This window comes from Chamaea fasciata, unplaced genomic scaffold, assembly GCF_029207755.1.
Source record: "Chamaea fasciata isolate MVZ Bird 193981 ecotype frontalis unplaced genomic scaffold, bChaFas1.0.hap1 SCAF_1, whole genome shotgun sequence".
In the NCBI taxonomy this organism is placed as follows: Eukaryota; Metazoa; Chordata; class Aves; order Passeriformes; family Sylviidae; genus Chamaea; species Chamaea fasciata.
In genome coordinates, this window is record NW_027094086.1 from 50,421,820 (window position 1) to 50,565,998 (window position 144,179).

The following is a 144,179-nucleotide window of genomic DNA, read 5'->3' on the forward strand; positions in this document are numbered from 1 at the left end:
CCAGCTGTGAGATACAGCTCAGGGCTTTGTTCAGTCAGGTCCTGAAAACTCCCAATGATGGAGACTCCTCCCCAGGCAACCTGTGCCCCTATCCAGCTGTCTGTCCTCAGAGTGAAAACGCTTTACCTCTGTAGCCAGTGTGAACTTCTCTTATTTCAACTGGTATCTACTGTCTCTTGGCTTTCCCACCACTTAGAAGAGCTTGCAATGATGTCACTCTTTCAGTGAAAAGAAAACACTTCTTATACTTTTAGCTCTGCTATTTATCTGTTTATGCAAAGTACACTTTGCTCTGTGATTTAGATTGCTGTTTCAGATTTAAACTTCGCTAACAGCATTTGCCAAAAATTCAAATATAACCAAATCAGAGTGAAAGTGAAAAACAAATCTAAGAATAAAACTTGGGTGGAAAGCTCACCCATGTGATCACATCAAACTTTCCCTGATGTGCCATGGTGATGGCAGCACTTCAGCACTCATTACTGCATTTCCAGATATCGAAGAAGCATCTCTTTATATAGGTGCAACATGAGAGCCAATTATTCATGCAGATTACAAAATAGGCCAAAAAAGCAAGACACATGCTGGAGCAAAGCTATGAGGAATGCAGTCTGCTAGTTTTCAGACTCAGAGTTTTGAGCAGTGTGTGCATCACGGTAAATATGCATTGCTCCTGGGCCCTGAAAAGCCATTGCTCTCTTACGCTCCTCAAGGCTCCTTAGCACATCAAAGGACAGCAATCCAAAGCAGCAGTCGCCTTACAGACCTTACTGCCATTCAGCCACCAAATTACCGAGTACCAGTCATGCAAAAGGCTTCTTAACTGCACTATTAAGCCATGCAGCTGAGGAGGAAAAGACATGACCAGAACTTAAGAGTGAAGGCAAATGCAGCAGTGCAACAAATGTTCATCCTGCCTGAAAGGTCACATGATATGTGATTAATGCCATTATCCTCCAGGACTCTGGAAATTGCCCTGAGACAACAGCTTTCCGGCATAAGCTATGGATCAATAAAAAGGATTAAGCACCAATACTGCAGAAATGCTTGAAAGTAAACTATCAGGCTTTATCTGAAATTTTCTCTAAATCTGTCCCTGATAAGATATCCTTAAGTTTAACGTCCACCGTTTGGTCTCAGGCTCTTTGCGCCAGTGCAAGAACGCAGGTGACGCAGACTGTGAACACTCAAGAGACTGGAAAAGGAGGAGAGGGAGAGAGAGCCAATGTCAACCTTCCCCCCTCCCCCCGAAGGGGTGTGTACCAGCTAAACTCAGCCACAATCTGTCAGCAAGTAGCCAGTGCAAGGCCTAGGCTCCCTCCCACGCCTTGCGCAGGACAGGGCCATCGCCACACCAGGAACACTCGCCTGATTCTGGGACAGGACAGGCAGCCAACCACACTCCCAAATCACATTTGTCTTGTCCCTCAGAACTTAAGGCTGTGCATAAGCGAGGTTGGCACCGCACAAGTGAGAGGTGAAGCAAGTTGTTTTCCCTAATTAAACCTATTAGTAGTAACGAGTCACTCCTGCTAGGTCTAAATAGCTCAAGAGATAAATCCCAAGGCTGCTAAGCTGCCAGCCGCCTCATCTCAGTGCTCAGAGGCAGCTTTTTTACTCCTACAGACAACACTGGGTAAATACTACCACCTCCAACCATGCTCCTAGCGCAGATCTCCAGGCTGATATATTCAAAACAAATGTTTTCCCTGCAGCTGTCCAGTCACCTTTATTGAAAGCCCAGAGTGCCAAAACCACCTCCTCAGGGAGCAACAGCAGATACCCCCAGAAGAATATTCTGCAAGTCAGGCATCCACACAAGGAAAGAGTATGACAGAACTTTTGTGCTTTTTTTAATTTTAAAAAAAGAAATCTCACCAGAGACTACTTGGGATGGAAAACCTTTTCATAGAAAATTCTTCTACAATATTTAACGCAAACACACCATCAACACGTCATCTCTTAAAAGTTCACACCACAGGCAACACCAATATTAGGAACAGTAAGGAGAACGACACAGTGCTTCTCTAAAAAGCCATCCAATGAATTTATCATCTTCTGTCTGAACTATTTGCAGAAACAACTGAATAAGCCAGGAAAGAAAAATTAAAATGTTCTAAGCTGTTGCTTCACAGCATGTTTTACAGAAAAGTAATTTAAAAGTTATTACAAAGGCAATAACACTCAATCTCATAACATGACGCTATTTCAAATTAATCTAGAGCATGTTAATTCCTTCACCTTTGCCAATGATAACACAGAATAAGGAAAAAAACCCCCAAAACCTAGTCCATCAAAATAATTTGAAATTTAGTAAGTTTTCCCTTTTGCATTGACAAAACCAACATTGCAAAAACAGCCTTAGCTTTCATAAAGCACAACTTCCAACACATAACATTCTTCTACTTTCTCCCAAGCAAGCAGAAGTAAGTGAAACTCATTTTGCAGACTCACCAAAATTATCCATGTTCCAGGGGGCAGCCGTTCATCCAGTTTGTGAAGTCCATGGTTTCAGCACAGTCATAGCCATCAGCAAGAAAATGAAGGGAAAAAGAAGGAAAAAAAAAAAAACAACTCTTGAGATTCAATGAACAACACAACACTACTTCTTTCTGTTAAGTCTGCATAACAAAAAGGTTTCAGGTAACTCATTAAATGGACTGACCATAAACAACTCCCCAATCTCCAATTTACTCTAAAAAGAAATAAAAGATAACATCAATGTTAATAAAAGAAAAATAATTACAGTCTAATAAAGATCTGTCAAGGCTGACCTCAGAAGGAACATTTTGTGAGGAGGGAAAAACGTATTTTTAAGAAAAAATAAACCTTCCACTGTACTTCTCCCATCAGGCAGTAACAGGTGTCCAATATCACAAATTAAAAAAGGCACATTATTTTCTCTTAAACTGCTGACATTTCAAAATCCTTGGTGAGGAGATGTAACATTTGGCAAGGAAGTAAGACAAAGCCACCAGAGCGACTGCTCAGTTTCAGAATCTTCAGTCAAGGATGGGGGATTGGTAATTTATTCTTTGCAATTATGGGGGCCTGCAGCCTACCCCACAGCTGAGTATCTATGCACTCTTACACATCTGCAAACCATCAAGAACACCCAAGCTGAAACAACTTTTTTTTCAGCTTGGACTTTGAACAATGTCTGAGTGACCAAACTCAGTGTGTGTCACTTCTCTCCTACTAATAAAAACCCAAGAAAGAATTTTACAGCTTTCCCAGGCTCAGCATTGATTTCTTTTGGCAACTGTTCCAAAACAGTCGACCAATATAGCGTTCGGGATTTTTTGCTTTTCTGTTTGGTTGGGATTTTTTTCATTATTATTCCTTTGGAGAGGAAATGCTTCAAAGAGACCGGTACAAAATGCCAATTGCTATGGGTTAACCTAAACAAACAGCATGTGTGTGTATGTAAGGGCAGACAAAGGCATGCTCTTCTTTTGACTAGAGAAATCAATTGCATGTGCAAGTTCAGGAAGCACACAAGGTCCTGAGCACAGACAAGCAGGCAAGGAGAGTGCTGAAGCCTGTGGTGCAAGGAAAGGAGGCAGTGAAGGAAATGGTGTCATCATCTCCCAGCAGCTCTGTGACCATCAGATTGATCACCAGACCAAGGCTGACAAGATGCCAAAACACCAAAGCCCATTGCAAAGTCTCTTCTAACAGATTGGGATATATCGTCTCAGTTCATGTGTTTCAACCATCCAAATTCTCCAAACCAGCTGTTTGCAGGAACAGTCATCCTCACAACTCAATGCTCTTCTGCTGGGCCCCAGCAAAGGAGCCTGAGGCCAGAGCAGCATTTTCACCTCCATAAACCTCAAGGCAACTCAGGAGGGCAGTGAGGCACCAGCACAGCCCCTCATGTGGTTTCTATTTGATCTCTGCAGAAACTATGCCACATAAAGGCAAATTTATCTGTTGGTGTCAAAAAAGAAAAGGAAAATGGCACAAGCAACTAATTTGCAGCTCCCCCCTACTCGATGGATAATGGCTGTTTAGTTACCTCCTCCTCAGCCTTCACGGCCCATTAATAAGACAGCACGAAAGGCTGCAGAAAAAGGAAGATGATTGCTCACATATTTACCATTTTGCTAGCAAATGCCTTTTTTTTTTTTTTTCTGCTGCTGTTTTTGTAGGAGTCCTTTTTACAGTAGGAGCCTTTCCATTGCCTCCATGTGAGTAATATTGGAGAGGAAAGGGAAAAGAGATTGCAAAAGATTTGCCTTCATTTCTGATTTCTCCTGTCAGTCTTGTGTACCCCAGTCCTTCCCCAGAGCTGCAACCATGCACCATTAATGTCAGTGTGACTCTAGTTACAGATTACCCTCAAGATATTACCTGTCTTTTACCTCTGCAAGGGAAGCTGAGATTACTGGGAGAACATTTTTACTGGAGCAGACATAATTCCAAGGTACTCCCAAGGACTGTAAAGGCCACGGTCACCTGACTGGACCCAGGACTTCATATTAAGGAAAGTGAGATTTTGATGGTGGCATGGAACAAGACTAACATTAATGAATTTATCAGGATATGAGAGGTCACACGAAAGCAGATGTAGAGTAGGTGGGAATGGCGGGAAACGCCGTGTGAAAAAAATAAGGAAGGAACAAAACAAAAATGTATGGATGACTCAGAGCTGGCAGAATTCGTGCAGGAGAGCTGCTGAACTGGTTTATTTAGAATGGGGAGGGGACAGGAGAGCAGCAAATACTGCAGATACACTTCTGACCAAAAACAAGAGGTCGTTGTTGAAGTTTGACACATTATAAGGGGCAGATTTCCATTATCAGCTCAGGAGGTTTGTGGGGGAAAAAAGATGTCACAATATGCCATAATGGGATGGATGGATGAATGAATGAGATGTAAATTGCCTTTAGCATTGCAGCAGCATCCACTGCCTACACTACGTGCCAGTTGCTTGGGTCAGGGGGAGGAGAGATACATAAGAGCAAGACCACAGGGACATTCTACATTTCCCCTGTTCCTCTTCACATACTATTTTTGCATGACACTGGTTATGAAACTGAAAACGTTGGTTCAGCTTCAGGCAGCAATTTTAGGGTCAATTGCTTCTTCACCAGACACTGAAATCACAATTTGTCAAGCATCAAATTAACTGTGAACGTTTTAGGGGACAGTGAACTTGAGTTATGCATTATTATTGGGTTCCCTTCCTCAAAAGCCTATCTTGTAATCCCTCTTGATATGGCAGGTGCCCTTTTTTTTTTTGCTAGAATCACACTTTAAGATGAACTCTGCAATTACACTTCTTGCTTTTTGCTCCATCAACTCATTCCTGGCTGTTACGCCCTCTCCAAAGTACAGATCTCAAGTGGTGGAATACGCTCTCAAAACCATGTGAAGCGTTTTATCCATTTATCACAAGAGTGCATCAATATACACTTTCCAGCTGAAAGCATTTGAAAGTTTCCTGAAAACTTCTATTGTTCAGCTTGGACCCACTCCTAATCCACAGACAGGGTAAAGGACTCATCTGGCACCAGCACACCACAAAATAAATAAGCAATAAAGCCTTACTGAGGTTAGCTGTCCAACAAAACCCCAATACCCAGGGCTTTGCACCTTTCCCTAATACTGTCCGTACAACACAGAACGATTATAAGCCTTGGTGCTGCAACTGATACCACTCTGTATCCAGCTGAATCAAACTGGTGACTAAACATCATTCCACCAGGCTAGGAGAGATGGAAGCTAGTGGAAATTGGAAAGTCATTGCTGGGAATGATATGAGATTTGGATTTATTGTGTCACCTTCAGTAGCAATTCTAGGTCAGAATCAAACTTTTATATTTTACTCTTCTATGCAAACATTAGAGAGTGAATATGAAAAATGTATTCTTTAAAATGGAAAAAAAAAAAAAAGTCCTGATATATTCTGCAAGTTCTATAGGTCTTCTGTTAATTCAAATGAGAAGTGATATTTCGTACCCAGGAGGGGTGCTTCTAAATCTCTTGGACATACGTGAGTTAAGATGAAAAAAAAAGATGAAATCAGCAGTGCTATGAAGATTTTACATTTAAGTGATACATGACAAAGCTGAGTTTGATTTGTTGGGCCTTCATTTCAGGTCTACCTTGCCAGCCTGCTATCTGACCACTGAGGTGCTTATGAAAGCTTACCACACCACAGGCCACGAACTATACAGATGAAAATTCCCACTTGCCTTCAGTAAAACAAAGGCAGCATTAAATCTCAGCAGTATGAAAACTTCCTCTTTACCCCTGAAATACAAAGCCCAAGTGCTATTTGAGTGTCACCAAACACAAGCTGTTCTAAGTCCTCAGGTGAGGAACTTCAGGTCCTGGCAAGGTTTCATAGTTTCACCCAAGAACATGTCTGTGGAAAAGCTGTACACCTGTATGCAAACAAACACATACATAAATAGAGCATGTGTATGTAAACACAGATGCATACATGCATATGTATAAATGATGCATAATTGATATAAAGTGGCTCATCACCCAGCAGGTGGCACTCATACCCTGAGCTCCCGAGGCTGGAGCTCAGCTCTGCTCTACAGGAGGCACCATCTTTCTGAGAGGTGAAAACACTATGGGCATGAAAGCACTCACCGCCCTTTTGCAAGGCCCGATGTATCAAGTCCAGCATCTGGGCCAAAATCCCATTTCGCTTACTGGCCAGGCACCCCCTCCACTGATCCCCCCAATGACTGCCAGACTCTCCCTTGACTGCTGCTGATTCTCAAGTGCTCTTACAGCCTTTCCAGAGGAGTAGCATACTGGGGACTGAAAGGGTCCTGGAAAATTTTCCATATAGAAGCATCACATTATGATATCAAGAACAATACAACTAAATGTAAAGCTTCCTTCAGACTTCATCACTTCTTTTCTCCATTTGACACACCCAACTAGCTTTCAATTAGTCCCACTAATAATTTGGGCTTTTGAAGATCTTATGAATGAGCAAATCAGAACTGGCAGAGGAAATGCTGTTTTTCTTTGATGAAAATTAAAGACTTGTTTTCACCCTAGACTTAAGTGTAACTATCATATATACATTCTTAATACACCTCCTTCTAAAGCTGAGTGGTGCTTCAACTTCAGCTGAGTGGGTTTGTTTTTCAAAAAATATTTTTCTTCCCAATTCAATATTCCACCCATCTCCCTTCCCTTTTAAAAAAAACAATAAAATCAGTTTAGAAGTATCAATTTGAAAATATCAGCTCTTCATAGAGCAGTGCTGTTCCCTGTTAAGAGAATGCTTTGTGTCAGATTGAAAGATACCTTTCCAAGGTCGTTTCATGTTCCAATGGGTTTGTTATGAAGTTGTGGAATGGCAGATAAGGTTGCATGAGATAGTAAAGTGCCTTCCTAAGCTAGTTCTGGGCAGTAATGTGCAACCAATATTTCGAGCAAGGGACTTCAAGAAACTTCATATGCTGAAATAAATGCTGCTGCAGGAAGGACAGAAGTAGTACTGAGATAGTGATAACCTGTTTCTCAATTAAAAAAAAAATGGGGGCATTTTCTCGACAAGTTTGTAGAAGCTGCACACATTTATGGCACTTGGCAAAGGTTGGGTGCTTCTAGGAACATTAGGGAATATCTCTTCAGCAAGTTGAAATATCCAACTCTGTGTAATAATGAGGATTTGATTTTTGAGCTAAAAATTGTTCAATTCAGAATCAATAGGGATGCCTTCAAGTTACAACAAGGATACAAGAGTAGCTCCCTATTAAGTACCAGGACTGAAAATTTACAAGGTTAAAAAAGGGGGGGGGGGGGGAAGAATAGAAGGTGCATATCGAAGAACAGTTCTTTGAAAGTCTTGTAGTTAAAAGTGTGAGGAATGATGATCCAGTATTTTTAGATTGCTTCTAACAGATCCCAAAAATGGAGGAAACCATATAACAGTATCCTCTTAGCAAGCTTTTAATACTGCCTGAGCCTATCCCAAACTCTGAAAGAAGGTAAGCATCTGGCAGCACACTGAATCGCGTGCCACCATTTCAGCCATCATACTAGGGACTAAATCCTGCCCTGGAAGTAACAGAGGAACATGCAAACTCTAGAGAGAAGGGGGGGAAAAATCCTCCTCACAAATGGTTAGCTACATCTTAACGTGGTTTAAAGCTTGAGGAAGGATCCCTCGTTTGGAATACAAAAATACAAGTATCTGGCATCGAAGCAGCCCTAACAAAAGGGTGGGGGAGCCTGAGGGGGTATTTTTTCAAGTCCCATATGAACATTTTGGGGGCCCAACAGCCTGACAGGAAAAAGATTAGAAAAATGGCCACCCAGCACTGAACTATGCACAAAATGCAGAGTTTCGGTGCTTCCAGTTCTGCATTGCACCCTGCGCTCCCAGCCCCCCGCATTCCCACAGGCTCCCAAACGCCCCCGGCTCCCCCACGCCGCTGTCCACTGCCGGGAGCGGGGGGGGGCTACGGTGCCTCGGCGCTATCTGCAATCACCCCCGGGGCTCCATTACTACTACTTTCCATTTTCCGGCCGGGATCACTTTTCTAATGAATTGCTGTTACTACAGAAATGTAAATGTCGCCAGCTGAATAGTTTGGAGGTTATTTAAACATCCGAAAAGGTAGGGAAAAGGGGGAAAGGGAGGTGGGGAACATCTCATTAATATCCACTATTACACATTTTTAACGCCAAAGCAGCACCGACCCCGCCGCCCGCAAAACCTTGCGGCTTCATCAGGACTGGCCCCAAGCCCCAAAAAGGGGTTTTAGCACCCCATCAGCACCGACAGGGCTTACCAGCGGATGCTCCCCGGCCGCGCTCCGGCTTGCGCAGCCCCTCCGCGCCCCCGCAGCCCAGCCCCGCCGCGCACCGCCCGGAACTTTGCGGGCGCCGCCGCGTCCCAGCCCCCGGGCGGATCTTCCGCGGGAGATGCTGCACTCCGCGGAGGGCAGAAAGGAGGGAAGGGCGGCTTAGGGACAGGGTCCGGCAGGAGCCATACACCGCCTGCGGCACTCCCGCACCGCACCGCCTGGCACCGCGCATCCCGCGCCGCACCGCGGGCAGCAAGTCCGCCCCGCCACCGGAGCGGGGGCAAACCCTGCCCGGGGACGCCCGAAACGACCCACAGCGGGGACGAGTGGGGGCACGGGACAGCCAAAACGAAAAACAAGGAGAAGGGAAGGGAAACAGGCGAAGAGATGCCCGCGCGCCGCAGCCCCAGCCCTCCTTCTCCGCGCAGCGGCGCGGAGCGATGCGCGGGGGCAGCGCACACCCCTCGGCCCTCCCCGCTGACCTCAAGCCAAGGACAGCTCGGCGATCCCGCTGCGCATCGCCACCCCCGGGCCCCGCTGACTGCAGCCAAGCCAGGGCGGCGGCAAGGGCGGCCGGCGAAGCGAGGGGAGAGGGGACTCCTCACCTGAGCCTGTCCCGGGAGGTGTTCGCCGACTCCGCTGCGGGAGGGACGCGGCTCCTGCCTCTCTCCGCTAAGAAGGCTGGCGCGGACAGCCCCAGCCCGGCGAAGTTACACGCCGTCGCGGAGCGGGGCTCCCACCTGCAGCGCCCGTCAGACTCCGGCAGCCGGCACGGCTCGGTTTGGCTCGGCACCGCACGGCTCGGCCCGCCCCCCTCCTCCCCATTGGAGCCGCCGCCGCCCCGCCTCCGCCCGCCCGCCCGGAGCGCCCGCGGGGGCGGCGGTGGGCAGCGCGCTGCGGGACCCTCCTGCCCGCCGAGGTGACGGGCGGGCAGGTGAGGAGTCGTGCGAGGCATCAGCCCCTCTTGCCACCCTACCACGGCCCCTGGTTGGTTGGTTTGGGTTGGTTTTTTTTTGTTGTTGTTTTTTGGGGGGTTTTTTGTTTGTTTTTTTTTTTTTTTTTTTCTTTTCTGGGGGAAGAGGAAAAATACTAAAAGCGGGTCCGTGAGGTTACTTTATGCCAATGTTTCGTGCTGTTGGGCTTACGCGGAGCTCGTTGCCGCAGCAGGCGCTGAGAGAGGCTTTGATGCGGACGCTGCCGCCCGGTCCGAACCATCTGAACATGGTCACTAATGCTCCGAGCAGGCAGCGGCAGCTCAGGCTGGATGTCACAGGGTGAGTAGTCCGTGACAGATCCAGGGAAACCACAAACTTTTGTGCAGCAGCTAGAGGATAGGGCTGGTTGGACTTTCCGGGGGCTTCCTGAGCAACGCTGCCCGCAAAAAACCGTGAGCATCTCATCCTTTTAGCCTGCTTCCCTCAACAGCCCGCAGCAATCTCTGGCTTTTTTGGGTTGTTTTGTTTTTCTATTTAAATTATAGGTAACCCCTTCACAAGTGCACTCTAGACACACAGAAGGACAGCATTTGCAAGCTGTGGGACAGAAACAAGAGTGCAGTTGCACTGGGGGTAGTTTGGAAAAGCAGTTTCCAAATAGTGGAATTTCCCCCTTAGATTTGGGAGCAACCACTCTGAAATTCTGGGGGAAGTGAGGTTGCAGTTCCTGGGAACACAGCTGTCTCAGGATGAGAAATTTTCAGCCACATTTGAAGGTGATGGGAATAGCCATACAAAAGTGAGAATTTCCTGGATCACAGCAGACTGAGGAAGAACCAGAACCACCCTCAGCTGACTTGTCTTTGGCAAAATGGTATTGAGATGTCCTCCCAGACAAGCGGAAGACTGTTCCCAGACCAGGAGCTTTGGGTGTCATGCCTAAGTCATTAACACCAAGATTATACCTGACCCTGCCAAGGTCTGTAAATCACGCCGAGGCTGACTTATCCCCTGTGGGAGGCAGCCAGAATTGCTGCATTTAGAAAGCTTGCTGGCTACGTAGTGCCCAGCAAATCCCTCTGCTCGGCAGCAGGGAAGGCCGTCTCCCTTCCCGGAGGCAAGCGACAGGGCAGGGAGGGCTGTGTCCCAAAGGCCGCGGTGCAAAGCCCCGGTAGGAAGGGCTGTGCCGTCCCTTGGCGTGCGGCCAGCAGCCCCTACTGGCACCTCTGCCTGAAGTTTGCCCACAGTGCAAATAATTGCTGAGATCCATCACATGTAGTCTTAAGAGTTCAAAGGATACCGTGGGGCAGAGCTCCCTGGGAGGCGAGGCACGGTGTGCCAGCTGTCAGTGGCAAAGGTTGAAGTTCCAATGGGGAAATTTTTGTTCAGCACATGAGATAATTTTCTGTGATAAGTTATACTTAGGTCGACTCAGCAAGAACATCCTGCTATTGAAGGGAGTTGCGTGGCAAGCAGATTTCCTGGGCGCCTGCATTTTTGGGTTTTTTGGTTGTTTTTGTTTTGGTTTTGTTTTTTTGTTTGTTTGGGGGGTTTTTTATGTTGTTATTGTTTTTAAACTGTGGATCTCTGTACAGCTATTGACTTTTACAGCTTTGCAAATTGTTATGCCAGAGGTGTACAGGACGAGGTGAGTGAGTTGGGACACGACCCTGGCCGATGCATCAGCAGGAATCCAGTGATGTCGGCGGAGACACGGCTCCAGCTGGGAATGGTGAGGCCAGGCTGTCCAGCAGGAGCACAGCTGTGAGGCAAGCTGTGAGGCTGTGAGCAGGGAAGTGGCTTTGTCATGCCACACAGATTTCCACTAGTGTTTGTGGAATGGACTGACAGTGCACCCCACAATATAAGGGGTTTCTTATCCCTGCTAAGGTCGTGGTGGACTCTAGGAAGGAGCCACGTGTGTAGAACAAGTGCTGTAAAGCGAGTGCTGTGTTTGGGAAGGTGCCTGGGGGAAGCTGGTGCATTGCCAGGGTGGCAGCAGGTACCTGGGGATTTGGGGGACCTGGCTTCAGGTAATTCGTAAGCAATTGCCCAGCCCTGGGACAAAATGGCTGAAGAGTGTTTTGTTCCGCTGATGTGGGAAAAGGCCGCGCCAGTCCCTGTCGGAGAGGCATTAATTAAAGGAACTAATGGCGAGTTCCTAAAATATCTATCGGAGTGATCAGGATGTCTGCTGAGAGAAATCTGACTTGCTGGGCTTCAAGTTGTGCCAAGTCATTGTATTCATCAGGAAATGAGGGTGTTCTGGGGCAGGTAAAACAGAAATAAATCACGCTGACCCTCCTCTGGTGCTTTCTGCTCCTATTTCCAAAGCCACGTTTCAGGAGGTGGCTTACATACATTTGTTACATCGTTACTTAATAGGATGTACCAGCTCTAAGCCTTTTTTTTTCTTCTTATATTGTAGTTAATGCTTTTAGCACATTTCATAGGAGTCTCTCCTTACTAAAATTACCATCCTAAGCACCCCTTTCTGAAACTCGCCTGCCAAGTATTCCCTGCAAAGTCTGCATTAGAAGAATGTTAATCTGATTTACAGTAACCTGACATGACAACTTGTGGTAATAGGTGATAAAAAGTTGAAACCTTGCTTCAGAGAGGATGTTCATCTCTGACCATGACATGAACGCAGGTTGTCCCAGGGGGCTGGATCAGAAGAGCACAGAGCCTGTGAGCACAGGGTGATGAATGAAGGGAAGAATTTGCAGCATCACTCCAAAGAGCCATTTACACCAGAGAGCATCATTATTTCCACATATTTCAGCAGTTCCTAGTGTGGTCTGGCCTCATATATCCAAACTTTTATGGGCCCTCTGTATTACTGGTGTGGCAGTGGTGGGTTTTTTACTTTAAATGAACACAATTAATAATGCTTCATCTGCCACTGCTTATTAACACACTTCCAGGAGATCAAGTGGTGGGAGAGGGGCTGGTGGCAACTGAACTTCATATACTGAAGGAGAAGTCCAACATTTTCCTGAGGTCTGTGCTCTGAGGGTTAGGCCAGAGGTGCAGATTTGCAGTTAAGTTTAGGTTCACATAAAAGTGGCAATGGATGCTATAGTAATACACCATGCAGATGGTGTTTTCTTTGCAGAAAGAAAACACCTGCATCCCCACCATCACTGCCACATCAGCCAGCACACGGGCTATTGGCATCCTCTGGGCCATCCCAGGGGCATCCTGCAGACCTTCCACCATGGCACTGATCCTCACTGCTGTGCCATGGCAATATGTTCCTGAAAAATATCCTGGTGTGACAACTCACCTGCTTACAGCAAAATCCAAGAGCCCTTGTTCAAATGCTCCATTTCTAGTAAAGGAAACTCTACACCACAGAAGCAGCTTTGTCCCTGCCTGGTCATTTTAAATTGGGGTTTGTTAGAGGGACAGGGGCAGTGTTTGTTACTATTTGCCAGTCCCTGAGGATTGCTTTCAAGTTGGAGACCATTATTACCTGAGATTAGAGCTATGACCAGCTTTATTTTTATACCATCATCAGTGCACATGATGTTTAAAGACAAAAAGACAGGAAGAGCATCCCTTCCCCAGCTAATATACAGTTTGGTGACTGAAAGAGATTTATTGAAATCAATGTGCACTTTGCCATCGATTTCTTTGTGCAGTGAGGCCTCCTTTAAAGCTTGTCAGCTTTTTCTTGTAAAGCTGAAATGAGACTAACCTGATGTATCAACAGTGAGTAGTTTGAAGTGATACTTCTCTTTCTCTCTCTTTCTGTGTCTTTTACTCTCCAGGCTTCTGAGACACCACAAAATAACTTTTATTTAAAATTGTATTTATCACATTTACTGAAGGTGTCCAAACTGCCTAAAGAAATAAAAACTGCATGCGAAATTCAATTTAGCATTGGCAGGGGACTTGACCAGATGAACTAACTGGTCGTTTATAGCTAGCTATGACTATAATTGCATGTCCACATCATGCTGTTTAAAATTTTAAATTCAACCCACACCATATTTTCATTCAGTGAAAAGAATTTACTTTAGCCTCATTCTTTGCCCATGTCAGGAGAGCAATTTTTCACTGCTGATAAGATAATGTCATTTTTTTGTTTTAAAATTGCAAATGAAAAAGCCATTTCTATGTCTTCTGAGCTTTTATTTATTGATTGCTTCATTATTTAGGGAATAATTTCAATTAATTTTATAATAATAACCATCTGTAGTGCATATCTATCAAATTGTACAGAAAAGACTTTAAATAAACTATTGTGAATTATGGTCTTGTCATAATGTCATGAAATGCTGCTTTTTCAGCCTCTGTAGCTTGACCCCTAAAAGGAATAGCAAGAAATACATTATTTGACATTTTAAGTGGACTGACAGGCTTCTGCAATGAGGTGACCTGCTCAGTGGATGAAAGGAGAGCAATGGACATTGTTTACCCTGAAACATTTCAAGGTAAGAAAGGCATTTGACATTATTTCCTGTAAGACCCTTACAAATAAGGGTCAATATATACATTAGGTAAAAGGACAGTGAGGTGGACTGAAAACTGTCTGAATGACCAGGTCCGGAGTGTTGTGGTCAATGGCAGTAGGTCCAGTTGAGGACAAGTCCCAAGCACACAAGGGCTCAGTGTTGGGGGCCAGCACCTGGTAACCTCTCCATTAATGATTAGGATGATGGGACAGAATACAACTTTGCAGATGAGACAAAATTGGGAGGAGTAGCAGATACACCAAAAGGTTGTGTGGCCATCCAGAAGGACCTTGACAGGCTGGAGAAATGGGCAGGTAAGAAGTTCATGCACCTCAATATGAAGAAATTGCAAAGTCTTGTAACTAGAGAGGATCAACCCAAGCACCAGTGCAGGCTGGGGGTTGGTCAGCTGGATCAACCGGGGGGTTCTGATGGGCCTGGAGGTTCTGATGTATGTGAGCAGCCAGCAATGTGACCTTCACTGCAGCAGCTGGCCCTTGCTGCAAAGATGGTCAGTGCACCTTGGGCTGCATGACAAGGAGTGTAGCCAGCAGGCCAGGGACAGTGATCCTTCCCCTCTGGTCAGCACTGGTGAGGCCACAGTTGGAGTGCTGGGTCCAGCTCTGGGGTCCCCAATATAGGAAAGATACTGACGTACTGTAGAGAGGTCCAGCTAATGGCCCTAAAGATCATTTATGCATCTGAGTTTTTGAAGTGGCAGGAGAGGCTCAGAGAGCTGGGGTTGCTCAGTCTGGTGAAGAGAAAGGGCGTCTTACATATGTATGTCAATACCTGATGGGAAGGAACAAAGATGAGACAGACAGGATATCTTCAGTGATTCTCAGTGCCAGGACAAGAGGCAGCTGGCACAAATTAAATCACAAAGAATTCCATCTGAACACAAAACCCCCATATTTTTTACAGTGATGGCAGTCAAACACTGGCTCAGGTTGCCCAGAGAAGTTGTGGAGTCTCCCTCCTTGAAAATATTTAAAAGCCATCTGGACAGGGCCTTGGGCAATCTGCTGTAGGTGTCCCTGCTTGAGCAGGCGGGTTGGACAAGGTGACCTCCAGAGGTCCTTTCCAACCTCAGCCACTCTGTGATTCTGTGAGTAATTCAGACACCACACAGAGCACATTCTTCCTACTTCTCAATGAGAAAACAGCAAATGGCTCCACTGCAATTCCATTTTCTGACTTTGATGAACGGAAATATGTTACGCATCATTAACAACATGCCAGCATATTAAAACCATATTATGCTTGTAAAATAAAGAGCTTTTTTTTTTCATCCATTGCCATCAAATTTATTTCTGAGTTAATCTGAAAAATTAAATAAGTCCACATGGATCTCCCAGTTAGTCTTGCCAAGTATGTATATTCTTTAGTTTCGAATGAAAATACTTGTGTTCAAAGTTTGAGATGGAACACATACACTCCCGTGTTTCGAATTAAAACAAACTAGATGATTTTCAATCAGAAAGCTGTGTCAAAGTGAAGGAGATGGCAGTATTGCAGATTGGCCATTCTGCCTTATAATGGCTCATCAGTCCAGGCCAAAAGTGCAGTAAAACCAGAGAAACATCTGTCCTTGGTCTGGTTGACGTAAATATGCAGGAGGCATATTGTGTTTTTGGACAAAACTGGTGGCTGCCTTCAAATGTGAAGTCTGGACAATCCCAGACCACACTGAAATGGAAGGGCATGCTGGTCGTCTTTCTTTTAGATGAAATGAAGGAGGAATTAAAGTCTCATTTATTTAGTGGTAATTGAAACAAGACAAGCCACCGCCCAAGGTGCAACACAATATAGGAAGGCTGGATTGAAAGCTCTGCCATGCGGCTAGAGGGATTTTGCTGGAAATTGGTTGCAAAACCGGGAAATGGGGCATTGATTTGGTTGAAGCTTTGCATTAGCTTGTGGGTAGAAAGAAGCACAAACCAAGCAGGCAACCAGACAGGCAGAGTATGTGTGTGGCCCCAGAAAGGTAGCCAAGAACAAATGACTTTTTTTTCTTTCCAACCCTGAAAAGCCCAGAAAAAGATCTCACAAACAGGAAGACAGCTTCTAACTATCTGTGTTTCAGTGGAAAAAATATTTCTATTTTAACAAACAGATTTTCCCCAATTTGTAAAACAATGTCAACTTGAAGTAACCGCTGAACTCCGTGAACTTTTGCTTCCTGCAAGGAGCAGCCTTATCTAACTGCAACACCATATAACCTACAGCACTTAAATCAGTCTTCCATAAAGCAGGCTGGAGTCCAACCCTGTTGTCAATTAGACCTCCGCTCACAAAACAGACTGAAAAAGATGTGTATTGCAGCCTTGGAGCAATTCAGCTTCTCCCATAAAGTTATGAAACCTTTCTTCCTTTAGGGATAAACAGTAAAGCAACATCTAATTTGTATGAATAACCCTTTCAGCTGCTTAAATACTTCCAGTCTGATGAATTTTTAAGCTGTTCTGATTTCTCTGAATGTATTAATCCTCCACACCTATTATTTTAATGCAAACAGTGGATCATGTCATGCTACTATGTTTCACATTTCCTATTGCACTTTTTTGAAGAATTGTGATTTGACATCTTTTGCAAAGTGGCAAAATATCATCCAGCTATCCTGTAGGTGGTTCTCCAGGTAAGGTTTTTTTTTGTCTAAAGGTCTGTGGCATGGAAAAATATTCACTTGCTGACAAAGCTGTTCAGTCTACTTACGGTTCTTGTTGAACTGAGAATTTTCAGAAATGCGTAATGGTGCATGGACTGTGGTTTTTTCTGTGCCAACTCCATCTCTAAATGCAATGCCATTTGTGTACAGAGCTATCCAGATGTGTGTCACAGCTTGATTTCCTGAGGCTGTCTAGGGAAATGCTTCAAGAGAAGCACTGCTCTCTACCCCAGTGACATGAAAAATCCCTTCAGGATGCTATGCAGTACCAGAGCAGCAAAGCCTCATTACGTTTGCTTTTAATGTGTCCCTTTTCAGTTTGTTGAAAATCCATCCTTTCTTCTGATATGTGCATGAAGCTCACATAAAATGCTTTTTGTCATGTCTGACTAAACCTTTTTTAATTTGATGCTGGAAATTATGCTTCTGTACTCTTAGCTGGCTGTTTGTAATTTGGGCTTTTTCACTGATACAACAAAAATAGCTCCAATCTGAAGGTGAAAATTCTAGCCTGCATTTCTGTGCCAACACTCACAGAAGAAGTCTAGCAACGCAGGGGGATACAAACATATGCCTTAATCCTCTGAATGAACAGGTGCCTCATAGTTAAAGACAGATGAATACTTATTTGGAATATTATTTGGCATATCCACTGTAGGCCACTGCCTCTCACCACCCCATTGCAATGCTAAGGACTCATACCTAAAGCACAGCATGGCAGCTCTCCCATTTTTGTCTTCGCGTGCACCTGGTTTGTGCCAAGGTCTGAGTTGGGAAGGGTACATAGCTCTCAGAAGTGAGAGGTAAGCTTTGACACGTAGGGAGAGGGGAGGAGAGGTAGAAGGATTCAGATCCTCAGGAGTTTGGGATGAGTCTACAGATTGAAATCTTACAAACATTTGCAAGCTGCAGATTCCCTTGGATTCTTGTGGGTTTTTTTCTTCTCTCTCTTTTCTTTCTTCCTTTTTTTTTGTTTTTATTGACAATGTATTAGGTATTAGGTGTTTATAATCTCACTTTGCTATAGTTGGGAATGAGAGCTAGTTCCAAGGCAGGTGCTGTGATTTGTGGGGCTTGCCCTGCTCTGCCAAGACTGTGCTCCCCCTCTCACAATCTCTGGCCACATCTCCCGCTGTGTGGCCCTCATAGGACAGCCTCCAGCCAGATAGGCACTGCATCTGCTGACATAGGTGGGCTAGGATGGATGTGGAGAGCCAGGTCCAGCTGTAGGTAAGGCTGGGTTTGTTTGGATGTGAGCTGCCAGAAGCCTAAGAAGACATTAAGCAGAGCATGCTTGTGTAGTTACCTTTTCACTATTTTCTTTTAAAGCTCTGTCTTTTACAGTTGAAAAAGTAAAGATGATAAGTGAACTGAAAACATTCTGAGGATCAGAAAATTTGTAAAGGTGCTTCCTTACAGCCTTTATATTATGGCTATGTCATTCCTCAATGACACCTACAGTTACTGTGACAGTTACTGTTAAAACTACTTAGATTATTGTATGTGATTTAGCAGCATGGATCATGGATTGATTGCTAAAGAATCATTGCACATACTTAAGATTCATAATCTGCAGGGCATGTTATATGCAAAAAATAAAAAAAACGCTTCAAGCAGAGCTGTATAATGAACTTACATGTGTTTTCAGACCACACTATTATCCCTCATTAGACCACGGATTTCAAATTCTGGAGAGGAGGGGTTAAACTTCATAACAGCTGCAAAAGTTATCACAAGACAAGTGGTACATATATCATTAAAAAAATCCAGAAAATCAGTTCATCCCTTTCACAGTGACTGAAAGAGAGAAGATGGTAGTTCCTTAGTGAGGTAACGTTTATCTTGGGTAAGTATCAACAAGAAATCTGATTTTAATATAATTTTCAATTTTAACTAAGAGGATCAAAACTAATGATTAAAATAGTACCTCAAATAGACTTCTTACTTATTACAGTAAAAAAAAAGATTATTAACATTCATGAGGGCCCTACTTAAAAAAAAAAAAAGACTTTGAATGAGCTGAAAGATAAGATAGATCCTGCAAACAATAGGTAATGCATTAAGAAATACAGAATAGCATCAACTAGACTCAATAACTACAAATATGTTGACATATTTAACTGCTTTTATGCAATTTATTAACTCCACACACTAAAATAAAATGCACACAACTGCAAAAACAGCAGAATGGTTATGTCTAAGTTCAGTAATTCTTTAACACCTGTAGCATCATTCTTAATCATATGAGTGGAGGAAAATAGCTTTTCATAACTGAGGGCCTAATTTTTCAAGTGGAAAGACAATGAAGCCTTAAGCAAAGGATACAGCCTGTCCTCTGTGGAGTCTTGGCCCAACAAAACAGCAATTAGCTTTAATTATGACTTCTAGCATGGATATTAATGTGGAGAATAGGCATAAAAATATTTCAAGCTACGCAGCCAAACCCTACCTGTAAATAATGTTAGGTTTATGGGTGAGACTGAATGGTTATTTCTTGTGGTCATCACTCTAGTGAGACAACTGAAAAGAGAGTATAAAGAGCAGATGACTTGTACACAAGGATATTAGGGATATTAGCAATGCAGGAAGGGTCATACGTTTGCTGACTTCTGAGTGTTACTTGTATGCAGACTAGAGAATATGTTAAATCCTTAAAGAATAAAATTAATATACTTCTCCATATATGTATTATTTTAGTGAAAGCCACAACTTCTTCTATGAATTATTTATGTCATTCAGTCCCACTACACTATACCTTACACACGTAATCTAGCAGGCTGTCTTGCTTGCAGCAGTTAAGACTTGTTTCATCAGTATGTTATTCACAAATGAATTTATATTCTGAAAATCCTTCCAAACTGCTTGCAACCACACCTGCCACCCCATGTCATACATGCCATATGCCAGAATCATGGGTAGTGTAAAAGGGTGTGTGGCGCTGATTTTGGTGGAGGCCCCACAATCTGCCCTGGTAGGGAACAGAGCCTGACTCCTGTGCAGAAACCTAGAAAGCCACTGAAAAGTGGGATCAGCAGCTTGGGAAGAAGATCATTCATGTGGTTTATGTGTCACCATTTCTCTGATAAGCCTGTGACACTTCAGAGGATGTATTGTGCCTTCAAAGGTAATATTAGAGTCAAACTTGTCAGTTCACGTTTACTCCATGACCTTTTATCTTGATAACAGGAACATGCATATTTTTATGTTGTTTATGAAACTTTTTTTTAATATGTTTTACATTCTTTTGATAACATTATGGGCAATTTTAATCCTCAAGCACCTTGCTCACTAAAGCATCTAAAGGAATGAAATTACTTTTATATACAATCATTAAGTGCTCCCCTCTATGAAAACATTATGGACTAGATTGCATGCCTACAATGAAGCTAATAAAGCAGATTATTGGAACAGGATTTGAGATTTTAATTCAGATTTATAATAAACAGAAGGAAAACAGCTAATGATACTGACCATCAAAGGTTACTGTGATACAAGATAAAGACTAAGGGAGAGTTCAACCAGCTGAGGGGCTTTCCATCAGAACAAAGATGAATTTGTGATGCTATGGACTGTTGCAGCCTAAACAGGGTAATTTTTCCAAAGTCTTACACAGAAACTTTCCATTTATGTTGCATTAAAGCATTCTACATCAATGTCAGAGATTTATAAGAATTGCATGATTTTGGTGTCCATAATCTTTTTTAAAGTAAGTCAGTACACAGAGAGAAAATCCTATGGAAGGACCTTCATTAACATGAAGTAAGAAGGATGTTGCAGTAAAAGTAAGTAGAAGTTCAACTGTCCAGCAAATTTTGTTGTTTAGAAATGGGTTTTTTTGTTGTTGTTTTTGGGTTTTTTGGGGTTTTTTTTCTGAAAAATCAAAGTGGTCATGAATGAAATGCAAAATTGAAAAAAAAATCAATGGCATTCCTTGGCAAAATCATTCCATTTATTAACAGGGGAGAAACATCTCAGAATTAAAGATTTGACAGCACAGACTCAATATTCTTAACTTCAGAATTCTATAATTAAAACTGTAGATTTATAACCTCAGTCCTACAGACTTATCTCTAGAAAATGCTATCAAAAGACAAGACAATAAACTACGATAATTCATTATCCATTTTTATCTGTCCCTCAGTTTAACTGTATTTTGGTCTAGAAAACATTACCATTTCAGAATTAAAAGAGTGCCTCAGAATTGTAGATATAATCTGTTTTATCTTGCTTCTCAGCAGAAAACCATCAGCAATTGCTCCTAAAGTATTTCAAATTTTGTTCAAGCTGGTGACTGGCTGATGTGGCTGATGCAGACACTGATGGCTGAGCTCAGACTTGAGAGAGGTGAATATTGTGCTGTCAGACCCAAATGCAATTTCCCTCACTGTACTCCAGACCCAAACTAGGTCCCAGTAAATAATTAATCCCATGGAAAACTCTAAAACCTCAGGGATGTGAGACATGGGTTTGGATGTCTCCAATTTCCTTTGAACAATAATCCTTCGGGATTGAAGAGTAGCAGGAACTGCTCGGCACAACCAAATGCATCCTGCAGGCTGCAGATCATCTCCCATATGGATGTGATAGGAGGGACATTGGTCTTTAGGACATAGAGAGATAAGGAATGTTTCCAAACCCAGTGCATGCTTCCTGTAAAATGGAAAACCTTATCTCCTCTGGTTATTAAGCAAACAGCATGTCTGAGTAACTCTTACCAGGATGATGATGATGCTGGTGGTTGGTTCTTTTTTTTTTTTTTTTCTTCTGAATAGAAATACGGCTCTTCTCACTAGTCTTGATTAATTCAACCATGTAAAAATGATAATAAAATAGCATGTGTTAAAAAAGAAAAGTGAATAAGTAAAATAAAGAAAATACATCTGAATTCTCTTTACTAGAAGTTTAGGTGAATACTAACTGGTACCTAAGAGGTTTCTGTTCCTTATCTATTACAAATGCTACTGTTCATTTTCTCAAAATGGCTTTCTTTGAAAAATTTGCAATAATTATTTAAGAACTATGTTTTCATTAAAAATTCCACCAGTGAACTTTGGTACTGCTGGTAAACACAAACATGAGGTTTTTGGGAATTTTTTTTTTTTCGAAGACCAACAAATAGCCATTGCAATCCCTCATCTGTCCAGACAATATGTACTTTTCCTTTTGCTAAAGTCGACCTCATCCAGTTCTGCACTGCATTTACCTGAGGTAGCCTTACAACTGCCTACAATCATCTCTGGGTGTCTCCAGCTTTCAGGATGGCAGAGGTTAATATGACTCAGCTACTTCCTGGCCAGCATTTTTTGCTCCTTGCTAAATAAATAATGCAGTAACCATATTAGTTCCTCTAATTTCTACATTTAAGCAATTTTTTTTTTCTAGAATATGTTTTGTATTATATATTTTCTTTATATATTTATTCAAATGGAAAGAAAGACAAGTGAGAAAAAAAAAGTCCCTTTTATAGTAGCTGAATGAAGTACAATTACAGTAGCATACATCGGTAGAATAAAAAGTACATTCATTTTTTATTTTGATTAGTAGACCATTTGCAGGAAGAAATAATTTATTAGAGAAAAGCTATATCAGGTAAAAGATACTTTCTTGGTTAAAATTTTCTCATATTTTCAGTGTAAATGGTTTTCAAAGTGGAAACCTCATCATGTTGCTTTATGCATACTCTCTGAGCCAAGGGAAGGACTTTTCAAAGAGTCTCCAAATACTTTTTCACTTTAGCACAGACCTCTACCATTGTTACTCTCTTTATGGATGAAAACCTTATTCAAGGATGAGAAATGTTTCCACTGAAATCACTTATCAAATAATAAGCCATTAGTGTGTTTTCTTTCTGGAAGGGATGGTGCCAAGTAAATTCCTTTCATTATAGGTCAGGTATCACCAGTACTAAGAGCCTTGGACATAGTTTTTAAATGCTTTGATGGATCTATATCAATGTATTTTCTACCACTGAGGACTTCAGAGATCTCAGCTCATCAAAATGTATTTATTCATCTCAGCTTGCCCGTTCAGCTCCTGTTCAGGCCTCTTCTTCACAGGAGAACTTCACTGAACAGTCAAAGGACATGGGAACAAAGAGAAGGGTTTTGTTTGTTTGTTTATAATTTTCCTTTGTGAGATCCCCCAGGAGCAGAAAAGAAAATAGTTCACAGTCTGGTAAGATCAGAACTGCAAAAGTATTTGCAGCATGGCACACAATAAAGCATTGCCTGCTTGGAAATACTGCACATCCAGCCAGCAGCATCCTGTGAGACTCACAGATGAGCTCCAGATCCCGCCACAGACTTGCTCTGGGAGCTAAGATTCCACTCACCTCTGGAGACTATTTTTCCCTAGAGAGGCTTAAGATCTGATCCATTACAGAATATCTGGTTATTTTTCTAATTTTTTCCTCTATGAATGGGTAGTTTTTTAAATAGTACTTTGAATTTTGAGTTGGTTTTCATTCCCACTGACAATGCTAGTATCCAACTAAACTTTTATTTATTTTACAAGTCTGTTTTCTTTAATCTTGTCATGGAGCAGACAACTAATTCTCTCCTTCTGGATGGCTGCAATGAGACCACACATTCTCCACTCTGAGCATCAGCAGACTGGAAAGAGATGAAAAGGCATAACAAGAACAAAATACTGTTAGAAGTCCAACACTGTTTCCATCTGAATTGTTCTCTTATGGTTCCTCACCAAGTTCCTCACCAGAGATCTTTGGTCTCTGTGCACTGACTATAAATCTTTTTTTTTCTTTTTTTTCTTTTTTTTTTTTTTTTTTCCTTTTTTTTTTTTTTTTGATTGGTGTATCATTCTAAAAGTGATGGCAAAGCTGCATCCAAAGAGCTATCAATTAGCTCTTGGAGGTAGCCTAAAACCAGCAGTAGCCCACACTATAGCTTTTGGTTGAGACACCAAGTTCAGACGAGGAGATATTTAGCTGCTCAACCTAAGTGAATAGAGGACCTCTTTGGAGTAGCAAATAAGAGCATTTTTGAAGTTATATGCCAGCTATATGGGAGATAAAGTCCTTATGCTAATGTGCTCATTGATTAGTTGTTTCTGAAATCACAACTGTTTGAAGTCTGCAGTGGGTACCAGTGAAAACCGTGCCTTCCCTTTTTCGAGCGAATTGTTGAGTTGGAAAACTTTGGAACAACTACACAGACTGCAGTGGTCTACATTTTAAAGGGAATTGCAATTTGAATCTCACCTAGAGATTATTCTTAGTGAACACTCATGTTTCCTGATTTGAAAGTATTCCTGAAATACTACGAAGTATTCCATTTGATTTTGGCAGCAGTGATACTATCTAAAGGACAGAGACAATGTGGTTAGTACAGCTGCCTTGACATCTGAAGCTCTCTTTTATCTTCCTGTCTAAGATGACATCATCAGGGAGACATTTTTTGTAACCAATGTCTCACCTGAACCTCTGGAAAGAAAGCTATAGTTCAGAGACTTGGTGGTTCATTTTGCTCCATTTGCACAGTTCTTGGGGCAGTTGTTTATTCATCTATTGATGCAAGAGACAGCAGAGAATCAGTCTAAAGTATCATCAACTGCTGCCATCTCTGAAGTCCAGTGTAATTCACATTAATATGTTTTGCCAACAGGAATTTAGATACAGCCTTTCTTGTCAGGACTGCAACTTTAGCTCAGGTTACTGAGCTAGATTAATGTGTAATGTAGCTCTTACCTCAGACCCATGATCTCAAGAGATAAATTCTATAATATAGTTTGATATTTTAAGGACACTGCCATCACCTGGAAAAGCAATGGCAACCACTCAGAGAAGTAATGGATTGCAATGCAAGATTCCTGTGGTGATCAGTGGAGGACCCATGAGGATGGGTGCTCTGTTCACAGATTCTTCAGGTTGCAATTCTTACTTTGGACACATACCTCTGCCAGCAGTCAAAGTTAGGTGTCTGTGCCTTTCCTCAAGCAGCCTTGGCTGCTGCTTCTGGATCTGTCTCTCCTATTGACCAATGTTATATTTGGGATCAGATCTGCCTGGGACAGATGTCACCTTGTGTCATGGGCAGAACCATTCACATACTGGCTACAGACATCTTCAGGAGCTGTGTGGGAGCTCAGCTTGCTCCAGCCACAGGACCTGCTTTGGCACACGAGCTGCCATGCATGGGCACCCTTTGGGCAAGGCAGCAGACAGAAAGGCCAGAATTGTGCACTTCCGACCACAGGGTTTTCAGGGGGATCCAACTCTTCAGCAGTAAACTGCCATACTATGGCTGTGGATATTGTCTACCTAGACTTTTGTAAAGCTTTTGACACTGTTTCCTACAACATTCTTATGGAGCAACCGACTTCTGATGGATTAAGATGGATGTTCACACCTTCACCAACTTCACTGCCCTTCTATCAAGACCAAGTGCTGGGTCCTGCACCCCCTGCAGAACCACAGTCTGGGGGCAGAGTGGCTGGAAATTTGCCTGGGGGAAAAGGACCTTGGGGAGCTGGTCAGCAGTGGCTGAATATAAGCCAGTGTGTGCTCAGGTGGCCAAGAATGCCAATGGCATCCTGGCTGTGTCAGCAATAGTGTGGCCAGCAGGGCCAGGGCAGGGGTTTTCCCCTTGTACTCAGCACTGGTGAGACTGCACCTCGAATCCTGTGTTTAGTCTGGGCCCCTCAATTCAGGAGGGTCAATGAGGGGCTGGAGGTGTCTAGAGGAGGACAATGGAGCTGGTGAAGGGTCTGGAGCAGAAGACCTGTGAAAAGTGGCTGAGGGAGCTGGGGTTGTTCAACCTGGAGAAAAGGACCCTCACAAGAGACCGCATTTTTCTCTACAACTAACAGAAAGGAAATTATAATGAGGTGGCAGTCAGCCTCTTTGCCCTAATAACAATCAAAAGGAAAAGAATGAGTGGCCTCAAGTTGTGCCAGGGGAGGTTTAGAAAAACTGCTTCACAAAAAGGATTGTCAGGGCTTGGAACAGGCTGCCCAGGGGAGTGGTGGTCACCTTCCTGGAGGTGTTTAAAAGGTATGTAAATGTGGCACTTGGGGATGTGGTTTAGTGGTGGGCTTGGCAGTGCTGTATTAACAGTTGGACTCAATGATCTTGAAGGTCTTTTCCAACCTTAATGATTCTATGATTCTGTCATGAGTAAGTCTGGAAGTTCAATTTTTATTTGAGACAACCATTGATTCAAGTGTTTCAAACAAAGGTTCTTATCTTCAGCAGGGGAAAAAAAAGAAAAAGCTTTGGGTGAATAGTGAAATAAATCACGAGTTTATTTGCAACTTTTTAACCGCCATTTGCTCAATATGGCCTCTGGCACAGCATGTGCAACAACCAGTGAAAAGTGCTTGTACTGAGGAACCAGCAGCAACTACTCTTCAGACAAATATTTACCCTTATATGTTGCCTCATCTTTCTAGCCAACTTGTTTGTTACCAGCTCTTCAACAAGCTGGAATGAAACTGTCTGAAATGCCATCAGATCCAGATGAACACAATAATGAACATCTTACTGTGTCAAACTGAATGTAAAAAAGAATATTAATATCAGTATTATGTTCAATTAACTTGGTATTAGTTCATGCAAGGAATTGGTCTTCATTTCAACACTGAATTTCATTTACCTTCTCCCAAGCTTTTCAAATGTATCCTAGGCTGTCAGATTGACAATGCTAAATAACTGTAGTAAAAATTGTAGGGAGGACCTGGATGTTTTGGTGACTGGGCACAGGACAGGTGATACATCTGGCACACAGTGAAAAATATGGGAGGTGGTTTGGGAATGCAGTAAAAGCATATTAGCTGGATGTTTCTGTTAGAGTATTCAGTAGCAAAATATTTAATGATGCTGACATTTAAATTGTGATAATTAGATTTCCTAGTTAGCATCACATTGAGAAGAATGGGAACAGTTTATATACTGCTCAGAGCTATTATTTCAGACTGTCTACAAACTTGGATTGGCAAGAATGACCTGGTTCGCATTCTATTTATATATGAGTTTTATTCTGGCATTAATGAAAGCTTAGCTTTTGGATCGCAGTCCTCTTCTATTATGTGGCTCTGTGAGGATGGGAATGACAAAAGGCTTGCTTCCAGCCAAGCTTGGATCTCCCCTAGTGAGATAGTTTCACAAGGCTTTACCTCTGTAAATACTGGTCTGCAAATATGGCCAGGACACCTCCCTTTCAAGGGAAGGGAGGTTATCTGGGTGTCTTAGAAGGTACACTGGGCATTTGAATAGGGAACATTAGCTTTGCAAGAGGATTGTGGGAGAAGCAGAGTAAACGCTTGCCATTATTTCCTCTCCAAGAGTTTTGTCCCCTTGCTGGCAAAAGTTTGCTGCACCAGGCAGAATGGAGAGCCACCCCCACCATGACACGGACCGACAGTCTCCATCTGACAGCCGGTTTTGCTGCCTTGCACAGTAACTGTGGGGCAGCAACCCATGTAAAAAAACGTCTTCTGCTAGCTGACTTTCCCCCCCTCGGGAGTTTTTGCAACAGAACAGCTTTGGTGGATGGGATGAGGGAAGAGTTTATTTTTCTCTTCATTTTAAAACATATTATGCTCATCCTCTTCTTTTTCTCCATTGGGCAGGGAACTGGCCCCCTCATTAACTGTTCTTTTGGCTCATTTGACAAGTGAATTATTTCAGTTTAGATGTCCTCGTCACAGCTTTGGGGGAGGGAGCTTGTCTTCTGAAATGCTGCCTGCAGCCAGCTCACTCCACAGCCAGGTGAGCATGTGCTCAAGTCAAAACCCTCTATGCAGGGAGCTCATCACCTTACTGTGGGGGATCCTGCCAGCCGAAGAGGCAGAAATCCCTGCCTGGGATTGAAGGTAAGAAGGAGCATTAAAGGAGGTGCCTCTGAGCAAACGCCAAGGCTGAGGGAGGATCCATTTGTGGGAAAAGAGAGGCCGGAAGAGAGGCAGAAAAAGTGCTTGTGGGATAAATATTGGGACACTGGGGTGTGTGGTAGAGATGGATGGATGGATGGATAAAAGACCAAATTATGTGGGTAAGAGCAAACTGAAGAGAGAGATCTGCGGAGGCAGACAGTCTATAGCCACTGGGGTATTCTGCCCTCCAGGAAACCAGGTTGATCCCAGGCGCACCTCCACCCCTCTGCTGTTGGTCGATATCTAAGAAATTCAATAACAATGTGTGAATCTCACCTTCCCTCATTTCCAAATGGCTGTCTTGCAGTCTAGCACAACGCCCCACTATTTCAGAAGCAAAAGTGATCAGGAAGCCAAGATTTATGCTGTACTTGTGGTTGTAAACAATGCTGCTGCTAAAGTTCAAATGAGGCATGCCTGTTTTTGAAGAAATCATTAAGCCCTCCAGAACAATTCCAAATGAGCCTTTTTATTAAGGGGAAAAAAGAAAAAAAAAAAAAGGTACTTCAGAGCAAAGCACTCAAAATTTAAGAAAAGCATGCAGAGTTAACAGACTCAGAACATTCTCCATGTGTGTGCTCTCTGTGAGACAAAGTTTAATTAGGTGATCATGTTGTATTTCATCCACATGACCTTTGCCTGATCCCACACATAGGGAAATGAGTCTTCAAAGTTTTTGCTGCTCTTGTAAAGTGCATTTCTGTAGGAGACGTGTTTTGCTCCACAGTAATTAAATGTATTTGTAGAGCTGTAGTAGGTTAACAGGGGAACTATCTGGGGAAAAGCAGAAGGGAGGAATAACTTGATGAGTAACTAATCACTCATAAAATTTTTGTAGTGACAGTTCCTACAGGGATTTCTGAATTTGTGAACTACCTCATCTTCACTGTGGGGTTTTTTTTGCCTTTTTTATTTTTCTTTAGTGAGCAACCTGGTCATTATTTACTTTGTGTGGTTTATATGTATATAAGGGGCATAATTACATAGCAGCCTTCCCCTTGGAGGAAGCACTGAGATGGCCTTTGAACCTGTATTACAGTTTATTTTCTTGAAACTTTCGGGATGTGAAGATTGCATAACTTTGGACCTGCTGTCAGATCTGACCAGTGGCAAGTGTGTGAACTGAGACAGACTCCCACAGCCCACATTCACACTCACACCCACAGTTAATCCATCACATGAGCACCCAAGCCCCGTTTCTCCAGGCCAAATGGATTCATTCCCCATGTGGCAGCTTGCAGAAGTTTTTTTTTTTTTTTTCCAGTGTATATACAGCATTAGATTTATTCAGAAAAGTTTGAGTCCCACGTTTGTGAAGCCTTATCCTAGGTTCCTGGACAGGGAATGCCTGGCCACATAAAGAGCACTGGTGCTACCAAGCCAAGTTTGCAAGTTTGGGAGGCCCCAAAATGCAGCCTGTGAATCCCTGCTGTGTGAGGATCACCAGCTGCACAGCCTTTAAAACCAAGTGGTATTTAAAGGGATACCTCTGACCTTACGCATTCCCTCGAGCTTGGAGCGTCTGCAAACAGGCAATTTGCTCACAGTGTGGAAGCTTATCATCAGACAACTAATTCAGCTTTCCTCCACTGGGATAATAAATTCTATTTACTTACCTGTTATCAGCAACAATAGTTGTTTAGAAAGAACGAAACAGAACATGATTGATTAGTTTTTTCTCCAGCTCCTTGTGGATCCAAGGTTATTTTTTTCATCCATCATGCCACATTAACACAAGCACGATTTCTTTCAAGGTAGCAGTGTAGCTATCATGGTAACGGAGTGGATTATTCAGTGACGTGTTCAGCAAGAGTAGCTGTTTTTCTCCCATCTTCACTGCAACATACATAGAAGATTTCTAAGGCTACTGTATACTTACAGCTTTTCTTCCCATGCTTTATTTAGACAGGAAAACCTGTTGGTTTCTGTACAAATTTCAGTGTCTAGAAATAAACTGCAATCCTCTGAACTAAAACAGGAGTTCAGATATATGTCTTTGCTAGAAGAAAATAATTAAAGGAGAGCTATTATATTCATTTATTTACTTCCTTCCTTATCCTTTATCTGTATGGGCAAACAGTAATTTTTTCTTCTGCTTTTACTGAAAAGTCTTTTACCAGGGCTTAGGTCCTCTTTTCTCCCCTGGGCATTCCCTTCATGGAGCTGCAGCTGGCCAAAATAGAGCCAGCAGAGCTGCAGCCATGCCCTTGCTTATTTGCTTGCAATTAAAGTCTGTTAAGTCTGTTGTTGGTTCTACAATAGACAATGTGATTTCCCACTTGCAACAGGTGGTGGAGCAAATGCAATCCAGACAGGCACTCACCCAGCGCAGCTGCAGGGGCTCAACCTCCCCAGGGAGATGCCATGAAAAAGTCAATACACGTACAAGGCATATTTTTTTTCCTAAAAACTGTGCGCTTGGATAGGGTCAACCTGCACCTCCCTTGCTCTGGCTTCGCCCATTGACCTCCACCTGTAATGTCCACACTCTACCATGAGTCTCTAAGCCAAGGCTCCCTCTGCCACTCAGCATGAATCAGCACATCAATGTTGAAGATGAAGGAAAACCCTTCTTCAGCAAGGTGGAAAGACGTGGTGGAAAAACCAAGTCTTAAGGGATGGGACTGTGCTCTGCAGGGTGTTACTTTCAGCAGTCACATTTTGAAGGGGTAGCACCATCCTCCAAGTCTTCTGTCTTTCTTTCCTGCCTTTGCTGCCCTAAAAACTCATTGCTCATTCACCTGTCTCATGGACTAGGAAAACTGGGGAGATAAGGGGGAGAGGCAGGGAGGGTAGGAAGGCATGCAGATGATCATAGGACAGATAGTCTAAGCAGTGCAGTTGTATCCTCTCGTCTTAGAAACACCAAATGTATGTTGTTGCTTTCTGTCTGGTACTCGTGAAGATCTCACCTTGTCATTCCTGATAGGCAACAGGCATTGTGGGAGAGTACTGACATTTAAACTTTCAAAGCATGTCCATACTGTTTGGTATTTCACATGGAGAAAGAAGACCTATGGGGATAGCTCTTGCCTTAAGTGATGGAAGATTATTGCTCTGTGTGGAGGAAAGATGAGTGTATTACACAAGAGTTCCATAAAGAAAAAACAAAATTAAGAAAGATAAATGACTGTGAATGAACTTGACTAAAGCACTCTAAGGCCCAAGCTCAGTTTTCAGCTGAACTAACTGTAAAAACATTTTTTAGCAGATTTAATTTTAATAAAGTGAGAGGAGTGACAGGAGTCTGAGGGGAAAATTTAAGAAATGCAACTGAGGAGGAAACCTGCTGCTGCAGTGGCTTCATCACCCCTTGCACTAATTCATTCCCCCCTGCACTGAGGAGGGAGAGGAGGAGCCTTTGAGACCAGGGGTTCAGCACTTGAGCACACCAAGACCAGCGCTACCCAAAGTCATATAATGAATGTTGGATAACAAGTATGGAACTGTCCAGGCTGTCCCTTCAACACAAGGTGCCAGAGCAAGCAGGCAGTCACACGGACATGGGCTGTCAACCTTCAGCTGAATCCAGAGCACCATGCTGGAGTGTGGAGGAAGCCATGCACTCCCTGGCAGGAAACCAAGTGCTCCTGCTTTAGGACCTGGGCCCCCTGGGGTTTTCCTTGGGATTCCAACGGCAAGCAAAAGCAAGACTTCATTGGGTTTTCAGGACTGAGCCCTTAGTCCATCCTGCTTAATGAAATCAGTTCCTTGTAGCAAGAACAGTCCCCAAACCCAGGGAGATCTCCATGTCGAAGGGATTCCAGGGTATTACTCTGACATACTAAAATAATTGGCTGTAATGGAAATGCTGAAGGAGACGATGCCAAAGTCACTGTCAAGAATTCTGAATAAATATTGCAGAAAAAAAATAGCTTCACATAATCAGAATTATAGGCACTTCTGTTTGAAGGTGTAAACATGCATTTTCCAAATGAAGCTTTTATCATGGTCTTTAAAAAAACATCCTTTCCTTTATACTTATAAAAATATCAGAAGGTATTTGACTTGATACAAAACACTTTTAAATGCTGTCCCAATGTCATAATTTCTGAGCGGTTTGCACTGAAGATGTAATATCTTAGTGCTCTGAGCAACAGAAGACCAGAAATACTGGAATGATAGTGATCCTACTCTAATGAAAAATTAGTCCTTAGCTTTTAGTCAAAATGTACTTTTTTCCTTGTTATTTATAATAACATTTCTTGTTCTAAGTTCTCATGCTGAGCAATGTGAATGAAATCAACTCTGGTTTTGTTGCTGTTTTCTGTAAAGAGATGTGACCTGGGACCTCTGGTACTAATGGTGTTTCACATGTTTCTGAATCTGTGAGATTCAGAAACGTCCAGACATATCCTGATGATTACAAGTAGCTACAAAAATAAGGCTATGTCTACAAAATAACGAGTTTTCCCAAATTACTCTCACAGATTTTAAACATTCATTTTGGAAAAAAATGCCTTAGCAGTACCTTTGTTAAGTCAATTGACAGTATAAGCCAGACTAAATCTAGACACAAACAGATATTGAATACTAATATTTCTATTAACATTACGTAGAAGAGACTCTCCACCTGTATCTGCTATTGGCCCCCAGTTACTAAAGTAATTGCGCATATTAAAAGATTAAGCCTTTTGGAAGCATCAATAATTTTCTGCCAGTTTATTCTATACTGTTATATTTTTAATGAGGTCATTTACTGGAGGGTTTTGGGACAAAATCCAGAGTATTTACAGATTGGCATGGATTGCCAAGAACAATTGTAGACAAAAATAAAGTGTGTGACTCTTTCATACAGGAAAAACTGAAATCCATAAACTCATTTTTAATTAAAAGGTCCTTGGTCTGGGAGATGTGTGATATATTCCAAATCTAATTAATTATTACCTTTATTTTATTAGATTTATTCATTCTTGAACAGTTTTCAAATAATTTTCTGTGCTGTTAAATCCAGTGGGCCTGATTCTCATGAAAAATAAGTTTCTGTCCCCTTCTGACAGGTCAAGACAGTGAGCAAAACTGGCAAGAGGATTTTGCAATTCATTTTTCATACCCCCATAATTTCAGAACAAGTCCATTATAAGTGAGAATAAAGGTAGCTTTGCTTCCTAGAAGAGAACGTATTCTTTGCATAGGAGGCTTATATATCTTCAGCAAAGCTTTGGCTTTTGCACTGGTTTAGCTGGGCAGATAAACACTCCCTACGAAGAAGAGCACCTGAAGGTTATGTTTACTATACTAGCTTAGTTAGCATCTGCCAGCAGTCAGAGTATCCTAAAACATTTCTAAGGCCTCCAAGAGATGAGCTGTATCCTTGTTCTATTATTTCATTTCTGTACTAGTAGCAGTGGTCTGAAATACAAAGGTTACTGACTCTCCAAAAATTCACACTTTAGTGTGACTATTCATGTTATGCCAGTTCAAGTCTATATCCACAACCTCATAAATGAGGGTCAATCTTGAGACAAAAGTAGACCCTCTTGACTACTTCTATCTGACTCTCCAGATTCTCATTTAATTTATATAAAGTGAGATTAAGCTCAGGCTTTAAGGTTAATGGTGGAATCTTGACTGGAATAAGTTTAGTCCAGCCACTCTCGGTGTCATCCCTATTAAAACAACTGAATTCAAAGCTTTTTATTTTTAAATATCTGTCTGTACATCCCAAGATTTTCTTGAAGGGGAGCTTGAGTTCAGCTAGCAGGTTTAAATTGACATCTAGTTTGATGCTGATAATGTGTGTCTCCGCCTATGCACAAATTTGGATGTTAATCAGTTATTTCAGTGCCTAAAAATTCCTCTCAGATTGATTAACATGTTTCCAAACTTATTTTATGCCTTGCCTATTAACCAGATGCGCTCCATTGTGGCCTGCTAAAATCTTCAGTAAGGAAAAGAAAATTGAAGGATGAAGAAAACTGGGAAGAAAAGTAATGATGTGAGCTGTGTGGGGTTCTCTGTTAGCACAGGGGGGGTTGATGAACCATCTATAGCTGTTTAAGCAGGCAGTGTGGATAGAAGGATTGGCTCTGGTGCCTGTGCAGCATTGACTGGTAGAAAGTAAATCTTTGCTATTGCTTGCAGTGCAATGCCTAAGGCACAGTGCTGTATCATAATGGGGAATTAGAGCCAGACTATGAAAAGCCTTGTTGCCTGCAACTAATCTGCAGGATGACAGCATTTTAAAAAATGGATAAATGCTACCTGAGCAAAGGGGGGGAAATTGCAATATCAGAGAAGACACAGCATATTTCCCTGTCAGCAACAGAGGATATATCTCACAGTGCTCAACGCATTGGCTGTTGTAATCATACTCAGTACAGCATGTGATTGTTTTATGTGGTCGATTTGCTGTTATCTTTAATTAGACACAATTCTGTCTTTTTGAACATTAAATGAGTTTTGTTTAAGAATTCTAATTGTAAAAGTCTCTCAAATTAACAGAATGGAAAAAAAAAATGTTCATAATGAACTGAATTTTAGATTACAATAAGCTATTACAGGGAACAGAACAAATGTGTGCAGGAAAATGATTAAACTGCACGGAGTTCTCCATGCTGTACCGCATTCTCCTGCCTTCCCCATTCTTGTTACTCTTCTAGGCTCTTTCAAGCCCAGAGCTTTTCTCATCTACATCCACAGTCAGTTTGTTTCAGTGGAGACAATTCCTGAGCTTCAGCCACCCAGTCAGAGGAAGGATATAAGGAGACTCAGAATTTAGATCATAATTTTCAAAGGCTAGAGAGACTGGAAGATTTTCTGCCACTTAATATAGAAATGGGTGTAATCTTCCAGAAGAAATTTCACTCTCCCACAGCCTTCTCTTGAATCTTCTGTCAAAGGAAATGGGCTTATATATTGCTAAAATATCTTGAGCAGCTTTTGACACTTCAAAGCATCAATGTGCTCAGCACAACATGGACTAGCTAACACTTCCAGAGTGACTGTACACTGAGGATCACACTGCTTTAGAGACAGACAAAATTCTTCCAAAACAGATGTCAAAACTGACACAGCAACCATTCTGCTGTGTACTCTGGCTGTCGCCTTTCTTAAACCTGCCACAGGGCAACTATCAGCATACTTGCTATTCAATACATGTATTTGCAGGTCTTTCATGATACGTTAGAAAACTACCTCTGCAAAGCCAAGAGGACATGTGAATGTAATTTCTTTTTCCACAAAACATTTTCTATGTTCTTCAAAAGGTTAACCCACCTTACTAAACTGTACAAACATTATTTCGCTTTTATTGACACTCTTTTCAGACCATGAAATGACTTGAGTTTTAATCTACTTTTTTTTTTTTTTTTTAATACTGAGGGGAACAGACTAATTTAATAAGCTTCACACACAACAATATTTCAAAAACATGTTTTCCAAAGCTTATGAAGTTGCAAGGAGGAAAGGAAAATGGTGTATCACAAAGAAGGTGTTATTTGTGAGATAAATACAGTTCTGTTTACTGGGCTGGTATTAATTTGTTGGGATCTTTTTATTCCAAGATATGTTTAGAGACCATGGCACAGCTTTTATGCAGGAAAGCTCCATGCTACTTGTGTTGCAAATAGTAAGGTTATATGGCCTGATTATCTTTTCCTAGGGGGAAAAGTTGCTATTAAAATAAAACTCTGAAAGGATGATTTCATTCTCAGAATAATATTCTTTCCCCAAATAAGATGCATTGCCCACTTCACTTCTCATGGTGTGTGAAAGCAAAATGAGGAGCATCTAAGAGGGCTGGCTGCTCGCTGGGGCACTAAAAAATGTTGTAGCATCCAGTCTGGTTCTACATAAAAGTAAAGTGTAGGCAGCAATTTGGTCAGGTAATTTTGACATATAATTTATAGTACCAATTCTCCAAACTGTGCCTAGGGGGAAATTAAAGGTCCCAACACTCCTGATCATCTTTGTGGGCCTAACTGCAGAAGCTGATTAAATACCATTATCATTGTGAGCAGCGTGCCCAGCTGAATGAGATGGCTGGTGAAGCAGGTCTGGGGACCAGGTACACAGCAGTCTCTGCTTTCAGCAGCTACAGGTCCTGTGAGATGGGTCCCCCAAGGCTATGTCCTCTCAGGAGAGTGGGATGTCCATCCAATACAATCTCACAGTGGCCACTTTTGTGGAAAACCAGAATAGTGAGTGGAGGTCCTGCTTTCATAGGAGAGCATGAAAGAGTAGTGAGGCACCAATCTTGATCAGGATGCTCCTATTAAATGCTCCAAACTCTAAAAAAAAAAAAAAAAAAAAAAATCAGAAGTGTGGGACATGGTGATCCTGCTGGTAGAAATTTGTTTTAACTGATAATTCCACCCTGTATTTTTTTGGTGAGCGGTTAACTCGGGAACAACATGCTGCAAATGCTCCTTTCAAATTCAGTAACGTATTTGAACATGTGTTTGAGTAAGACAGCTTTGCTCTAGGGAAGTGGATTTGACTATCTGCAGACTCTTGGGTTTCATGGTTCATGAAATTGGTTCACGTAGCAAAATATTAAGGATCTCATACAAATTATACAGTCTATATAGATTAGAAAAATGGCACACTGCTTTAGCTTCATACTTAAAAAGGAAAAAATAAGCCCTCAGCAGTTCAGACAGCTCTATGGTAAACCTACAAGGAATCCAACCTCTTGAAGACCAGGCTGGTCAAATTGACCAGAATAATAACTTAATTCCAAGTACAACTAAGGAAATGAGGATTTTGTTCTTGACAAAGCAGTCCTATCAATGCTCAAATCTGCAGCCCCTTTGTTTTTTCCTCCCACCATTTTGGCTGAGCATTTGGGCATTACTAATCCTCAAAGAGCAGCAAGTGATTTTTATGATAAGAAGAAAGACTGTCCCAGAGTAGCTGTCTATCAAAGGTTTCTGCTAAAGAGTCTGTGCCAAAGTGATCAGCACTGGTGAGGCCACAGCATGAGCGTTGGATCCAGTTCTGGACTCAGTATAAGAGAGAAATAAAAATACTGGAAACTCCAGCAAAGTGCCACAAACTTTAAGGGACTGGAGTATTCCTCCTTTGAGGAAAGGCTGGGAGAGATGGAGCTCCTCAGCCTGCAGAAGGCTCAACTCAGAGGAATCTCCTCGATGTCTATAAACACTCGAGGGCATGGTGCCAAGAAGATGGAGTTGGGCTCTTTCCAATGATGCCCAGTGACAGGACCAGAGGTAACCAGCACGATGTGAAACACAGGAGGCTCCCTCTGAACAGCAGGAAACATTTTTCTATCGTGAGGTTGACTGAGCACTGACCCAGTTTTTCCAGGGAGGTTGTGGGTTTTCCAACCATTTGTGGAGTTTCAAAGTTGCACTGGGCAACTGGCTCTGAGCATCCTTGCTTGAACAGGGAGGTCAGACCAGAAGACTTCCAGAGGTCATACCCAAAATTTCTAGAATAGTCTTGGTTTCTTGGTCCTGTGAACATTTTTACATATTGCTAAAATTTTTACAAATTTTTACATACATACTTATTTTTACATATTGCTAATTTTTTGTGGTAAATTTCAGCCAGTTACTACTGAAGTACCAGTTGTAAGAATCATACCCCAGACCAGCATTCAGTTTGGGTGTAAAAACAGGGAAATTTTTGTCTTTCAGTGATCATAACTTTGACTCATGTTGTACAGAAAATTTAAAAAAAAGAAAGAAGGAAAAAAAGGCAAAAGCCAATTCTTTTACTTCTATGTACTCTCTTGGTTTGTGGTGTTTCATTAACATCCATAGCTTCAGGTGTCATGACAGAAGATTAAATAAAATATATATTTAACAATTTTATATTTGCATTTTACCTGAAAAATTCCTTGCCTATGTCTAGTCAGGGCACTACATACCATCCACAAGACTTGCCTTAATGGATAGTAGAAAACTCCACATGTTCTAGGAAAGAAATGGAGTCCTATGTGTAGTGCATGCATTAAACTGAATCATGTGTTAAATATGGAGATAATCGTATTTTCTAACAACTACTTTACTGACTTGTTACATTTTTACGATCAGACTCTCTTTAAAAAAATTGCTATAACTAAAACGATCCTATAAATTTGAGATATTTCTGGAACTGTAAGCAAAGCTAGAACTTTCCCACTCTGTCATAAAAGGAAGTATTTTTTTGGTTGTTGTTTTAACAGAATGGCTTAAAGTTTTCTCCTGCAGCCTGGAACAGGTATTTTAAATACAGTTTCTTCCTTCAATGAATTAAGAATTCCATTTTAAATCTGCTGCATTTGTTTTCTTTTATCACGTTGTCACTCTTTTTTTTTCCTTGTCTGAAATCTCTCATACTCCCAAGTACAGACGTTAGGCCATGCAGTCATCTTTCCTTCCTTCATTGGTTTAGATCTGTTGTGGGTAGCTCAGGGTCCATTTTTGCCCAGGGGTATGTTCTTAGCAGTTTTTAAAAGCCAGACCTGTGTGTGAAATATGAAAACCCCAACACCCTTGGACAACTTGGGCTCTCTCACCAAACATTAATGTTCATAGAAGTAGAAAAGTTGTATTTCTTAACAAGTGGGACATCACCACAAATACACAGAAAAATTACACAAATATGAGAGTGTAATGTACCCAAACACAAAAGCATAATGACAGCTTTAACTCTTTAGCTGATGAATGTTGCTAACGTTTGGTTATAAGCATGTAACTTGGGAGATGTGTATCATATTGTTGCAGCTATTCCTGTTTTCACAATTAGTTTGTCTATTTGCCATAGTTGGACCAACCAAGAGAGGGAGAAGAAGTGAAGAGCTACCAGGCTGTATCAGGTGAAGAGAAAAAACGAGTAGAAAAGAGAAGGTATCATATAAACTGATTTACAGAATTTCTTAAAAGTTTTGGATAAATGAATATTTCAAAACGGTATTTATATTGAATTCTGGGATAAAAATCAAGATAGACCTGTCTGACACTGAAACTTAAACCCTCTTTATATTCTGTTGCTCAGTAGCAAAAAATAATGGAATTGGTATAAGATACCAAATACATTTAATGTAGAGATTGATTTTTTAAAGTAGTGACTAGAACAATTTGTAAAACATGAATTTTGAAACTATTATTTTTTAAAGTTAAGGGAGAAATAAACATTTTCAATCTCTGTAAAAAGGTTTTGAGTTTTTTTATACACTATCTCATTTTCTACAAAGTCAAAATTATGGTACTGTACAAGCTCTGCACATCCTATTAGTTCTACTTTTATAAAATCTGCTGATTTTCTTCTAAGGCTTCTTTCATTTGTTCCTGGGACTCAAAGACTAAGCAAAGACTTTTTTAGTAGCAAATAAAACAATTTAGAGGTTTAATGGTCTGTCACTTGGAAGGAAAATTATCTAAATACAGGCAGCAGGTTTCACTGTAACCATTCCACTTTCAGCTCTTCCCATTACCCTAACCTTCTGTGCTGCAGTTAAAATAAATTAGTAAGAATGTGAACATGGCTAAAGTGAGAATTTAACCTGGCAAGATTCGTGGCTGTGTAAAGCAGATTTTACTAAAAAGTCCTGTTAAGACAGACAGAAGTAATTTGGTTCCATCCTCCCCTGTTGTATTTAACTGGGTCTGAACAGCAGCCATTCAATTTGCATAGGAGCTTACATTACTGATAAATAGAACAAAAACATGGCATTAACTGCAGTTGGAAACTTAACTTCCTTGCCTGTAAAGGGAATGGGCATTTGTTCTCTACTTAAAAATACATGGTAGTAATATAAAAAATATTCCTCTTTTATTGTTGCAAGAAGCGCATGAGGACTAGTGAAGAAAGTTTCCATGTTTACCTTTTCTTTTCAGAAATCAAATCAGATGTGTGAAATTTAGCAAGAGAATGTTAAAGCTTCATTGTAAATTCAGTATATTTTTAGAGATGTGCTATCTGCTTTAAATACTTTCTAATTTGGATCTGAGCAAACAAAATCTGCTGGCTGAGATAAATACCTATGTAGGATGGAGAAGATTTTGGCTGGGATATATGCAATCAAGCATATTAAAAACCTTTAATAAAGCATTGAAAGTCTTTGCAGTGCTTTATCAACACAAAATAAAATACAATTTTAGGATTCAATTTTCACTGAGATTTCACAGATCAGAATTAAAAAAAATATTCCTCCCTATTCCTCCCTTGAAAAATGGTGTATTTTGACATGGATACTGTCTGTATCTATGTTACCACTGCAATGGTCTTTCCCTACAAAATGCAGTGGGCTATGGATCTCCCCAGCAAGGGCTGAGCAGACAGCCCACATAGGCATCTCTGTGTTCACAGCAAACACTGCCCCAAAAAGTGACAAAGTGGTTCATGAGCCCTGTCATGGATGTTCAGAATTCACTGGATTTTCCATAGGGTGTCCTCCTCAGAGGCCTTTCCAGCAGAGTATGAGATTCTTACATGTCAGGACCACATCATATCTGCCTACCCAATGCAGATTATTTAGGTACCATCAGGCACCTGAAAGGACTCTGTCCGTCTGAACTTAGGCAGCTGACTCTCATCCCAAGCCCCCTCTACATTCATAGGACTGAGTACCTAAATTTCTTCAAAAAACTAGGCCTCAAAATCTATAATTTGGTGGTGGCACCAAATTCATTATGCTGCACCATACAGCAAATTGTAAGGACATTCTGACAGCTATTTCTAAACCCACTGCAAAAAAACTCACCAAATTTGCATATTTTGAACCTGATTTTGTTAAACTCCAAAGCTCTCTCCATGGCTTTATTGTACTCATTGTAGCTCATGTTAAAAGCTGTATGTTTGGTTACAGAAAAAATATAAAGAATTATCAGAACACATGAAACACTATGCTCTAACAGTGCTTCCTTTCTCTTGGACTAACTGTATTTGGAAATCTTATCAGGTCACTGCAGGAGCATGGCTTGTCTAAGGCTTAAAGGCTTGTGTTACAAGTAGGAGAAAGAAAGAGTGGCAGCATTATGTACTCCCATCCATTCAGCCAAATCAATCTGCTGTGTCAAGGGGTAATAAGTGACCCTCCTTTCTCCTTCTTCACTCAATAGAGTCCACTCTCCTGGGCAGTACCTCACTTTCTAAATCACAGCCCTATTGGGGTGGGGACCCCCACATATCTCCAGTGTCTGGTCTCGGGACCATTCCAACCCTTCTGTGATTGCCTAGGGCAAAACAGCCCTCCAGAAGCAGAACTTGCCTGCTCTCTGCTACATACCACAGAGCAAAGAAAAGTGGAGTCAGCTTCCTTAAGACCTCCCTTCTGGTTCAATGAATCTTGCCCTGCTGTGAATCACCTCATATGCTTCCCTCAGGCACCTAGCCTCGAAAGAGGTCAGAGTCCAGCCTTCACTCCTGTATTAATCCTTTCCTTGGGCTGGCTGGAAGCAGCTCTTTTCTCAGTGAGTGGCTTTAAATCATCTCCCTCAGTCCTTGGATTTCATTGCGGTCAGCATGTGTCTAGAATGAAGAATTGCAGCATCCCAGTTATAAGCACCCCAGGCATTTATTAGCTCTAGTTCTAACAGCCTAATTCCAAGGTTTAATCATTAGATAGGTCTTCCTGTTAGAGATCAAACTTCAGTCTTAGGTCAAGTTAACGTTGTTTGTTTAATAACTGTTCCCCCATACCAAACCATGTACTGTCAGAACATTAGTAATCACCCACCACACTGCTTACCTTTTGCACCTCTTGAGTAAATTGGCTTCAGAAAATATCATAGTCAAGAATTGTTTTTTTCAATTAGTTAAGATAAAAACTCGTCCACTAGAAGCTACAAGTCATCAGTAGGATATAACAAGTACCTGAATGAAATTTGTCTCTTGTGAATGAAACTCATCTCATTCATGTCAGATGCAGTGTTGTGGCAGTAACACTATAAGCCTTGTAAAAAGTTTTACATAATTATGATAGTCTACCACTGTGTTCTTGGGAAGAATACCAGAGCTCAGTGGTGGCAACTTTTAATGCAGTCCTTTTCTTCTATGTGAGTTTGGGGCATATGGAGGTTCTGTTTTTGGTACAAGAGCCACATAGAAACCAAGCATTCTTCTAATTTTCTGAAATGTTGAAATGACAAAAATAAATGTCAACATTTACCCCAATGTTAGGGATAAAGGAATGTTATTGTAGGACAGTACAGATAGCAACACTTCAGCCACCTGATATACAAAGACCAGATTTTCAAAAGATATTTGAAGTGACCCAGGAGTGCTGGAAAAATTCTGTCCTTACAGAGTTCAGTCTTGGACTCTTGGCAGGCAATATTCCTCACAATAGGAGGGAGATTTGCCAAGGAATTTTGGATCAGATCTCTTCAGTTATTTGAGACTTTGAAATGTGTTTTGCAACCCATGGAGGAAAAAATAGGGAGAAATTAAAACTGTGACTCAGAAACATCCCTAGAAGGTGTAAATTAAAGGGTTAGAAGGCATCTCACTTTTAAATGGTGTTCACATTCAATAGAGAGAAGCACCCCTTGATGTTGCACTGACTTTTTGATTTAGAGCTCAGTAATTAAAAGCAGCTATTTTTAAACTGGCTGTTTGTTAATCCAAGATGCTGTTACTTTACATTTCATTCCAGGCCACACTTTTACAAGTTTTCTCATAAAATTTACCCCAAAAGGACTAGTTTTAAACCAAAAATCCTGTGAATATTTATCTTCTGGATTTAAGACGTGATGAATTTAAGAAGCTTAGGAAAATGCCAGCAAAAGTCCACCAGTGCTTTCTAGCACTGCAACTGATGCGATTTAAATCTGAAATTAATTTCTTTCAGAAGAGAGGGCTCGTATTGGAAATAGTACTCTCTCATTGCAGGTCCAAAGGAAGAGGAGAAAAAGTTTTGATTCTGCCATGTTGAATCCCTCATGGCTGATCATCCCAGGGCAGGGAAGTGGGTACTCTACATCCCCTGGAGGAAGAAGATCCCTAGGCCTTAATTTTTTATCCAGTTGGATCAATATGAATAGTCAGCAAGGTTAGATTTTAGACTCGATGGTGTTTTTTTGTTACCCAAAGAATGCAGTGACAGCTTGGAATTTCAGATCATCTGTGGAAAAGCATCATGAAGAGAAATAGTACGGATTATCTGCCTTTAACGTTTAGTCCCAGGGTCTATTCTGTGCAGCAGTGTCTGATTATGAAATTTTAAAGGAAGACTTGATCCCTGTCTTCTGAGAATACTTTGTCTGTTTAGTCTTAATTCCACTTTTTCTTCTTACTTTACTCCACTTATTTTTAAGTACAGTTTTCCTCTATTCTCATTCCTGTTTAATTGAGCTCTAATATTTTGAAGCCTTTCTATTCTAGAAAGAAGTGTGAAAATGAGAGTATGTCTTCATTTCTAGTAAAATCTAAGTTACCAGGCACCTAGTTAATGCATCTTGCTCAAAAGTTCATGGTTACACCTACCTCTGGATCTGGAGTCTGAAGAAAATTTCCACCTTCTCCAAACACATCACTAAAGGGGTGTTAGAGATCTGTTTTCACTGAATGTGGAGCACAGAATAGGTTCTGACCAAAGGTCTTCAGACAGTAAGAAGATTTCTTTAATGGAACAGATCTGGAAACACACATAACCCTAGATTTTCTTGGTCTCATTGCTTTATTTGCGGGGGGGGGTTTGCTGAGTTTCGTATAGACTGCTGAGAAGTTACAGAATGTGAGATGTCAAGGGCTGCATTGTCCTCTCTGTCTGAACCTAAAGACTGTGCTAAAGATGGCACAGGACAGTGCCCCAGAGCAGGTCCCTCAGCCCTTTTTGATTTACCAATGAAGAATCCAAACTTGCTGGTCTTGCAAATTCAAAGTTTTCCAGGGAGAAAGCTCTGTGACCAGAGGATGCCAGGCTGGAACTTAAGTGATATTACTCTGCAAGTATGTTTGCCAAAGGCAACATGAATGTAGAAGCATCATAACATTTGTTCTGAGAACTTCAGTATGCAAGCAGGACTTAATACAGGAAAATTCTTACAGTTTGAATATTTCCCTTCTTGTGAGTCTATATTTTGTTGATCTTTGACAAATACCTTAACTCATTTGTAAATAAAAATGAGAAAAATATAAGTTCAGAAGCATGTCAACACCTTCTGTTTTGTCATCAACTGTGATAAGGTTAACCTTGAATATTTTTGAATTTATTTGGTAAAGAAGAAAAATGACATCTGTTTTGTAACCTCACATCTTCCCACACTTTCTGACAGCATGCAGCATTTTCACTGAACTGTAAGGTTTACTCATGAAATCTGAGCTAATCAGAGGTGGCTATCCAAAGTTCAGTCAATAAATAGTTTGACTTTCTAGCTTGTATTAATGTAAAGGGATCAATAAGAACTATGAAGATTATTTCTCCATTTCCTTCTGCGTCATGTTAAGCTAGCCATGAAGGACAGACTACTTTCCTTTTACCATTTTTTTTGTCCTTAGCTATTATGCTGCACCTGTTCGGGGGATAGAAAGAAGTGTATTGTAAATACTAGCATCTGAACATTTGCATTTAAGTAATACATTCCTAAACAATACCTGTTTATAACCTTTGCATATTTACTATCAAATCAAAATGCTTGATTAAAAAAAGATGTAATTTCAGTCTTTAGAATGCACATGATTTTTTTGTCATTCTTCTTGCAGAACTGTCTCAGTTATGAATATTTAGACCAAATCTCTGTCCTGAAAAATTAAGATCACTACTAAGAGCAAGTTTTTGTTTTGAAAACAAGTACTTAATTTCTACCTTAACAACATATAGCACAGCTTCTGTAATGTCAGCCCACATGAAGCTTGTGAAACATTCATCGTATCAAATTACTTTCTGGAAAAGGCTTTAGTAACTGACTGTACTGGAACAGTGAAAAAGTGTCCAGTTTGAATTGAATATCAATGTGGAGATTAAGCATTGACCAATGTGAAATGAAGGGTATTTCTGAGGTAAAACAGAAAAAGCAAACATCAGTAAAAAGAAATAAAGTTACACACAATATAGACTGTATGGAGAAAAAAGGCAAGAAGGATCCAGGAGAACCAAGTCAGTTTTAAGTCTTTACATAACGTTTATCTGCAAAACCGGTGGCTTTTATGATGGGATTTTTTTAAGGGTTAGTGAAAGCGAGTGTGCACTCTGGATCTGTATCTGACCTGCAATTAGGGTTATTTGTGCCCAGACATTTAACGCAATTTAAAACGGAAACGTAAGACACAGGCCATAATCTGGAAGAACATATTTAATACTCAAAAAGAGTTAAAAGTATTTTAATTGTCAGGATAGCTGAAATTCCAGGAAGGAGTCTAGGGAAATAAGCCAAAGTCATCTTGGAACAATTCTCTTTGAATATTCATTGAGGACAAAGAAGGTCTAAGAACAGGAAAAGTTCAGAATGCATCTCTGAAAAAGAAATTTGTGGGACAAACCAGAAAGCCTAAAGTTAAGACTTAGGAAGACCAAGTTAAAAGTGCCAAGCAATTCTGGGGCTTTTTTGGTCTTGGCTATTTGCCCTCGGTGCTGAATATGTCTGTTATTGCAACTGAACATGATGTTAGCTACAAATTTGGTGTAGTGGGTAATACAGTGCTACAATCTAATATTTCTTTTAAGAAATTTCATCTCGGAGAAGGAACAAATGCCAATTTGGGGCACTCTGAAAAGGGTACCTCTACACCTTTGAAAACAAGAGATAACTGCCTGAAATTTGTAAAATTAATTTCAATGCATGAAACTGCAAGGGAGTGAGAGATGAAATAAAAAAAAAAAAAACAGACTATGAACCATGACTACCACTACAGAAGCTGAAATAGTTCATGCAGTTGATCCTTAACTACATCCATGCTGATGTTGTGATGTCACTTGAACAAAAAGCCAACTTTTCGTATCCTGTAACGTAAGAACCATACCTAAGTTTCAAGAAACAGGTTGGTATTTTTTTTTACCACCTGTGGTGCCTAGGATCAGTAGTCAGGGCCCAGTGTCCAGTTCTGGAAGCCACCAAGTACAGACAGAATTCCAAGGAGAGAAAAGATACGCAGGGAAAACCAGTTTAAAACATCTGATGTTGAAAGGATGAAGGGATTAAACATAGCTGAGAAAGACAAGAGGGAAGAGACTATCGTAACATGTAAAGGTCTTGCTATACAGATGTTCATCAGCAAATGTTCTGCATGCTTTTTTGGACTATGACAGGAAAGAACAAGCCCTGGTGTTTAGTATTTTCCAAGGATGGAGTCTGCTCACACCTCCTGGGCAGCTTGATCCAGAGTTTAACCACTGGGGTTTACAAAGGCTGCAGCATATTCTGTTGCCCTGTCACTGCTAAATCTATCCCCATCTCCACTGTAACCACCCTTATGGGTGGTTGCAGACAGCAATTTAGGATTGAAAAATCCAGTTTCTTCTCCTCTCCTATATCTTGTGCTCCAGACATCTTTGTGACTTTCTCCAGCACATCCATGTATTTCTTTGTACTGGGGAGTCCAAAACTGGTCACAGCTCTCCAGATGTGGTCTCACAAGAGCCAAGAGGAAAGGAAGAAGCACATGCTCTCCCTATACATATGTGTAGATGGTTCCCATTGCCATAACAGCCACTGAGGGCAGAAACTGTGAGGTTTGAGAGCAAACCTTGCTAATACAGAGTAATGAGAAGAGGACCTTGGTAATCAAACCCTTGTCAATGCCCTTTGCCTTTAGTTTGTCTGTTCCTAGGCAGCAGGAAGTACCATATTCCTTGGTATTCCTTTTGCTGCCAAAGTACTTAGCCTTAATATCTATGAGGTGTCAAATCCAGTTGTGCTTGGCCTTCCCAACTTTCTCCCCGAAATAATTCTGGGTGGTAACTCCACATTATCTGTGGATTGTCGGTCCCTGCCTCCAACTCTCGTGGCTCGAGCTCATTGGGAGATACACACTCTGCCAAATTGGCAGCCTGACACACATTCATTTTCTTGAGCACAGAAACAGAACTTTCTTGCCCTTTAAGAGGGCTGCTTAGGAGGGTCAACCAGCTCTTGCAAGTTCCCCTGCCTTTCAGGGCAGTATCCTTTGTGGCTGTGAGGCTTCTTTCAGGCACTCAGATTTGCTCAGTTGCTGTACTTGATCAAATCCTGCAGCAATAGGGAGGTCCATACCCAGTTTGGGTGACTGTAACCAGGCTGGATGGAAATCACTATTGATATTTACTTGGAACTTCTTCGAAAAAAAAAATTAAGTTACACAGGCCTGTATTTGGCCATGCTGAAACAGGAAAAGCAATTCAAGCTTCATCAGGAAACATGGAAGGGGCACTCCAGGAAGTCCATAACATATCCAGTGAAGCCAGAAAAACATTTTCTAAGATGCTCCCTGCTGGTCTTCATCTTAATGGAAAGTCCCCAAATAAACTCTTCCCAAACTAGTTTGATGTCTGCTTGCCATTAATAAGTTTGACTTGCTCCTGTCTGCAGCAGAAAGACTTGCAATCTGCACGTTATGTGTGGCACAGAGTGTGATGAGCAATATTAAGTGTACCCTTTTGTATGGTGTAGTGAACCTGATAAAAATAGAAGCAGACCAAAGCCTAAGGAAGGATTTCTTATTCTCCTACCATCAGATGAAGCTCTTCAGACCCATAATTTAAATGTTTGTCTCATTGTAGAGGTGCTAAAAAATGTGTCAAAAGACTTCAGCTAGTTAGTCTGCAATTTAGCTTGAAAAGTTTGTTTCTTCCCATTCTTCCTAGTTTTTGAATAAAGAGATAAGGGAAAATGCCTGCTTGCCATGGTAGGTACATGAGCTATAATTTGCAATGAAATATCATGAACTGTGCCATACTACAGAAGCTTTAATTAGAGTAATTAAAACACATTGTAACTTACCAGTGATTTTGCATTCAGTATATTTTAAACAGCTGAGCCCTGAAAAAACTGCAGTGATTTGCTCACTACCACACATCAATGGGTTTCTGCAGCTGTGGAATCACACTCAAATTGAGCTTCCACAGGCAGCCAAATTATTCTTTAGGAACTGGAGAAAATCAGAGAATGATATTCCTAGAGACAGACCATTAAAGAAAAGTTAACTGTTAGATATCCTATGTGATTTTTGGCTCTTTGTACCCACATGGCAGACTTCAAGGATCTTTTTTGTTTCATATATGAATATATGAAGGTTTCCCTCCAGTTAGCCAAAGCAAAGAAATATGCTCCAAGAGAATATGCTGTTAAGAGTACTCTGAGCAAGGACTCACAGTAGAGAGGAAAAGATACCAGGTATTACCAGCTGGCAGTTTCAAACCAGCTGCTTGTTAAGGGATCATCTCACAGCACTGTAATTAGGAAATTAATACACTTTTTGAGTGAAGGAACGAGGGCTAGGAAATTTTTTCCTAACTGTTTCTTGGCAAATATATTAGCTTTGTATACATCCCCAGTGTATTTTATGGTATAGGCCTTTACCGCTTCCAGAAGCTAGAAAATCTGAAAAAAACCCCCTGTCATTCTTTGCGAAGATGCTTAAATCAAGACCAGCTATGGGTAGGAGACATCTAATTTGATTGCCCTTTTACACATCCTGTACAAGTGCTTGGTGGGAAAATATGCAGGATATTCAGCATCAACATCCCCGTCCCTGCAACGTGCTCCATAGGGAACATTGCAATGGCTGGTTCATGCTGTGCACCTGGTGCAGCCCAAAGTTCAGGTTTGTGCCCAAAAACTCATGTTCTACACACAGAAATCCCTAAGCTTAGACCACCAAGCATATCCTGCTCTGCATCTGCTGGTCTCGATGCAATCAACCCTATTCCCAGTAGAGAGCAGTAAGAGAGACTGGAGAGCCACAGCTAACTGCCCATCTGCCATTAGTTGTTTCTGCAGGCCCAGTGTGAGGACTGAGTAGTTGGGGATCACCTATGTAAAAGTGTTGACATTATCCTGGCCAGAACCCATCACAGGCTGATTTGGACAGAAAAATGCCAGCTCAGGCACCAGATGAGTAAAAACCTAAAGATTTCCTTTGAGCAGAGACCAGTCTGTAAACAGAAGATTTTTACACTTCAAAGTTTAGGAAGGTTAACATCCCTGAGATGAAATGTACACCACAGCATCTGTAAATGGTAGAGAAGGGTATCAAATCTTTAAAGGTCATGCAATCTCCACACAAAAGCAAGGGATTCCTATCAAAACAGTCTCTCTGGGCAAGGATAGTTCTGATATTTTCAAGACAGCACAACAAAACATCTAATCATTACAGTTTTCTGGAGGACACCCTGCACAGTTAATTTAAACTAACCACAGAGAAATAGAAGCACTTTATTCCGACACTGTTCCTTTTTTAAAAACTACCTGTCTGAAAATGTAATTGAGTCAACTGTTCAAGTGACAGCATTAACAACAGGGAAAGGATGAGTCTTCAGTGAGTGATTAAAATATGAAGCAACCACTTTACATAACCATAAAAACATTTTATTTCAGATTTAGTCCAAAATATGTTTGTCATAGGACAAAAGAAGAAGAATAAAATAAAAAGAACAATTAATACAAGTCTTAGAAATATGGTTTTTTCTTTCTTGGGAGCGTTTGAAAATTGTTGGCTCTTTCTGATACAGAAACTTGTCACAGGACATCACTGCCTCTCACTGCCCACCAAGTTGTCCATTCTTTCCTCTTGATACTGAGTGCCTTCTTCCCATGCAGCAGGCCCCAAACTTCATTAGTGTGCCCCTACAGCAGACCAGTTAGCAGGGCTGTCACTGAACTAGGGACACATATGAACCTTTGCTTACTTCAAATACTCATTCGTCTACGCAGTCAATTAAAAAAACTTAGTCAAACTTCACAGAGCAATAATACTAAAGAAAACACCTACCTGAATAACCACCCTTGACAGCACTCACAAGAAGTGATGCTTTCCACTTGCACAATAAGCCATTACAACTACAGCCCATGTATGGCCCCAGGGTGGTCAGGGTCCCCTCTCTCTGCCCCAACAGGGAACCAGGGGAGGATGCCCTGGCTTAAGAGACGGGTAGGGATAAGGTCATGTCAGCCACACTCCAAACAGCAGGAGCTCCATCTCAGGTCCAGCAATGAGGGTCCAGTGTTTCCTTCCATGAGGATCCCACATGAAGGGAGAGTAGAAGATTTACTTCACCATGTAGGGTTTATACCACCAGTCCCTGTGCTGAACATTACATGGGTCATCCAGTCCCTATCCCTTTTCTCTGGCAAGGAATAAGGTGCTAAGCGATAGTGGTGCAGACTTCCTCCACAACCAGAGGGAAAGACAGTGAAGGGATCAGGACAAAAAGACAACAATCCAATGGAGACCTGCATAAATCAGCTGGGCCCACAACTACAAATAAATTCTGTCAGTAACTGGACTTCCTTAGGAAAAGAAAATAGCCTCATTTTCTGGATATATTGTGGAAGAAGATCTCAGGATCTTCCCGTTTTACTGGTCAATCCATCTTTCAGTTCATAGCAAACCTCAAATGAAATGTTTTTCATAAAATACTTTTCAGCACTGTGTAAAGACATCAGTTATTGTCACCCAATGACATGCAATGCAATTTTTTTATGATTAAAAAAATGTAGAGGCACTAACATACTTGGGAGTGAGTTATCAATAGAAATTTTAGTACAGGACTCAGTAGTGTCTGCAATGTAATCTGCATTCTCCCTTTGAAGCATGAGTTGAGAAAAGGACATTTGGTAGTATCAGCAAGCTATGCAATACTTGCTTAAGCTTTCTTGCCTTCTCAAAGGTCAGATTATTCTTCTAAGAATTTTTATCTAAGCACTCACTGTTCATCTAATCATATTGCATATTTAATAGTTGTCAATTTATTAATTTAAAAATGCTGGAAATGCCTCAGCTCAAATCAGTTAGATCATTTCCTTTAAAACCAACATGCTAGAGAAACCCCATTGCCTACAAAACTTTATCACACACACCTTAACTTCATCTCTAAATATCACCAAGAGTGCCTTCTCAGCCAATTTCAAAGCACATGCAAAGCAACAATAAAAAAGAAAGAAAGCAGGGTGAAGGAGAAGCCTTTACACAAGTAGGTCACAACCAGCCCTAGTTTCTTCTTCATTAACAATTGCCTGAGACTGTCCAAGATCCTCAGGTATTCTGTGTAAGAAAACAGGCCAAAGCAGTAAATCTATTGAGGAAATATTTGGTATTTCTGCTATATCAATGTTTGCCCTGCAGCCATTCCAATTCTATCTGATAAGCAGTGACTTGTATTAAGTAGTTTAGCTTCAGCTTAAATCACTTTATTCATCACAGGTGCAGATGAGTCACACTCATGAGAAAGCCTCAGTCATGTGAATTGGATTTGGTATAAAAATCCATCCCAGAATTGCCTGTGTTCTATGTATAAGCTATGAAAGTTTAAGTTAAAAGATTTGTCCAGTGTCATAGTTGTTGCTGACTAAAGCACTTTAAAGGACTTCCATGTAAGCTGTTGGTATTGTTATTAGCAGGTAAGTAAATTAATAGATGGTAAACTTTCACTTTGTAGCTCTTCTTGTGGTTATAGCGTTGTAGTTTGAAGAGCTGTATTTGGTTAAGCAAATGTGCTGTGCACTAAGAAATGGCAAGTTATGACTTCTGCTGATGTGCTTGAAAATAGTTAAGGCTAATAGGACATTGTGGGTTGGGCGAGAGGACAGGGGCTGGTGTGGCCTGAGCTAATTTGATATAAGTGAGGGTAAAAATGCAGCCATTATAGGCAGAAAAGTCTAATTGCTCAGCATGCTTGTATTGTGGCTTTTTATGATCATTCTGTACTCCACCTTATGACTCAACCCTGTTTTTACTTCTAAGGGGATGTCCCTTTGAAATGTGCTCCTTGAGGTATAAAATTATTGTAGTGCTGTCCATTAGTGTTCCCTTATGTATCAGGAGGTAGCAGTCTGTGATGAATTTGAGTTATGAATTGTTTATACATATCTTATTTTAAATCTATGTTCACAGAATTTTTTTTTTTGGCTGTGTCTATTTGTGATGTTAAAGTAATTAGAAAACTAAGGAGAAGCAAAGCCCAAGTCTGTTTGAACTGAATCTTTATCCAATTCTTTAGGAGATGATCATGAAAATTATTTATTTTCCCTTTATTTGATTTTTTTTTTCATTTTATTTTACTACTATCTGTCCTTGGAGCAAACTGACCTGAGGCATCAAATTGTCAGTTAATGCATGTTTTTAGAAACCTAACCCTCCAAGACAGAGCTACTTAGTGTGCTGAGAGATTCTGTTGGTTGCCCTTAACAGGCCTTCAAAGACATGCGACTTGAATAAAAACCTAAATCTATGGTGGTTATCAGGTGTCTGTAGGCCTAATCAGCTGCCACCACTGGGAATAGTTAATGACAAGTGTCCCACTTTTTTGTAACTTGTGCATATTATTTTTGTTTATGCTTTTAGTATTTGCTGTCATGATGCTCTTCAGAGAAACAGGACAGTAAAGTTTCTCTCAGCCTTAAGGTTGTCCTTTGGGTCTGGCATGTGATCTTAATAGCAGCTTGAATAGGAACTTGGTGTTTATTGGAACAATGCCAGGCCAGTAGCTTTGAAGTGTAAATCTCCTATTTTGTTTGCCCAAGAAGTGCAGATGAGCCCTGGTAACGCAGGTCTACCTTGCCCTGGGAGCACTTAATTGTGCCTGAGGCATGGTAGCCTGTGCTGGGAGCAGTTCCCCACCTCTGGAGGGATGTCTCTTGGCTCTACAACATTGCTGGGGTCTCAGCTTGGGTAAGGTGCAATGAAAAGGGGTGATCACTTTGCCCTTGTTCCCTGCTAAGCACTGTCTGCCTGCTCTGTCTTGCTGCCCCAAAAGCCTGTCTGTGGCTGTTCCTTTTCACCTATGAAATAACTGCCTTAAATCCATTTTGCCTCTCTACCACTTAGCTATGCAGGAAGTCTGCTGTGACTCTCTTTAGGCTTTCTAACTACTCTAATAAGAGCATGGCCTTGGGAGATATCTTAATCTGGGAAGCCAAGAGGGGGATATTGTGAGGGGAAAATTGCTTCTGTAAGTTGCTTGCTCTGATCTGCAGAGTGGATTTGTTAGTCCTCTGCAGGCTGCTAACAGGGATAAGTCCTTGCTGTTCTCTGTTAGATAATATTTCCTTGCTTTTGGGATCATTTTAGTGCTGAAAGGAACTTATGGGTATGCAGTGTAAAGGGTATCCACAGTTAAGGAGGGAGTGATCTGATTTATACTCTTACGTTGACACAAATCAGCTTCCTGCATAAGTAAAATGCATGTTTAGGTTACAAAAATGTATGTATATATACACACATACAGTGTCTGTGTATATATGTATACAAGCTGTAACTAAAGATTCTTGTTGCCATAGTATTTAATTCTAAAAAAACAGCCCTCTCCCAACCCACAGCATTTTTTTTTTTCAGAGCTCCTTTATTAATCATTAGTTTTTGTGTTCTTTATTCTTTTTATTGATGTTGCATCTAATGGTGTCAGTCTGCCTTGAGATGTTAAGACAGACTATCAAAAGATAAATTTTCTGCAAGAGTTAATTCAAAGAGATGTATTTTTCCTGCAGCTCTCTTCCATGTTTCCAAATATGATCTCATGAATTTAAATAGATCAACTACAGTTGATGTCTCTTCTTGATCTATTTGAACTGCTTCTGAAGCTACTGATCATACACTTTTGTCTCCTTCGTGCTGGTGGCACAGCTGTCTGCTCATTCAATGCCCAACTTCTGAGGTTCTGGGATTATTCCATGCCTCTGAACGGGCTCTTAAACTGCTGGCTCTTATAAGTAATCAATACTAGTTCATTCTTGGCAAGGGTTTAATCCACACCAGGGTTTTGATGGAATGGTTCAATTACTCTTTCTCTTAAACTTGATAGTCAGATGCAAAAGGAATAAAGGAGATGGGACAGTTTCCATAACTCTTAATGATATTGTGCCTTACTCTGCAATTAATAGTATTTATAGCTTTATGTACTCTCTCTTCTGCCTCCTTCTTGATATAGAAAGGTGAATTACTGCTTCCTAAAAATCCATAATAAAGACAAAATAACTCCTGCAAATACATTCTTTATAGAATGTTTGAGCAGTTAATTAAGTGAAGCATGGTTTCTCTTTTCAGTGACTGAACAAAATTCAGAGCAGTTTCTAAAGAAAGTGTGAGCCTATATATCTGCTGAAGGTGTATTCCACAAATATATTACAATTACTTATCTTGTAGCATTAGGTAATATTTTCTTTTCCTGTGAATGCTTCTGAGTAATAGCCTTGTTAGAACTTCTACAGAAACAAGCTTGACATTTCAAAAATCCCCATTTATTTGTTCCCTGGAGTATCTCATCTAGCAAGTGCTCTGCATTTTCTTTTCTGCTCCTGCTATTCTCTTGTGTGTTAGCATCACATTTGAAGTGCAGATAACTGACCTGCAAAAAAGCTTCCTCCTCTTTGAGCATCTCTGACCCGCCTGAAAGTGCACAAGACCACTTCAGCCACAGAAAATTACGATATCTCTGTGATGTTTGTGCTGTGTAAATTTTGTTTGAATGTGAGGGTAGTAATTGCTTACAATAATTCTGACATGAGACACAAGCCACAGCATGTAAGTAATGTTTGCATAATACTTACCTAGAGCTGTTGTTCCTCACTGAGCAAACCCTAGCAAATTAAGATGGAAAAGTTATCTTTCAGGATTGCCATTTCTTTGAAGACTCAACAACAATCACAAAACATATCAAAGCAGTTAATTTGTCCCTGCTGTACTCAAGTGCCTGTGTGTATGTTAATAGCGTCTTAATGGATGCTTAAGAAATTCTGTGTGTCCAACAAACAGAGCTCTCAACATTTCATGGCTGATAATTGCCTATGAGTTTAGTTAATAGGGTTAATAGGCTGCAGTGAGAAGTTGGTTTTTTGCTGTCACATTTGGGAATTCATTGTCAAAGACTTGTTACCTGGGATGTCCCAATGTGTTGCTTTAAAAAAAAAAATCTCAAGTGATAGAAAGGAGAAAAGCTGTGCATTTACTGACCTTCAGCAGCAGTGGATCACATTAAGTTGGATAACTTAGTACAGAGTTGAGCTCTGTCCAAAATATTTGCTCCTATAACTTGTAAGTCTGGGTCGATTGTGTAGTTTAATAAAACTTTGAGCAGAACCAGATTAAATTTGAGCAGCAATCTTTCATTTCCTTGTGGCAGCTTGTTGGGGGGCAGTCAGAGGTAACATTCTGCCCTGTCCTGCTGCAGGCTCTCTAACCCATTCCAAGACTACTGGTGCAGATGCCATGGGTAGTCACTTCCAGTATACATGGGGAGATCATTGCAGCCCAATACATCTTGCTAAAAGAGAAACCAGGACAAAATAGGCTTGCCTTTTATTTTTTTTTCTTTGTTTGCTTTTTGTTTGTTTTTTTTGGTTTGTTGTTGTTTTGTTTTTGGTTTTTGTTTTGGTTTTTTTGTTTTGTTTTGCTTTAAGATTATCTTAGTACAGCTTTCAGAGTGATAGCTGGGAGTGTGTTGCTCTCAGCTCTGTTGTTGCCACTGAAGAAAATGATTTTTATTTGTCCTTGAGGCAAAATGGCATAAGCACCACAAGCAGGGTTTGGTAGAAACGTGTTACAGTATGTGTTTTGTGGAATAGTGGCTGTAGTTCTTCTTCATTCATAGTAACTCTCTTCATTGGGTGTATTGCAGTAATGCAGGAGAAAATGTCCTGTTACACTACCCTGCACATACCTTTCCCACCCCACCAAAAAAAACCCTAAAAACAAAAAGAAAAAAGAATCCTCAATCCCTCTCAAAAACAGCAACAAACCAAAACCCCCAAAACCAAAAAACACAAAATAAAACCCCACAAAATCAAAAAAAGACCCGAACTCCCAAACAACCGAAAAATCCCCCTAAACCAAGCCAGATAAAAACACAGGGAAAACTTTGCAAACTTCATTGGTATCATCTTACTAGAGTGAATACAGGAAAATGTTTCAGGGATAAGATTTCTTTGTACTCAAAAATTAATTTTCAATATGAGAAGAAAATTTCTTGATGACAGTCAAGTGTCCCTAACAGTCTTGGCTCTGCTAATTTTCTAGGACACAAAGGCAATGTATAAATAGAAGTTGACAATTCATACTTGCATGATGGTGTAATAGTAATGTGTTGTGTGATTTCACTACAGTCCAGTGTGTTGTCACTATGTCTGGCTTAAATACAAAATTCAGATGAGCAATGTAGGATTATTGTGCTGCTCAGGGCTATGTCTATAATGGAATGTACTTCTTTGGAGAATGCTGGAAACAGCCTCTCTCCTGGTGCTGGAGTATTAGATACTGTCTTTGTGTCTAAATGTGGTGAGCATATGAATGTGAAATGTAAGAGGAGATTTGCCAACTGCTGATATCTTTCTGATTTCTCTGCCTCCATATGTCTTTCCACTGGCTGCCTCTTACGTCACAGTTTCCATCCCCCTGCTCAGATGCTTTTATATCATTTTTGGAAGAGGGATCTGTGTTCATCTGACAGAAGGCATGCATAATGTGAGCTACTTATTGAAATAGAAGCAGTTTTTTGGACCATACATATACACTGATTTTCCTGAGCTGTCCTTTGAGGGTACAGATAGGGAGGCTTGGAAAAGAAAAAGCCAAAACACATTACCTTTTCATGTCTGACGAGATCTGCAGTCCCCCAGTGCACGGTGAATTGCAAGAAGAGCATGACACTGCAGAAGTGTGTTTACATGGCAGAAAAAATCATTCCAGTTGTGACTCAGTGGTTCATTTTGTTTTATGTACACCAATACACAAGATGATTTTTATTTAGCATGCTTAAAAATTTTCCTACGGAGGTGTGTGTGTGTGTAATACAGGTTCTTACTGAAAAAAATTCAGGTTTGCAGTTAGGTACATATCATGTTTCTTGAACAGAAGAGTGGAAAGTGCAGTTTGAAACACTTGAATAAAGAAGTGAAAGATATTTCTTTGCAAATTAACTATATAAGCTACAACTTAAAACTCTTGTTTAAATACCAAAAGTGTAATTTTCACAATAATGTGAATTCTGCATAACTGAAATAATTTTCCAGCTAATATGCTTCTGTTTATATAATAGGTAAAGACCTATTTATAGAATAGAATAATATACCTATTATGTATTGTGTCAAAACTAGTGACTTGCTAGTTCCTTTGGGCTGTTTTTGGTCTAGTAACTGAGTTCAAGATTGAAATAATTTCTTATTCCTTATTTCAAGAACAGATGTTTTTTAAAGTATATTTGCAGTTTTGTTTCCCTGAAATGACCTCCAGTCTCCAAGCAAGTAAAAACAAATAAGTTGAGGGGATTTTTTTTCAGTTTGTTGGGTTTTTTGTTTTGGAGTTTCTTTTTTGTGGTGGTGTTTTTGTGGGGGTTTTTTTTGGGTTTTATTTTTGTAATGGTCTTGAGAGATACTTTCTCTGGTCCTTCAGGTATGCTCCTCTATAGAGGAACATGCCGACTCTTAGCAGTTCAGTGCCTGCCTCTGCTTGCAGCCCAGGCTGCTGTTTGTGAAGGAGGACTTAACACTCTGTACTGGTCAGATTTCTCTTGCAGCACTTTCTGCACAGCTGGCAGATACCCAGGGTATACAGTTTTTTGTCTGTATCCTTTGATCCTAAAGAATGTCTCCCTTTTCACTCTTCTTGTCTGAACAGTGTTTGTGTAATTGTCTGATTAGCACGGCTTCAGGCAGGTGTCAGCTGAGGATCTGACAGTGAGTGGCTTGGATGCTGAGGCAGGGTTTGGAAATATGTGTATCAATCAAAACTTTTGAGGGCTTAGCTGTTCAGATACAGTATTCTCTCTCTCCAAGGTTGGAGACTCATTCACTTAAGATGGAGACGTCTTGTGTGCTTGTAGAATAAATTTTTTAATGGAACAAATAATCCATATTTGCTTTTCTAAGCAGATATGGGATACTTAAGAAGACCCATTAATTTACTGAGTGAATCCTTTAGACTGCAGACAGTCAGTGGCTGGATACTGCAGGAGACTAGCATAAACAGAATCTGAGGTGATGTAATGCACTGTATTTTGGATTAAAGATGATCTCCTTAATTGATAGCTGGAAAGCAGAAACTTAAACTATTTTGACTTGTGAAATATTGCTGAGATTATGGAATCTGTGTAAGTGCAATGAGAAATTGTGATAGAGTAAGGGGGCAATGCCTGGTGTATGCTGTCACAAACCCACAGCTGTAGGCTTTGTAAATCTGATAGTGTTAAACCCTGCCTTTGCATGTAAAAAGTGCTTTCCAATGAAGACAGAAACAGCTGTGCAAGAGATGCTCCTCCTGTGTAGTGTTCACTTGGCCCATGGTGCCTCAGAAGAGCTGGTGCCAAAAGGTGACGGGAGTGCCAGGTCTGGCCGAACTGGTGCCAGCTCAGGGTGTCTAGGTGTGGAGAACTTGACCTGAAGATTCTGCCTGAGTGAGGGGTTACCAGAAGAGATTTTTTTTTTTTTTTCCGAATCAGTCTCAAGTTTAGCCTTTCCACCTGTCAGTTTAATGGGGGCTTGGGTGCTGCCTTTGTGAAGGAGTAATGAAGTCAGAACATCCCTGCAATGTGTGCTGGAGAGCAGCTAATTGTTTGTAACATCATCTTTTTTAATTATAACTTCAGACTCACTATTTTGGTTCCTCATGTATCAGAAGTGATGAATCTTACCTTTTTAAAGAAAGATGTTTGCTTGCATAAATGATATGCCTACCAAAAATCAAAGTAATCTCAAGTGTGTGCTGATTATCTTATGCAAATCATTTTAAGCTTATCTTGGGTAACACACTTGTTTCATTTTAGGGAGCATAACGATACACTCTGAAATGCAGACTAACGTGGGCAGATGAATTATACCTTAACTGAGTTCTGCTTCACTTGTGGCTAAGGGGAAGGGGGGGCAGCAGGGATTACAATTTAACCAGCTGACAAGGTACAGAATATCTGCCTCTCTTACACCTAAAAGATTAGTACAACATCCAAGATAATTGCTATTTAATAGCTGCTCAGAGATCCTCATAAAGAAAAGCAATGACTGGGGCACATTTTATGGATGTATTGGTTTTTTGCTGCAATGTGAAAGTGGCACAATGATTGTATGGCTCTAGCCAGTGCGAAGAAGCTTCCACAAAACCTCTTTAACACGATGTACAGTGATTATAACTCGCAGGGGAGCATGTATTATTTGAGGGAGGATGGTTTATCTTGCATATCTAACACTTTTTCTAATTATAGTGCTTTAAACAATGGCCAATAAAGCAAGCTACACACCATCATTGAAAAGTTAATAACTGCATTCCTCTTCAGAGGAATGGTGGTGTCAGCTTTCCTTCTCCACCAGGCAGTGGTGGTCTCTGAGACACCGTAGTCACTATTATATGCATACTGCATGCTAAATGCTGAAACTCTATCCATGTACAGATAGGGTAATGGTGGATCATTAAATATAAGTCAAGCCTTTTTTATCTTTCATCTGTACTCTGGGAACAATTCGTTCAGTGTGGTCTGACAAAGTGTGGAATCCTAATGAGCCACTAAGGAAAAAGCAGCTTTGAAAAATATGTGGTGTTCCTATGAAGGGTGCTGTTTCTGTCTCTAATGTCTTTCTACCAAACCTAAATATTGTTCATTTCAGAGCTCCCATTTCTCCTATTTTCACCCTCCACCCATTTTCCTTAGCTTCCCCTCTATAGGTGAACAAACCCTTTAAAATTAGCCTTGGTAAGGAATTACTGGCCTACTGCTAAATAGCAGCTTGGAATACTGCTTTTGGAATGCTCATTGGTTACTTTGGTGACTAATCAGTGAAAAATAGACACCAACAAGTACAGTATCAGTTCTGAGAGGCGCTAGTTGCCTGCTTTTACCACTTTTATACTGGGGAAAATGGAGCTAATAAATGAACATGTCAAGAAACTCTGGAACTTCTGTGCCTCTTGATTAACCGTTAATGTTACACACAAATAAGAGAACTGGAGGATTTATTTCAGTCTAAAGGGCTGGGGTTTAGAAACATGTAGGTACAGACCACGGAACACTGATGTTTTCTGTCACTCATTTGCTATTATGGGTTAATTAACTGTGGCTCTGTATTCCCTCCCACCTTTTGCCCTTCTTCCTAGACCTGCATTAAAAATCTAGCAAAAGGTGCAATGAGACAGGGCCAAATACATCTCAGTAAAACAGTTCTCTAGCTGAAACCATATTTTACAGATGATTTCTAATTGTACTTAAACTTGTTTCCTGTTGTTATAGGACACGAAATGAATGACATGCACAGTCACGTTGTTAGGGCAAAAAGAGAGAATTTTATTTTTTTACGTCAAGTTATATATATTTTAGACAATGACCAGGGATTGGAGGATGAAGGTTGCCACTTCTCCAACCACACTGGTAAAACTGGAAGTCTATCAATTGTTCCTCCTCAAGAGAAATATAATAAACAATTACTTTGTTTGCATAAAAATCTGCAAAAAACTCCACTACAAAAATGCAAACATCAGAAGTCTGAAAAAGATCAGAGCAACAGTTTCCTCTCTTCTTGCTATCATTTGTCATAAAATGCAACAAGATTTCCCACTTATGAAGGTGCACTAAACTGGTAAGAGGGAGAAACTCCAGCCCAATAATTTCTATGTGCTGTCTCTTGATCTGACCTAATTTAGTTTTAAGCAATAGGGAATAAAATGAACAGATATTGTGGCATAGTGTGATGACTTAAAGGATGCAACTTCATATAGAAATGTTGTTTCTAAGAGTATTTGTGGTAGGTTTCTTGACTTGTTTCTTCCTCTTCTCCTCTAACATTGTGGTAGCTGAATACTGAAAAGGCATCTTAGCAGGAAAAACAGGTGCCTGAGATGTCCAGTCTGCAAAGCATGCGATTATTTAGGGGGAATGGGAGAGGGAGAGATAAGGCCTGGTGACCCTAAAAATATATCATAAGACTAAGGAAAGTAACCTGTATAATTACAGGCTTCTAGCATGGCAGGATGAGGTGGATGTTTTAGGCATGGGTTGCCAGAGGGCAGTATTGCTTAGAGAAAAGACCTGGGTGCTGCAGGAAAGGTTGTTTGCTTCAAATGCCTTTTGCTTCGTATGCATCAGATTACTTCAGTAAATTGTTAGCTTTATCGGGAAGAGGAACAGAGGGAGCACCAAAGGCCCAGGAAGCCATTCAGATCTTGGGCAAAACACAAGAAGTGAATTATTATGTGTGTGTCTGTTTGACCAGGACCTGGTAACTCTTCCCTTTATCTCCAGCATTTTAAACAATCTCTCTGAACCTGAGTTGCAAGTCTGCTCCTCAGATACTGAGCTGCATCTGCATCCTGCTCTCCTGCAACTGAGTAACAAAGGAGAGACTTTTGCAGAGAGCAAGGCCCATGAGCAGACTTTTTTGGGCTTCGCAGACCAGTGCCAGCTAACTTGCATGTCCCTGTCACAGCTGAGGAGTTTCTGACCAATCCGATGAAGCAGAAATGTGTAAAAGCTGTTCTCATGGCTTATTTTCTGTGCAGAGAGGCTTTCTTGCGTGCATCAGACTGTCTGTAAGCAGACTTCAACATCATCCTTCAGAGACACCAAGGCAGTGTTACCCAGTCAGCAGTTTCCTGCAGCACCTCTATGGAGCACAAAATTTCCAGGTAGAAGTGAAAGTTGTCTGGCTTCCAGGATTTCTCTATGGTATAGGAGCTTATTATTGTCAATGCAGTCAGCTGGGCAGAGGGGAATTGCTCTGCACTAGAATTAAAATTTTGAGCAGCAGAATTGAATTTTCTATTGTTATCCACATTGGGCATTTGATATTCTGAGACTGAGGAGGTGAGAAGTTTCAGACTGTCGTCTGAAGCAACAAAGACAGATCTTCGGTCAAATACTGCCTACATCTTCATGGGACAGGTCAACTTTTCTTCTGGATGTTCCCATACCCTTTTGATTAAGGGTTAGGCACAGTTACTATCTGTTCCCAGCCTTGGCATGGGACTGTAGGTGGGGGGAGCTTGCCTTTGGAACTTGCACATTTGTTGTTTCAGAGCTGCTGGCTGGGATACAAGGGTCTGCATGAGCTCTGTCTGTCAAAAGGCTGAAAATGGAATGAGCTATTTATTTGAAGAAGGAGCTTTCTTTGTGTTAATGTTTCTTAAATGTTTTGGATGCAGGTGGGTGGTCTTCCTGCCTTTTTCAGGACCTTCGATGGGTGTATTTCTGTGCTACAGAGGCAGGAACCTTTCCTATTTGTATAGACTGCAGACTTCAGCTCTTGGCTGCCCGACTTGCACTGGACCTTGCTGTGGCTGGACAAGTATTTGATGTTGTCACCTGGTCTAAATGGCTTGGCAGGGCTCAGAATAACTGTTGTGGGGGAGGCCTGGCAAAAGCCTGGGGCTCTCTGAGATGCTTCTGGCACTCATGATCTCCAGCAACTTTTTATTTTACACAGGTGCCAAAGTGTTTGAAGGACCAAGATGCTGCCACTTCACTAACCTCTGATGAGTTTAGGTTGTACTAAGTCAAGGCATAAAAAAATCTGAGCTTTTAATTCTCAACTGGATGACAGCCCCACAATGGCTGCAAGGACTTGCAATAGTGTGGGGATGACTAGGTAACAGTTGCATCTCTAGCTCTTTTTAGGTGGTGGGATTATCTAATGGAAGTTTTGTGGGAGACATGAACATATGAAGCAATATGAGCTTAAGAGCAAAATAGCGTAGGGAAAGAACTGTGTAATATTGATGACACTTACCTTGATGCTGTGTATTGAAAACCATAAAAATAGTCCATGATCTTCTAAAGGGAACTGATGCTTCTTTCTATGTGATTCTCCTATACTCAACCTGAGCTGTTGCATTGTCTTTGCTAGGTTGATGACAGCCTGTGAAATACCTACTGAAGGTTACTGTGCAGGCACAAATGCAAGAGAGAAAACATGGTTTTATGGGGAAGCCTAACAAAGCCAACAACGAATGTCCACCAGTGCAGCAGCGTGTTACAAGCTGTTACCTGTTTAAATGGTTTTTCACAGAGCAGCTTAGGCTGAATGCAAGAGAGGGTTTTTTTAAACCTCTGTTGTGCCTCAGATGCAGACTGCCAGTAAGACAAAGATTTCAGTGGGGTTTATGTTTCAGTGGCATGAATCCTGTCACTCTAGGTGCATGAAACTTTCTGACTCACCTACATGCATCTAAATACTTGTTTACAAAGAGTTTTGATGCTGCATTCTCTGAAGATGACTGAACTATTGTTATAGGTACTTACCAAGGCTTGCACTGGTTTGAGGCTTAATTTACATGATGACTTCTGAAAGAGAAAAACGTCTTGCTTTCTCAAGTACCTTTACTGTGAGGAAGGCAGAGGGGTGTAATGGTGTCTCAGGAGCTGCTGTGCCATTACAAGTACTCAAAAAACGAGCATGTGTTTTAACAGCAGTTACGTGGTTGAAAGGGGTTCTCTGGGAGACTTCAATATTGCTCTTTTCTTCTAGTTCCTCACTTGGACATTGAAGACAAGAAAGCAAGGGGAGAGTTTGTTTTTGTCAAAGCTGATGTCAGAGAGATGTTTGAAAGTAAGTTTTGTGCTGTTTCAGGATGAAACATGTTAGATTGTGCCTTTATAAAGGATCATTGAGCTGATCAGGGATTCGTCATGTCCCTGATTAAACTCTTCCAGATGACAAAATCTTCTTTTGGAGTCTAGGCCCAAATGTCATGGATAATAGCTGATTTTATAGCTAGTTTATGACTATAGTGTTTCGCCTCTAGAGAGATAAGATGGGTCTACTTTCATAAGCACTTGATTTCTTACATTTTAAGAATCTTTAGTGATTTCTTTAAGTCTTTAGATTTGAGATACAGTCAACAAAATTCTTAAAGCAAAATAGAACATAAGTAATTTTGCTATCTGATCAGTGAAATTACATGTGAAATATGCAAGGATTCAATTATCCTTTTAAGAACTAGTCCATTATATGGAACAAAGTGCCAATATCTGAATTCTGGAAAGAACATAAAATAGCCTTCATTTTAATTCAATGAGTTTCTTAAGCTTTTCATCATTAGCCCACTACAAAAATAATTTGGATTTATTGTTTTTATGGTTTGTAATTTTTTTTTAAATAAGGAGACAACTGTACTACCTTTGTCTTGGATTGCCCAACATTAAAACATGTAGGTTGTGTGTCAGGTTTTTTACACTTTTTCCATTTAGTTTTGACTTTTTTCATGGTTGTGGGTTTTGTGGGGGTGGGAAGGGATCTAGTTTTCCTGCAAAATTTGAACAAACATTTTGGTTGTCTTGGAGAGCTGATTTATAAAAAATATCTGCCTACCTCTTATAGCTTTGGGGGAAAAAACCCTCAGTGTTGCCATGACTTGGAAAGACTTAGTCAAGGCCAGTCATAACCTGGAGTGGGAAATATTTTTCTCATATAGATTAATCCTGTTTTGTCTGCAGAATTTATTTGTTTAGACATCTTCTTTAAAAAGTGCTATTTCTGTGGAGTGCAATTGAGCTGCACTGACCATTTAAGAAAAGTTGTTTTTTGGGACTTCTGTGGAATTAACCTCTGAATTAAGGTGGGGGGAAAAATCCCTTTGCTTTTTCAGTGCCTTCACTGCTTGTACCTAAATGGATGGGAAAAGCATCTCCCTCTGCAACTTTACTGAAGAGAAAAAGGGTATGAGATAGGGTGAATGGGAAATACTAAGACAAAAGAGGATGTGGCAGGAGTTTGCTGTAGAGAAAACTGTAATGTATACACGGGAAAGAAAAAAGTAGCATATGCAGGTCTGATTAGATGGTGACATGCTGCAGTTACAGGAGAGCAGAGCTTCATGGGCAGTCTTGTTTCTGTATGTATTCAGCTTCTGAGTCTGGCTCAGGCTATGCTCAATTTCTCTAACTACCTCTAGGCAACACACCTGCAATCCCTTGATAAGGCCTCTGTCTCTGTGGTGCTGCATGCTGTGAAATGGTGTACTCATGCTTTAAAGCATGGGAGACCTAATCAGGGCAAGAGCAGAAGTCAAGACCACATCATCGTGATTAGAAGCAGTTGTTCAATCTTCAGTCAGATTCAGCTCTCCAGAGGTTTTTAGACTAAGCTGTTTGACCAGGCTGAAGCTCCTCCATAATGAGTCCAACTGTAGAGCTGAATCCAGACTGAACTATTGCAAGAATTTTTTTTAAAATAACTATTAGACTTTTTTCTTTTTACCCCCCAGTTCCATTTAAAAAGTATTTCAAGCCCCAAAGAAAGAGGAGGAGGATCTTGGAGAATTGTCAGCCTGGAAGAAGAAAGCTTTGGTGCTATAGGATGAAGATGATAAAACAGGAGTTTTGCAGGAGTCAGCATCAAGAGGTTGTTCAGGCAGATGGAAGTCCAGAGGTGGCTCAGCCTCAAGAGGTGGTCCAGAAATGTGTTCAGGTGGATGTAAGCCCAGAAAGAACTCAGCAACTCAGCTTACCAGTACAGCTGGAGGAAGGAGACCATCCCTCAGAAGCACAACTACTGCCCTCTGCTCAAGAGCCCCAGGGAGGAAGTGAAACCCATGTGCACCCACAGAGGCAGCCAGTGCAAGGAGGCATGGCCCCAAATGTGGGACCACAACCAACAGACCCAGTGTGGGAGTTCCCAAAAATGACTGTCAAGGTGCAGCCCCAGAACACAAGCCAGGGGTGGGACTCCCCGGAGGTGACAGTGCAGGTGCAGCCTCTGAGGCCAAGCCCAAGATGGGAGGCCCCATCAGTGACTGTGCAGGTGCAGCTACAGCAGCAGGGCCCAGGGCCATCTCTCCCACGGGTAACTGTACAGCTGCAGCCCCAGGAGTGGGGACAAGGCACTGCTGGCATCAAGGTCACAGTGCAGCTGCAGTTGGGCTGTGACCCAGAAGAAGTAACCTGCCTCCAGAACCAAGGTGAGGGAGTTTTAGATAATAGACAACAGTTGATCCCCCCAAAAAATCAGGGAGAGATGATGAGGACAAGATCTGAAGGTGAGAGAGAGCATGCTGTGGTGGAGCTGGTGCCACAGGTGATTCTGAGCCAAAAACAGGATCAAGGAGAAGAAGTGGAAAAAGCCCAGCAGGAGCAGAGCCAAGAGGAAAGAGCAGGAATGGTGGAGCTGGGTAACATGCAGGCTGGAGACAAAGCAGACCTGAATGGGATGGTGACAGAGGAACAGCTGCAGGACCAAAGCCAAGAGCAGGAACAGCTAAAAGCAGACCTGCCTCTGCAAAAGGAAGAACAAAGAAGTGCACAGATGAGACAGGAGCAAGGTAATATCCAAGAAGGGCCCAGGGGCATTGTAGAAGGCCAGAAGGAAGACCTAGGACAAGAACCATCTAAGAAACGTCCAAGGGAGGCACCAAATTATTTTGTTGCTATTCCAATAACAGATGATCAGGTACTTTGAAGTAGCGGTTCTATTAAAAAACTTAATTTAGGCTTAATTTCTGGTCTTGATTGCAAGGATTGTTAACAAGCCAAAAGTGATCAAATTCTGCCTGTGTACCCCAAGTGGTTTGTTGGGTCTGGGATGGAGTTAACTTCTTTGTAGCAACCCTTAGGTGCTGTGCTTTATTTTGTAGACAGAGCAGTGTTTTTACACATTCATGTTTCAGCTACTGCTAGGAAAAAAAAAATCACTTCCATGATTGTCACTGCCCTTTTTGGAGGGTCTGAGGTGGTCTTTCTCATCATCAGTATCTTCTGTTCTGTAATCTTTTTTCAAATAAAAGACCTGGCTTTCATCATCTTGTGTTGTCCCATCCTACATTTTCTTAGGGCTGAATTTTGTGCAAGGATATTTATTTGTTTGTTCATCTCCCTTTCCACTGAAGTTCACAACAGAGAGTGAGAATTTCCTTCTCTTCTGCAGAAGATTATAGAGAATTGATCTGTTTTTTCTTCTCCATCTTTTATCCAATAAACTTGCCCTGAGATCCTAGATAGATGGTTAATTTCAAGAACCCATGCGTGCAGTCTATATGCTCATACTTCAAGGTGTGCTATATTCTGTGACTCCCATGTTTAAGCAGTGGTGGAAAAAGCAACAGATCATTTCACCTCCATAACATTAAAATGAAGTGCAGCAAACAGTGGAAATACAAATAGACTGGAGGCTTTGTAGGGAAACTAAAACTTTCCAGTTCCCACTGAAAATGCTGCTTCTGAAATGTCATACAGTATTGCAGGGCTTGGCTGCTACAGGCCCTGTCTTATGATCCATGGAAGAAAATTCCAAAAAATTCTATGATAGCTGGAGAGGCAGATTTCACACTTTATTTACTAGTTAGGGACTTCAAATGAGTCTTACATAACTTCTGTACAACTCTTTGTACTTGTAAAGAAAGTGGGAAGATACTGGCTCACCTGGGACTACTTATTTCCTGTTCTGCTCCTATGAATTTTGAAGCTCACTCAAAGTTTTCTGAAAGAATATGGAATGTCTCACTTCTAAAGCAGCACTGTCAGTGTCTTTATGGACAGGTTTTTTTTAACCTTTAACCTTTCACAGGCAACTGTCACCTGCTGATTTGTTTGCAGCTGCAATGTTTTTGCAGGTATGCAAAAGCAGACAGAGCTCTCACTTTGTCCCAGTATCTGCTGTTATCCCGAGGGAGCTTGGATGGGATTCTGTTCCAGCATTGTGGAGCAGCAGCATTGTGAGGTGGGACATGCCCCTGCATTTTATGTAGGGGCAGCAGATGACTCTGCACTCAAATGTATTATGAAGGGAAAGAACAACCCTGAGATGCCATGAAAATGTGTAGACAATTTCACCTGACAGAGACAGGCAGGGGAAAGTCTTAATTTGAATCAGAAACTACTGTGTCCAGCTAGCATGGGCAGAATAGAGAAACAGTACATAAATTGGGTAAATTATTAATATTTCTATTATATATATATATATATCTTGGTATTTTTTCCTATAAATAGAATGTAAAAGACAAAACCTGGATATTAACTTGGATGAACAGAGTGAAAATAGAACTTTCTACTATCAGCTTCTGCTAGTAGTTTACGGTGCATTTTCCAATGAACCAAATAGATATCGTTTGTTTCAATATATAACTTGCTTCCGTTTTTTTCCCTAGCTTAAGCTTTCATGCAGTATTGGGCGTGGCTATTTATGCTGCTGAAAGGCATTAGTTAAGTAGGATTGATGTATCTGTTGTACAGAATTTTTCCTTTTCTTTTCTCCAGTGTGATGAGAAGTTGTGGTACAGTGGTTTGCTTTGGCAGGCTTCTGAGTTTTTGTTTTTACCTAAGTTAAGTGTAAAAACACTTCTGCATGTGTTAGAGGGAGACATCAAAGGTGCCTTCCTCTTGGCTGGCAATTATTTGCTCTGGTTTTGTCTTGAGTAGAATGATCTTTGAAGGTTATCTGGAGGATGGCCTCATATAACTTTAGTGATTCCTACATATGACTGGCTTTTGAGAGGTGAACAAAAGTGCAGAGCACATCAAGAAGATAAATGCCAGGACGGGAAAAGAACTGTGTATGCTGAAGACAATGCTGGCAGATGAACAAATGGGTATGAAGTGGGCAAAGAATAAATCTAAGCTGGAAACTGGAAAGTTTCCTGCCATCTGAGGAATGAGATCATGGAACAGCTTGAAGGGTCATGAATGCTTAACTTATTCTTCTATTTTAATGAGATTTGAGTGTCTTGATATATGGCCTGGGACCACATCCTGTGCAGCCCAATGAATATCTTTCCTTTCTTTTTCCTTTTCCTCTATCTCTCAATTCTTTTCTTACAGATTTCCCTGCACTCACATCAGCTCTGGTCATCTGGCAGCTCTGACATTCCTGGTTGGATGCTCTGCCCAAGATATTCCTAGTTTGTGTTCCTCTTAAATGCTACCCGTAAGGATGGCAGTGTCATGAGACAGTCTTGTATGAGGCCTTGAAAGAGCACGGAAGAGTGCCGTACTGTAAGGTTGGCATGTATATGCAAAGAGTGTGAGTAAAGAAATCATAGAATGGTTTGAGCTGGAAGAGATCTTAAAGGTAATCTAGTTTCAACACCCCTGCCATAGGCAAAGACCCCTTTCACTAGACCAAGTTGCTCAAAGCTCCATTCAACCTGGCTGTGAATACTTCAAGGAATGGGGCATCCTCAACTTCTGGGCAACCTGTTCCAGTACTTCACCACCCTCACAATCAATAATTCTTTCCTAATATCTAATCTAAACCTACTCTCTTCCAGTTTGAATCCACTTTTTCCTTGCCCTGTCACTCCATGCTCTTGTAAGAAGTCCCCCATCATCTTTCTTGTAGTCTTGCTTCAGGTCCTGAAAGGCAGGAATTGGGTTACTCTGAAGCCCTTCCTCTTCCAGGTTAACAAACAGAATTGTCTCAGCCTTTCCTCACAGGAGAGGTGCTCCATCCCTCTAGTAATCTTGGTGTATCTCCTCTGGGCTCATCCCAACAAGTCCATGTCTTTCCTGTGCTGGGGGCCCCAGAGATGGATGCAGCACTACAGGTGGGGTCTCACCCAATGGAGTGGAGGGTGGAATCACCCCCCTCGACCTGCTGGCCAAATGCGTGTGTGTACACACATATGTACATGCATATATAATAGTGTTTTGACAATGCTTTTACCTCCAAAGCAGAGGTTCCTGGCCTCAATGACCATCTAATTTGGTGTCTGCTACTCTGTAGGCCTTGTCTATTACAGAAGGGTTTTAAAGATGCTGTTAGTGTTTTGAGAATAATTATTTTGCCTTAATTATTCAAGAGAGCTCTCCAGATGGCAGGGCCTAGGGCTGTTGACGTTTTTCTCCCTTTCAAGAGGACAAAGGAAAAGCCTTGCTCCATTCCTGGTGGGTGCACAGCCTTATTTTCTTTGTGTCTAAGCAAGGCTCCAGGAGGCTGAAAACTAGGCTTGTACTGGATTGAATCTAAGAATGTTATGGTCTCAGGCTTTCAGTACTCCATTTTAAATGCCTCCTTCCTGTCCCTGTGTTCCTGAAAACCCCCTAGCTATCCCATCAACTGCACAGCATTTATAGAAAAGTGCTAAAGACTGATGCACCAAAAAAACCCCAAAACAGTGTAGTGATAGGGTAGACTGTTTCCATGGGAGGAGGACCAGGAAGTTGTGAAGATAAGAAGAGGTAAGAAAAGACATTAATGCTGCTCTGTGGGAGTTAAATATCTACGTGAAAGAATTTCACTCAAACTCAGCTTCCCAGATGTCTAAGCCTCAGACTGGTTTGCAAAAGGATCTTCTTTCTTTTTTGAAGGATGTTTTCGGAAAGACTGGGTAAGGGAGAACAACAGGAGGCTCTTTTGTAGAATTACTGTTAATACTTGGCCTAGTCTATTGAAGCAAATGTTGTAGTTTGTGTGGTCGGACAGCTTGATGGCTTGATTCCTGCTCAATGTTTTCACAATCTAAACATATGCTGTAAATAGCAGGATGCAATAAATTGTGCTTCAGTTTCAGTAGGAATTAACTTAATGTAAGAGTCAGTGATGTGTTTTTCACAGTGACAAATGTACCATAACGGTTGGTGAATTCAGGGAGTTTGTATCTTCAAATAGTTATTTTAATTGTGTGTGGCTTTTATCCTCATGTTTATTAGGAACTTGCTATGGTAATCTCTCTCATGTGCAGGTTGTGGGACTACTTAATGGGCTGTACAATGACTGCTAGGCTTTATGGGGAAAGACTGCAAAACAAAAGCATATTGACCCAGCTGTTTTGATCTATGTAAGAATCAAGGGGAGCTCTAACATGTGTAAGCACCTAGGCATGTAAGGCAGAGTTTGCTCAGTGAAATAATCTGAAAATCTATAAGTGATTTCTCTGTAACTTGGGCTTCCACCAGATACTTAGTATCTGTGTGAATGAATTCTTCTCTCTCCTGCCTGTTCCCATGACTGGCTTATAAACCTTAACAGCACATAATGAAAAAAGAATCTTTGGAATCAATTGTGTAAAGGCACCGATAGATCCACAAGAGTCAGAAACTGGCCACACAGTTCTGAGAAACACTAGCTGAGAAAACAGCATGTTTACCCAGTCAATCTACTTTGTTTGCTGCTACATTTTCCTTTTGGGAAGAGATATCAGTTTAATCTGTGATCAAACTTGTAATCAGAAAACGGCATAAGATTAATTATGGAAATGCTATTCAATTTCCACAGTCTATTAACAACTGACAACTGCATGAAGATCCTATTAATATTTACACAGTGCTGTGAGCTTTAATCTAACATGCTTAGGGTCAGATTCACACCTACTTTAAGATCTACGGCTTCTGGTTCACAGGAGAGCTATGAATTTAGCCTGTAGGCTTTAAGAAGGAAAACAGAAAATTCAATTCCTGAAAAATTAAGTGTGAAACTGAAAGTTGCTATATGATAAATCTGGGGTGGGGTGGGGAGGAGAGTAAGGTGGCTTTGTGGATTCCTGGTTCAAACACTGAGTTGCATTGTTGTGTTTTTGGGTGTGTAAAGCTTTGGCATTCTGAGTTTTTCCAGTAATGTGTAGGCAATTCTAAAATGAAAATTTATTTCTCTTTCTCCTGTTTACTCTACTGCAGATTTTGGACAGAATTGAAGATGTTCAAGAACTTATATTCTCTAAAGAACCTGACCTGTCAAGAGCTCTTCTTCCTGTTCAAACTATGCACCTTACTATAATAGTAGCTCATCTGGGAACAGAAGAAGAAGTGAAAAAGTAAGAATCCTGCCAAATTCAAGAGCAGCTAATTTTTCTGTAAATGGGGTAGCCTTACTGCTGCTATTGTGAATCATTATGTTTTATCAGAGCCTACACAAAATTTCTCTTAAACTTTTTTTTTTTATCCGTTTCTGGCTTGCTTTCAGTACCTGTGGGGAAAGATCTTTACAAAAGCTAGCTGTGATGCATCCGAGATTGAAATTTTCTTATCTGCCATGGGGTGAAGAGAAAAAGCAGTGTGGCTGTAAATAGTATTACTGCTTTCTTACTGTGTTACTACCACAAATTAGCTCAACAGATGTAAGCTTCCTTGAGCTCCTGTCTTTTGAGAAACTGCAATTTTTCAGATCAGCCGTGCTTTTATCAGCTGGAAAATGTTAGCTGTTAAGATATGTTGCATTAAGAAGAAAACAACAACAACAAAAATCTGCCTAGTTCTCTCCCGAGCTGCTCTCCTGTTGAATTCAAGCTGTGGGCTGTCACTGGAACCCTGTGAATTAAGATGGAGCTATTGACAGATGACTAAGGAAAGCTACCCTGTGGTCAGGAAGACTACAACTGATAGAAAGGTCCAGAAAATAATGCCAGTCTGGTGCAGTTTTTTTCTATAAGTCTTATCTGACTCTATCACACTGGGAAACCTGGAACTCCTTGACATAGGGAGGCAGAAAGGAAAGGCCCTTGTGTGCCTGGGAAGGCATCATGTGGTAGAGGTGGGAACCTGGTGAGAACAGTCCTTTCTTCAGGGGCCCTGGCACATACCAGCACGGGAATGAAAAACAGGCCTCAACACCATATGAGTGTCACACAGGATCTGCTTGGGTGTAAAGCAGAATGCCTAGCTGGAAAGGTGTCAAAAAGCCTAATATGATGAGAAAAAATCTCCTCTTCCCATACAGGCAGCACCAGTTAAGCATGATTAAGATGCATATGACAGGCTTGTGTGTGCCTTATTTTAAAATCACCTGCTTTATTTTTCATTCCAGAGATTTTTTTTTTTTTGGAGGATCTGAGAGGGGGAAAAAAAGTGTTATATGGGCTAAGGAGACATGCAGAAGGCAGTGTACAATAATTCAGTAATAAAAGACTGTGCCAGTGCTGCTGACTGGGCAGGCTGATGTCCAAGAGGACAGGAAGGTAGTTGAGAGCAGCAATCAAAATGGGAATCAATTGGTTAGGGGGGTGAGTGGAGCTAAGCAGTGTCAATGAACTTAAGAGTGAATGTGTGTCTGTAATGTAAAAATAATGGGCACACCTAATGAAAAGCAGATCTGCCTTGCCAAATGTTTTTCGTTCTGTATCTTTTACCTACTTCCATAGCTCTTCTAAATGAGGCTGTAGCTCTGTGGCTACTGCTCTGTGCTGTCCTATGAAAGAGACTGCCTTAAGCTCAGCTATTTCTCACTTCTCAAGCTAGCAGCACTGCTGATAAAGCTGGCCCAGCCCCTCACAGGTAGGTGGGGAGGGAGGTATCTTCAAATCTCAGGGCAGAAGCTGAAGCAGAACTCTTTACATTGACATAGGACATGTCAATGTAATGAGTGTAAATGTAAATTAATGGTTTCAAGCTGAAAAAAAAGCAGGTTTGGATTAGATACTGGTAAGAAATTCTTTTCTACAGTGAGGCCCTGAACAGAGAGAAGTTGTGGATGGCCCATCCCTGGAAGTATTTAAGCAGTGTGGATGGGTCTTTGAGCGACCTGGTCTACTGGAAGGTGTCCCTGCCCATGGCAGGAAGGTTAAAACTAGATAATATTTAAGGTCCCTTGCAACAGAAACCATTTGATGGGAGAAGTTTTCTTAGCAGTATTTAATTTTTGCTTAGACATTATGAACCTACATGAAGGGCTAGATTAACCATGCTTGTTAAGATGGAAAAATCAAAATCCTCTGCAGAGAATTCACTCTCTTTCCAGCTTCAGTCCTGTCCTTGCTATATCTTTATCTGCTGAGTCCCTGTGAGTCTTGGAAAGAAGCTGCTCTTGTGCCATTAGACCTGAAATAACTCCAATGTAGTAGTGAGGACTGTTCATGATGTTGACTGAAGTGGCCTTTGTATGCACTAAACATGCTTTCCAAAGGGCATTAGTTTGTTCTACGTGGGTTTTACTGCCTGGTTTCTATTTGGATGTTACACAGGTAAGATTTCTACGGAGTGGAATGAATGCAGTCAGAACTTGTTCTAAGTATAATGATAAAGCAAATGTGGCTGCAGGAGGCCTAGTGACCTATGGGATGATGTGATGCTGCAGTCTGTTAGAAGTATGAAGCCTTAGTGGAAGGCTTCTGGTCAAACTCAGTTTGAAGACTGACAGGATGCCCCTTTCTGAGACACCAGGGCAAAGAAGGGCACCTGTAAAACTTCAGCAGGTATTAAATTGCTGGAATTCTTGGTGGCTACATTTAGAAACTTAACTGCTATGCTTTTTCTGTGTCCTTAAAAAAGATGTTTTAATTTGAGGTGTTCATATCCTTGGATAATTCACTTTTTTGAGATTTCTGTGCACAGCAAGGTGCATATCTAAACTTTCTTAATATGGGATGCAGAGCTGAGAACATAACCATCAACTTGATATTTTGTTACCTAGCCTAGAATAGGAGAACATAATGGAGAAAAATGCTAATTGTGCCTCGGGTGGGAGAATGAATTTGTTTTAGTTTAAGAATAAAATTAGTCAACCAGTTAAAAATGACAGCAATAAAGTTTTAAACTATATGATACGAATATATGTTCAGTTTTATCCCTTTTGAATCTTCAGTAGCATATATTCACAGCTTTTTTTGAGTGTTAATATTTTGAATGTTCACTCCACTAACAAAACTAACTTCTAATAAATAAGCTAAGGCTGAAGTAAAAGGCATAGTGTATTTGAAATCTTAACTGTAGCAAAAGAATTAGCAATGAAATACAGTGTGCCTGTGATACCTTGCATAGCACTGCAGATTGGTCAAAATCAGGTATATTGGCTGGCATAAAAAATAAAACAATGTTTCCATATGTGAAAACCCTAATAACTTTCTGCATTTATATATTGATTATTTTTAAGGGCTGTTCTGGCACTGAAGCAAAGCAAGACTAAAGTGGAAGACATCTTGCAGGGTAAAGACCTTAATTTGACATTCCATGGGATTGGAGAGTTTAATAACAAAGTGCTATATGTGAAAATGTTGGAGGAAGACCAGAAAACGCTTAACAGAATTGCAGGTAAGTACAAATTCTCATTCTCTAGCACTTGTAATAAACCAGTTTGTAGAGTCTGTCAGCTCCTGTAAGCACTGGCCCAAGCTGTTGTGCAAGACTGTGATGTGCTGTCTTTCCTCTCATCTCCACTCTTTCTTAATTGTGAAATATGAAGCCAACAGCTGGGTTCCTGCAGAGCATTAGGCCTAAAATAGGTTGTCTGCACTAATATGGGACAGGTGAAATGCACAGACATTCATGTGAAGATCACAGAGCAAGGCTAACTTAACCTGCCCGGTAACTGGAACCTCACAGGCCTGAGGTGTGCACAGTGTTCAAAGTGGCACCTCTAACTGAGGCTCTGTTCATTCTAATAATTTGAAAGCCTATTAAGTGTTGGCTCCAGCTGAGCATACAAGAACTTCCTTTAAACTGGAGTATGCATGAAATCATAAGTACCTCTGGGATGGGAGGTGACAAAAATCAATATTTGTCTGTGTGTGTGTGTGTGTAGCACAAGCAAATCAGTCTTTGGCTTCCACTGTAGAAGATGAAACAGAAGAATAAGAATAGCCTGTCCTCTGCTCTAATTTCCCAAAGCACTGATGTGTTTGCGATGTTCCATACCTTTGATCTGTTTACCTGCATCTGAGTACAGTTTCAGAAGGACTTGATGCTCTATTCTTCCTCCCTACCCAGTTCCGCTTTTAGGACCTTCTTTAGCCTGCAATGCAGAACCTAATCTGTGTCCTGGGCTTCTGTTCCAACAGAACAGAAATAATCAATATACATTATTTTTCTTTGCTATTTTCATACTAAGCAAAAGGGAAGCATAGTTCAACTAATGCTTCTCAAAAAGGCATGCAAACAAAGACACTGTGTAAACTTCAAAGAATGATTCTCGGAGCAGTCTGTTTTTCTTTCTGTTGATGCTATTTCCAACCTCCTCCAGTTCTCAGCTTTGATAAAATAGTTCTGTTCTTGTCCTCCTGTTTATTTTACCTCTTAAGTAGTCAGTGCTATAACTAGACAGGGGATGCCTTTTATGAACAGCTTCTGTGCCTTAGCTATACAAAATTAGCCACTTAACTATCCATTACCTCTTGCTTGACTCTGGCCTCTGCTTCGCTTATTGTTCCATCCATACCAAAGCAAATTTTGACTCAAAACAGCTGTGCTTTTGTTGAAAGTACTCTGATGTCTGCGCTTACTAGGATTACAGCCTCAACAAACTTGCCCATGCACAGACTTCCTCTTCTCAAGGCTTTAACTGGAAAGAATCTTTACTGGAAGATAACAACCTAGTGGGCAGATGATGCAATTTCCTATAAGATCATATCTGGTAAATGCCTGTCTAGAACATATATACAATTCAGTGCCATTGAAATAATGGACTGGTTGACTCTTGATGCCTGATTTGATTGTTTTGACAGCACAGCCTTGAAAAATACAGAAATTAGTACCTCACTCCATCTGAAAGTGACTGGTTTTCCCTCAACTCATTGTCTTGCTTAATTGAGAATTTTGTTCCCAATGAGTCATACCCTACAAGGTCAATCTTTATCATGCTATTTTATCACCCTCAGAAGTGTTTAATTTTGGTTCTGCAAAATGTGTGCTGTGATGCTCTTTAAATATCCTCTTGGACCTTTTACATTAGCTGTAAAAGCCATTGCAATAGTGTGTGGCAGATCCTTTGTTTTCTCTGCCTGGATAACCTGCATCTTCAGGGTTTAGGAAACCTAATATCTAGCTTCTGATCTGAACCCCTTAATTAGATAGAGGAGAAAATTTGATTGCAAGCCCTGGGAATATTCTGCCAGTACTTGTGTTTTTAATGCAATATGATTGTTCACTGATTGCCTGAAATAATTCCTTGACTGGGAGACAAGCTGCCAGTTTTCAAGCTGTTAACTCTGTTATCAATGATTTTGCTATTCAGAGAGTTGTAGCTTCCAGTGTTGTTCTATTCTGCATAACTTCTGACCATTTCTAGAACTTAATGAGTCTGGGAATTATGCAAATATGTATCAAAGTCTATCCTTTCAATGACATCTTCAAAGAAATGGATTTTGTCTCCCCCTCTCTCAGCAAAGCAGTTGCATTAATTGTTATACAAGGAATAGAGACTTTTTTCCTTACCTTTTACTCAATGTTTTTGGTTGCCATGAGCTAGGTGTGAATTTTAAATGTTGTCTTTTGAGCAGCATGATGGGCCAATGATTTGGCTGGCAAAGGTCAAGACACTCCTGTCAGCTGTCTGTCTCATCATGCCCTTATTGATGGTTTGTCAGCAAGTTTGAGTCCTGCCTGCTCTAATGAATCTTTTAGCCTGTGAAATGTTCCTGACACTACCCAGGTGACTGGCCCTCCATCTGCTTTTGGTCCTACATCATGGACTTCAGTTTCCAAGTGGAGAGTTAACCTATCTCTAGATCAATTAACTGCAATTAATTGGTAAAAACTGAGCACTACTAGATTTATCTTGCTGCTAGTGACCTCATCCACTTTGGAGAAAAGATACTGCTTAAGATGTCTTGGAACTTTGGTAGGATATTTTTCAAATGAGCTAGAGAAGAGTGTCTGGAAAATTGAGTGCCAACCTGGCATGGGCAGGACACACCATTCAGGAGCCTTGTTCCTATACTGACTTCTTGAAGATGATTGCTGGCCTTGACCTTTCTTCCACCATCCGCTTTTCTGATGAAAATCTATTCATGGCAGTAAGACCTTCCCCTTCTAGTAAGAGCCCCTCTCTGCTGTTCCATAGGCTTGGTGATGGGCAGTAACCAAGAGTGGATGCTATGTTCAGATTTTCTTTCTTAGGTTAATATCTACCTGGTTTCTTGTATGCAGCTAGCGTAGGTTATGTGCCATGATGATGCATGGGGAAGGGTGTTTTTTTTCTAAAGGAGTTTAGACATTTCTGCTGTGTTTATTCTCTGGGCCTTGCTGTGCTTTGACCAACCGATGTGGAAACAAAAAGAATTAATATGCAGAAATTCTTCATGTTAATGTGTTCTATTTGACAAAGTACCGGGGTGCTTTAGGGGTTGTTTGATAACTAACCATAACCACCTAGGACCATTTTCAGATGTCCTAAAGTATTTGCAGCACTCACACTGGACTTACAGCCAGGCTGTACCTTCTGCAGTAGCAGCTGGAGGCCAGGTGGACATCCTGTAGGGCATCTGAAAGGGCATTAGATGCTTATTTGGACAACTGGATCCTACACTTTGTGTGCTCCAGATGGAAAAAAAAAAAAGCAGTTGCCTTGGCAAAGTGATCAGGCTGCCCCAGCTGCTGTTCCTTCATAAATACTCTGAGAAGAAACATTTTAAGTTATTAATTAGCTAAACTCCAAGCCAGAGACCTGGCCTTGATACAAAGGCAAATGACAAACTAGTGAACACACATGTAGTTAAACTTCTTGATAGGTGGGAAAAATAAAATGTAAGGAGGTGGATTTCAAACAAGGCACTCATCAGGTATATAATATGCTATTTTTTACACAGGTTCAACATTGGACCTTCTTTCAGTGCCTAAGCAATTAAGCAGTAACAAAGATAGGTGCCAAGGCAGGGGAGATCTGGAAGAGCCACAGATGCTGCAGGTTTCCATTTTAAAGTGTTGATATTTTCCCCCCCTTTTCTCCCCCCACTATTTTATCTGCTTTATACAATCAAGGTATAAAGATCTGTCAGTAAGAAAAAAATGCTGGGGAGTACTCCAGCCTTAGCCAAGGCTTTAATTGTAATTTTGGAATTACTTCTTACTATTTAAGCACAACTGTTGAACAAGACTTCATCTTCTGTTTTTGCCAGACTTGCAGGGATCTGCCTCATGCAAACCTTACCTTGATATACTTGAAACTGCATCCCCAAAGTTCATGAAAACCAAGAACAGTTCAGCTTGGTTTGACCTGTCATTAAAATCCTTTGCTGAAAGGCATTGAAGAATATAAATCCTGGAGTTACAAGCAGGCACTTTTTCTATAAAGGATAAAACCTTATGGCTTTATAAATATGACTGAAGTTTTTGAGCCAATACCGTAATAAACACTTTGTATCACATTTGTATCTGGGGAAGGATTATTGTTCGTGTGATGTTCCCTCCTGAATTACTTTGAGTGCTGTGGAGCTGAAGTAATTTTGGGAATCTAGCCACCGGTTTTTTTTTTGTTTGTGGCGGGGTGTGGTTTTGGTTTTTTTTTTTTTTGTTTTTTTTTTTTCCTGGAAGCACTTTGCTTCTGACATTGCTGTTTGTAATAAGTGGGGAGAATCTGTTCTGTCACAGACCCCAGCTGTGGCCACTGCTGGTGGCTGCATCTGGTTCCTGGCAGGGCTGCCATGGACAGCTCACCCCTTGATAGGGGATTTATGAATTCAGAAGGAATTGTGTTGCACACACAAGTTTGGATCTGGTCTCAGGTTTACAGCTTCTGTCTGTGTCATGCAGAACTTTGGTTTTGAGTACTTTTCTCAAATTTTCCTGTTGCCTGTGATAGTGCAGCAACTGGTTAGCTGGGGTATGTTTTAACTGTCTTGCTCAAGACAGGGATAGTGGCTTTGTCTCACTTCCCTGTTAATATTTTTTCCCTACCTCCTCACTGTTACTCATTTCTTTCTTATGTTGTCTTTTTCTAGAAGCTGTGGAACAATGCTTTATTGAAATGAATCTTGACATTTCAGAAAGTAAGGACTTCAAACCACATCTGACTTTCCTGAAGCTCTCTAAAGTATCAAGGTTGAGAAGAAGGGTAAGTAAGTGGGTTTAAGAATATTATTCCTGGGATCAGCTCTAGTGATTACTTTTCTTTCAATGAGATCCTTGGGATCTAAGCAGTAATTATTGCAATCACAGAACAGTATAACTTCTCTTGCTTAACAAAGCATGTATACACGCTGGTCAACACAGTTGTGTTTGTTCATATCTGACTGGAAGAAATGAGGTCTGTTGCTAATACTGTGTATGGCTCTCTTGTATAGTACAGACTGCTGCCCTTCCATTGTGGCTGGTCAAATCTGCACAAAAGCAATGTCAAGCTGTTTCCATAGGGCAGGATGGCTTCTGAGCAATATTTGTCTTCTGAGTAATATTTACCTCAGAACAAGATTAATGTCATGTTGGAAGTCAGGCTGGTGCCTTGATTTATACTAGAAATGTGTGATGTGCTTTTCTAACCTTCACTGCAGCATTGTATGGGATTTATCACAAACAATTAAAGTAAAAAACAGCTCTGATTAGATTGCTCATTTCCCAGTGGAATAGTGTCCTTCTTGTTTCCAGGAATAATACTTGTATTTATGAGGTCAATATATTGCAAACCTGAAACACTAGAGGAGCATGCAGAACAGAAAACAGAAAAAGCTATAATACCTAAAGAAATGACCTTGTTCAAGTACTTCATATTGACTTGATATTAGCCTTTTGTATACATGATAAAATCAAAGTTGGCTAGGACTGATAGTTCTGTGCTGGAGGCTCTTTCTTTTATACTGCCTGTAGGGATTTTCATCAGCAGAGGCATCTGCAATGTCTAATGCAAAAGAAACTATACAGTAAGCACGTAGGAATTACTGTTGACTCTTGTCTGGAGTATTTTCACACTTCCTCTTACTATGAAATTTAAAATTAAAAAATAGAATTGTAATTTCCTGCATGCTCTTTCCTTTTGATCTCTAGCACTAAATATAGCTTAATCTCGCATACCATGATTTATGTACGCCATCTCTTTGCGTATATACATATATATAAATATACAAGTGTATAGATCTTTAAATGTTAGAATATCAAGTGGCATGCTCAGAAGTGGATGCAGTATTCTTGATGTGGCCTCACCAGTGCTGAGCAGAGGGGAATTATCTCCATCAATCTGCTGGCAACATTCCTCCTAATGCAGCCCAGGATAGCACTGGCTGCCTTTGTTGCAAGGACATGCTACTGGCTCATGGTCAACCTGGTGTCCACCAGGATCTCTAGGTCCTTCTTCTGCAGAACTCCCTCACAGTCAGCTGTCAGCCTGTACTCATGCCTGGATTCATTCCTTCTCCATGGCTGACCTTTGTGTTTCTTGTTCAGCCTCATGAAGTCCCTATTAGTCTATTTCTCCAGTCTATTGAGATACCTCTGGCTGGCAGTACCCTCTAGTGAATCAGGCACTTCTCCCAGTTTGATATTAGTGATGTTGCTGAGGGTGCACTCTGCCCCAATATCCAGATCATTAATGAAGATGCTAAACAGTACTGGACCCAGTACTGGCCCCTTGGGTACATCTCTAGCTACCAGCTTCCAACTTTGTGCCACCAATCGCTGCCATATGGAACTGGCTGTTCAGCCAATTTTCAATCCACCTCACTGGTCAGCCAGCCAATAATTCATCAGCCTTCTCTATGGAGATTTTCACAGGAAACAGTGTCAAAAACCTTCCTGGACTTCAACTAGACAATATTCACTGCTCTTCCCTTGTTTATCAAGAATCATTTGTTTCTGTGCAAATTTGTTTTCCCAATAAAACCTTTGCTGCTAAAATATTATTTTAGAGACCAGGACTTTGAAACTGAAGTGGAGCAGGGCCATATGTTGAGTTGATTATTAGGGGCATGTGAACTCTGAAGGTCCATGTACACATCTCCCTGAGCTTAGTAAGGCTCAACTCTAGACATAAAACATCATCTCAAAGACCAAACTGGAAGATTAATTTGTGTTTTGAGACAAAGTTGACCCTGTCAACTTACTGCATTTCTTTCAAAATATAATATGAATAAAAAGAAGGAAACTGATTATTTTATCGTATCCCATTCCTAAATAATGCAGGAGAGAAATCAGCCTTCTTAAACACTAGAAGATGCCAAAGTATGAATCAGACAAAATATCACTTAAGTTATTATGATGCCATCTACTGGCTGTAATTACTTTTTTTTATACCATAAATAACTGTTTCCTTGTAGAAAGGGTGCTGTTTAAGTATTTCACATGGCTGAAATGGTTCTTATATGAAGCTTAAAAGATAATTGCTAAGGCAGTTTTTATTTCATATCTCAAGAATACTTTGGTAATGGGAGGTATGTGATGATACTGGTGGTGTAGCTGCAGACCTTGTTCTCATTTGTGGGGAAAGAGGACCTGGTTCTCTTTAAAACTAATACTACTGTAAACTTTCACCTTGAGAAGATGTGCATTTTTAACTTTGGTTGTTTGTCCAAATATCCCAAGAGGCTTGAGAGATCTTGGATTGTGTGCTTTTTATTCTGAATAGCTACCAAAGGAGCAGCAAGTACTATTTGAAGATCAGGTTCAAAATGGGCAGTGTGACCCTGGCATAAATAAAAAATATGGGTTCTTCAGGTGTTTTGACCTCTACTTGTCCAATGAGCCAAAAGGGAACAGTTCACCTCTTAAGAGAATCCACTTCATTACTTGTAGTAAGAGCCTTCTCCAGCACACAGACAAAGAACTTGCAGTGTGGGCTGTTACCCTTTTAGTGCTGGGCACTGCCTGATCTCACCTCTGCCACAGCAAAGCTGTGGATCAAGTGCCTCTGTGCTAAAGTGGAAAATGTTTGTTCATTCCCTTTTATGCTGCTTTAAGATTCACTTGGTGCAGGTCTGGAAATAGCTGTGGTCTACCCTGGGTTATAAGAGAGCAAACACATTATTTAACAAGTATTAACAAGTGTCACACTTGTATTAAAATATTTGGTGCTTTTTAATGGAAGGGCAGTCTTAATCCTGCCCTCTTCTGGCTGCTTGATAAGTTATCTTCAGTGATGTGACCTCACTCAAGTTTCCATTATATTCCCAAATTACCCAGAAAACAGCCCATGTGCAGTGTGTGTCTGCATTTCAGCAGAGCTTGAACCTCGTGGCATTTAGGTGTCATGTAGCTCCTGGTTCCTGAACAGCCTGGCTCTGACTGACACATGGGTATTTCTGGGGCAGAGAAAAAGTGTGCTGTTGGTTTATTTAAACTTTCAAGTGTGTTTGTCACCTCAGGCAGCAGTGCCTGATGGTTTGATGTATTTGGTTGTGAAGCTATTTATACCTGCTTCTATCCAGGTGACACTGGCTGTTCTGGCTGTCCTCCCACAGTATCCATGCTGTGAACCATACATATCCACCTGCTAATAAGTCTGTCATTATAAGAAAAAAAAAAGTAAAAATACTTTGTTTTTTTCTTCCCCTGGTGTCTGGGAGCAGGTCTGAACAAACTGATTGAGTGTTCTTTGAGGCAATGTGCTGTAAGGAGCCCCTTGGAGCCTTGTTAGCTTGCATACTTATTAGGTTAGGAGAAGGTGGAGACTATTCTGTCGCTTAATGATTCATCTGTCCTTCATTACATCTCCATATGTGCCCCTAGCATATGTGGTTTGCTATAGGCTAAATGCTTTGTGGGAGCCCCTTGTATAAATTGGCAGCCTGTTGCTGTCTGAATTAAAGGCCCGGGAACCATGGAATTGTTGGGTTGCTCACCCATCCCTGGTGACACCTCTACACAGCTAGTGCTGCTGTGCCCAAACTTGTTGAGGGGGAGAAGAGCAAAGAAATCACTCTGAGGAACTGCTGATTTTTGGTCTTGACAGTCGTACAGTGCAATGATCTCTAAGCATATGCTTTGGTTATGGCAATAGAAGTTACTTCTCTTAGTCTGAAAAGAACTTGTCAACATTTGAAAACACATCTCTAAGAGTGTACCCTTCCATTTGTATGTCATGACTGCTGAAGCATTTGGCCATTGAGATACTGACAGTGCTTGGTAGTTATCTAAGAGCTGCTAAGGTTTTCTTTTTTCTTTTCTGGCTTGCTGAAATGAGCTTGTTTTCTCAGTAAGCCACTGAGTTAAATTTCTTTTGAATGCTACTTTACTCACCAGGGATGAAGGTGCATGAACTCTATTTTTAACCTGTCTTTAGCACACAATTTAATTACTGTTGTGGTGTGTGAGTACCAATGAGAAGGGCTAACTTTTCAATCTGTTAAGACAGGTGTAAGATGAAACTGAGGAAAGTAAACTCGAGGTGAAATCAAAAAATCCCTCCTAAAGGCAGTTCATAATAATTATTTATGGTGACTGTGAGCTTGCCTGAAGTATCTATAATTAGGTGTATGCATTTAAATTACAGTAGCTTGAATTGATCTGATTTTGTATTTTTGGCATGTGTTTATTTTTGAGGAGGGTGGGGTAGATGGAGGATTCAGCAAAAGCTAAGCTTCCTATAACTTTAATTTTTAATGGTTGGCTTTTCTCAGTATCAACTTAAATGCTACCACATTAAGTTGATTAGCTATTATCCTAATCAGAGGTGGGGAGGGTTGGTATTTTCTTTGCTGGGTTTTGTTAAGATAACACTTGACACACCTTCCTAAGGTGTGCATGTGTATTTGTGCACATATATTATACAGATAATGTCATATTGCTCTTTCAACAAATAGGGCTTCAGGAAAATTTGTACAGATCTGTATAAGGAATATGCAGACAGCCACTTTGGCACAGAAGTTTTCAGTCGAATTGATCTCTGTGCCATGCGTAAGAAGAAGCAGGAATCTGGTTACTATTACTGTGAGTGTTCAATCAATGTGGGCTCCAGTGGTAAGGAAGAGAGTAAAGAGCAAGAAATGCAGGCAGAAGATGTGGGAGAAACAAGCAGTGAAGGCCTCCCAAACAATGTAGTGAAGACTGAAATAGGAGCAACTGCTGCAAGCTGTAAGCTTGCCTCAACAGTAGTAGCTGACTATAAACCATCTGAAAATGTTGCTGAGGCCTCAACTGCAATTAAAGAAAAAGAAATCAATGAGGCAAAGGGACAGCCTGAAGCTACAGATGGGACTTTTCCTACAGCTGGAGATATCTGCTCAAAGTCAGTACTTGGTCTGCTGCCAGCAAGTTCAGATGTGTTGAAAAGCTTGGAAATGGGACAAGAAAAAGCAAAGATAACAGATGGTAGTTTGCAAAAAACTGAAGCAACGGAATATGCACCTGATCAGACAAGTTTGGGATAAAGTTGTTGCAGTCATTGGTGAACTTGGTGAGGGTGGAGAAGGCAGACAGGTACAGTGGGGCTGAACTGCACTGGGCTGAGGTCAGAGGGGTGGGTATGGTGAATTCATTTTTGGCAGCAAGCAATCTCTTTCAGAGTCTGATGGAAAAAATAGAGCAAAATCTGAGGGGGGAACATCACTAAATATTATAATGGTGAAATGCCTGGCTCAAAACCTTTACCATCAGTGTGTGTGAGCAGGTGCACTGCAAAGACAAGTGAGCTGCGGTTTATGGAATCAGACCCTTCAGCAGTCACCCACTGATAGAAATGCTGTTGCCAGTCACCTCTAGTGCCCAAATGCACGCAGCTACCTTGGTTAAGCTTCTTTCTGCCCTGCTTCACCCCTGCCCTGGGCCTGCACCCTCAGCTTTCCTCCTTTGCCTGCGTGCCTTCTCTCTGATTACTGCCTAAAGACACCTCTTCTTGCTTAATCCCTACAGCTGCTCATTTGTGACTCCAACCCACGATTGCACCACGGTCATTCATTGCATGTCTGTAACAGGTGGATGGTGTTAGATGTTAACACGCTACTGTGAAGTAAATGCTTTCCTTTGACCTAGTAGCCACTTAATGAGAAAATAATTTTGCCTGACTTAAGGAAATAGCGTTACTGGAAGAAAATGAGGTATAGCACTGAATACATTCTTTTGTTTTCCTCTGCCTCTCCTTTTCTTTATCTAACGAATTGTCTTTATAAAACGCCTTGAGGAGGACACGAGGGACAAGAGTGCTTTTCTAGACGAAGTTTTGGCTGCGGCTGACGCGTCCTGGCTTTGCCCTTTGCTGGCCGAGGCCCGAGCAGAGCTGTGCCCGCTGCCCTTGCGGCACGGGGCGGCGTTCCCGGCGGAGCCTCGCGGCAGCAGCACCAGCAGATGGCACCGCTGGAGAGCCAGATGCGCCGGGAAGGGCCCGGCCGCATTCCGCCCCGCGCATCCGTTCAGCCGCGGGAAGGGACTCAGTCGGGCACCCGGAAAACGTCTTTCTTCCTTTATCTACTCTAACTGCCCATTGTACTTTGTATTTTAAAAGCACTTTTATCTTCCGTGGGGAAAAAGATAAAGCGGGCATTTCAAAAAAGAGTGTGTGATCAAGAAACAGCTCCTCCACACACACACAAAGTGTGTAATAGCATCAAGCATATGGTATTTTGCTTCCCGACAAGGCGTGGGAACACACGTTTAGGTAGAATGGCCAGGATGCACTCTGTTAAATTGACATCAGGCTGGTTTAAAACTTGTTACTAAACTTTTGGGAGAACAAAGAGCTGTATTTGTACAATTTTCATAGGGAGTGGGGGGAAACAACCCTCCCCAGCTAGCCACTGTGCGGGAGGAAAGGCAAGGCTCTGAATTTAATGAACTTGCTTTGTACTCACACTGGGGTCTGTGTCAGATCCCTTGTGTTGCAGTGCTTGGCAGAGCATTTATTTTTATGTCCCTCCACTGAAGGTTGTGGACTTTGAAAAGGCTGTCCCCAAATGGTCTTCTAAATGCAAATTCCAGAGTAGCTATTCCCAGCTTCTCTGGGGTCTTCAAAAGGCAGCTAAATTCTTAGAGGAAGACTATAAGGTTGTTTTGGGAGAGTACTTAAGAGTGACACCTCAGGGAGCATCTCTATATCAAGGCATTCTGGATGCTTTTTTTTCCAGGAAAACTTACTTCAAACATACACTGAGGACAGAGTGTTTCTTGTTTTGTTTTTGTGTTTTTCTAATTCAGAAAAGGATTAGCAGCATCATTCATTATAAGAACTGAAGTGGATTCAAAGGCCTAGGACCAAATACACTTTATAGCATGCTGTATTTCTTCTTATTGAAAATGTTAATTATCTTTTTATAGACAGATGGCACTGGAGTGTAGCAAATGTGCAGTGAACCTGCACTTGTAAACATTTGGGTGTTTAGTGTGTACAGGTTCCAATTAAGTTTAACTCTGTTTTAGGGTTATTATAATGATAGTAGGGTAATTAATTTCACTTATCTTGGGAGTAGAATAACTTGTTTTGGGACATCAAGTAAAAATATATACTTAAGTTGTATCATTGTGATTAATCTTGGCAATTCAGAAGAGTGCTTTAAACCAAATATCTACCAAATTCATCTCTTTAGTCTCTAATGACAACCAAGCCAAAATACACTCCTGTAATGCTGGTCAAATAATAAGAATGCATTTTCAGCTTTGTGGTGGAGAATATAAAAGAAGTAATAAATGAGTCTTAAATTTTTTGGTGCTCTGCTTTAGCCAAGAGTTTTTTGTTACCTGGTATTTTTTTTATTCAAAGTAATTGAAATATTTTTGATTGTTAGACTTATGATGTAAAACAAGAGGGAGAGAGTTTCTGAAAAGAAAATATCTTTACACTGCTGAAGAAGATTAATTGTCCTTCTTTATGACTGCTGTAGGGAAATTACACTGTGAATTCAGATCCAGAAGGTAGTTTGATTCACTCATTATGATTCCTGCATTTGCTGTTCTTTTCCTATGACTTTTTTTTCTCTTTATGGTCTCTAGCTTGCCTATTTTTTCCCTTTGAGTAATTTTCTGTATAAGCACTACTAGTTTATGTAGAAATGCAATCTACTACTATCTTGTAATTGAATTTAGTTGAATGTAACTTGAGTTATTGAAATAATGTACATTGGGGTTGGAGAGAATTTGCAATAAATATTACCCACTGTGACTTTTTGTTTAAGTATTCAGTGATAAATTGCACTGCAATGATAAGTGTTTTCCAAGCAAGTTGAGAGGAGGCTTTGACTACAGCATCTCCCTGTGTCTCAGCTGCTTTTAACTGGATGTTTATTAAATTAGCTATTCTAACAAACAGGATGCCAAAGCCAAAGGAAATAATGTTCTGTAAATACCTCATCATGAATACCACGGTTGCTGTTAGGTGCTAAACATCATAGGGGCCAGGTTTTTCCTGGATGTTACATATTTTGCAGGTCAGATGCAACTAAACCAGAGCTGTGTGTCTCTGTGTTAAAACAAATAAAAATACATATTGGTTACTTCAGCTGGCATTCCCTTTCCATAGTCTTGTACTTTGTACATATGCAGGAGAAAGCAGAGAGACCTCCTTGTTTACCTACATTTCATATCAGGAAGGGGCCAGTGGCTTCAGTTGGCACAGAAGAGCCAGCAGAAAGGTGGTAGCTTCAGGTGGGAGCCCTACAATCATCCTGCCCTTTCAACTAGGAGCAGGAAGTTTTAGGGGGGGTGAGTAGTTAACTGACCTTCTTGAAGTATTTTGTTTTCATTTTTTTGCTGTTGTTCGCCACAGTTTCTATGGTGTAGTGTATTATTACCAAGGCAGAAGTCCTGCGTTGTTTCTTTACATGCTGGTAGAAGGAATAATCCCTCAATTTAAAACATTTACCAACGCTTGCTGTTGTTCCTCATCAACTCTTACGTAAAAAACAAACACAAACAACAACAAAAAGGAAAAAAACCCACCCTTTTTCAAATCCTCTTCTTGGCAAAAAACTTGCAGCAGTTTTTTGTACAGGCCCACACTCCTTGCAATGTCACCCTGACCCCCAGCTGCAAAGCTGCAGGCTTAGCCAACAGAGAAGCTTGCTTATGGCGCTCTGGAGATCAGAGAAAACTTTGGCTTTTTCTTTGTTAGGAAACCTTCCATTCTTTTCTCATCTTATTGCCTTAGAACTAAAAGTAGTTGTTGGAATGAAAGACAAGTTTAATAAGTATTCCTGTTGAAAAAGCCATGTCATGGGAAATATTTGAGTGTTGGTAAGTACTTTGTTTGTGGAAGTGTCTATTCAGAGTTAGAACCAGAAGGACATGTCTGGGGCCCTATAAATCCCAAGCAAGTTAGTGTAGTTGCATTCTACAGTTTTATTCTCAAAACTATGCCCAGATGGGCTTAAATCCAAGCGCTGTGCAGGCTTAACACCTCTGAAGCTGGCTTCTGACCGTGGGTTTTCGTCACTGACTTGCACAGCAGAAACATGAAGCAAATCTCATAAAAGAGTGTAAAAAAGACTATATATTAAATCAGAGCATACTTTTCTGACTCATGAAAGAAAAATTAATTTCTAAAAAAAAAATTAGGGTTGTTTTTTTTTTAAAATATTGCATGTCTACCCAGAGCTTTTTCTTTTCGATTGTGACTGTTGATTTTCTAATAAGAAAAGTGCTTTTTAAGATCAGCTGAGAACATTAACAACTTCTTTTAGAAAGTTTATTTGAAACAATTTTTATCCAAGTTGCAAGATGTGGGGTGTCAGTGCTTGGATCAGAGGTGGAGAAACAAATCCTGTTTTTCAATTGGACATAGCACTTAAATAATTCTGTTTTTGAAATGAAAAAAACCCACCAAACAACCCAGTAAATGCTGCCTGTTTGATACCCTTTGAACCATCAGTTTCTTAATGTAAAAAAGGGAGATGAGCGCCTGTATGAGATAGTTTATATCTCTCTTTGCCAGAAATCCAGCATTTATTATCTGCTGGTAGATGCCTACTTTTGCCTTTATGCTGTTGAGTAAGAAAACAATATTACTGAATAAGCATTAAACAGTGGCAAGTAAATGTGTTGGAGAGAGGAGATCACGCTGAGCTTCTAATACACTTGTAAAGTTTATGAGACGTTTGACTTGTCTTTTTCTGAGACAAAGAATCTACCCAACTGCTTGTCAGTAGTGAACTGGAGTCAAAGATGTGTTGAGGGTTTTTCTTTTGATAAATTCCCTTTAGGTAGAGGGTTAAGCTTAGGATGCTCTGTGGTTCATAGGTTCTTTTCAGCACTGAGTTGACTTGAAGTAAAATCCTGCTCAGACTGTAGTGCAGGCAGTGCCATCAGTGACACTGACGTCTTAGCTAATTCTTCTGAGACCAAATCAAACCCCCAATTTTCTGCATGACAAAGGCTGTTATTGAGAGTTGCTGGGAATAGTGTTTGAAATAAATTTTATAGAGAAATGCAGAGATTCTTCTGCAATCAGATCTTTTTTAAGGCTTTGCCTCAAAATACAGTATCCTGATGTGAGCATGCTGCCTCACAGAATAATTGTTTCTTCTATCTGTATAAAATCTATGGACCCGATTCTTGAGTCTTATCCCAGGGGATGCTGTCTCCTTGTGTTGAGTGACCTATGGAAAACCCAGCCTGAACAGGGACCTTAGCCAGACAAGAAGGAGGCTGAGGGCACTCTGGGAAACTTAGCAGCTCTGCTGACAAAAGTATTTTCTTCTCTCACCTTTAACTTTGTGAAAAAGATCTTTTTGCTCTTGACTTACTTTACAAAAACCCACTAACTAGCCTCTGAGGTTGATACTGAAATTTCTCTATCTACTAATTTCACACATAAAGCACCCAGAAATGATTCTTTGCAGAAATAATAAAATTATACTGAAATAAATAAAACATAATTGAAATAAAATTATATTGAAGCAATATAATTTCAGCCTGGATCATTGAAACCCTTTAGGTACTGTTATGAAACCCCTTACAAAGTGAGATATAAATAAATACATTATGACGTTAATATATTATCAGTCAAAACCCAAATGAATCATGAGTTTTGCTTAAAGTAGAGTTTGCTAAGTTGTTTCACTGCTGCATCACTAGACCACCTTTTTTAGCACTGCTTTTCCCATGGCTGTTTATTTTCTATTCTAGTTTATTCTTCCTCCAATCCATTTATCCAGTTAGGCATGGGGTTTCATACATTTCTAAGTCTTTCATGATGCTTCTGTACTTGACTGGAACCTTTTGCTCAGCCTGTTGCTGCTGAGCAGGATGCCCAATGTCACCCATTTGGGCTGGTAAAGGCTCTGGGCTAGCTCGTTTTGGCAGCTGTTAGTCTGATGCTTGTAAGCCCCTTTTGCTTTGGTTTGCAGAGCCCCTGTTGCAGATGGGGCACTGAGCCATCCCAAAATCTCTGAGCTGCTGTAATCCTGCTTGGAATAACTGAGGAAGTGTACTGCTGACTTACTGCAAATAGAAAGTGGAGCCAGCACAAAATGGGATTGCAGTAAGTGTACAGCAGGGTCTCACAGAGCAGCACTTACACTTTCCCTTGCAGATGCTGGTTGTTTAAGATTAGACAGAAGGGGCACAAATTCTCCCTGTAGACTCCAATTTACTCAGATGACTCAGAGAAGGAGCAGGATTTAGTGTAACAGGCTGACTTGTGTCAGGCTGGCTCCAACCTTGGACATATAAGCATATCAACCATCACTTGTCCATGCCCCATCCCTGGAAGTGTCCAATGCCGAGACGGATGGGGCCCTGAGCAACCTGCTGTAGCAGAAGGTGTCCCTGCCCATGGCAAAAGGGTTGAAACTGGATGTTCTTGAAAGTCCCTTCCTTAAATCATTTAACCCTTAAACTATTGTGTTCTTATGAGATGGTTCTTCCATGCTCCTGAGGGTGCTGGGCTCCTCTGTGTGGTGCACTGCCATGCTAAGGCTGCTGCTGTCACCAGTGTCCCTGCTCCTCACTTGCAAGGGAGGGTCTCTGTGCTGCAGCCTGCAATAGTAGGAAATGCTACACCAGTCCCTGGAGGGGGAGCATCCACTCAGGACACGTCAGTCACAGTGGTGTGGGGCCTGGTAAGAGCAAGGTGGCACTAAGGACGTCCTTCCTTGGGAATAACTCCTGCCTTAAGTTGGGTCCTTTTCCACGTGCTTGACTTATGATGCGGTACTGATGGGAAGAGTTCCTCTCTCCTTTTAAGCAGCTTTCATGAGCTGCGGGTGGGCTCCTTGGCATTGCCTTCAGTTACTACTTGGGTTTTCTTCTTCTTTTTTTCCCCTTTTCAAAATTTTTTGGCAACTTGTAGCAGATTCAATCTAACCTCCCGTTTCAAGCATCTCTGATAACCAGGTCTATGGTTTTAAATCCTGCTCCACTGAAATCAGCCATTTCCTCATTGCCATCCCCATCTATGACACCTGTTTTACTCTGAGTGCATATGTTACCCCATGTGTTGCACCAGAACTGCAGTTTTTAGCATTTGGCTGTTCTCTGGGCTATGTAGAAGTAATGTCTTTTCGATAAGCATAACCATGCTGATTTATTTATGTCATGTTGCTGCAGTTGATGCAGATTCAAGCATGTGTAACAGTTGCTTACACTCTCTACCATAACAGAATTATTCAATTAAACAACGGCTGATTAAGTTGTAGCCCTTGACAGAGGAGAAACAGAGCAATTCTCAGGACTCTTCTTGATAGAATGAGACTTGCTAATGCTTCTATATTTTAAGACAGTAAAACCAGTGCATTACTATTTCAAAGTCATGAAAACCACACACTCCCTAGGCTGATAAAACACAGATTTTTCAAGAGAAGGCTCCATACTGGATATTGCTTCCATTTACTATGTGTTATACAAATAGTCTATCATCTCATGTGGTTGGAAGGAAAACAAAAGAGATTAAGCATTCCAGCATCATAGTTGGGAATGTTTATCAGCATGTGTTTTAAATGGATATATTACTCACTTTGAATTTCCTGCTAACAAAAAACTTCTCCATCCCCCACATTTCCACACGTATTCTGTTTTTATGTTAAAAAATAAATGTCTTGTGAACATCTAAAGATATTTAGGGAGGAATTTTTATTTTCCCTGCCCTTTATAAGCATTCCAACTGCTCACAGGAAACTCATTTTAAAATAATTTGAATAACTTATGCTTTAATTTTCTAATGTTTTGACATCTTGAATTTACAAAAGTATCTTAGAATGTATGAACTGATGGTGTGAAAATTTCATTTCTAACAAGAAACTGAATTTCAGGATGGCAATTCTAAATAAAGGATCTGTTGTCGATCCAAACCTGATTCTTGTCTCCCACCATTTCTTCAGGCTGGGATTAAACAAGACACTTGTGTTCAGTTCATCAATTTGGCTGAAACACATATGTCTACTATTTTTATAGTGGCAGAGTTACCTGAGTATATCTGTCTAAATTGCAAGTGAGATTTATCTAGAGCTCTAAACTAAGCCAAGACATTCTGCAAAACATTTTGTGAGGTACTTAGCTGCTGGCAGGTGTTGAACCATGACAGATACATACCTAATCTCTTTACCAGAAAACATTGCTGTTAAGAAACCTGTTGCCTATATGAGAATTCAACATTTTGGTGAATCATTAGGCAGCCTAAAATGTTTATTTGAGTAGAGGACTGCATTTCAATTTGCCAGTGAAATGAAGAGAGCTCTTATGGACGGTGTCAGGAGTGAAACCAGAGGTAGCCACAGCTAAAAGCAGCCCAATGCTGCTCACCAGTCCTGGTAGAACTGCAACATTCTGTGATTCCTCTTTTTGCCTACATTTGACAACCCAAAATAGCAAGGACAAGTACAATAGAAACTCAGTGACTTGTTTCTTTGTTTTCCATCTTCAATAGTGCCTTCTTGGTGGCATCAGAGATGAAACAACCTGCAGGTTTGTTGGCTTTTTTTGCTCTTTAGATAACTCCTGAGGCTCATTATGTGCTGTGCTGGCAGCAGACACACAAGCAAGCAACGCCTAAAAAGTTGTTGACCTTCAACAGCTCATGTAACCCTGTCCTGTCTTCCCAGATTGTCAGTGACAAGCATGTACCAGCCAAATGGCTACTGAGACACAGCACTGCTGCAGCATTACAAGCTTGCTGATCCCACAACTATGCTACAGCTTCTGTTCAGGTTTTCCTCTCTGCATGCCAGAGGGGAGGCAGTATATCCCTGCAGAGTACACTGCTGGGAAAGCATCCTCACCTTTCCTTTGCGTATTGGACCCAAGCAGTACTCTAAAGAGTGCAAGTACTTCATTAAGGTGCCTGCACTAACTCTGGTTTAATCGTCTAAAAGAAACAACTTCCTTCCACAGCTTGCTCGTGGTGAGAGATGATGAGAGATGCAGCCTCAGCACTTGTCCTTATTTCAATGCTGCTGCTCCAGATGCTTGTACACATTGCAAAGACAGACACAAGGACAAGAACAAGCCTCGAGGTAGCCTGTAGTGTGAATTACATTAGCAGTGCCAGCAAGTTTAAGTTTCCAAAACCCAAAGAGCTGCTACTACCATCATCCTATGCTGTATTATCATAATGAGGTAATAAGCAGTGCCAGAGTTTACTTGTTCTCATTTTAAGTTTCTCATTTGAAATAGAATGTTATCAGCTGTCTAGTGTCACTTGTGTCTTTAAATATACTGCAGGGAGGTCTTGTAAGTTACTTTGTGTAATATTGAATGTGATGAGTCTGAAAGACAGTGAACTAAATTAACACATCAGTGCCTCACATGCAGAAAGAGGTTCTGTTTAAGCTGAAGGATGGATCTCCTGTTGGAGGACAAGTGTTCAAGGCTCTTTTCCACAGCAGGCTACTTGCATGGTTTGGAAATATCACTCAGAGGCAGATACTTGCATCCTTTCATCATTGCATACTGGAGCCTATAATCTTCTCAATTTAAAGAAAATAAAAATCTGTTCTTTGCACACTTTGTCTGTGGCTGTATCTCTGTCTTTTTTTCACAGAGGTAGATAGTCATGCTCTGTACCCAAGGCATGACAGAGGGAAGTACATTAAGGGGTCATATGATACCAATTTAATGGAACTCTATAAGCATTTCAAATAGTGGTTTCTATTAGGCTCTGAGACCAAACTGTGTTTCTTTAAAATGAGTTTTGACTGTAAAGTCAGTGAATTAAAAACCTGCTATACTCCTCAGAGAGACCAAAAGTATTTTCCAGGAATGAGGGAGGAAGTGTAGTCTGTGGTGTCGCAGAAGTATCATATTATCTCATTAGGGATTTATCCTTATGGAGTTGACTCCAGTGACTTTTATGTGCCTTTGCAACAGTTTTGTGTGAGACCCTGCCACAGGTTTCTGTGCTCCTCCAAGGTGTGAAGGGACCTGCACTTCACCCTGTACCAAGCCACCTTTCTGCAAAGTCTTTAGCAGCTCCAAGTCTTGCCAGAACTGAAAGTCATGTTCTGAAGTCCTACTACTTTAGATATGGCTGATTTAGCTTTTGGCAACAAAATGGGAGCTGTATGGTATCGTCTCAGCCTGCTCTCAAGCAGGTCAGGCAGGATCATGCCAAATCTTATGAGTGATGAACAAAATGCCGTCTGAGGCTGTGTGATGGTATTAAATCATCTGATGTGATGGTGAAACTTGAATGCTGAACATTCACTTTTTAATTGCCATTTTTACTTCAGCTATATATCCTCAGCAGAACCAAACTTGTCATATACTTAGGTAAATCTGCTACCATAAAAATAATAGAACTCTGTTCCAGCAAAACTGATAAATAAAGTGAACACAAGCTTTATTTGTAATCCCAGCCTGGAGAAATGGTGGGAAACAAGAAGGGAAAAAAGAAAAATTAATATTCAGAAATCATAGACTGAAACTTCTTTGTGCAGAGGCAGGTGAAGGAAACCTCACAGACTGGGATTTTTGACATTGGTTTAGTTTGCATCTCTTTTCATACTCTCCTCAAATAAGTTTTCTATCTCACTGCAATGTAATTTAAAAAGAATAACAATGAAAAAAAAAGACAGAGAAACAACAACGAAGGAAAAAAGACAGAGATACAGCCACAGACAAAGTATGCAAAAGTCCCTTTTAAAAGTAGTATTTTGTCTTCACTACCTCTATCTAACTAAAATGTAGACAAAAGACTAACTAGGGGAAAAACACATGCCTCTATTTTCTGAATGATCCAGCAATCCAGCCAGATCCTTTCTAGCAGTATAACTCCCCCTTCCAAACTTCAATGCCATTTTACCTGATTGTGTGTGCCTTTCTCAGATCTCCAGGGTTTCCCTCTGTCTCTATGTTTAGAGTGAAAGCTAAATGGTAGAAAATTTCTAGTGTGCTTAGACTTTTCTGCTTTGGAGTATCTAGAAATGGTAAATAGAAATTCTGGCTTCTGAAATGAAACAATAATGGTATATTCTTCCATGAAAGATCTTTTTCCTGTGGCTGTGATAATCTATTTATCCCCTCACATTGTGCCTGCACATGCCGTGGATCTTGTTCCCTGTTTGTAAGACCAAACTTAAAATCAGTAAGTAAGTGACCTGGCTAAAGCATTACATTATTGCTAATGACAGTCTTGGAGAGGTGATAGAGAAACCTTTTTTTTTTAATTATTATTCCCTAGAATTAAAAATGCCCCCCCCCCCCCCCCCAGTCTATACTTTTATTCACTACTAAGATTTTACTAGTCAGCTAGCAGTGAGCATTGTATTTTGTGTGGGTTTTGTACAGAAAGAAAAACTGTTAAGCATTATCAAAGGCTGTTCTTCCAACTGAAATCCAATAAGATTTATCATTCTGTCACCTCCTTTACTCGTAATAAAACCCGTTGTTTAATTGAAGTCATATTGCTACTTCTGCATAAACTGTTTTGGCTGTTATGAAAATTGCAGCAATCCATAACATCTGTATTTCAGACTACAGACCCAAAACTATGTCAACAGTTACCTAATAGGATGTTTCTAAGTGCACTATTGCTCACTGCTGGACAGCATCAGTCCTTGAAAACGCTCTTAAAAATGTATCTAAACAATACAGGTTAATAAATCTGGGCTACAGTCTTTTGCAGTAGATCAGCTGATATGTCAACAGTTGGGGAGTTCAGTAAATCAGTCCAGCCAAGCAAGCCAGGTTAATGCAAGGATTCAAAATACTTTGCTAGCCAGGGAAAACTGAGCCAGAACTGGGTTACAGTATGATCACGTCAGCAGCTTCTCCAGAGTCCTGAGGATTTTGTAACAAACAGCAGCATAACTGAAGTACAATTAGGGCATTTGCCTGTCCTCAGACTGGTCCAAACAGTATCTACACTCACAATGAACATACACTGCCTCCCTCCTAGGTTTGAGGGTATTCTGAGGGTTCAGGCAGAAATTAACTTTCCTCTGGAAAATTTATATAAATATCGTAGCACTTCTATGCTTAAAAAACCCAAGTCAAACCAAACCACATATTTCTAAACCAAAATCTGAATTTTCCATGCCAAAAATGTATGGCTAACTATGCCATCTTAACATATATTCAGGGATATCACCTCTCAAATACAGGGACTAATGATTCTTTCTTAATAAACATTAACAATTTTTCTAAATTATTTAATTTGAATTAGTTAATTGCTTCTTAATAAACATGTGTGACAGCCCATCTCTTCCTGCAACATGCAGGCAGCTGTATACTGGCAAGTAGAGGCAGTTCCTGGTGCTTGTCAAGGACAGTGGAGGAAGCACTAGATGGCAGGACACCAGAGAGGAAGGCTAGAAGGAAGAGACTGTATTGGAGGAAAATGCACAAGCATCCTGTGACAGGATGTGCAAATGATAGCCAAGAGGCAGCCTGGAAATCCTGAGAAACAATCAGGGCCAGCTCAGAGAGACTGAAGAGCCAGTCAAAGCACAAACCCCATCACCCCTATGACCCCCATCGCCTGTGGGTATCACCAGGAAAGGCTCAGCTCTTTACCAGCTGCCTGTACTAACAGCAATCACAGGCGGTGCACAGGGGTTGAATCTCTCAGTCGTTCTCCAACATTGGGGTGCTAGACTAACTTGCCTAGCTTGAATTTTAAACAAAGGTTTCTGACTCTTGACTCCACCCCTGCACAATTTGCTCAACAAATAGTTTTAAGTAATAAAACTGCAAAAATAATGACTTGCAAAGACAGAGGCAGCTTTCTCTGCTTAGTAATTTATATGCTAGAAAATCACTTCTTGCTGCTGTTATTAAAAAATCCAGCTCAACTGATGAAAGTTCATGTTTCACATCTTTTTTGGCAACACAGGAACAAGCTATAATTTTACTTATTAAACACAAACTGTTATAATTTTGTCATTCAAAAGACTTTGCAGTAAATTAATCAGCAGAATAATTACTAGCCTGCTTTGATTTAAATCAATCTAAGGAGTAACCAAAAGCTTTTTAAAGTTGCCTTTTTTTTTCCCCCAGAGCATACTTCAGATGACAGAATAAATATTTACTAAGAATATTTTAAAAAGCATGTTTCCCCTCTCAGAATAAAAGAAACCCCTGTCAGATCTTCATGAAGATTCCATGCCCCGGTAAATAACACACAACTTCCTTTTCCCTTACACCTCCATGGAAGGTTTTAGCATAGAAAATAACAGACAGGATGTCTTCAGCTCTGTCTATGACTAGAATCTGCATCAGTACCAGGTAACTCTGCTCACATGTATCTCATAAATCTTGCTGGAAGTCACAGGAGAAGGAGCAGAAGCACATGCCCATGGAGGACTGAAAGGAAAGATCCATGCAAATGTCAGCACCAGCTGAGCCACCTGCTCACCACTTCCTGTGGTGCCTAATTCAACCCCATGCCAATCCAGGCGCTTTTACAACGGATTTTTGCCAGGTGTGTGCTAGCAGTTTAACAGCAAAAAATACCACAGTGATGTTCGTACTGTCAGTGCACTGGTTGCCACTGACAGGAGGAAAGACATTGCCACCTGGATGTCTTTCTTGCTCAAGAGAACAAGCACAAGCACCTTCTGCTTCTCCAGTTTCAAGACTCTTACATGGCAAATTATTCTTTTTTTTTTATTTATTTTCTTCTTTTCTTTTAAATTAGCCTTACTTATTACAGAATTTTGCAGGCTTACTAAATGCAATTGTATGTAGTGATAGTTATAGTCCATGTTGCAATGTACTGTAATGTAAGTAAATTTGTAGTTAAGCACTTTAAAACATGGAACCACAAGAAAAATTTTAATTGCAACAGAAAGATTTCTGTCTGCCTACACATTGTGTTTGTTTAATGTCAATTTCTCTTCCCGTGGTAGAGAAACACCACATCCATATTTAAAATCAGAAGTATTGACAAAATCTACTGAGTGCATAAAGCTGTTTTGACAAAACATGAGTGCCTGCCATGCTGCAGCTACTAAAATGAAACAGCTCATCAATTTACCAAAACTCTGCCTACAGACAAGGTAGGCTTCAGGAAACCTGATGCTTTCCTCATGCAGGAAGAAATCCTCACCATGCTGAACTCAGTGAGAAACTGCTGCTGATTTCAGCACAGCCAACTGCTACAAGACTGACAGGGCTATCATTATGCTTTAAAATTAAGCTTAGGCACATGCATTCATGAATATGAACTGTAACAGAAGAAAGGCTTAATGCAACAGTTATAAGGGAACTGAAAAATCCAGAAAGAAGATGATGCAGTTCAATATTAATCTCACAAAAAACCTAATCTGAAGAGAGATCAAACATTTAAAGGTGTTTTTTTTTTCCTTTAGCAAAAATCTCACATTTTTCCTTTGTCAAAATCTCACATTTTTTAGGCTGTCTGTCACAGAGTACTGTCAGAAATGGAGACAGAATCTGCTGGTTGAATGACAATGTGGTTGCTCAAGGACTGAACCGGTATTTATTTTGAAATTACACATAAATTATTAATTACCTCCTTAAAAGTATAAGCAAGCCTTTGGCTTCATAGCATTTCTATAATCTTTCACAGTATAAAATGAAACAGTTTGTGATATCTGTAATTACTTACCAAAATAAAGAAATTTTTTGTAAGTTTTGTTTGTAAATATTTTATTAAAAAATCTTTTAATGCTATTAGTTAATACACATGTAATAATACTTTGATAAAGTATCATGTAGTAATATGCATTTTGGATTCAGGAATGTAATGGTTTTAACTAAATCGTCAGAGCTCTGTTCTGCTCCAGTCTCTTCTAAACTGTCATTTTTTTTCCAGAATTTAAACAAACTCATTCTTTGTCAAGGTACGTCATCCTTAAGGCCTTGCAAACGTTTTAGTAATTGAACCAAAACAAAGAGAGAGCTCGGCTTTCTTTCTGAAGACCACGTTGCTTTTGAGCTTAAAAAGGTGCCTGCAGCTTTCAAGCAGTTAGTGGCAAATCAGCAAGAAAGAAATCAGAGGAGAAGAAGGGGCACTTAAAAATCAAAACAGTAAAGTGCACAGCTATACCATCCAAAATTGTATTAATCTGATCCAAAGAACTTGCTGGACTGTGGATATTTAATACAATTTGGCTTGCATGAAACATACAATCACGATTGGACAGAAAGGATTTTCTTTTTTCTTCCTGAAGTCATCTACAGGATCTATGGAATTCAATTTTCAAGGGTAACATAGTGCAGCTCTTTGGATATTGATTGGTTTCCTAAGTCCACAAGGAGATGAAGAAGCGGGGAAGGTGTGGAGGGATGCAAGGTGTCCTCTTGCCATCTGTGTTTTATTTAGATGCCTGTACTCTCCAGTTCCCCATCCTCCAGTCCTAATGCAGCATGTGACCTTGAAATCATAAAGAGTTTTTCTTTATTTGTGTACTGTCTTTGAGTTTGCTGTGATTGCTCTCCTGTTTGTTCTCTGCTGGTAGCCTTAAGGGGGTCCATTTGCTCAACTGGTTCCTCCTCACAGTCCTGAATTTTACTGGCTGCGGTGTTGGCAACTGACTCCAAGGAGGTGCCTGCCTCCTCCAAGTGGCTGTAGCCCTTATTGCTGCTGGAAGGCTCAGGCTGGGAGCTCTGGGAGTCCGTCCTGGTGATGGCAGGAGGAGCTGAAGGGGGTGATCCCCCCAGATCTAGAGATTTGGAGTAGCTAGGAGATGCCTTTACCAAGAGGCTGGATTCCAGGACCCTCCTGACAGCTGGTGACCGAGGTGGCTCAGGGGAAAGGGGACGCCTGGAATCGGGCAAGCAGCTGGTGCTCTGCCGCCTGAGAACCAGCTTGTGCCTCCTTGTCCCACAGCCTCCCTTGATGTGGCTGCTGCTGAGGTCAGTTAGGCTCAGTTCAAACTCTCCCCGTGGGATCTCCTGGGCTCCCCGCTCACCAGGTGGTCTCTGCCAGCCTCCCCCTCCACTGCTGGTCCCCAAGGGCAGGAGGGTGAAGGTGCTCAGCGAAGAGCCGATGATGGAGCTGGCCGTGCTGCACCGCTCACAGCTCCCCGGTGGGCTGCAGGGTGGGCTGGTGACAGGGTGGCCAGCAAGGGCAGCATGCTCCTGGCAGATGCTGTACACAGCCTCAGCCAGGCTGGGTGGCTGTGGTGGGCCGCAGAAGGAGGAGCGCCGCGGTGAGGACACCAGGTCTGGTGGGGAAAGGGAGACACCCAGTCCTGGTGGCCAGGAGCTCTTGGCCAGCATGGCTGCAGCACCCAGGCCTTCCCCACCTGGCTTTAGCTCCAGGCCCCTGGACTGCACGTAGTTGACAAAGCCATTGAGAGGGGCCGAGGCCGGGGTGCCTCCATCCTTGGCCCGCAGGCTGTGGGCATCAATGACGGTGGAGTAGAGGTCACGCAGGTTGATGATCTTGGTCTTCTTGTCACGGTTTTCGTGCAACACTGCATTGGCGCAGATGAAGAGGAAGATGCCGATACCCATGATCAGAGGGCCCAGCACCTTCAGCTTGTCCGAATGCAAGTAGCTCGAGAAAAGACGGAAAAGGAAACCCGCTGAGGCCTGGGGGGATGAGGAAGTAGGGGAGGACCCACCGGTGGAAGCAGCGGTGGAGGTGTTGGCTCCAGGGGGTGACTCCTGGTGGATCCCTGCTTGCACCCTTTCCTGGCTCTGGGAGCGGTTTGTGTGGGTGCCACCCTGTGGTGCTGGGTTCCGGCCCTTGCCAAAGCTGCTTTCTCTGTACACCTGGCTGGGCTTTGGCCAGTAGCCCATCACAGCCAAGGCGATGCCCACCAGCAGTACCAGGATGCCACAGAGGGCAATGAACCCTGAGAGGGAGCACAGCTTCAGCTTGCCTTTCACCACCACCACGTCATTCTTGCGCTTCTTTTTGGCCTTGCGTTTGCGTTTGGGGAATTGGCTCTGGGGTTTCAAGGGGTCCTGTTTCCTGGCCGAGATCCTCAGGAGGCCTCCAGTGGCAATCATGGCTGGCTACCAGCGCACGGCCCCCCACAGCCACTCCAGCTCCTGCAGTGAAGGAAGAAGAGAAAAGGATGAGAACCAAGGACAGACCTGCAGCACAAGAGATGTCTCCACTTGCTCTTCCTCCTTCAAAGTCCTGGTAATTAAAACCCCGTACAAGTGGGATGGAGGTTGACACCAACAGGCAGATCTCCCTTGCCCACACAGCTCCTGCGTATGAGAAAGAAACAGGCAGACCAACAACAAAGTTGTGTCCCACTACTTGCCAAACAGCTAATTAATTACTTTATACTCCAGGTAAATGACAGATCTAGTAGTATCCACTAGGGTAAACAAAAAAAAAAAAAGATCTTGCTCATTTCAGAAGGAGTTTGCAAAGCACCAGAGCTCAGAGGACACCAAGCCCTACTCCCTAATATGTTCTGGGGTTACAGTGCACACTGACTGTGGTTAGCAATGTCATGCAGGATTTGAGGGGATGGGAGAAAAAAAAGCAAGAAGGCAGTATATTTGATCTATAGATACCATTTGTTTCATTACACTACTTACACATTACTGGAGGGAGTGTTAAACATATTACTTGTCTTGCTTAAATGAGTGGGAAAGGAATACTGTGAAGTGCACAAAGGAAACATTTAAACACTCGAAAGTGGTGCCTTGTGAAAGTTTTTTCTAAGCCATTTGCACTTGATCTGCAATATTAGAAATTCATCTCTCGCCTGTGGTCTAGAGGCATCCCTGGTTTGGGAACATCTGCCGTGTTCCAGGTAACTGTTATGTAACACTGACAAATTCAACCCCCTCCCCTTGCCCTCAGAAAGGGGAGATGGCTGGCAGGTAAGAGATGGCAGGTCAAATCCTATTAGAGGAGAAGTGAAACCCCATGAGTCACCCGGGGAAACCCTAACGAGTGCTTGCAGGGGAACTGTCAGAGGACTAAACACTGAGCATTTGTGGCTTTTGTCTTACTGGACCATCAGAAGTCATGTCTCTGTTCCCGTGATCTGAGCTAAACAACACAGTGTGTAGGAGCATTTCTGCACTGTGCAATTCTTTTTGGAACCTATTTCTTCATGCTACCTAGAAGCAGGATCCCCTCCCCCTTTCCTCTTTCTGAGCATCCTATTATTTTTTTCTGTGACAGGGCAAAAGATGACATCACTGAATATAATACGACTCACAAAGTTCAATTAATTGCACTGAAAGGTGATTAAGGAACACCTAGAAAAACCCCCCTTGCTCCTCTTTGACTGTTCAGCCTTTAAATCTCATCTTTTTTCTGTTCTAATGTCTGGATTGCCACATATGCAGTAATATTGTGTCCCACTTACTGTTTGTATTTTCCCCAGAAAAATAAAAGGATGGGTGTTGTCAGCGAGGACGTTGTTAAATTACTCTCCGAGGTACTGCACGCTCAAATAAAGAACAGAGATTTCTCCTTCCTATCGCTGAACTATTTATTAAAAATAGAAAAAAAAAAGGGAAAAAAAGCGCCTTTTGTTGATGCAAAAGTGTAATTATCAGGGCATGCTTTACTGTAATTGCCGATTCTTTGATCTCATTTTCTGCTGCCCCACTAGGCAGCTGCCCGTCTCCTCTCCACGGCGATAACAGATGGCCATCAGCTCCGAGGAACGCTCCCAGTCCGGCATCGCCTGGCACTTAGTTTCGGCGATGCCGAGAGCAGCGCTCGGCAGGCGAAGGAGGGCACGGCTGGGCCACCGGCCATCGCCAGCGGCCGCAGTGCCATGAAACCACCGGGACGGGATCCGCGGGGGCTGGAGCCACATCCCACGCGAACGGACTGCGACCCTCCATCCACCGCCAGCAGCCGGACCCGCAAGCACCACGACGTTGCCCAGCAAAGCCCAAACACCTCTGTAACACCAATAACGGGACCCGGCTTAACTCCTTCCCACGGCTCGCAGGCGGGACCCACCGGGCTCCGGGATGCCCGACAACAGCCCCTGGGGCGCCGCTGGCTCCGGCCGGTCCGGCCGCGCCGCTCCCGCCGCCGCGGAACAGCGCCCAGCCCCGCACGGACGGGGTCGCCGGCGGTCGGGGCTGCCGCTCAAGACGGGGATGCCGCGGTCACTTACCGAGGAGGGCCGGGGAGAAGTCCGGGCGGGAAGCGGGCGAGCCGCCGTGGGGAAGAAACTTTCCAGCCCGAGCGAGCATCCCCGCCCCGCCGCCGCTCACAGCCCCGGGCGGACGGGCGGCGGGGCTGGGCCGAGCGCCGGGGGCTCCTTCGGCCCCGCCGCGGCCGGCCGCCTCCTCAGGCAGCTCCGTGGGAGCGCTGCCCCGTCGCCACGCCGCATCCTCCCCGCCGCGGGGCCGCCCCCCGCAGCAGCGCGCCCGCCCTCCCGGCGGAGCCGCCGCCGCCGCCGCCTGTGCCGCTGCCGCCGCTGCGGGCGGAGCGCGGCTCCGCGGCTGCCGGCCGGACCCGGCACCGTTGCCAAGCGACGGGAGCCGTGACACAGGGAAATTGCGGCAGGGCGGCCGCCGCCCCCGCCACCTGCGCACCTGCGCCCGCCCGCAGCCGCCTCGCCCCGCACCACGGCCGCCCCGCCCGCGCAGGCCCCGCCCCGAGCGCCGCGACACCCCCCGGGCTCCTTTCCACCACTACGGTCCTGGCAGCCTCATCTTCGGGCAGACACCTCGCCCTTGGGGTTTCCCCCACCACCCCACCGCGGCAAGTTTGTCGGAATGCTTGGGGAGAAAGTCAAGAAGCAGGTGAGAAGATGAAGCAAGAGGCTGAAGAAGAAAGTGGCAGCTGAGATCCATCGGTGGTGTCGCCCAGAATCTCTCAGTTTCAGCAGAGAATGGGAAACAATGTTCTCCTTTGAGCTACCTTCTGAAAAGTGATTAAATTGAAGCTATCACCTTAGTGAAACATAATCTAATGTGTCCCGTCACACTCCTGCACTTATTCTTGAGAGGAGATTGCTGCTGATTGCTTTGGTCAAGTCTTACTAGAGGTTCACCATGATCTAGAAAGGCAAATCTAGAGCAGTTTTTTTCAGTAGATGCAGAAACTCATTCTGTGGCTTGGGGCTGCTTCTGAATGTACATAGGAGGGTTTGTTGGGGTGGATAGACTGAAAACCCGAGGTTTTGTACCTTAGAGTTCTCTTGAAGCTGGAGTTTTACCTAGCCTGAGCAAAACCAGCTTTCTTCTACCTCTATGTGACCTCTTGTGTGGAAGACTGTGTGTAAAACAGCCTGGCAGAAAGCAAAGGGCAATAATGAAAATATTTGTCAAATGATGTTTTTGAAAATATGGGTTCCAACTCAGATTAGGAAAATTGTCAGAGAGGTTATGCATATTCAATTAAATTGTATGTATTCCAGCCTCAATAATTCTGTAATTCTATTTTCACCCAGACCATGCTATTTTGCATCTTTCACTCCAACCATCAGTGCCTGGTTTGAGACCAAATAAATCCTAAAGCTGCACATATGCATTTTAATGTCATTTGCAGTTTGTCTCAGCAAAATCACTTGGGACACATTTTTTAGTACATATATAACTTTTGGTTATGCAACAGGCTAGAAATTTAAGATTTATTATTTAAGAACTTCTTTTAAATATGTGCTTTGAACCCAAGTTTTCTGATATTCAGTAATTTGCTTTGTGTTCAGACCAGACTATCAGAGGAAACCAAACATATCACATCTGTTTCCACTGGAGACCTGTATCACATCAATAATGCAGAATCACCAGACTCTCCCTGAAAGACTCCTGTGTAAGAGGGAGAGGAAGAACAAGACTGATTTTTTAAAGGGCAAAGAACTCTTTTCCCTATCTGAGTCATATTTTCTATTTCTGTCAAACTCAACCATTCTATTTAGCTATCTTCTTTATACAACAGCCCTTTTTTGCCATATTTTCATTGCTAAAGTTTTGAGTGATTGGGCTATCATCACATTCACAGTTTTCAAATAACTCTTAGCAAAATGTGTTGTAGGTGAGGCCAAATCCTGGAAAACAAGAAATATGTTCCTGTATGAAAAGCTTCTGAAGGTGTTGTTCTGTGGCAGCTATCAATGTAATCTTAATTGGCTCTACGTGTTAAGAACTAGTTGTACGATGGCAGGCTGAATCCCTCACAGCAAACTATTTTGCCAAGTTACGTATGCCTACCTATCCTGCAGATTCTTCTTGTTGAAAAAGAAAAGCTTTGGGGGCTTTAATGAAGCATTTATTTTATTTTTAGGTGATAAGAATTTTTATGTTTCCAGAAGTGGAGTGGTTGCAAAAGGCAGCTTCCCTAACGGTCTGGTTTACTGGTTGCCTGAGTGAATTTGTAACTCTGTGTTTGCATTGACTACTGAGTACTGCTGGCAGGCTCTGCTCCTGCCTTACTTGTATAACTTTCTACATGATGTTGTACACTTATCATTCAATTTTGGTGAATGTAAATAATTATTAGAAATTGAAAAATGTGTATTTGAGTGGGGTTTTTTCGCCCTTCTCCCTTATCATTTCTCATTTTTATTTTCTCCATTCTCCTTTGATCTTTCCCATCTCCTTTTCTCTTTTCCTTTTCCTTTTCCTTTTCCTTTTCCTCCTCTCCTCTCCTCTCCTCTCCTCTCCTCTCCTCTCCTCTCCTCTCCTCTCCTCTCCTCTCCTCTCCTCTCCTCTCCTCTCCTCTCCTCTCCTCTCCTCTCCTCTCCTCTCCTCTCCTCTCCTCTCCTCTCCTCTCCTCTCCTCTCCTCTCCTCTCCTCTCCTCTCCTCTCCTCTCCTCTCCTCTCCTCTCCTCTCCTCTCCTCTCCTCTCCTCTCCTCTCCTCTCCTCTCCTCTCCTCCCCTCCTAAAATTTTAAAGCATACTCTTTTTTGGTAGGTTGTTTGTGCATAAGATGATAACCTTTAGCTGGTCCTTGTCAGGGCATGCTTCGGTACATCAGTACTGCCATCAGTTTTAGTATATCCACTTGAATGTGTTCCATCCCAGGCTGGCTGGGCACCCAGGAGATGTGTAGCCAAGTTAATATATCTCAGCCCTCAGCAGGCTCAAGGTCCAAAAGCAATTCAAAAGATAACCTAAAGTACTTGGTGTACTTCTCTGAAATACTGTAACCCCCCTGGGTTCCAGACACAGACCTGCAGTTCCTAGAGTAGAAATCCAACAAAACAAAATCAGAGAGAAGGCCCTTACTTGTTATAAGGGCAATCTGAACACCAGATAAAAAATGATAAATATGGAAAGGATTCTTAGCATAGTATTGAAAGTATAAGGGAGAGATTTTGCATAGGTTTCAGGTTTTCCTCCATGAATTCCTTTAAAATTTCTCAGGCACAGAGTACCAGAAGTACAGAATGGTAATTGCTATCTTAACTTACACCCTGCTAGCAGAATGAGTTCCAGTCAAAACAGTAGCTCTAGCCTGAAAGTCCATTTTTAAGCTACAAATAATAGCTTATTTAGCTGTTTTGATTAGCTAATTTATTACATTAATAAAAACAAGATCTGATACGCATTTTCTACATATGCTTCACAGTATATTATGCTAAATGCCAAGGTTTCCTGAGGCTTTTATTGCTGGAACTCATAGCTCCATTTTATTTAATAGCTGGGAAAGTTGTAAGAGCATCAGTCCAAGTCTGGCCACTGGTCTCAGAGGGGTGAGTGGTTTGGGGTTTTTTTGTTTTGTTTTGTTTTTTCTGATCTTAGCCATATACTTTGTTTGTTTGCTTGTTTCCCATGGCAGTAGAAATTCTGATATGATTAATGGTGGAGACTCTGGTATAATTAATGATGCTTTGGTAACAAATGCAGAGGAAAAGAGCAACATTGAGAATGAACGATGAGAAATCTTTCTCACTGAAAAAATAAGTGTTTTAATTCCTTACAAACCTACATCAAACACAGTGAATCTGCATTGTATATTAGATTCATGCAGCTTATTTGACATGTGGTACAATCAGAGGCAAGTTTGCTTTTCATTGTGTAGCAAGTCTAGGTCTAGATAATCTGCTGAGACTGAATGGCAATTTCTATGTATGCTCTTCTTTCAAAATTAATTATAGCAGACATACACATTGCTGGGAACGTTTGCTTGGGTAAAGTAATACACACAATGTAATCTGGTGATTGAAAGGTAAAGGGAATGAATGTTTTCAGATGAACAAGCTTTTTCACAAAAAAATTAAAAAATAATGAAAGGAACTACTAGCTAATCTTACTCCAGTTCTTACTGTCATTCCCCATTAAAAGATTTTTTTATTTATTTTTGAGGCATGAATTACACTAACCACTTTATAAATATATGTATTTTTAAACTGACATCTGGTTAAAGACTTGAAACTAGAGGAGACAGAATGTGGATCGCTCCTGGGTCAGTTGTGACATATTGCAGGGAGCCTGTGATGGTCACACCCGGAGGTTATGAACCACGCTCAGGGGCAGATGTCACTCTCTTTCTTTTAGCTGTTCTGTGCTTGACTTCTCAGCTGGTTTAAAAAGAAGCTGGAGCTGTTCAGCAGTGTAGTTTGCCCTCACTTTTGATTTTTTGATACAAGAAAACTGCAGGTAACTGCAAAAAAATCATGTGTGTTATGTATGGGCAAAAGCACATAAAAGTTAATCAGGAAAATTTCCCCAACTATTTGCCTGGAAGGGAAGAGCAGTGCAGTCTTTCCCTCCAATAATTGAAATTACTTCTTTTCTAAATGTATTTTTTCAGCTCATTGTCCTTCTGCTTCTCTTGTTGCTGTATGATACAAGCTTGCTCAGATGGAGGCCATCCCAAAGCTACTTGACCCTTGCTCCAATGAGATATGTGTGTACAATTGTTCTATACTTAGAATCTTCTTATATTTCTTGTATATTTTTGGTTGTTTAATTGAAAATCCATAGCAAATGATGAGATTGTGTATTTTGGAAGGCAAGTTCATAAAATGTCTTATCTTCTAGCCTTCAAAGCAGTACCTGAGTCACTGGGAGAGCACTAGTCTATGAGAAAAAATGTCGAAGCATATTGGACAGGGGTTTGAAAATTTATTTTGTTATATACTACATTAACAGTGCACTACATGCATGCAAAAACACTTGTTTGTAGGAAGGGAACATTAGAATGAACCAATAAACTCTGCGTGCTCCTATCTTTTTTTCATGTAGGTGTTAGAGAGGTTTTTAGCCTTGGTAATTTAAAATTGTATATGTTCAAAAATAAACTTGATAACAGCATTTTTGCAACTATGTGCAAAGGTTTTTTCATCAAGGAGAAAGATGCTCCTGCTTGTTATCTGCATTGCTCATTGCAAGTCCCAGCATCAAAGAGTCCTGGCAATATGAAAACAGCTCAAAGTAGAAGTGATCAGGGGGAAGGTGAGCAGTTTGCCTCCTCCATGTGGGGATAGGACATCCACGAAGTACAGTTAGTCCATCCAGTCCATGAGCTGGGTTAGTCGACCACAAGGAACCACCATCACACAGACCCTGACTATTTTACAGGTATTCTACAATCTGAATTATATCAATGTTTTCCCCCGTTTCTTGGGGATGAACCTGCTGCTTCCCAGCATTTCCTCAGGCTGCTGGAGAGCAGGGCTGCCTTTTCATTATACAGAATACACAATGCCAGTGTCAGCTGGGGAAATTTCTGCCGGGTCTGGTGAGACACTGGAAGAAAGCAAGCAATCATAATCACATTTGGAATTAATATTAAAATGACTTGCAGTAATCTGCATAAAAGCACAGTCTATCAGTCAGGAGAATGAAACACTGATTGCATCCTTTCTTTTTTAAGCAGAGGTTTTCTCAGACCAGCACTCCCCACATATTTACACACTTGTGCAGTTTGGTAGGTGTTTTGCCCTACATTATTAAGGGATTAACTTAGCATTTATTAAATTGAAACTATCACAATATCTTTTTTGTATGCTGTCAAGAGAGATTAACCCAAATTTTTGACCTATTTTTTTGTTCTGCCATTTCCCTTCCTCCATGACCTGCAAGCAGATTTTTACTCTACACTAGACTTCTCATCATCACTGTGGAGAGACAATAAATTAACATAGAAATTTCCAATAGAAATCATTGTTAGGGTCTATCTTTAGGGTCACTTTGCCCCAATGAATTGTAAATATCTTTTATGATTCATTGTTATCAGTATCAGAGTAATACAAGATCTGCTCAAAACTCAAGGTCAAATTCAAGGTTTAATGGCACATGGGAACATGAAGGAACACAAAAGCATATTTAGGACTCTGTTGTGGGAATCCTTGGGTTCCAGAAGAAGGTTACCTTGTTTCTGCCAGCTCTTCTGCAGAAAGAGAGTGTAAAGTCAATAGCACATCTTAGAGCACTTTTTAAACGTGAAAGGTACTCTTACCTCTCAGCACAGGTGTGAACAGCCTGGGGGTTTCCTGTGCGTGACAGGAGCTAAAGCCTCCCCAGGCTAAGGGTGGCACAAAAGTGAACTGTGGAGTTCTTTGAGCTCCTCCATGCTCTGGACCCAGGGGCCTTGGTCAGCATGCTGATACATTTTCTCTTCAGTTACACTTGTGTTTTGAATTATTATAATTGCCAAAAGTAGCAAAGAATATTTTCATAAATAACAGTGAACTTTGCCCTGAAGTTGTAGAATGGTGATTTAACAGCGATCAGTAGGTGTTAAGTCCTAAAAGTAGACAGGAAAAAAAGCTCCTATTCAATACTAGAGTTTGAATTCTGTAATTATACAACACTTAGGGACTCAGATTGTAAGCCATTGCTTATTAAATATAATTCATAGCATTTTTCATGGACGACTTGATTATTATTCGTTTGGTATACATGACACAGGTTGTACCTCTGCTTTTATTTTGAATGTTAATCTTGCAACATTCAGTTATGTTAGTCAAATGACCAGCATGGCACTAATTGTTCTCAAAAATATTTGTAACTTTAAAGGTTCTAAAGGTTTCAAATTTCATAATTCAAGTAAAGTACCACTTGGTAATGCTTTTCTGCATTGATACAAGCAAGCTGAATTTACAGAATGTAGTAGGTCCACAGGAATCATCATGGTTTTGCCCAAACCAGGGAATATTCATAGCAGAAAGCCTATAGAAATCTTCTTTTCTTTAATCCAGGAAACATTACCATGAAAAAGTGGAACAAAATAAATAAAAAAGAGCTAGCAACATCATGTGTGATTGCTGTTACTTTTCCTTTCATTATGACACAACTCTCCCCAAATTTAGAGGGAAAAAGCAAGGGTACCTTTCAATTGTGCAGGCTAAAATAATGTTGCTGGTCTTTACAGTGCTCCCACTGGGGTCAGTTATGACCTAGTTAATCTATATATCTGAAGAAAAGACAATTGACTTGCCATAAGATTTCAGCAGAGATACTGAAAGGAAAATCTGGCCTGTAAGTACTGGGGGATTATGTATGTGAGTAAAGCAACAAGGCTTTGGCCCCAGCTGTCAAACACTAACCGTACTGTTCATGTAGCAAGGTAGGAGGAGCATTGGGAACTTCTACAGGCTTGAGTGTTCCTGAAAAACACAGGTGTGCCACGCAGAAGCAAAATGTATGCCTCATGTTGTGATGTAGAACGGGGCTGATTTTCAGTCTTTTCTGTATATCTAGTTATTTTTAGAGAGTTATTTGGTTGAATTTTGTTTATAGATATTAATAGTACAGATTAGGTAATTTTGACTAAAGCACTCAAAAAAGATGGAATCTGAAATAACATTTAGTTTTCCTGAATATAATTTGTGATTTTATCTGGATATTGAACAGAAGGATGGGAAGGGCCTTTTCACATGCTTTTTTCTCTTTGCTGGTTTGAATATTTTGTGTGTGGAATGAAGCTTGTCATGCATGTGGGTAAAAAAACCTCAATACCTCCATTTATTATGTGTTCTTTTTTGGGTGAATGCTTATTACCCATGCATAGCCAGGAGACGAGGATCAAAAAAGTATTAAGAGCTGTTCATTTAGGTTTTAACTAGCTGATCAGCGTGGAAGAAAATATTACACTGGTATTTTCAAGTAACACCTGCAAGTATAAATCAGTACATGGCAAAACAATTAAATGTCTCTCTCAGAGCTTCTGATGATGTCTCAACCACAGTCAGAGCACTTACATTCTTCATTACTTTTGCTTTTCTTAGGTGTCCTTACCACAAAAGGCTGTGTCAGTTCCTGTCTGAAATATAACATATTCCTTCTGAAGTGTGTGAAATTTGTCTCACCTAACTTTGGAAGGCTATGTCATGCCTACATCACTTCCAGACAGATCTGGTCTTCCTTTGGAGTGGCAGTTTGAGGGGAGGGGATTACTTGTTATTACTTGTTTCTTCCTAGTGATGATAGACCAACTTAAAGTTTAGGTTCTGGTGTTGCAGATTTTCACATTTCTGACTTGCCCCTCTGCTTATCTGTACTGTTTATGTGACTTCCTCTGGAGCCTTTTTGCCTAACATAAGAGTTCAGCAAAGCACTAGATCTCAAGGTTATGTTCAACAGATTTCTATTCTGCATCTCATAATGCTTTTGACATCCTAATATCTAGTTCTTTACACCACTCAGTGACTTCATGCACCTCTATTTTACTCAAGGATCCTTGAGGGAATTCTGCATCTGTCTTTCAGCTTGGCTATCTTTTCTCCCTCTATTCAAAAATTTTATTTAGTTCTGATTAGAAATTTGACTGACAGGGGTGCTGAAGTATAGAAAAAAATGTTTTGAGGGAGAAGAATGGAGAAGATAAACATTTCAGGAGAATGGCAGGTTGCTTCATTTCACTGGGCAACAATTTGAGAACAGCAAGTAACTCCTGAGTGGATCACACTGTCAGAGGTGACTTAAATAACAAGAAACAGTTGTGAAACATTTGGGTATGAAAAGACGTGTCCTTGAAGTCGGATGAAGTTGAAGCCTTTTAGCACTGATGCAAGAATGAGAGGTGCTTTACTTACAGGGAAAAGTGGTTTGGCTGCCCTCTGAAAGTCTGCTGTCTTTATTTACTGTGGCTCAGTAGGCACTATGCCTGAGGTTGGGAAAGCCATGGAGGAGATTGTAGGTAAGCATATGTGTAAGATCAAGCATATCCTTACTCAAAAAGACATCATCCTGGAAGTTTTTCATGGAGAAATTTGAAGCAGGGATTATTCTGAATGGAGTTAGAAGGAGTACCAAATGTTAGGTGTGGCCTACAGATTCTCATTCTATTTCTGGCATTCCTCCCATTATTCTGGTTACTCATCCAGTCAGAGTCCTCCTTCCACCATTAGCCACGTGCTGCTGAGTTGCTAGAGTTAGTTTGCTAGCTATAAAACAGTAAAAAGAAGGTGCATAAGGTTCATTTTAGCAGTAGAGGTGCAGACGGTATTCTTTCTTGGTTGGCACAAGCAACATATTGGGGACTCAAATACATGCAGAGATTCAGAAATGTTTACAGTATACTGGCTAACTGAGGAGTAAAAAGAAAACAAAATATCCTAAAAGATTAGGCATTACCAGCTGAAGAGCATATTAAAGGACTTATCAAGCATGAGACGAGTCACATTCGCCTCATCTGAAAGGGAACATAACACAGTGAAAATGACCTCTGGGTGATTAAATTTCAAGTAATGGATTTAAACCCAAAGACTGGTGAATGGGAACTTAAATCTTAACTGTTTTATATTTAAATTTTGGTATTTACATGAGTCCATGCCTGTCTTTTCTCAACATGAAGGTAGATGATATCAAAGTGAACACATCTTGAACAAGAATCTATTCTTTTGCTTAACGGAGAACTCATTTCTTGGGACTTCGTTGTGACAGGATCTACATCTTGAGCACCATCCCCTAGAGACAGGCTGGTTCCCAAGACTCCCATGGCTGCCTTTTCCCTAGAGGTATCCCATAGCACAGAGGGCAGTGTTGGTTTGCAGCAAATAAAATTATTTGGTCCCAGTATGTCAAGAAAACATGCTGTTCCTCATTCTGAATACAGAGGTAAAACCCTGGTTCCTTTTCTGTTCCCTCTTTGGTTGATGTTTCTCTGTCTCAAATGTCTCATATTCAAAAGGCCACGTTTTTGGGTTTGGTTTTTGGTTGGTTTTGGTGTTTTGGGGTTTTTTATTCCATTTTCCCTTTGCAAAAAGTTTTTCACTATTAATGGTGGGAAAAGTCTCACTAAAAATATGAGACGTGTCAAATGCGATCAAGTAGAAACCTGATCCTCTGAGTTCAGTGTTGTCTTTCTCATAAGAGCTTGAAGAGTAAAACTGTTCAGCTGTCTTGTTTCCCCTACAGCTCCAAATACTAAAAAGGTAAATAATCAGCAATCTGAAAACAAGTGAACTAAAAAATGTCTTCAATAAGATGAATTACTTTTTTTTTTGTTAGAATACTCATATTAACTTAAAATTTTCAATAAAACATAGCTATGAAATTGTCAAAGGGACATGCTTGTCTAAACCTGAAATATTTATTTTTTTAAAAAATGATTGCTTAATAGTTTGGCATTTTTTGATAGTTTATTGCATTAACTGAATGACTATCCCCCATCCTCAAAATGTGAATGCAGGTGATGAGGCCCTATATTTACCCTGTCTCGGACATTGGCCTGTGAGGGTCTAAGGCAAAGATGCAGAGGAATTGTCTGAGGAAACTGAAGGGTCATGAAAGGGATTGATGCTCTCATGTGAAGTCTAGGTGGAGTCATACCTAACAGCTCATAAACAGTTAGGTTTCCAATTAATTTAATTGAAATACAGAATAATGGAGCAAGGGCAATTTGAGTAGACTTTCTGATGGATTCTGGAAATGGGAATGTACCAGTTCATTAAACATGGCTATGTTGCAAGAAAATTAAGTGGATTTGGGTTCTTTATCAGTGGAATTAAAGACAAATATGTTTCCTGTGTGCTGTTTGAGACAAAAGGGATGCAAAAATATTATTTGAGCAAAGAAAACACATTAGAGAGCATTAAACTTTGTGGAGACAAGTTCTGTGATGAATTTCTATCCTCCAGAGCCTTGTGCATATATTTCATAGTTAGTGATAAAAATAAATGGGATGCTTAGCTTTTATGGAAAGGTAATCTGGGAAACCAGTGGAATAGATAAGCTATTTCTTTTATCAACTTTTCACTAATTGCTGTGAAAAATCAGAGAATGGATTTTGTTCCTAGTTATACATGTGTAAGTCTTCAGAAGTACCTCAATGAATGATGAAATTGATATAACAGAAAGTGACTTTTTTATTTCATACAAGTGAAATGCAAAACTTATATGCTCTTAATTAAGTTATTACAGCATCTGCTTTTGTAATTTATTTTACCTAGAGGACAGCTCAAAATGTCACATGTGGCTCTAAGTGCTCTAACCCCTTCCTGGCATGAGCAAAATTTAAACAAGAAACAAATTGAACTGAGGTGATTCTAAGTGGACTGTTGACATATTAATGAAAAGTAGATGAAATGAACCTTTGTGTGGGCTATAATTACCCAAATGTGTGGAAACTTTGAAGCAGAATTTCTAGAAGAAATTAGAAGGTGGAATTTGTGTCTCTCACCTGACCATTCCTGGGTATTGCATAAAGCCTTTCCACCCCTTGTCACTGTCAGGACACATCCATCTGCAGAAAGTCCAGGGGGACCCATGCTGTGATGAGACTCACAGTGTTGCATGGTTCTGGTAGACAACAGTCATCCCAAATCTTCTGCCACTGTAGCGTGGAGGAAAAGTTTATTTTAACATGGGCTGTGCTGCTCTGTGGAAGTGTTGTCAGTGAAGTTGCAGACAGTTTGTGACATGGGAAGTGATGAGTTTTGAGTTTATTTTTCACAGACAATCAAATCATTTCAGTGCATCAGCATGAAGAATTTCATATATAGATATAATCAGGATACCACAGAACTGGCAACTTCTAATCCCACTCTCACACTTGTCTAGAGGTGTTGTTGTTAGCTCCCACTCACAGAAAAATATACAACACTTCATATGTATTTCACATGTAAGGAACTACAGACATGAAGCAGAATCTGACTGGGATTGCAACATATTTTTCAGTAGTTTCTCAGAAGGCAAACTGCAAAATCTACTGATAAACAGAGATATAATGTCAGTAGAAAGCTGCTGTGAAGATGTTCTGGGATTTGTCTAGTACACTGTAGCTGGGATTTGTCCTAGTAAACTAAGAAAAACTAGATGTAAGGGAAAAAAATTGTTTAACCTTTCATGAGAAATGTCAAAATACTTTCTTAAAACACTATCTTGAAAAATAGAGAGCATGGCCATTTTTTTCTAATGCTTTTCTTCTTTAAATCTGAGATTTAAAAATTGATTAAAGCGATCAGTTTGGAAAGCAGCTAAAGTTTATATTGAGGAAATGCTTGCATTTTTTAAAAAAACATAATTTGTATCTCCAAGACATGTACTTCCTCTAGGCTAGTCTATTCTGAAGAAAATATGACTTTTTACATTGCTGATAAACATGGGTCAACCTTCTCTTGAATCCATGAACTAAAACCCTTATTTGCAACCTCCAACTTAAACATGAGAACCCATAACCACTGAAGTCAAGGGAGTTTATCTGGGTATTGTTCATATTTGTTTTTGTGGGACAAGAAGAAAAAATAGAATGTGCCTCCAAGTAGCATAAAATGAGCAATGAAAGCCAATGGACACAGCCTGAATAAACATTGAGCCTGTGATCCTGAAACGAATGCAAGTCTGTGCAACATAGCCTAAGGATTAATATCAGCTGGAAAATGGTCTGGAAAGAAGGCAAAAGTGCTAGTTTCTTTCTTTCAAATACCTGTTTCATTGTTTCCAGTATAATTGCTAGAGGACAAAGAGGAGTCTGTTTGCTTGTTCACGGGGAGGACTTATTATTTTGAGGAAAGGAAAATTCAAGAGGTGGCATAGAGCCTTTAGGCTAACATGTTGCTCTACTGAAGATGCTGTAACAATGTGAGATTTTATTACTGAATTTAGACCATTCAGAATTAGGAACTTGATATTTACCTTAATATATTATGTGGTTTTGTGGTTCTTTCAACAGAACTGGCAAAACTCATTCATCTTCAGAAGGTGATGGGAAGGTAATTATTGCCCCAGCTCTGAAATTATCCTTCCAGCTTGTGCCTTGCTTTGGCTATTTACCCTAAACACAAGAGAGTAATTATTACATTATATTAATGTCATTATATTATTGCAGATGACTTTTGGACCCATTTCTTAAAAGTATATGTGAATTCAAGTTAAGAAGCCTGGGGATAATATAAATATAATTTAATTTTTGAAAAATAATGCATGACATAAACATTCAAGTTCTGACCTTGAATAAAAGGTTATCTCTTAAGACAAGGCTTTTTAAATCTGAACAATTTTTTCTGACACTGGCATTTTAATAAGATTGGATCTTGCTTGTGGAAACTAATAAACATATGACAACAGTGCACCTGCCATCAATATATCAGAATTGACACCTACTGATGTATGTGGGGGACACTGGTAAAAGGACAATATGCCAGTCTGAAAATCTATTTGCCTTTCAATCCATTTGTATTATTCTGTTTCGCTGTTCCAAGTGATGACAAACTGAGCCTTTTCACAGCTGAATAAGTATTCTATGGGACTATTCCTTTTTAACAAATCATAACTCAAATTTTGCGCTTGGCTGAAAATGAGTAATTAATCATGGTGGTCATTTGTCACAGGCTCTGTAACTCTGGAGAAACAAATTTTCATACTAAGAGATGCCTGGAATTTGCTCATACATGCTAGCTGTTTCCACTTACATTTTTTGACAATGTTGCTGACCTTTCTTTCTTTTTTTCTTTTCTTTTTTTTTTTTTTTTTCTTTTTTTTTTTAGTAGCAAAGAGCAGTGGGAACCCAATGGCTATGAGTGAGGCAGGTCATGAACTCTGTGCTTTCAGAACATCCTGTAACAGTGAAAAAAACCCCCTCAAACCCAACTCTTTTTTTTTTCTCTGTGGTGTTACAAAGTATTTGAAAATGTGGTGAGAAAGAGCCATGGAAGTGGGCACTTGCAGTTAAAAGAAGTGTTTGATTTACTATAAATAATTGTTCCGACATTTAGCTTTTTTTGAAGATCTCAATCAAATGCTATTCCCAATTTGGTAAATATTTTCAGGAGCTTGTTGTTATCAGCCAGAAAGGAATTGAAAACAGGGCTGAAAAAGAGGTGTGTGTCTTACATGAAGTCTTGACAATAACTTTCTTTTGCCATCCTGCTCAAATGCTTTTCAAAAGCACATTGGGGAAAGCTGCGGTGTAGAGAATAAAGACTTACCTGGTATTCAGATGAAGGGAAGAGGAAACAACTGCATTTGATTCAGATCTCTCACAATTTAGTTGCACTCACCGCTGCACTGTGTCAAATATAAATTTACTTTGGTGTAAATGAGAGAAGGCTTAGACCCAAAACTTGGGTGTTTTGGAAACCAGCAGCAGACTAAGTTGCTACAAAAACCAGATGCTGAAATACTGGGGGTTTAGAGCCTATTCTTTTTGAGCTGACCTCTTCGTCACAAAGCAAGAATGCTCGAAGGCTGGTTTTCACTTGTTCTCTTTTCCTAGGCTCAGTTTTGTCACACTGAATAATACCTGAATTTGTAAAAAATGCACTTTCTAATGTGGGATCCTTGCCTGCACTTAACATGGACCCTGCTGAAAGTGAGACAGTGAGGCTTCAATTACACCATAATCCTGTGGATTTTGACCATTCCTTTCCAGGAGAAAAACATCAGAATGTGATGTTAATTCTGATGTAATTTGTAGATTTATTTTTACTACATGGTTAAAGAAAGAACTTGTGCTTGCCTTTTTTTAAAAATTATTATTAACATGCATTGAGATGTGGAAAGTTTTATCCATTTCTTACACTTTTTTGGGAGTTGTATTTTAAAATTTTTGAATTTTCATTTAGTTAGAAATGACATTTCTATTGTCAGACAATATGTAACCATACCTAAATTATTATTTTTGCTGCTCCAGTACTAAATTTGGCCTAACCCATTTAAGTCATTTTTAGAGACAGATTTGCATTTGAGCTGATTATGTGAATGCCAAGTTTCAGCCTACAATGACTGAAAACAGCTGAATAGTGAAATAGTGAGTGACACTGTTCATAAAGAAAACAGCTCCTGACCCTCCATGACAGCTCTGTGAATATGATGGGACAATCATCCGAGGATTGTTCACAGTTATTACTATGTAGGTTCTTAATTTGTTGCTATCCTCCATCATCAGAACATGTTCTGTAACTCACATTTTTAGAGTGCTGAATTTTATTTCTGTCTGTTTCCTCTGAGAGATATCTTGTGGAGGGCCCCAATATTAATAATATCACTTGCATTTATTTTCATATGGCTATACTCTGCCTTTGGGCGTAGCCTTCATACTACAGTGATGCTGCAATCTGTTGTGCCACAGCAAGGGTAGCCCCAGGAAATCATGTGCTTCAGACAGTCCAATAAAGCACAGCTTATCTTGTTTTTCCCTTTATCTGGATAGTAAGTTGCAATTAGCTGATGTAGCAATGAATTTGGCCGGTCCTTAAATCATTTCCCCTGTGCTGAGTGCATGTGTGTGTGCATATACAGAGTGAGGATGAGTGAGACGAGCACCAATGCCTTACAATAGATTAATTACTGGAAGTGTGTGTCACCCCTCACTCCTTTTATTTATTTTTTTCCCCCTCTTCATTTCTTACTCTCTCTCCTGCTTTACATATTCTCATTCACTCCTGTGGAAGTAACTCTGGAGGAGGCAGGCTCAAGTTCACACCCACAGTCACTGTGTTGCCCTCTGAGTATCTCACACCATGGCTCTAATTTACCAGGAACAATGCACAATTTTATCTCAGGAAGTCTGATGAAAAGATCCAGTCATGTTATATTAATCCAAAGGGCAAAGTGTGAGTGTCGCCAACATGTTTCATGGGTTACATAATCTATAACTTTGATTACATAGTCTATAATTTTTACTTGAAGAACACCAAGATAATTTTTAGCATTTGAAGCATTTTTAGCCTCTACTTGAAAAAAACAACCAAACAGCAAAACCCAGAAAAAGATAACAGAAATAGAAAGAAGCATTTTGGGGGATACCTCTATTATTTTTCTAAATCAGATCCTGAATTTCAAATCTAGATACTCTATTACCCATTCATATGTACAACAGAACAGAATCAAAACTTATAATTTTGAAAGAATTCACATAAAAATGCACTTATTCATCCATAACTCTGGGTGTGTATCATTAAGCCATGTTTGTCAGTGGAAGGGAGTAAGGAGACATAGAGAAGGTAGGGTCTCTGCTTCTTCTACAGTGTGGAGTGTAGATCTTGTACTCAATGTGTTAAATAAAAAGAGGGTGGGAGGAGGAACTTTGTAGAAAATAGCTAGCTTCACCCAGGAGTTTTGCCTATCCTTTTAGATCCCCTTGGTTTTGGGACTCACAATACATGGATTTATTTTTGAGGAACAACCACCCAGAAAACAAACCCCAACCAAACTAAACCAGGAACCAACCCAAAGTACATCTTTGTGTGTGATGTTTATTAGTGGCTGCCTTTTTTCTTTTTTCTTAGTGGCTAAATTCAGAGTTTTTAGCACCATTCTTTGTTTTTCTGAGGTTATAGCAAGTTTCTTGCAAAGAAATGTCACTCACTGGCATCTGTGGGTGAATGGGATGGAACAGTCTTAAGAGTACTTGAACAATTGGTTCTGCTGTAACTTTTACAAAGCCTTTGGTTTAGCCTTGTTAGACATTTTGTGCCTCAGATTTTATACGCTGTTTGAAGTGTCTCTTTATACATTATTCATGTTCCCATCAGTGCAATATTGAATTTTGGCATCCTTCCAAGGACTGGTAACATTCAGTTCCAAAATGAGACTGAAAAGGAAAGGAGGGGACAAAAAGATCATATTTCTCATTTTTCACTGAAATTTATCTGACCACTGACCTACTTTATATTCTTGAATATCATGAGAGATAAAAGTGGATTGATGAAATAATTTCTACAGATATCTGAGGGAAAGTGAAGTTAAACGGAGGGAATACAGTCTTAAAGAGACTGGACAAATTTACTATTGGGATTATGCCATCTAGGGGTAACTTGGAATTTATTGTAGTTTTCTTATAGCAGAATCTGAACATGTAAATTTTTATTAGTAGAAAGGTGCTATGACCTTTCAAACACTGAGGCTTGGTCACGGATTAGATGGAGTTTGAGAAGTTGACATTTTAATACTGGCACAACCCCTGTAAGCACAGCTTTATTACACTCCTTCAGGAGCTTCTGCCTAAAGCCATGGATGCAGTAAATTCTAGTGTTGATAGAAAACTGTCTTATCTTCAAGGATAAACCATGAAGGAATGTTGGTACCACTACCTTTCCCCCATGAGGACAACATTGTCATGGCGCAGACTTTATCAGTAGAGAACACCTCCTCCTGCAGCTTTGTCAGACAGGATGCCTCAGAGCATGGTATTCCTCTAGCTTGTGCTAGCTCTGTAATAAATGCCTCTCCACCAGTAATACTTGCCAAAAAGTCAGTGGAAGGTAACAGGTCTTGTTAAAGTAGGTACAAAATAACTTCATGCTCTTGTCTTGGTCTGTTTGAGTTGCCTGCTATGGAGAAGAGACCTGTGACTTTTCATGATATTTAGCAAAACAACAACATGAAATAATTGTTCGGACTTCATTTGAGTGAGAAGCCAACCAAGTGTGCACTCAAACCAAGAACTACATGGGAAAACCCAAAAATTAACAGCCATGTTCCTGACCTCTGTGCCAGTACCTAAGATGGATAATCTCAGAGGTGGGTCCTCAATAAGTCGTCCGACTAACCCAGCATTGCCATCCAATGCATAACTCTACTGTTTGGCTCCTAGAAGCAAGGATTTTTAGAAAAAAATCATCATCAGGTTTAATCAAAACTGACAACTGTTACATCTATGTTGGTAAACTAGAATAACTCCACTTTTTAAAATGACAATTACCACTGCAATCAGTTGCAGAAAAAACCCAACACAATTATTTTTTTTTTCTCAGTAATGGTGAGTTGGGATTGAAAGATAACTATTGTTTGCAGAGTAGGAAATTCTTGACAATTGCATTTTTAGGCACCTTATGCTGTATCAAAGACATTGTAGACACTGTAGAACATGCAGGATAAAAATCTATGTTTCATCCTCATTAGGGATTATTTCTCCATTAGTAATCTTCATTGCACTGACCAAGAGGAGAGCAGATACCTTAAATTCAAGTTCTTCACTATGACCAAGAATGCATGGAGGAGCAACACCTTAGGCACTCGGATGAATAGCTCCAAATATTCCATGTGATCATTCTCATTCACTATTAAGACCATGTGCAAGTGCTATGCTGAGCAAGGCCTTCTGAAAGCTTCACTCTGTGTGGTATCCTTGAATTCAATGCTGTTGCCACCATTTTCAGGACATTTTTCTGTTTAGTTCATCTTTTTAACCTTTAAAATTTGTCTTTTCTTCAGGCTCTTAGGGAAGACTGGGTTGAGAGATGAACAGCCTTCAACTTATTTTTTCCTCATGATAAGTATTGAATATTTATGTACTGCATTGTGATAAGCTGTCCTTTCTATATTGCGTATTACTGGGTATTTTAATTCATGAGATGGAATTCAGAGCAGAGAGGTGCTTCTGAATGTTCTTATAGCTCTAAATAAATAAATGAAGCAGACAAGTTTTTGTCTTCTCATCTGCCTCTTCAGCAAGTGTATTTCTTTACTCTTTATTTTGTTATTCTGCAGGACCATGCTACCTCAGGGACAGACACCATATGAATCAAAGGAAACAACATCACCATGTTATTGGCATTCTCCCTTTTGTGAGAAGAATAGAACAGAACTGAGAAACCACTCGCTTTTTCATTTGTTTTCTTTGTGAGTCTGGAATGCAAAAAGTTTCAACAGAGTTGTTCAGACGATATTTCTAATCTGTCCTCACAATAATTACTAAAAAGTTCTTCCTCTGTCTTTTACACATCCTGTATTCTTCCCATCATGTGAGTATGAGAAAGCATCCTAAAAATGTGTCACAACAAGAATTTTACCTTTTGATTTTTATCTTCCCCCCACTCCCAAGCTGTTGTGTTTTTCACTAACCTCACATATTTGCTTTTTGCAAAAAAAACCAAAACCAAAAACAAACAAAAAAAAAATCCCAAGAAAAATTGAAGAAATTTTCAGAAAGTATGAAAAGTTTAAACTTTCCAGTATAAATACAACATGCAATGAAGAGTTTAAATACCAGCAGAATAATATTGAACCTTTCAGTTTCCTCCTGTGAAAACACATAAACCTGGAACAGGATTAAAGTCACGTACTATCAATGATGCTCTTGAGTTGACCAAGTGAGTTGGTCAAACACTGGCTAAAAATTCTTACTAAGTAAGTAAAAATGTCAGTGTAAGATTTATTACATGTTTGAAAGCTGGGGTGAAAAATGTATGATTCCTCTGGCTTTCTTTTATGATTGTGTGCTGTAAACTCCCTTTTCCTTTTTCCACCTCTTTCTTTCATTTTCCTCTTTTGTCTGTGAAAAGGGCAGGAAAAAACCAGGAAAAGTCATAATTTAGTTTTTAATACCTTAAAAAATTGTCATTCTTTTCTTTATTAAAAAATCAGTCTGGTCAGGATTAATTCTTAAGATACTTGAGAACAGAAGTAAAAGCAGCTGTGACTAAAGCCCTCTGAGCTGCTTGTGCAATCTAGAAGATGCCATAGTTTGCCTGATGCCTACATTCTAAGTCTAGGGATACCCAGACTGCTGAGAACCACAGATGTTGTGTGATAGGCAGCATATTCTTGTCTGAAAAGTTCCTCTGAACTCCTAAGATAGAAAGGTCTACAGCAGTAGGGGATATTTCTTAAGGTTATGTGCAAGTAAACATAGGAGACAACTCTTCTAGCAGACTAAAAAATAAGAAATTATGGTGCATTCCCTTTGTTTAACCATGGCTTTGCTTCTCACTTTTTCAACAAATACAGAGCAATGAAAAGATGATTCTGTCACAGTGAACTCTGAGCTTTCATGCCAAATGTTCTTTATTCATGTATTTTTGTAGGTAGAAAATGAAGGAATATTGTGCTTTGGGGGAGAGCAGACTCTCCATGCTTCACACTGGTGGAAATCCTACTGTAGTAGTTGCGTCTTTCTATGCCATGCCTCACAGGGCTCTCTTTCACAGGGCATGGTGTGGAGAAAAGCAGATCCTGGGAACTGCCTTGTGCAAGCTGCTCTTTAGAAATTACTGTTCTACTGCAAATACTAAAATCCACCAATGCATATCTAGTTGTCCATCCAATGTAATACCTCTGAAAAAGAGTTGGGGCTTTTTTCCAGTATTTTCTACACCTTAGTTATCTACAGAAAGAGATCTAATGATCTAATTTTAAAACTCATCTGCCCGTGCATGGGGCAACAGGCTGTATTTCTTGCTTGATTTTTTTTCTTTTTTTTTAATGAGCATGTGGAATGGGATGCAGCATGACCAATAAGTTGTTTCACCCAAGTAGAAGTGGATCGCTGGCTAGGGTTGCCATAGCTGGGACCTTACTGGACAGGTCACTGTTTCATCAAGAAAAAGTAAAGAAAGTAAAAACCAGCACTATTCAAGTATTTAAAGACATCTTGTGGACAACAGCATAAAAAAAATGTCAGAGACAAAAATACTTTTGGAGGTCTTACGGAAGCAAATGTGTAAGTGTGGCTGGGGTGGCAGAGTAATAAAAGTTAATATGAAGTTTCGGCTATATGGGTGTTTCTTTCTTTAACAATTCTTAGTTTTATTTGAGACTTAGAAGGATAGTGAGCTCCTGAGTGTATAGTTAAACATTGAGGAACACATTTCTTCAAGAAGAAACTAAGGAGCTAAATGTGTAGTATATGTAAGATTAGCCTGCCCTGGTTTTGTGCCTGTCTGTAGTTTCATTGAGTTTAAAGAATTTGGTTTAGAGATAGTTTGGTACCTCTACAGGTCACAAGGTGCTTGGGAGAAAGATTTTTAATGAGTTAAACACTGCCTGGTGTTGAGACACTGCAGTTTTCGGGTTTTAAATGGCTCTGCCACAGAGAAATCTAAAATACTGCACAAATAAAGAGAAACAGAAAGGTCATTTTCTCTGGCTCATGCCTTGGAAAGAGTCTCTATATGGCTCTTTCTTCCAGTTCCTCTCCTTTACCAGAATTTGTTCCTCAGAGGATGTCAATTGTTTTACACTTATTTTCTAACATTTGATAGTCAGTCTAAGTGAAATAAGAAAGCAATGGTTTTGTAATAGCATAATTTGGTAGAAGTTGAAAGCAAAACAGAAATGTGGAAAATACAGCTCCTTCAAGACCAAAATGTGTGAAGAAAGTCTGTTAAAAATTAACATAGAAGTGTTTGAGCAGGAGGGAAAGAAGGATGTTGCTGATTTAGGGATCAATTCTGAACAGCATGTGGCCATCTTGAAGAGGTGGAGGTTCAACAGATTTTAGAGAAGGGGAATGAAAGGAATATTTTTACTTAAGTTATGTTACTGCTAAGAACCAGTTGAAGTGCAGGGGAACATCTATATTTCAGCTAGAGAAATGAAGGATGCAGAAGGAATGACTGAGTCAGCTCACTGTTTGCTCAGCCTGGTGTGGAGGAATTATGAGCTCTGAATGATAACTTGTAGATATCAGTGACAAAATAACATAATATAAATAAGTGTGAAAAATAGTAAGAACAAATATTTAATTCTATGGCACTACTGAGGATCCTTTCGATCAAAAGAATCCTTTTACCCAGGCTGGCCAGGAGCCCACACACTCACACGAGGAGGAGGAATGAGGTGCCCAGGGTCCTGGAGCCTTTGCCAGTGTCATGGCAGGTCTTACCAGAGTACTCACCAACAGATGAAATCTGGAGGCTCATCCTTAGGGAAGCCTAACTCCAGAGACACCATCCTCTGCCCTTTCTATTGCAGGAATGAAGGCAGATCTCAGTGCAGATAGGAGTTGTCCTCAGGCCATACTGTGGCTCTCACAGGCTGTCTTTCGTTCATGGGCACAGAGGCAGGGCATTCCCACAGTGTTTGGGTTTTCTGTGTTTAAACAAATATAGCACCTATTTGGGCAGAGACAGATGAGGGTGAATGTCTGGAAGTACCGATTTTGAAGCTGTTGACACTTGGGGTTGCTGTGGGTACAGCTGCATGGGATGTGGGCTCCTTGCCTCAGAATCTCTGCTTTTCCTGAGCTCAGGAAAGAGAAGGGAGGGGAGGCAGGACCAGAGAGTGAATCAGATGCCTGAAATTAGCTGCTGTGAAACCTTTTCTCATTTAATACCAATCTCAAAGGCCAGACTGCAGTTGCAAGAAAGGCAATAAGAGTCAGGATTAAACTCTTGTGTAGTCTGTCTGGGCTTCAAATCTCCAAGAAAATGCTCCACACTGCTAACACCCTGCCTCCTATCTCCACAGAGCAGTAGGTACATAAAGCTCCTGGTACCAAGGGTGTGCAGCATTGGATTCTTAGTCATGAGGGGGAATAAGGCTGACAGCAGAGGTTGGTGCTGCAGAGAGAAAACATTTACCAGCTGATGCTTCAAACAGCAGCTGCAGCATCCTCAGGTGCACCACCTCCCACTCAAAGACCTTGCTTGAATTGATTCAACATGCAGCAGGAAGGCCACGTGCAGCCATGGGGAAGCCTGCTCTGAGCAGAGAAACACCTGGCTATGGGTATGAAAAAGTCTTTACCCCACTGGGACTAACAAAGGTAGAGGTGAGAGCTCTGTGGGGTGTGGGAAGGAACAGAGTCTTTCCAGTGTCAGTGATGTCCATAAACCCTTTGCAGGGGAAGGAAAGCAGTGAGAAATGCTGCTTTTGAGAATGGGAGAGGCTGAAGCACAGAACAGTAACAATGCATTGGAAACTGAGGATAACAAGGCTTGCTGCCTCATCATTCAAGAGACGAGAGACCCAGGCTTGCACTGGGGAGGGGGATCTGTACTGGAACCAGGCAGACTGGGCTGGGATCCCATTATTGGGTTGCTGCAACTTTGGCTTTACCCTGTGTATCTGGTAAGGACACTATTGGTTGGCATTGACTTTTGTATGTATAGAACTTCTGAATGTCTTTCCAAAACATGCTATAACAAAATACGCTGTGTTCTCTACATGATATTTGTAGGTTTAAGTAAATATGCATCTGTTTTCCTGTATTTATATGTTGTATGAGTATATGTAGATGGGGGAAGGAAGAAATACCAGACATATGGGTAAAATACGGGTTTGTGGTCAAGCATTTGTTCTGAATTATGAAGAGATTCAGAATAGAAAAGGGCAGTATTTTTCAGTGACTGAGATGAACCTTTATAATTTTAAAAGAATTTTTATACTGTATTATTTGTCCATTATTTTCCAGAAGGGTAAACATGATCTATGTCTGAATGGCACCAACAGTTTCCTTAAGGAAGTATTTTCTAGTTGTCAATAAACAGGCAGTGTAGCTGAGAAGAAGATTGCATCACAGTTTCTCCAGATTTCCTAGCTGGCAGTCTCTGCTCACGTCCCAGTGGCCCTCTGCTCTGCTGCTCTGGCAGTGTTTAATGTTCAGTTGGAGAGACAAAAGAGGATTGTCCTTTCAGAATGTACATACATCAGCCCCGACTGAAAGAGAAATACAGCAGGAAACACTGATTCCAAATTCCTAGTTAAAGTGTCGGACTTCTTCTGAAATGCAGACAAAACAGAAATAAAGCACAATCTAAAAGCAGTGATTTTTGTTCAAGCAGAGAAAGGACTCCCTTTTGGCACCTTTTTTAAGGCATAAACTATATCCAAAGAGCAGTTGAAATGGGGTGAGAATAAAATGGTATTTTTGGTGTAAGCAACTAAGCTTTGCTAGCAATAACTACTCCTTTAGATACTGGTTTCTGCTGTACTGGAATTTGGGAGGTAAAAAAGATTTCTTATTCTCGGTGGTAAGTCTGCTGGGCTAAATCTGAAGCTAAAAGCTCCAAAATCTCCAGGCAAAGCTTGCCAAGTCTAAAGGATCCTACTAAACGTATGTCATCTGGAGGCTGATACATGAGCTACTGCTCATATACTGCACAGAATTATGCCAGCCCCTTATGCAAGGCCCTCCACACAGGACACTGGGATTTTGTGGCCGAGAAGTGGGTCTGGACCTGTACCACTCTTTGATGTGGGGAGGATGATTATTGCACACTAGATGGGCAGTACTGTGTATTGCATATGACGTGCTCGCTCACTGGGTTTTTTTCCTCCTACCTAGCCTGTCAGTAATCAGAGACCAGAACTTGCATGGCACAGTTTCTGAACTAATATCACTTGATGCATTAGACAGATCTAAAAATGAATCACCTGCTGTGCTGCTCTCCAGACATTCTTTTATTATACTCCTTGAGTGATAGCAGATATAGATGATACCCCAAACTACCAAAATTTCTTTGGGTTTAGTGCCAATATTTAATGCCTTAAAAATGAGGAGATATAGCTCTTATCTATACTTAGAAAAGCCTTTTTGAGGATGCAACATGATGTCCAATTCTAGCAGAGACATATCCAGGGCTGCCATCTGCCACACTGAGCCTATGCCTTTCTGATTTTGATCCAATGCCAATGAAATCTAGCATACAGAAAGCTGAGGTAAAGAGTCCAAAACAATCAAGAGAACATGAAGATCACAGAGGGAAGTTGATGCCTCATTCATACATCAGTAGGGATCTATCCACTAGCAAAGGGCTTAAAAGAAAGAGCAGAAGCAGGAGACCAGAAAAAATATAGTGACTGCATTACAAAGGAAATGCTACAGGTATTCCTGAAGCACTCCAGCCACCCCTTTTGCTTAGAGTAGGCAACAAGGACCTTATCTCACAGAACTGGTATGAGCAGTGGTTGACTTTTTAATGCTGCTTTATTTAACTTACTAATGAATCAGTATACAAACATACACTTGTATGTGCAGAAGATATGGACTTTAAAATTAGACTGTTTTCAGAGAAGGCCAAAAAATACAGGTGCAACTGCTCGTGCTGAGGTGCTAAGCATCTGATCAGCTCAGGAATCACAGTGCCCTGGAAGGAGCTGGATACAGTCTCTGGCGTGTGGGCATCACTAGTACCACTTTCTTCTCCCCCATAGCACAGAATAGTCAACAACAGACCACTTATTTCAAGCCAGAAAGGCAGCTATAGGTGGCTCTCTGTGAGAGCTAAGGGCAGAACATAAGAACAAAAGAAATGTTATATTGTTCAGACCACGAACAGGATACTTCCTCTTATAGCTGCAACTGCTCAGGTCTCAGTAGGTTATTTTCTGAGGTTTTCTAGTTTGTTGTGGTGTTGTATAGGGTTTGTCTGGCATTTGCCTATTTATGCAGTACTTGCCTGGCTTCTTTTTACACCCATATATGTTTTTTCATAGCCACAGAAGGAAGGAGTTCCATGTGTACTATCCATTTGCATGAAGAACTACCTCCTTTTGCTGGTTTTGAACCCAGCTCTTGCTTTCTTCGCCTTAGTTATGGTGTTGGAAGGGACAGTAAGTGACTGGTCTCTGCTCACCTTCTTTATGTTGCTAAGGATTTCTTGGACCTTTGCTCTAAACCCCTAAGATGCCTCTTTTCCTTAATGAACAGTTCCAGACTCTTCCTCTTACTGAAGCTTTTCCTGCTTTTATTTATCCCTGTGGGTCTTCTATGAACCATGTATGTCCTTTTGCAGATGAGGAGAGCAGAACTGAACACTATATTCAAGGCTGGGAAAACATGAATTTATACTGCAGCATGATGATTTTTGCTTTGTTCTCTGTTCTCTTCCCGATAATTCCAAACATTTGTTGCTTTGCTCTCTTCTCAGCTATAGAACAGTAGCATGATGCTTTTTGTGGACCTATATGTCATAACATGAAGTTCTTGCTCCCAAGTAGTAACAGTCACTGCAGAGCTCATAATTTTTGTGTGAAGCAAAGATTGGTTTTTCTCATGTGCATCACTTAACATTTATCCACGCTGAATTTCATCTATCAAATTATTGTCCAGCTGCTTGTCCCTTTAAAGTAAAAGTCTTCATGGTTGTTCTTTTTCTTAGTGCCTTGGATATTTGTGTATTATCTGCAAATTTTGTTATCTCCTCGCTCATCCTCTTATAATGATAGAATTTGAGTACCCTAAACAGTAAAAGTATCAGCATCATTCCACTCAGAAGTTGACTAGTGATTGCAATGAGAAATGACCACTAATCCTCTTTTCCCTTTTGATTTTTGTATGCAGCTTTATTTTCTGTGCACGCTTATTTTCATTGTCTTTGATAAAAGAGTTTTAAGAAGCTTCTTGGAAATCCAGCTGTATTGAGTTGATAATTTTCAGCTACCCATTTAACCCTCTTCTTGCACCTGAAGGAAACCATGCTGACTACTCTCAAATGAGGCACCCTCAGTGGATAACATGTCTCCGATGAATCCTTTTCCTCCCTAACATGGCTGATACTCTTCTTCTGTAAGTGACTCATTTTTGACAGGCAATTATTTTAGCTAGGCTCCCATTTCCTGTTCTCAACAATAGCTCGAGAATGAGCATGCATCAGCTCTTGGAAGCTGGCCACGGCAATCTCATGGGGAGCTGTCATGTCAAATGCACCAATACATTTGTTGTGAAGGTCTGTGAGACATTGTTCAGCCTATTTACCCTGATGAGCATCCACTATCCATAGTGCTCTGTCTGCGTGTGTGTTTGCACCCTGTGGCAGCAGCCTGTTTGCCCCACAGCATGTCAGCTTCCACAGTGGCAAGGCACCCACCTGCATGCATGTTAGCAAATTGTTAACTATTAGCATGGTGCCTCAGTACCTCATACTGATGAGGACCTCTTCTGTCCTCAATTTCTATAGTGACCACTGAGTGCACTTCCAGGGCAAGCCATTGGGGCTGCTGGTGAGATTGTTTCCATACTAGCAAAAAAAATCAAGTTAGCACACCTCAGGGCCTGCAGGAAACTGTTTAACTCCACGAAAGAGTAAGCAGCTCTATGATATTTCTAGATATGGCCTCTGTCATTATAGAGGAAAGACCTCTTTCTAATTGGAGATACACTGGTGTGATATGTGGAGATTAAGGCATAAATCAGCTGGGTACAGTCTCTCTCACACCTTCCAAACACCTACCAGATTTAATCTTAGGGTATTGTTTTCACCATTAGAAGACTGAAAACCAGGAAGAAATATTTGCATGTAAAATAATTTGCCTTATTGTGGATGTTGAGTACTAATCAGACTCCATATATTTTCATGTACATGTACCAGAGCAAGGACACAGGCACAGGGCTACTCCAGAGAGCTCACACACAGGCTGCCTCTTCCTCAGAGCAACCACCTAGACTTTCTCTACATCTTTCTGGATGAAACCAGCTGAGATTTCCCTCTGTGCCACAGGCTAGGTACGCCCTTTGGGAAAAAAAGGTGTGCAGGCAAAATTCAAACACCTATCAACAAAGAGTGCTGGTGACCTTGGGGATGATTCCATAAGACCCTTTGGGGAAAAGAGTCCAGCTGCTGGACAGCGCCTCTTGACAAATCCCAATCCATAATTTCCTTTGAAATGCAGCTGAAATGCTTCCAAATGACTGCTTTGCTTCTCAGAGTAGCTGCTATGAGTGTGGATAGTAGCAAGCACTGTTTTTCCCATAACGTACCTCAAGTAAAAGGAAGCCCTGGCTTGATCATTGTGATTGGCTACTGTTCTTTGCCATGAAGTCTGTGTTGGTGTGGCCCCTCCTGATAGCTGACAGAAATCCCTCTGTGTGATTAAACAGATGGGTCATTTCAAAAAATTGTGAGAAGAGCAAGCAGGACTCTGAGGCAAAAAAAACCCCAAAAAACCTCAACCCAAACAAGCAAATAAACAAAATGTACACAGGTGCTGGTGTTCAAAGACTTCTGCTAAACCTAAATAAGATCTACCGTTGGAACACGGGAGGCTTCCTTCGGAGCAGCCTCTTCCTTTGGTCTGTTGTTAAGAAAGGCACAGGGGTTTGAGCTGTTGTGACTTGCATGAGGTATGTGTTTCTGGATGGGGGGATGTAGGGATGTGATATGAAACTCCTTCAAAAGTGCATCTCTTGGGTAAGAATCATTTGGACTAGGTGTGGGTGCAGATAGTGATCTCCATTGTGTCATTGCACCTGGACCTCTTGCTTGTAGCTGTGTCAGTTGGATTGCTCTCAGGACATCTGAGGGGTAGCTTGAAGGAGTAAGCTATGTGGAGGGACATAGTGGTGGCATGTGAGTAATCTAACAAAGACAGCTGTAAACTAAAAGACCCAAAAGATAATCTTTGGGCCTGTCTTGTGCTGGATAGTTTTGGATAAGGAGTTTTTTCGAGGGCAATGAGAGAGAAGGAGGTAATTTAAAATTATGTTTTTGCTTGTAATCACAAGCCTTTGATGTTCTTGGGGAGCCACCTCTTATCTCCAAAATTCTACACTAAAACCATAAAAAATTCAAAAGAACATATGCTTCTACGTGCCAATAGTTTGCTCAGTGTAATCTGAACACACCTGTTTCATGTAAGTGCTCCTGTCTGGGTCTCAGTCTTCAGTGAAAAAACATCTACATGGTTATGTGTTTGAAGGTGTCAATTTCCATCTAACTTCCAGGCTGGGCAGTTCTTGTGTGGCAAAAAATGATGACCAGTACAATGGAAAATGGGAATTAAGAAACCATGAGGAGATGTGCTTTATTTATTACATATGAAATAAAATAAAAAATTTCACACTTTTCTAAGCACACACAATTCTCACTTTGATTATTTTTAACGTGCTGAGTTATCCTGTTTTTTTTACAGTGTGTAAGTGAAAACTTCTCACAGTCCAGACGGAAAAAACATCTGAGTATTGCTCAGTTTTGCTGATAAAAACATTTGAAACATATTTATGAATACTACTTTTACTATCAACAAGCTGAGGATTTTTCTCACAAACATTTTAAATAATTTTCTGGTAGATCACTGCTTTCACAACAATGCTTCAAAGCTTAGAAACGTTCATGAAAGAACACAAGCATTTACGTTTGTGGGCCTGCACTGTTTTTAGCTCATGTTCATCAGAATCTCTTAAAAGCACAAAATTTTTTCTTAGTTAATATATGTGACCCAACCTGAACAACAAAATCTGATATATTCCTCAGGTTCAGAGGACTGACAAAATGTGTACACAAACATGTGCAAACATTTGTAACACTGAAGCTCTTTTGTATAAAACCTGTGTCGGGGGCTTTCCTAAGTGCTGGATCAGATTGAACATGTCTTTTGCACCATTCCATTGGACCTGTGTGCTGAACCGTAGCTATTCCCAGACCACATCTACCTTATAGTGTATTACAAAACTTTTTCAGAAAGATCTCAGAAAGATTAATATAAGTGATTTGGGCAATAAATACACCGACGTGTCTGTTCTTCCAATATGAATCTTGTAACATAGACAATCCAATTTCAGAGTTCTCCAAATACACATTTAGTAATAATATACACAATCTCAGTTCAGAGACTTCAGCAGCTGAGTCAGATTTAAAGTGGAATACATTTCACTGACTATGGGAGCTTGGACACCTGACTTAACTTAGTTAACACCTATTTTAGATGACTAGGGACTCCGGCTAAATGCTCCTCCTAATATTTTCTGATATTTTATCTTCCACACCTGGTTGTCAATTCAGACCCTTTCTATTTCCTTTTTATCACTTGATTTTCAAATTTGATGCAAAGTCTTCCTTAGGTTTGATTTTTCTGAATGTAATACTGGGTGATTTTAAGCATCTTTCCTGTAGTAGTCTAGAAATCAAATCCACATCTATTTGATTTCCACCTATTTTAATTCTTTTCTTTTCTTTTCTTTTCTTTTCTTTTCTTTTCTTTTCTTTTCTTTTCTTTTCTTTTCTTTTCTTTTCTTTTCTTTTCTTTTCTTTTCTTTTCTTTTCTTTTCTTTTCTTTTCTTTTCTTTTCTTTTCTTTTCTTTTCTTTTCTTTTCTTTTCTTTTCTTTTCTTTTCTTTTCTTTTCTTTTCTTTTCTTTTCTTTTCTTTTCTTTTCTTTTCTTTTCTTTTCTTTTCTTTTCTTCCTCTTTCTCTCTTTCTCTCTTTCTCTCTCTCTCCCTCTCTTTCACTTTTCCTCTTATTTAATTTTTATTGTACTCTTTTAAAAGCATGACCTGCTTCTCTTTTCTCCTTTTTAGGATCTTGTTTTCTTCATTATCCAATAGGATTCTTCACGAGCCAATAGAGCATCCAATGCTGCTCTTCATATCTATTTACTGATGGTGGCCAAATGCCTAAATAAAGTGATTTAGTAAATACTTGCTTGATTCCATTATCACAGTATATAATCACATTCTACTAGTGAGGCTTTCTATGCAAATAAACTGTGAAGCTATTAACAACACTCCCCTCCACCATATTTTTCATTGCCCAGCCTGTGCCAATTCAAAAACTGCAAGGTGAAAGAAGGCACTCTTTCTCCTGCTGTGATTCTTGAATCAGCTTGAATATTTGTCAACACAACATTCTCAGTTTTTAATATGTGCTAATTACAGTAATATATGTCCTGGAGAGATTCCCCTTCTGCTTCGTGCATTTTTGTTCTTTATCCTGGTGTATCGTCTCTGTGACGAACTAAATAGCTTTCATAAATACTAATAACTATTATCTTTATCATATGTTTAAATCAACAGGTAGGATATTTTCCCATTAACCTATTAATAAGTTATAGTAAAATAAGGGGATCTTTATAATTTACAGTGAAGGACAATTTTTCATTAATTACTATGTAAAGGTACACATGGAACAATACACTTGGCAGATAAAGAGCAAAGAACCCTTTAGTAGATACAGTACGTTGCAAAAACTATATTATAATTAATAGACATGCACAAGACAATTTTTAGAAACCAGTCAGGTATTTTAATGCAGTGTGCAAGAGCAGGCTTTCATGGCTGAAAGAGCTTCAAACTAAATTTTACATAATGTTGGACTAGTTCATAGTGAATTATTAAAATGGACTAGATTGTAACCCAAAACCTTCATTAGTTTGGTTTTTTTTAATTTTATATATATATATATATATATATATATATATTTATTTATTTATTTATTTATTTATTTTTATATATATATATATATTTATATATATATATATTTATATTAGTTAAGCAAGGTCTTACTGTAGGAGATTGTGACCAATAAATAGCTTTGCAATTCTCTTCTGCAAAGTCCCAATCCCTGCCTCTGTTCACATAGATAATTGTTAGCAGCTTTATGTATTTAGAATTTAGGCATTTTAAGGGTATTTATTCTTACAAAGTGGAATATAAATAAAAGGCAGTAAAAATGAAATTTTAACAAATCTAACAAATTTTTCTCAAGCATCACCCTGGAGCATCACAATGAAACAAACCCATGTACTTTGCTGCACTCCAATCTCTCGTCTTATGTCTCACTCTCTTCTCTGTAATTGCCTCTTTGCTTCTGAGATTCTTGCCTGACACTGACACTGGATTAAGCAAGGGCTCTCCAAATAAACTCAGGGATTACTGCATCTATGTACTTGATTCTTGCTTTGAATTTAAAGGAAGTAATTCTGGCTTTGTAAAAAGAGGGTTTCCTCTTTTAGTCTGAATTCTATTTTCCTATAATAATCCATTATTAACTTCCTCCTTGTTATGTGGATGGTTGAGTGGGGGTCTGAGCAACCCGGTGTAGTGAGCTGTGCCTCTGCCCATGGCATGGGCTTGGAACCAAATGATCTTTAAGGACCCTTCCAACCCAAATCATTCTATGATTATGTGACTGTATACAACAGCAGTCATTTAGATGCAGAAGAGGAAAATGCCTAGGAATTAACCTTTTAAAATATTTATGCATAAAAATGCAGGTGGTACACTAATGCGTTTATAATTCCGTTTGAAGAATTTTTGCATTGACACAGAAATGTCTTGTTTCTTATGAAAAGACAGGACTTGTTACCTATGAAAAAGAACAGATACTTAGATTAGAGCAAGTCAGCTAAAACACATTACTCATGGAAACTTCTTCCCCTGGCAATATTGCAAATATTCCTCCAAGTAACTACTTTAGCAATCAGTTCCATTGGAAGGAAACAATGTGAGATAATGACTAGCGTAACTAGACAGTTGGGGGAAAAGGAATTCCCTCACTTAAATTATCTGTTTAATAATTTCTATTTCCAGATTGCTTAAGAACAGAAGCAAACTAAATTTGTTACACACACGAAATAATTTCTATGCCAACTATAACATTTGTAAACAATGTACAAATAGGAGTCACAGTAGGTACTTAGAATATTGTAATAATATTGTTATGTCACTTTTCTAGGGCTAGCTAAGAAAAGAAAAATCTCGTTTGCCTTTTATTTCTTTACTTCTACCTGCCAGTGTCATACGGTGCAATTCAATCCTCTAAAGGTAATGGAAGAGCTCCTGTTTGGATTTGTCCTTTGATAAATAGTATTTTGTTAAATCTACACCAAATTTATATTGCAATTAGAAAATACTGTAAATTTAAGAGTTGGCTTTCTAAAGAGGAGAAAATGAATTGTTGTTCCTTAATGAAAATGCTGAATTATAAACACTCTCAATCATGGTAGATGTAAACACACAGGCAGAATTGATGTTTCAAGTGTCTTTCTCCTGGTGTGAAACCACTTTAATCACTTTCAAAGTTTCATTAATTTTAATATATTTTAATTAGTTCAGTAAACTTGTATGTATGATGAAGAGATGGCAATCAAGCTTCTTAATTTTAAGTATTAATATCCACCATCATCAAGGCATCAAGGCCTTACAATCAGTTAAAGTGTTGCTTTTGGGGGAATTTACTGACTGGGTATAACTCTGAAAAATTCATGTATTTTGCTCAATCAAAGGAGGCAATATTATTTGAATCTCAGAAACAAATTACTCTTTTCAACAGCACACTGGAATTGCGTCCCACATATTCCACTTTAGTTGGTGAAGAAAAGAGCCATCAGGGAAGGCAATGCCTCAGATGAAATTACCATATTCTGCAATAATAAATCAATAAACTTGAAAGAGGAGGGAGAAATAGAAGTTGAGAGTTGACATATAATGTAAATACATCCCATAACATTACTGGATTGGATACTCTAAATGAAATACTGACATTTAGCTGCTTTTAATGCTCCTAGCTGCTCCTAATGCTTTTATGACAGAAAGATTTTGCTACCCTTTAAGGGATGCAAGGGAAAAATTGAAAAGCAAGAATTTCATTCCTTAATATCAAAAACCTAAAGACTACTGTGATGATGATTCACAATTTATTAGTGATGCAGTGTTATTTCTTTAGAGGTTTAAGCACATACCTTTGTGGAACACCACACAGGTCTTTCAAGAATATACCTCTAGGTAAGAAGACATGTTTCCCTTTATACTCTTCAGTGCTCCTGTTTATGGACTTCACCATTAGTTATTCTTGAATTAATTTCCTTACAAGTATTGACAAAAGGGCACAGACCTTTAATTATGTCACAATGGACACCAACCAAACTGAGCCAAACCTAATTTTAAATTTCCTAGTGGACATTCAGACTAAAGAGTGCTACAGCACTGTAAATATATTTTCATTCTGGGTCGGTATATTTGCTAGGATACATTCCTCCCTTATTATATCAGAGAAACACAGTGGTGTAGGAGTCCTCCAAACCTAAAAGCTTACGTAATAAAAATTGTTAGTGGATCTTTGCAGCTGAAGTACCTTGGCATCTGAATGTGCTGTATTCCCCCTTCTGCTAGCAATTACAGGATGTTTCACAAGGGATGCCAGGCTTTATGCTGTATTCTTTATTTGTGGTAAATTAGGGAGATGTTCTAGAGCGCTGAGGTTGCTAAATATATTTACCAAATGCCAGGTGACTGCAGTTACCATTTTATAGGTGAACAACTAGAACTATCTAATTGTGCTTTGAGTGTATACATCCACAGCAGTCCAAATTACACCAGCAGTAGAGCTGCTATTTATACAGGTGGTAATAACACTACAGAAAATACCACCCACCTGAGAATAGGAGACTGTAGTAAAAGCCCTTATTTATCTGCCTGTCAAAATACTCTAAGGCTGAATTTACAAAAGGATAGTGTTTATATTAACAGTGGAAAAACTGTACCTGTGTTCTTTCCACACATGGAAAATGGTCTGTGAGGTTTTTTTTTTTTAATCTGCAAAGGAAAATCAACACAAAAATACAATGTATTGGATTGTGAGGAAAGCTACTAAACAAGCGTAAATTGGAGGCCTGAGGAACAGGTTATAGAAGATCAAGGCTAAAATTCACTTAATAAGAATGTCTATTCTTACCCATTCATGAATACCTACTCTGATGTGTAATAGAATGCTATCATGTTTTAGCATACAACTACAAGTGGATGTATTGGTTTGGCACAGACTGGTCTAGGTCGCAGGGAGGCCACAAGATAGCTTCTCCTGTGAGAAGCTGCTGGATCTTCCCTTCCTGTCCAGCAGACCCAATCCTTGACAGCTCTGAACATGGACATGCTGCTGGCCAAAACTGGGCCAATGAGAGAGGCTGGTAATGCCTCTGTGATGACATACATACGAAGAAAATCAAAATACACACAGGGTTTTGCTTCTTGTCAGAGAAGAGCAGGAGGTGAGAACATGTGAGGAAAACAGCATGGAGACACCAAGGTCAGTGGAGAAGGAGGAGGAACTGCTCCAGGTGCCAGAGCTGAGATTCCTCTGCAGGCGGTGGTGAGACCATGGTGAAGCAGCTGTGTCCCTGCAGCTATGGGGATCCATGGGGGATGCAGAGATCCATTCACAGCCCATGGGCATCCAGGGGGATGCAGAGATCCACCCACAGCCCGTAGGAGAGGTGCCCATGCCGGAGCAGTGGATGCCTGGAGGAGGCTCTGATCCGGTGGAAGTGCGGTGGAGAGAGAAGGCCCTGGCTTCCAGGCTGGAGCAGCCTGTCCTTGAAGGACTGCACCCTGCGGGGAGAGAGCCATGTCACAGCAGTTTTGGGAGGGCTGTGTGCCCATGGAAGGGACTCACGTTGCAACGTGTGCAATTTAGCTTCTGCTTATGAGAGTGGACCCACACCACAGAAGTTCACAGAGAACTGTCTCCCATGGGAGGGACCCCATGGCCTCACAGGGGAAGGCCTCCTCTCCCGGAGCAGCAGAAGAAAATCTCGGTGATGGACTGACCCAAAAACCCCCATGCCCTGTGCCCTGTGCTGTTGGTGGGAAGGAGGGAGTAACTGGGGGGGGAGAATGTATTTTAAGGGCTTATTTTACTTCTCAGTATTCTCCTCTGATTCTGTTCATAATAAATTTCACTTTGCAACCTTAAGCTGAGACTGCTTTGCCCTTGAAATATTTCTCCCAGTCCTTATCTCACTCATGAAGCCTTCATTAACTTTCCCCCCCCCCCCTTTTTTTTTCCTCCTCTGCCCAGCTGTAGCAGGGGAGGGGGCTTGGTGGGGGGGTACAGCGAGTGACACTGGTGGGTGCCTGGCGCTGGGCCAGTGTCAAACCATGACAGAGGAATACATGTGTAGACAGCACATGACCCCACTGAGGGTAGTAGGAACCCTGCTCTGTGGGGTCCTGCCGAGGTTCCACACCAGTCAGTCAGTCAGTGCATGCTACCAAACACGTCTGTGTTTCCCAGGGGGCTGAGAACACTGAATGAGCTGTGGTCATGCAGGATGTAGTGGCTTCTGTGTGCTGCCATACAGTCCCAGCCTGATGCTGCAGAGACCCAGGGGATGCAGAGGTTTCTGCACAGTGCACCTGGGACCTTCCAGAGCAAAGGTGAGTGCAGGAAGAAGTCCTCAGGGATGTCTCCTCTCTCTACAGACTAAACATAGCCTAGATCAGTGGGCATTCCCATTGAACTACAATACTAAAACACTGTTTAGTTGGCTTAAGATGAGAAGTGCTGCAGCAATAATGATCTGATGATATTGTCCCACATTGACTTCTAGGGGGGAGAGAGAAAGATAATGCCACTTATTACAGCTGGGAAAGGTAGTCAAGCTTGCAGACAAGTGGGCCATATACTTTCAGGTATATAGATATGTTTTGGCAAAAGCTGGAATTGAGCTCTACAGACTTTGCTAGTAGAACTGATCTCTTAAGAAATTCTTCAATTCCTCAAAAGTTATTAGCTGTTTGTTGATATAGTTGTGTGACTAATAGGACTTTCCAAACGGTTAACTTCAATTTGTCTCACTTCCTCACAAAATGAACTACTATCTACTAGTATTTGCTGCAAGATAGTACAGTCCCCACCATTTCAACTCACATAACTCTCTTGTGTAGGTCCACAAGAATCTTCAAGAGTAAGTTTGGGTTTAACATCTTTATAATTGGAAAGGCTGAGGTGAACCAATGGGGCTAATCCATCAAAGTATATAGTGAATGTTTCTTCTAACACCTATTATATTTTCTAAGTGGGTTATTATGGTTTTTATATCTTCACTGATAAAATTTATTTTCTCATAAGTGGTTTTGAGTTAAGATGGAAATAGAAGTTAAAATGGTAAATGTAGTACTTTCACACTAAACACACGTGATTATTTTGGCCTAAAGCCCAAGAAGAATGAAGAATTTTTCTCTGCAATAAGCTTCAGCATTAATATTTTCTAAACTCTAAACACTTGCCAAAGAGCTAAAGATGCATTTTCTCTCTCCTTCTATCTGTTTTGAGTTCTATTGCTTTTTTATGCACTCTCCTATGGCTTCTAGTGTCTCTAAATAGTTTAATTCTGGAAGTGGGATTAAGTGAAATATGCACAGATGGCTAAAGCAGAGGCTTGGTCAGGCGATTTGTCATTAAAAACAACTGTATTTTGTCTTGGCTATTACAATCACTGGATCTAAACCTTGCCCAGGGAAAAATAAGGGTACTAAAAGGCTTGCCTGACCAGATTGTTATAGGCATGTGAGCGTAGTTCATTCATGAATAGAAGTACAACTCAGGACACCTGAATTTCATTCCAGTTCTTGCCAGCCAACAGTGGACCTTCAGCCCCTTCTATGCTGTTACATTTGTCATACCTGGGTGACCTACCCTGGTGCCTATAGAAAACTTATATAGGAGAGGGAAGGTCTAGTTTCAGTAAATGGAGTTACCTCAAAGTAAGGGTTATGGAACTGGAGTTTGAGAGACAGTCAGTCATTGGCACTCTAAGTTGTTTTAAATTTGAACATTGAAATTTAATTAGTTTAGGGCCAAATTCTGGTTTAATGTTTAGGATTTAGAAGTGGCAGTTTGGTAGATAGGGTTGATAAAGCATTTTAGCAGATACAGGATGAGCCACTGGTACATGGGAACAGAACCAAACATGGAAAAGCAACTTGTGTTGAAGGATCCCGAGGGCAAGAGCAGGAGCAGTGTGCAGTGTTGTTCCTGGTGCCTTTGCAGGAGTGAGGTCTGGAGGAGAAGGTGCTAATGAGAAACAGTTGGCATGCCAGTCCTTCGTCTATCAAATGTGTGCCTGTCCTGTGTTGCCCCTCACCCTGGCAGCATCAGCAGGCCTGTGGCAGATGTAGGCAGTCTGAACAAGTGTCAGTGTAAGTGCAATGAAGGCTCATTGCAAGAAAAAGTAGTGAGCGTCGCCTCACTTACTAGAGTCAGAGGATAGAGAGTTTGATGTCCTGCATAACATCCCAGCCTTGGTCTAGGCCTTGACAAACCATGATGTTCATATAGTAACTGAGATGATCCAAATACTTGGCATTGTAAAGGTCTATATGTGTCAAAGAGAAACCCTGCTGTATTTGTAACAGAACATATATTCTGAAGAGGCCAGTGATTCACAATGGGATTCTTCAAGTGACCTCAATTTGTGCTAAATACCTTGGTTCTGGCGACAGTGCAAATCTCTGAGTTGGATCAGCCAAAGATTTTAATATCAGTATATGCTTCCTTGATGAGTTCCTTGCAAAAGATTTTGCTATGCGCCTTTTTTCATATATAAGTACTGATTATATTACATGCTGAGGCCGAAATCGGCACTTTCTTCCCTGACTGACATAGTTTCATGTGGTTTGTATTTCTCTTCTCAACTTGCTTTTGTAGATAGCCACACTTCAGTCAGGTTTATCCCAAATGCTTAACCCTGATGAGCATTGATAAGATATCATCACAAGGTGAGAGCATGTGCATGAGTTACATTGGGAACAGGGGTGGTATTGGCACCATTTCAAGTGTATCGTCTTTACACTTCTATACATGGATTTGAAGAATATAAACTTAATATTTGCAACATGTTGCATATTGCATGGCAAAGGGAGGGCTTCAAAACGTGTGTTTGCCATCAAGGACAATATCTTGGCAGGTGACTTCATTCATCCTTCACAGAAGAGATGAAGAATTTAAGAATAACTTACAAAGGTTAGATTTTAAAGTTTGTTTCTTTGTCCAAGTGGTAATAAGTAAGAAAGTAGCACTGGGAGGGACGGATCAAGAGAAGTTCAAAAGAAAGCAGGAAAAGGGCTCAGTCTACTTTTCCCTAGTTCTCAGAGTGTGATGACTTTCCCTGGCTAAATGTCTATGGCAGATTTTTAGACACTAAGTGTTAATGCAGGTACAGACTCTTCTATGAACTGATAACATTGGGACATAGGACACTGACCTAACAGCGTTCAGGCACCAAGACACTTCAGAACAGCAAAAGTGAGTAAATTGAAATCCCCATGATCCATGGTAAAACTAAAACTGAGTGTCTGTCAGGTCAGGCAGCCCCTGGTGATGTCTGTTACTCAGGGTTTCGGCATTACCCCAAAAATGCAGGTGCTTGTACCCAATTTTTCACCCTCTTGTTAGCAGCAGGAGAGGCAATTTTACTGCTGAGCACAGAACACTTTCCCTTTACTCTTCTCTCTTTATGTCTGAAGAGTCCTGCACGGAGGGTTCTTCTTGGGATAACAGAATCAATGTTGGTAATGTTTTTAAGAAATTTTAAGGTGAGCTGACTACCCAAACAACCTAGTTTAAAGGCAACTTGGTTATGTCTGCACAACTTCAAGTATATACAGTGTAGACATCTTTTCAGATGCCAGTTCTCTTGGCTAAAGCCACATTGGAACATACTGCTTCCCATATTATGATACAATTACAGTGGGTAGACCTATACTGTCACTGAAATAGTATAAAATAAGATTTGAATGTTTTTAGTTTATGTCTGAATAAAAACATCAACCTGAAATCCTGCTGTGGAGTTTATATCGTAGGCGGAGGTACATAATGATCCGTGAATATTCTTCTACTTTTTGCCTTGTAAATTCTTTCCTTCTGGCACATCTTGCTGAATGGCTCTTATACTGTGTGGTGATACTTGCTTTTGTGTAAGTAGCAGCATTCTGTTCAAACATTTCCTGGAGAAGGCATACAAAAGACAGCCTTTCCTAACCCTTGTCTGCTTCCTTCACCTTCTGGCCTGTCTGCTTCATCATCAGTTTCTCTCCCAGATGGATAGAGATTCTTATGTTTCTTCCTAATGATTACTAACTTTGTATTTAAAAACTATTGGCTTCCTGCAATGCCCAGAGGATCCCAGTGTAAAGAAGAGTGGTAGTCGAAATAGCCTAAGGTTGATGAAATCCATTTCCCTCATTTGGCATTGCCTCCTACTCATTCAATTTTGGTCTTTATTGCAATGAGTAGAAAGAATAAAGTAGACCCCTCTGGACTTCCAAAATTTCCTTTGCAAAGTAACTTCTCAGTAAGAGATAGATCAAAAGACAACTTTGGCACTGAAGTGCAGACTAGAAAAAAGAAAAGGTCTCAAGACTCTAAGACTGCTGGTGTTGCAAAGCCTAAAGGCAGGTGCTGAGTTCTAGGAGAAGAATTTTCAGCATCACTCACTATCTGTTCCTGTACCAAAACCTGGGATCTACAACAAGCACTGAACTGGGCCAAGAGACCCTGTGGCTAGGAAATGGTTGTGAGAGGCTCTACCGTCATGGTTTGGGTACCTTTGAGAGACTTGGATTTAGATATATGCCTTCTACTTCAGGATTAGCTGGTTTTGGGCAACTGCTTTCTTTTGAAATGTGTCCAGCCCCCATGGAGTCTGTCAGTGCAGGGTCTGGCAGCCAGTGCCTGTCCCACCAGCAAGGCCAGGAGCAGGGCAACTGTGAGACCTTGGGGCAGCCCCAACCCCAGGCTTCAGTCACCTCCCTGGAAACATGTGGGCTCAGGTTGGAGCGTCCCATGGTCAGGCATGGAGACTCACCCTGCTGTGGTGTTGCACGGGCAGGGCCTGACAGCCCTTGGGGCCTGAAATATGGTCCTGGCCTGTGGCAGGATGGGGAGAACACAGAGAGGGTGAGCAGGGACAGGCAGGGCTGACAGTGTGTCAGGGCCACGGTGGTGTGATATTTTTTACCTACTTTTTGTGTGGTGCCAGGCACTGAGAACTTTCCCTGAAGGAGAAGGTATGGTCCCCAACCTTTCCCACCCAGAGGTGTTTCCATTCATCTCTCCCTTATTACTGGAGGATTCCCATGTGTTTCAGCACTTCCACACTTTTTGTCCTCCATGATGCAAAACTCAGTCAAAGGGGGCCAGCTCTTCACATGGGATCCACGGTATCCAAGTCAGGATTGTGGAGCCCAGCCTAGTGTT

The 144,179-nt window shown here is 40.8% G+C and overlaps 2 protein-coding genes across 2 annotated transcripts; one reads left to right on the forward strand and one right to left on the reverse strand.

The window, feature by feature from the left end:
* Positions 1 to 10,476: 10,476 nt before the first annotated feature.
* LOC136290212 (uncharacterized) lies at positions 10,477 to 87,315 on the forward strand. The gene is made up of 9 exons (XM_066184623.1): positions 10,477 to 10,526; positions 11,339 to 11,459; positions 14,390 to 14,504; positions 63,202 to 63,282; positions 64,940 to 66,120; positions 71,277 to 71,413; positions 74,464 to 74,621; positions 79,244 to 79,356; positions 84,029 to 87,315. Exons 1-9 carry the CDS (start codon positions 10,477 to 10,479, stop codon positions 84,593 to 84,595), a joined length of 2,523 nt encoding a protein of 840 aa, XP_066040720.1. The 3' UTR covers positions 84,596 to 87,315.
* Positions 87,316 to 97,317: 10,002 nt separating this feature from the next.
* On the reverse strand, positions 97,318 to 103,804 carry TMEM200C (transmembrane protein 200C). Its single transcript, XM_066183129.1, has 2 exons — positions 103,604 to 103,804; positions 97,318 to 101,549 (listed from the first exon to the last, which is right to left on the reverse strand). Exon 2 carries the CDS (start codon positions 101,505 to 101,507, stop codon positions 99,867 to 99,869), a length of 1,641 nt encoding a protein of 546 aa, XP_066039226.1. The 5' UTR covers positions 101,508 to 101,549; positions 103,604 to 103,804; the 3' UTR covers positions 97,318 to 99,866.
* Between the last annotated feature and the right edge of the window lie 40,375 nt (positions 103,805 to 144,179).

Coding starts and splice junctions, on each gene's coding strand:
- LOC136290212 (XM_066184623.1), top strand. CDS start 10,477: ATGAGAAATTTTCAGCCACATTTGAAGGTGATGGGAATAGCCATACAA. Junction 66,121..71,276: donor TTCCAATAACAGATGATCAG/GTACTTTGAAGT, acceptor ACTCTACTGCAG/ATTTTGGACAGAATTGAAGA. Junction 79,357..84,028: donor TATCAAGGTTGAGAAGAAGG/GTAAGTAAGTGG, acceptor TTCAACAAATAG/GGCTTCAGGAAAATTTGTAC.
- TMEM200C (XM_066183129.1), bottom strand. CDS start 101,507: ATGATTGCCACTGGAGGCCTCCTGAGGATCTCGGCCAGGAAACAGGAC.